Source organism: Electrona antarctica (assembly GCF_951216825.1).
Source record: "Electrona antarctica genome assembly, chromosome: 15".
Classification (NCBI taxonomy): Eukaryota; Metazoa; Chordata; class Actinopteri; order Myctophiformes; family Myctophidae; genus Electrona; species Electrona antarctica.
This window is the reverse complement of record NC_136796.1, coordinates 28,338,032-28,470,895: the sequence shown is the minus strand read 5'-3', so window position 1 is coordinate 28,470,895 and position 132,864 is coordinate 28,338,032. Positions and strand designations below refer to the sequence as shown.

At 42.2% G+C, this 132,864-nt stretch overlaps 4 protein-coding genes across 7 annotated transcripts; all 4 read left to right on the top strand.

Moving 5' to 3' along the window:
• Positions 1 to 16,130: 16,130 nt before the first annotated feature.
• Positions 16,131 to 35,403, top strand: LOC306938863 (histone-lysine N-methyltransferase SETDB1-A-like). 2 transcript variants are annotated; one of them, XM_079523217.1, is made up of 19 exons: positions 16,131 to 16,269; positions 17,391 to 17,681; positions 18,086 to 18,282; positions 18,686 to 19,294; positions 19,896 to 20,084; positions 20,843 to 21,041; positions 21,560 to 21,633; positions 21,987 to 22,177; positions 24,414 to 24,546; positions 25,462 to 25,537; positions 26,099 to 26,300; positions 27,935 to 28,290; positions 29,272 to 29,388; positions 30,272 to 30,441; positions 31,590 to 31,721; positions 31,834 to 31,965; positions 32,516 to 32,691; positions 32,817 to 32,905; positions 33,021 to 35,403. In XM_079523217.1, exons 2-19 carry the CDS (start codon positions 17,500 to 17,502, stop codon positions 33,139 to 33,141), a joined length of 3,345 nt encoding a protein of 1,114 aa, XP_079379343.1. In that variant the 5' UTR covers positions 16,131 to 16,269; positions 17,391 to 17,499; the 3' UTR covers positions 33,142 to 35,403. The 2 variants fall into 2 exon arrangements, with proteins under 2 accessions (XP_079379343.1, XP_079379344.1); XM_079523218.1 differs by lacking the exon at positions 16,131 to 16,269 and adding an exon at positions 16,599 to 16,697.
• Positions 35,404 to 36,945: 1,542 nt separating this feature from the next.
• clk2a (CDC-like kinase 2a) lies at positions 36,946 to 53,560 on the top strand. Of its 2 annotated transcripts, XM_079523313.1 has the most exons (13): positions 36,946 to 37,186; positions 38,708 to 38,913; positions 39,438 to 39,738; positions 41,484 to 41,577; positions 42,316 to 42,382; positions 43,128 to 43,244; positions 44,946 to 45,112; positions 46,785 to 46,879; positions 47,821 to 47,950; positions 50,071 to 50,153; positions 51,003 to 51,082; positions 51,224 to 51,314; positions 51,875 to 53,560. In XM_079523313.1, the coding sequence occupies exons 2-13, from the start codon at positions 38,708 to 38,710 to the stop codon at positions 52,061 to 52,063; spliced, it is 1,620 nt and encodes a 539-aa protein (XP_079379439.1). In that variant the 5' UTR covers positions 36,946 to 37,186; the 3' UTR covers positions 52,064 to 53,560. The 2 variants fall into 2 exon arrangements, with proteins under 2 accessions (XP_079379439.1, XP_079379440.1); XM_079523314.1 differs by lacking the exons at positions 36,946 to 37,186; positions 38,708 to 38,913; positions 41,484 to 41,577 and having other exon boundaries at positions 39,599 to 39,738.
• Positions 53,561 to 55,663: 2,103 nt separating this feature from the next.
• On the top strand, positions 55,664 to 57,255 carry LOC306938449 (uncharacterized protein; the record flags this gene model as incomplete). The annotated part of the gene is made up of 3 exons (XM_079522628.1): positions 55,664 to 55,911; positions 56,517 to 56,604; positions 57,112 to 57,255. 3 exons carry the CDS (start codon positions 55,664 to 55,666, stop codon positions 57,253 to 57,255), a joined length of 480 nt encoding a protein of 159 aa, XP_079378754.1.
• Positions 57,256 to 72,218: 14,963 nt separating this feature from the next.
• On the top strand, positions 72,219 to 128,495 carry spire1a (spire-type actin nucleation factor 1a). 2 transcript variants are annotated; one of them, XM_079523431.1, is made up of 18 exons: positions 72,219 to 72,822; positions 77,942 to 77,973; positions 100,734 to 101,000; positions 103,644 to 103,769; positions 109,865 to 109,939; positions 111,230 to 111,394; positions 111,574 to 111,660; positions 111,955 to 112,084; positions 116,111 to 116,158; positions 116,765 to 116,916; positions 119,259 to 119,340; positions 121,090 to 121,232; positions 122,692 to 122,721; positions 124,099 to 124,236; positions 125,599 to 125,669; positions 125,764 to 125,791; positions 125,920 to 126,083; positions 126,204 to 128,495. In XM_079523431.1, the coding sequence occupies exons 1-18, from the start codon at positions 72,441 to 72,443 to the stop codon at positions 126,472 to 126,474; spliced, it is 2,391 nt and encodes a 796-aa protein (XP_079379557.1). In that variant the 5' UTR covers positions 72,219 to 72,440; the 3' UTR covers positions 126,475 to 128,495. The 2 variants fall into 2 exon arrangements, with proteins under 2 accessions (XP_079379557.1, XP_079379558.1); XM_079523432.1 differs by lacking the exon at positions 122,692 to 122,721.
• Positions 128,496 to 132,864: the final 4,369 nt, after the last annotated feature.

Genomic DNA, 132,864 nt, shown 5'->3' with positions numbered 1-132,864 from the left:
CTGGCATGAGAATAGTCACAACAGTATGGGGTCAGAACAGTATCAAAAGTGTCACGGTAAATCTTACATATTTGTAACTCACAAGTTCAGATTTGCAACTCACGTGAGTGAACTCACAGGTTCACATTTGTGTTTTGTATCCACAAGTTCAGATTTGTGTTTTGTGTTTTGTATCCATGTTTCGCATCTGTGTTTTGTATTTGTGTTTTGTATTTGTGTTTCAAACACAGATGCGAAACACGGATACAAAACACAGATGCAAATTACAGATACAAAACACAAATACAAAACACAAATACAAAACACAGATGCGAAACACGGATACAAAACACAGATGCAAATTACAGATACAAAACACAAATACAAAACACAGATGCGAAACACGGATACAAAACACAGATGCGAAATACAGATACAAAACACAAATCTGAACGTGTGGATACAAAACACAAATGTGAACCTGTGAGTTCACTCACGTGAGTTACAAATATGTAAGATTTACCGTGACACTTTTGATACTGTTCTTACTCCATACAACAGGCCCAGGGACCATGTGAGGGGCCCACGGTGCCACAGGTGCATTATTGAAGGGAGAGTGAATATGCCTATAAAGTTGGTTTCATAAGCAGCCAGTAGCCTCGGTACCCAGGCTTTTATTTTTGTTTGCATTTTGCTCAAAAAGAAAAGGCCTGGGGAAACCCATTGGAAAATCTGGCATAGGAAGTGGGAGTCAACTTTTATTTCACTAACCAATACAGTGCAGAGGGGCGTTGCTTCAAATTTGCTGACATCAGTGTTCTCTGCTGTTTTCTAACGGGGAGGTAATCTCTTGTCACCAGGCTTTCACTGGGGAGGGGAGGAAGGGGGCGGGCACTCAGATCAGAGGGGAGGACGGGAGGACAGGGGTGGGCACTCAGATCAGTGAACCAATAGGATCCACCCACTGTTTTCGCTGGCACCCACCCTTCTAGCACGCTGGGCAAGACCTAAGCTGTAGAGTTTTGGGTGGAAGTTGCGGGATTTTGGCGGAAATACCACTCAAGGAAATGACGTTGATGCTTTACAAATCAGTTTACATTCTCCGTGAATGAAACAAGTGTTGTGATTGGTCGGAATAATATCATATCCGGGGGAAATACATTTGTCGGATGTTCCGGACCGACACTTCCGCCGATAGCGTCTCTGCCTTAGGTTGTGACCAGGCTTTTCTCTTCGCAGATGAGTAAGCTTGGGACCGAGGCTACCCTTCTAGACCAGAAATCACACAGGCTGGGGCAGGCTACATAAGCAGTAGTTTTTTTTAAATAATTTCCTTGTATCCATGCTGAAATGAAACCAATTCTCTCTTGCCCCTGCAGTCTCTTGACTCTCCTTGGCCTTAGTCTCCTTGGTCTTAAAAGGTCACCTAGTTCGTTGCATATATAGGATCACTTTACGGAAGGGCCCTGCAGATTCGGATGTTCCTTAATCCTTGCTACTGGCAGGGCAACCTTAACAATCTCCATTTTAAATTGGAAGGGTCAATTTCCTCTTAGTATGTTTGCTCAGTAAAGTGATCCTACTCCATATGCAATGAACGATGGTGCCCCTTTTAGGCAGCGGCCCAAATACAGGAAAGAGACTTGGGTGAGAGAAACATAAGAGAATTGCCTTAAGCTTGCTTCCTCTTGTTCAGCTACTGGCACCACAATTTCATTGCTATAATGCATCTCCTCCTGTTTCCCCTGTCCCACGGCTGGGCTTAATTTCCTTACCTGCCCCCCTCCCTCCCTCCCTCCATCCACTGCTCCTCCTCCCTCCCTCCCTCCCTCCCTCCATCCACTGCTCCTCCTCCTCCCCCCCTCCCTCCCTCCCTCCATCCACTGCTCCTCCTCCCTCCCTCCCTCCCTCCCTCCATCCACTGCTCCTCCTCCTCCCCCCCTCCCTCCCTCCCTCCATCCACTGCTCCTCCTCCCTCCCTCCCTCCCTCCCTCCCTCCCTCCCTCCCTCCATCCACTGCTCCTCCTCCCTCCCTCCCTCCCTCCATCCACTGCTCCTCCTCTTCTGTAATCTTCACCCGCTTTCATTCATGTGAAGCTTTCCCTTCCTCTTTTCCATGCTGCCCTTTACGTGATGAAGATGGTTAGTGTGACACTAACCATCTTATAGTGTCACTGTGTATAGTACTAATAGTGTCACCCCGAGGTGACATTTAGTTACGAGTGTGAAGAGTTGTGTGAGTGACAGAGAAGGCGGTCTTTGTGATAGGAGAACAAAAGCTACATTTAATGGTTACATGGACTGTGTAGGTCGTTATCGAATTGCTGCTAAAGTATTGATAAAGGCTTTACCCACCAGGGGGAGGTCAACACGCATATGCATGTGTACAGTACTCTGAGTATCTGAGAGAAAGTGTGTGTGTGTGTGTGTGTGTGTGTGTGTGTGTGTGTGTGTGTGTGTGTGTGTGTGTGTGTGTGTGTGTGTGTGTGTGTGTGTGTGTGTGTGTGTGTGTGTGTGTGTGTGTGTGTGTGTGTGTGTGTGTGTGTGTGTGTGTGTGTGTGTGTGTGTGTGTGTGTGCGTGTGTGTGTGTGTGTGTGCGCGCGCGCTTCACTGACAAGCTGCCAGTAGTGTAATTGGCCTGTGTGTGTGTGTGTGTGTGTGTGTGTGTGTGTGTGTGTGTGTGTGTGTGTGTGTGCGTGTGCGTGTGTGCTTCACTGACAAGTTGCCAGTAGTGTAATTGGCCTGTGTGTGTGTGTGTGTGACTGTGTGTGACTGTGTGTGTGTGTGTGTGTGTGTGTGTGTGTGTGTGTGTGTGTGTGTGTGTGTGTGTGTGTGTGTGTGTGTGTGTGTGTGTGTGTGTGTGCAGAGGGACCGCTCAATTTTCCGCTGATGACCATGAGAAGAAGGGGAGAGTACAGAGGCTGGTGGTAACAGATTACTGTTGCATGTAGCCTCATGTAACTCAAGTAATTAGGAACCTCAGGGGGAGCCAGGACAGAGAGATGCTATAAAGAAAGGGATGGAATGATTCTACAACTGGATATTTGAAAACATTAAACATCACAGAAAAATGAAAGAACACTGGTGAGTTTGAACTGAGTTTTTATTTTTTATAGATTGTGGTCTGACATGGACCGACCTTCAATTTAGTTGATTCCTTTGTTATGGTTAACTGTCAGCTATTAATACTTAATCAAATCCTGTACTAAACGTGTCTTTGAAGATATAAAGCCTTAATCATTTCAAGAGATGTAACTTGAAAGCAGTGCTGTACCTTACAATGGAAAGTAACTGTATTGATTGCTGATAAATACGTACTGTATATGTATCTAATTAGTATATCAGTTTGTCAGTATCAGACTTGTGAGTGACTTTGTCAAAGGGTTAGGGCTAATCTTAGCCGTGTTAATTCTACAATGGATCAAAAGAAAATATCAAATCTTGTCAAATTATCTGGTAGAAACAAAACTATCATACATATACAGTCAGAATTAAACAAATTATTAAGTCAATTTATTCAACAAATGGAGGAGATTCAATGCAAAAAAAGACCAATGGAAAATAATACATTTATTTAGGATATTATGGTGGACAACAATGCACTCAATGCTGGACAATTGGTGCACAGGTGTCAGTCTTAAAAAATAAATAAAATAATAAACTTAAAAATAAAGATATTGACTGTTGTTGGAGGATTCTGTTTAGTTACTGTGGTCTGTAGAATTAGAAAAAAAACAAATTACCGGTCTGGATTTATATTTAATGATGGTGTTTTGAATCCATCAACATGCACTTTCATGGCTCAAAGAATTGTAGAAGAATTGCACTTTCTTGGACCAAAACCACTACCTGAGTCATTTTTTAGCAATATACTGTATATGACTGCTGGAGCTGAGAAATGTATTCCACGGTGGCTCCAGAAGTCTAGACCCGATGGAACCACAGAGATAATAAAATCTCAAATGGCACAGGAGGCAATTAACGATGGCTGGCACAATGATGTGCACTTCTGTTTACCACCAAAGGTGTCAAATAGTCTCCATAGGTCCTAAGCAATAGTGGAGTTTGGAGTAGGGGTAAGGGCAAGCTTAAACCAATTATCTTATGTTTCTCTCACCCTCTCTGTATTGCTTGTATTTGGCCGCTGCCTAAAAGGGCACCATAGTTCATTGCATATATGGACTCGGACTAGGATAACTTTACTATGAGCAACCTGTAAAAGCTGCAGTTCGTAGGTTTTATTAGCCAGAGAGATGTTGGGCTTATGAGCTTCAGTCGGTACTAGTGTAGACCAGTGTCCTATCACAGTCAGAGTGGTTCCCAAACTTTTTCATGTGAAGGGCCCCCAAATTGACACTAATGAAAGATATGACAGGGTTACCCCCATAAGAAAAGATTTTGATGGCTCTAGCAGTGATTCTCAACCCGTTTCATTTCAAGGACCCCCAGTTTGACATGCATATTAGTCTACAGACCCCCATTTAATGTAATTTCTATCTCTGGGACCCCCAATTTATATTCTAAAATCAATGTTAATGTAACTCTGAGAGTGTACAAATGGAACCAAACGGACCCATAAGTTTCCACTACTTAGTTTGTAACCAAATGGACCCAAACTATCATTTAGCGCTCAAGGACCCCTGGGGGTCCCAGGACCCCACTTTTGGAACCACTGTCCTATCGGACACCAGGGTTTAATCTCAATGGAAGATTAGGGAGACTACCTCAAACAATCCACTAGTGGTGGAAAAAGTACTAGTAAGTTTTTACTTAAGTAAAAGTATTATTGCTGCAAGCACTGCACCGTTACAAATAAAAGTCCACAATTCAAAATGTACTTCAGTAAAAGTACAAAAGTATTGGTATTTAACTGTACTTTAAAGTACCAAAAGTAAAAGTACTCATGATACAGAATGTCCCATTTCAAAATTTCTAATTTCTAAAAAATCATTTGAAAATAGCTGATCTACAAGCTCACAATGCATCGCGTTTGTGACACATTGTGAGCTTGTAGATCGGCTACTTTCTAATGGTCGAAATGTAGAGCTTAAGTGGTTAATGTATGTTTTTGTAATAATAATCCAATCTACAAAGTAACTAGTAACTAAAGTTTTCAAATAAATGTAGTGGAATAAAAGTACAACAAAATACTGAGATGTATATTGGAAAGTAAAAGTATTGGAAATTGGAAATACTCAAGTCAAGTACAAATACCTCAAAAGTGCACCTACTGTAAGTACAGTACTTAAGTAAATGTACTTAGTTACTTTACACCACTGCAGAAAGTGCAGATGTATTAGTGATATAGTATTAATATACTCAATTTATTCAGATATGATGACTTCCGAATGGCAACTTTAAGTCTCTGCACTACTGTTCCTCACTACTCACAGGGCAACACATTAACAATTTCCATTTTAAATTGGAAGGATCAATTTTCCTGTCTGCTCTTACTTCTGGCACCACGATTTAATTGTCTCCACCAGGCCGAAGGCATGGGGAGAGACTCTCAGAGAGTATGTTTTGCACTCCGTCCGTGTGTGTGTGAGTCCGTCCGTGTGTGTGTGTGTGTGTGTGTGTGAGTGTGTCCGTCCGTCCGTCTGTTACCAGCTAATCTCCGGCACCGTTAACCTGGTCGATGCCACATTTTGCACACACACTCCCTGGATGCCAACGATGAACCTCTGCCCCATATTTCCCAGAACGACCTGTTATAGCACCACCAGGAGGCCCAACTTTTGAATATTGAATATTGATATTACTCCTCCAGATTCTGTCCAAAAATCCAGCAAATCGTTACACACTATCTCTATAGTCATGTGTTCAAGACGGATCTGTCCGATATTTCATATTCCATCCAATTGGCTAACATTGGCTTTCAAAGTTTGCAGGATTGGCCCGTTTCGAACATAAAGCCTCAAATCATGAACGCAGCGTGCAATTTACGTGAAATATTTCACAGACTTTCCTACTAGGCTGAGGAATATATCCCACCCTTTTCACAATGGCCTGTTATAGCGCCACCAGGAGGCCACAACCTGACCTGCCCTGGTGGAGACCTGTGCCCTGAGGGGCACTTTACTTTATCTAGTTGCTAATGCATCTCCTGTTTCCCTCGTGCCACGGCTAGACTTTCCTTATACCTATCCGTGCAAGCACAGATTACTGGGCGAGGAGGCCCCTAGGCATAGCATCCACCGAGATCCCTACACCGGTGGTTCTCTCATGAGAAGGACCAACAATTTGTTGGACCCCATTTTGAAAGTATTTTGTGCTAGGGACAGAAATCTGTCTGCACAGTAGCTGTGGAGAGAGAAACCTGATCTAAATAATCCTTGTTACTGTACAGTACATTCTATTATTGGATCATCTGTCTGGTAAATAAATTATATAGTGAAATAACCACTTAGGCATTCCTATTTTGGGCATGTCAGACATAGGCAAAGACATTTCAAGAATAGCCAATCTGATTTAGTAGATTTTAAACTTGAATGGATTTTGGAGATTTTCAGTTTCAGTTTAACTGCAATTTCTTTTGCAAGTGTGTTTTCCATAGTTTATCTAAAAATCGCGCTTGTGTGAGGTGCTCTTATTATCGAGATGATGTATCTTAAAGTTATCATACATCATCATCACATTCTGGCCAATCACTTTTGGCATCCTCACTTTTCTGTCCTCACATTTTAAGCCCTCAGCCAATGAAATCATCACTGGCGCTATGGGGTACACGCACGCACGCACGCACGCACGCACGCACGCACGCACGCACACACACACACAAACTAAAAACATTAAACCTGTAAGTGCACACCGCCAGAAGGAAATCTTCTAGTACAGTGGTTTTCAACCAGTGGTCCTTGAGGGGGTTTCAGGTAGTCCCCAGCTAAATGATGGAGAATTGGTAACAAAAATGGACCCTTATTAGATATTTAACTCGACTCTTGAGTCTTGAGAGCTTAACAATTACACTCTCAAGAGTTAAATTATTCTTAAATACCTGTCTACACAGTCTACACAATTAGAGCATGCTAAATAACATTTGCCTTATGTCTCCTATGGTACCACATCAATACAGCATGGGATTGTGGATAAAATACTATCCAAACAACAACAAAATACTGTATTCTTTAGTTTTGGGTCTGCAAGGCTAAATCTATTTTTTATGAAAAAGCTTGAAAACCACTGTTCAATCTAGTAGATGTAGTCCCAGTTTTCTAGGAACACAGGTTTCTGTACATTTTTCATGGTTTTATTTGGCTTTGTTTGGTTGTCTTGGCAGGCTGGCAGCAGATCTGAACTGGAAACACATTATGCTATGTGAAAATGAACCGGAAATGTGTGGGTAGGCTATGCCACCTTCTGAAAACTGGGACTACAGTTATGCACAGCACAGAACCTATTGGACTGACATATATATGGAGATGACTGACATCATAAAAATGACATCATAGTTGACTACGCATTGGCACATTTGATGTGCCCGTGAACTGTGTTGACTGTTATTCAATTCCTGCTAAAGTATTAATAAAGGCTTTACGAGCCAGGGGGAGGTGGACACGCTTGTGTGCAAGGTGCCAAGAGTATACATGTGTCGTGTACAGTATACTGTGTGTGTGTGTGTGTGTGTGTGTGTGTGTGTGTGTGTGTGTGTGCGTGCGTGCGTGCGTGCGTGCGTGCGTGCGTGCGTGCGTGCGTGCGTGCGTGCGTGCGTGCATGTGTGTTTGTTTGTTTGTTTGTTTGTGTGTAGAGCGGGTACATTGTGGGCTGCCAAGCTGCTCATTTTTCTGCTGTTGATCATGAGAAGGGGAGACTAGTACAGAGGCTGGTGGTCAGATTACTGTTGTATGTAACTCAAGTAATAAGGGAACCCTCAGAGTGAGACGGGATGGAGAGATGCTATAGAAGAAAGCTTCTCATGATTTAAAAAAGGGGTAGAATGATTCCACTGAGTTCCTGTATGGTTTTGTGATTTGACATTTTGACCGACGTTCAATTATTTAAACGGCTTGGTTGATTTTCATGTCAGTTATTATTAATACTTAATCAAATGGTTCACCGATCCTATACTAATACTAAACGGGACTTTGAAGATATAAAAGTTTCATCATTTCAAGAGGGTCAAGTATTAATGCTGTAACTTACAATGGATTTGGACATTGTGGGCATATTGCTTATCAAATCAATAATATGTCACCAGTCAGCATCACTGCATAATTGACTTTGTCAAAAGGTTATGATTAACCTTTACCATTTATGCTAATTCTATAATGTCAAAAGAAAATACAGATAACAAATCATGTCAAATTGTCTGGTATAAAGTAAATAACCAAACAAATCAAACGTGATTAAATTACAAATGGAGGAGATTCAACACACAAGGGTTTCAAGAGCAATTCTCAACACAGGACAATAGTGCACCTGTGTTTGTCATTAGTTAGATTGATCCTCAAACTCCACTTCATTAGCCTCAAGTGTCTCAGAGTGGAGGTAGATTCAATTGTTTTTAGTTTCCAAGGTTAGTGATACCCACAGCCAGGTTTTCCATTGCCGTTTTAAGCACTGTATGGGGAAAAAGGAAATCTTTATTACACTCTGCAGCAATTCTGTGGAATGGGCCGGTCTACCTTCTAACCTTCATTTTAATAACTCAGTTTAGTGTAGGTTCCCTATTTTCAATCATGGTTTCAAGACAATTGTTAGAATAACGTTTTATTAAGTTTAAGCATATTTCACAATCAATGTTTCTTCTCCCAACAGGGTACTTCACACCTGGGTTGAAACGGTGTGAAGTTCTAGTGCAGAACCTACCATCAGTGAATGCCCAGGCTCCTCTTCAATAAGAAGCTTGATTAACTGTTGCTCAGTGTTGTCCATCCATTTTGTCTGTCTGATTTCTTGAACCTGCCCCTCACTCACTCCACCAAGTGACAAGTGCCCCTGCCCTGACTCACTCTACCAAGTGACAAGTGCCCCTGACTAACTCCACGAAGTGGCAAGTTCCCCTGCCCTGACTCACTTCACCAAGTGACAAGTGCCCTTGACTAACTCCACCAAGTGACAAGTGCCCCTGACTAACTCCACCAAGTGACAAGTGCCCTTAACTAACTCCACCAAGTGACAAGTGCCCCTGACTAACTCCACCAAGTGACAAGTGCCCTTGACTAACTCCACCAAGTGACAAGTGCCCCTGACTAACTCCACCAAGTGACAAGTGCCCCTGACTGACTAACTCCACCAAGTGACAAGTGCCCATGACTAACTCCACCAAGTGACAAGTGCCCCTGACTGACTAACTCCACCAAGTGACAAGTGCCTGTGGACATTGTTGCATTCCAACAGGACTGATGCTGAAAACGTATAGAACTAAAGTACTGTGATTCTCATGGACCCAATGGACCGGACGACTCATCCCAGGGCAGCCCAGCTGGAGGTGGATGTAGACCTGGGCTTCGCCCTGTTCTTCCTTTGCCTGCTGTTCTTCTTCCTGATGGTGACGGTGGTGCGCTGTGCCCAGACGGTGGCAGACCCCTACGGTTCCATCTCCACCTCCACCTACCAGGAGGAGCAGATCACCTGAGGAAGGAGGAGAATTAGAAGCGGATGATGAAAAGTAACTCAACAGCAATAATTTGATGATGGACGGACGGACGGACGGACGGACGGACGGACGGACGGATAGACGGACAGATTGAAGATACATTTTTTTAATTACTGACTGATGGATGGATGGATGGATGGATGGGCAAACGGACAGGCAGATGGATGGATGGAAGGATGGATAATTGGGATGGATGGATCATGATGGATGGTGGTACGGACAGATGGGAGGACGGATGGACCGACAGATGATAGTGTAAGTGCAACTGCCAAATGGTTTGGTCTAAGAACGCAGTTCATCACACTCCTGTTTGTTTGTCTTTATAGTAAAGCATTAATGGTGTCCACACCAGACAAACCGTGCCGACATCCGACTGTTGACATCCTCACAAGATTATTTTGTTATATTAGTTTTTATTGGATTTTTTATAGACATGACAAACAAGACATACATAACAAATACATCAGACTGGGCAATGTATAAGAAACGAGTGGCAAACCTATCGTGATGACTGATGAGATAGCATGGGCCTATATGAACACAACATGACTGATGAGATAGCATGGGCCTATATGAACACAACAATCTGATGAGATAGCATGGGCCTATATGAACACAACAATCTGATGAGATAGCATGGGCCTATATGAACACAACAATCTGATGAGATAGCATGGGCCTATATGAACACAACAATCTGATGAGATAGCATGGGCCTATATGAACACAACAATCTGATGAGATAGCATGGTCCTATATGAACACAACAATCTGATGAGATAGCATGGGCCTATATGAACACAACAATCTGATGAGATAGCATGGGCCTATATGAACACAACAATCATGATGAGATAGCATGGGCCTATATGAACACAACAATCATGAAACATCAACAACACTGATGAGATAGCATGGGCCTATATGAACACAACAATCATGATGAGATAGCATGGGCCTATATGAACACAACAATCATGACTGATGACTGATGAGATAGCATGGGCCTATATGAACACAACATGACTGATGAGATAGCATGGGCCTATATGAACACAACATGACTGATGAGATAGCATGGGCCTATATGAACACAACATGACTGATGAGATAGCATGGGCCTATATGAACACAACATGACTGATGAGATAGCATGGGCCTATATGAACACAACATGACTGATGAGATAGCATGGGCCTATATGAACACAACAATCATGACTGATGACTGATGAGATAGCATGGGCCTATATGAACACAACAATCATGAAACATCAACAACAAGAATTTCACTAATATTGTTGTGTCACTATTTCTAAGAACATTGAAATCTGCACTGTTGCACAAAGAAAATTATGTACATGGTCTAATCAAACAATTAGGAACAATCTTCTTTGATGTTTAAATTATTGTCTGCTTTGAGTATCATCATATCATTATATTATCTCACTGTACATTTCTAAGAAAATATACATTTTATACATATTCAGAGAAGGATTTGTCAGGGAATATCCCATCTTGTGGTTTCAGTTCAGTTCTTTTGAAAAGGCACTGTGGGAACTGGTCGGAATAACGTGTTCCTTCCACGCGCTACGTCCGGCTGGGGAAACTCCCCCCTGTGAAAAGAAGCAGCTTGGACTCCTCATGCATAGAAGGAAGCATGAGGTCAGTCTGAGGAAGTGTAGCGCCCAGGATTACATTAGATAATTGACACTGGGTGAAAAAACGTGTTGCAAAATCGTGGGATAAAAAAGGAGAAAAAAAAGAAAGAAAACTGTATTAATAAATACACATGCAAAAATACTTCAAAGCAAACACAAAACAAGTCATGCAGTTTCAAAATGTACAACACATACTACACATTGCATAACAGCAGCAAAAGGACAGTTCAGTGCTAACCTGTGTATGCATTAATCACCCATTAATGAATTGGTTGTTACTATAGAAAGAAAGAAAGAAAGAAAGAAAGAAAGAAAGAAAGAAGGAAAGAAAGAAAGAAAGAAAGAAAGAATTGTTTAGTTTGTTGATTTATGGTGTTGGTGCACAGACAGAAAAAAATCACCTTTTGTACTGTCTGTGTGCTTAGCCTTAAAGGTGGTATATCTTTTAAAAGACAGGCGAATGTTCTACTCAATACTGAATTACTAAATCATATGTATGACGAATGTTTCAATGGCTGCTATGTCTTTTATACAATAAAGTATTTGCTTGCAATTTAATGTGTGACCTGATGAAGATCAAATAGATCGAAACGTTGTCAGAGAATTTTCAATAAAGAAAGTCTTTCTTGTACCTGTGGTGTGCGGGCTCCATCCTAACTTAAAAATGTGACCACAGGATGGAGATTGCTACCGTGGCAGTTGGAATTTTATAACTACTGGAGCGGTGCCCGTTGGGCACAGGCCTACTTGAAACGATGCAAGTTGGAAATGAATGCCCCCACCCAGTTATGTCCATATATGGAGTTCTTTGTCAGGCATGCCCAAATATGGAGTCTATGCAGATGTCGGAACAATCATTGTGATGTCAGAACAGGCATGGCTCCATGGGGTGATCAGGTCCAGACCCAGGCAAAGGCTTTTGTGCTGGTTCTGGACAACCGGCTATCCAACGGACTCGTCACCGGGCACTGCACTCCCTGTGGGGGTGTGGAATGCGTGTGTCAATTTGAAGTCGGTGGGGCAAACGGTTTTCGAGTTACGTGGATTACAGATGTACACACGTACGTACGTATATACATACAGATAGATATATTTTACTTTATTTCGGTCCATTTAAAAGAAAACATGCATACAAACATACATGTACATTGCATACACATGTAGGTCCACAAGCTTAATGGCACTAATCTCTTTTTTTTTTAAACAAAACGTAGTGACACATTGTAAAGCATTTGCTTACAAAAACTGAAAACATCTGACAATTTGAATGAAAATTTCAAAGCAAAGCTTAGTATTTGCTAATACTATTAGGAAATAGCAAGTATTTCCAAACAAAACAAAACAAAATAACTAACTTTGACTCAACGAAAACGAACAATATTGAGTAATTCAAAAGTATCTGAGCAAAAGATTGACAGAGCGTAGAAGCAAAGAAATGGATAAGTTTCAAATAAAATAATTCTAATAAAACTATGGTTTTCCGACCACAGAATATGAATACAGGTAGACGTGGATAACATGCAATGCCCCACAAACCGTACTCTGAGGCTAATTGGCCACAACTTGGTGTTGCATTGGGACAAATTATGAGCTTGTAGATCTGCTATTTTTGGCATATAAGTGACACCAACTGACATATATCACCATATAGTTATAAGTCACACACAAAACACATTACAACTTCTATATAGAATAAAATGAATACATTATTTGGTTTTATTTATTTCGTAACCTATGTGTGGCATTATTATGCTTTATCATAATAAATATATCACAACAAGTAGGCCTATATCTAGATATGTCTGTAATTTGACTAGATTTACTAACTTACATGAGCAAACAAGAATGCCTGCATGTGTAGTTGTGTATTTAGGCCACAAACGCTACATTATACTGTAGCCTCAAGGGTCATGTGCCTCTTTAGAAAGTCAGAGAAACATTATACTTTACAATAGACAGTATTTTTTTGAGTGGTGTAAACCACTCCTACAACTGGCTTTGTTAGTTTACGTGTCTGTCTGTCTGTTCGTACCAAAAAATGAGCATGGTTGCTATGGTCACCCAGTTCACACGGGTGTGATTTCATTACGTCAGACATTACGTCAGACCACAGCTGATCGGTCTATATAAGACCTTACACCACTCAGTTCACACGGGTGTGATTTTTTTTAACATATTAAAAGGATCCCTGGCTAATAAGACAAATATGTCTTAAAACATTATACTTGCCCTCTATAACTAAAAACGGCTTAAATATTTTATTTCTTTCATAAATAAAGAATCTTTCACTCAATAGGAACTGCTCCCGTCGCAAGTTGATGATGTCATATGTCAATGTGTGGTTCAGCCCTATGGAATACATGGAATGCTAATAAAAAGCATTTACAATATTGCTTTGATGCTAACCTTAGGAGGTATTAAGTTGTTTTTATTAGCATATATGCATTCCATACATTCCATAGGCCTGGACCATAATGGGCATATGACATCATCACGCTGCGACCATGGAGCAGTTCCTCTTCCTATTGAGTGAAAGATTCTTTATTAGAAAGAAAGAAAATATAATAAGGTGTTTTTATTATTTTATTTTAGTTGTAGAGGGCAAGTATAATGTTTTAAGGCATATTTTTCTTATTAGCCAGGGATATCCTTTTAAGAACAGAGAGTTCATTCACTAAGGTCGTTGTAGATAAGGAAAGAAGCATTTTTTTATGACATCCTGGAATTCAATTCTAATGTTATTTTTAGACAAAGAGTGATGTTGAAATATATTAATTCTATTCTAAGACTGGCCTAATCCAGTTGTTTTTAACAGGTGGTCATTGAAGGTTTTGCATGTGGTCCCTGACCATGCATTTAGTAATGTAACCAAAGTGAAGATTTTGTATTATTTGAACAGTATACACTAAACTTTTGTGCACTGTTCTGTGGAAGTGCGTCAGTTGTCAGTTACTGGGAATGTTAAGAAATTCCACAGAAAAGGGAGTTAGAATCTCAAGAGTAAAATGTACCAGCTTGCCTGATTGACTCATCATTATTAGGAAATGTACCCATATAATCATGTCATCATGTGTCTCAGTGTCTGCTATCAGTACTGCATTTCAGTTAACCTGAGTTTAATGGAATGTTGGATAGAGTAAGAGAATGGAATAAGGGAAACCGTGGGATAGGAATAGACCAGTAGACCACTCGATTATTTCAGTTAAATAATTCCTTGCATGTAGTATCGTGCAATGAATGAAATCAAGACAATTGACTTGATTATCAAGTCAATCTTTTTACGAGCTATTCATTCAAATATTGTCTTACATTTGAAGGACTTTTGAAATACTGTATTATTTAAACATATTTTAATACATTTAACAAAGGTATTTTATTTATATTTTAAAACATTTTTCCATGGACCACCTGCAGGCCTATTATGCCATGGACCACTATTAGACCGTGGACCAATGGTTGAGAAACAGTGTTGTACAATACATGGGGTGCTTTACATAGCACCCCATGTACAGAGGTTGATTCTTAGGTTCATGGTTCACAATCAGTTGTAAACAGTGTTGATTTCGTCGACTAAAACTAAGACGAAAAATGTTCGTCGACTACCTTTTTCCACTGACGAAAACTAAATGGAAACTAAATAAAAACTAAGCTATGATGACTAAAACTAAGACTAAATATACTGACAATTTCGTTAACAAATAAAAACTAGACTAAAATGTTAGGAAGGGACTAGTGGACATGAAAATAGACGATATACAAGCTTACAACGTTGTGAGCTTGTAGATCGGCTATTTTCGGCTATTTTCAGCACGTGAAAAAAACAGTCGACGGGCAAGGCCCGCCAAAATACATTTTGTTCGACTAAATCTACAGTTGATTTACTAAAATGTATATTTAGTCGACTAAAACTAGACTAACACTAAAACATTCCGGGTGACTAAAATGTGACTAAAACTAAATGAAAACTATTCAAGAGACTATGACTAAAACTAAAATCAAAATTTGCTGCTAAAAACAACACTGGTTGAAAACCCCTGGACTAATAATCTATAGGCTGCTACAGTATGACTGACTATAAGTGCAGCTCAGATAGGACTCAGAGGAGCTATTTTTATTTTCCCACAACACTCAAAATTCTAAACTCAAAATGTCCTTTTATTTACTGCAAGTAGTAGCTACAAATTGCTAATTTATCTGAGACCTTCACTTGCATGATGTCATCAATATTTATCTCGAGGTAAGGAAGGTGATACCCAGGAGAAGTAGGGGTCCAAATGTAATCTAATAAATCAATTTCATATAGGGCTATTATAAATTAAATATTGTACAATTTATTTATATAAATCCATAGATTTTTTTACAAGTTTTATAGAAAAGAAATCTTCAAAAATAAACAAAAACAGCAGATTTACTCGATTACATCCGCGATTATCAGAATCATGACAGCTGATTAAGTTGGTCTGTTATGTCAGTGGTTCCCAAACTTTTTCATGTCACGGACCCCCAAATTGACACTAATTAGCCCCACGGCCTCCCAATTGAAAAGATATGCCATGGGACCCCATAAGAGAAGATTTTTTACGGCTCTAGCAGTGATTCTCAACCTGTTTAATTTCAAGGACCCCCAGTTGTACATGCATATTAGTCTACGGACCGCCATGTAATGACATTTCTATCTCTCGGACCCCCAATTTATATTGTAAAAGCAATGTTAATTTAACTCAGTTACAGTTACAGACCCATAAAGGTCCATTTGGTTCCAAACTATCATTTAGCTGGGGACCCCCTGGAACTCCCTCAAGGACCCCAGACCCCTGGGGGTCCCCGGACCCCACTTTGGGAACCACTGTGATATGTCATGTGTTGTTTCATTTCGTCGCTAGAGGCAGCGTTGTTTTTCTGGTGGCGGAAATGGAAAATAAGAAACAGAAGAAGAAGAAAGTCAACTCGCGCTTCCTTCCATGTCCTGTTTCTTTTCTTTTATTTAGCATGCTGCTATTGGCTAAGCAACAACTCTACGAAAACAACAATGGTAACTTTCTTCTTAAAAAGTTCATTTTTAAATGAACGGACTAGTTGTTCGGTAAACCATATAACATGGGGGTGGTTGATTAGTTGCAAGCTAATTATTTGAGAAAGGAACGCATTTTGGTTTAAACAAATGAACGTTGAGATTTTCCAGACTTTTGTTGAAATGTGCACATGGTGTGGTCACTGTGGTCACTTTTGTTGGCTATTTCTCTTTAGATAGATGCTAGTTATGCCACGCAAGGTTGTTTACTTAATCATTGTGCCATAGATTGCTTTTTAGTTATCCTGGTATCCTATCCTAGTTACTTTGGAAGCACCAGATTGTTTTTCTTTGCACTGCAGTGCACTCTCTATTTACTTTACCATGCATCCTATCCTTTTCATGCCATTTGATGTTTATCATTGGACATTGCAATTTTGAAAAAAAGGGTAAGGTCCGCACACTGGACAATGCTGCAAAGCTTAAAAGGGTTTTATTAAGGATTTGGTTCCTTACGTTCCTTTTGATGAATTGAAAATGGTGGGCCCGGCCCTATTGTAAACAAGTGTAATGCTTTATGGTGTCGTCCACTACTCCACTCACAGTTAACAGTTTTTGTATTGAGTTGTACTTGAAATGTACTGTAATTCTGCAAACTGTTGCATACTTCAATCAATCAAATACCATAGTGGACGTTACGTTTCGAGCATCTCGGCTCTTCATCAGACAATCACCTTCACCATTGTCTGTGATGGTGATCCCCCCCACTGTACAGTACGAATAGTACCAGTAAGTAACAGTACGTATAGTTGCACACCACAGTTCATACAGGTGTGATTTTTTTTGTATTGACCTGTACCCATTCTGCAAACTGAATACAAATTTCAATCAATCTGATGAAGAGCAGAGAGGCTCGAAACGTCACGTCCACTATGGTGTAAGGAACCTTAATAAAACCTTTTAAAGCATTATCCGGTGTGCGGACCTTACCTTTTTAATATTGTTCTAACCTCGGCCTGGGCACCTGGCTTTAAGTGAGTGGATGTGCATGCTTTATTTTATTGTACTTTTCTGAAACTGTGTGTGTGTGTGTGTGTGTGTGTGTGTGTGTGTGTGTGTGTGTGTGTGTGTGTGTAAAAAAGAAAATCCAGTGTTGAACATCCAGTGCCACAGATTGGGATTATTTCACGGAGCAGCATCCGCAGTAACTGGAGCCACCGTGGACTAGGAGGTGTCAGCCCTGTTACAGTCATGATGAACGAGGATGAGGACAGCTTGGTGATGACTCGAGAGGAGCTGCATAAATACATCAAGGAGATGGTGAAGGAGAAGCAGGCGGGGCTGTTGAACCCAGGAACAGTGCAGAACAGCAGCTCACAGTCCCTGACTGAGAGGAGAGATCGACGGCTGAAAGCCTTCCACAACCTCTTCCAGTGAGTGCCTTTGAAGTTTGCACACACACACACACACACACACACACACACACACACACACAGTATGTACAGTACATTCAATATGTATATGGTCACTGTTGGGTGGAAACATCAAATGTAAAAAAAAATTACTTTTCAGGAAATGGTTTGTACTAACTTGAGGTATAAAATAGTTAAGACTCACTTTCAATAAAAAATGCAAAACTAGCCGATCTACAAGCCTACAATGCACTGTGTTTTTTGCTTGTAGATGTCATCGTGTGTGATGTAGGGCATACTACATTTATGGGGAAAAAATGGTGATACAGGTTTCTGCCCGACAGCAACAATATACTGTCAAAGTTATATATTAACATAACATATGTGAGGAGAATATATAGATGATCGCTGATTGTGCCTGGCAGGTCTGTGGAAGAATGTGAAGCTAGCATGAAGGAACTGTACACTTTGCTGGAAATGGAGTACAAGGACTCGGATTCAGAGACAGAAATCCAAGTCTGTACCAACTCTGACGAAGAAGCTGTCTCAAACGGATACGATGGTGATGCTGATACATTAGATGGTGATGCTGATGTTGATGCTGATTCTGCTGCAGACAACAGTAAGGAAGCATGTTGTGTCCGCTGAAAACATAAATGTATAGCTTTATTAGCTTCATGTGTATTGTGTATTTAAGATGCCTCTTTTGTATTTAGAATAGACAACGAGATGTTCACATGACCATTTGCCACTTCTGTTATACAGTAACCGTATACTATGTGGATGTTAGCCAGCACCGTTTCACATTTATTAGATTCATTTCTGGATCTTTCTCTAGCTCCGCAAGTATGAAAAAGATGAAGAACAAAATGACTAATGTGGGATTTACAAGAACAGCTCTCATTAAAAAGAAATCTAGTTAACAAAGAGTCACAACATATTTTATTAACATAAAAAGTGATGATGTAGTGATTTCAGTAAAATAGCACAATTTCTTAATATTTTCACACTTTTCTCCTTCCTAGGTGATATGCCTCATTTATCCACTGCGAGCCTTGTCAGCCCTGTGACCCTGAACAGTCCTGCTGCTGAATCACAACACGGACCACAGACCAGCAGTGTTGAGGATTCACACAAACACCCACAGGGAGAACCATCCACTTCTCTTCAGGTTAACCTGCATCCAGTTGTGCTCCTTTCCAAACTCTCCCAGGAAATTATTCGCCGTCCTCTTCCTCCACGGGCTGCACGCCTGAAAGTTGTGAAACAAAAAAAGGACAAAAAGGAGGAGGAAGAGGAGGATGAGCATAGTGACTGTGATTCTGAGGACTCGTACAAACCAAAGGAGGACGACCGAAACAGCAGCAGCAGCAGAAGCAGCAGCAGCAGCAGCGGCAGTGAATGGTCATACAGTGGCTCAGATTCGCTGTCAAAAAGGAAGAGAGAAAAGCATAAGAAAAGGAAGACAATGACGCCACAAGTGATGCCACAAGTGATGCCACAAGTGATGCCACAAGTATTCACCAATGTTACGAGTACAGCACAGCAGAAGACCACCATCACTGATGCAAACAAAGTGACTTTCCCACAGACAAATGTCACAACAACAAAGATAACGCCCAAGCTAAATGCAGGTAAACTGTGTTTTAATGCAATGTTTGTAACTACAATGCTAAACTCATGACATCACTGGAGTCATGGGCATGCTTTAGCCAAGGGATTGATACTGTGGTCACTGAATTGTTGTTAAAGAGTGACAATGAGTGCATTATCTGGCAGTGGCAGCTGCTGTGGCGATGTGCCCGGCATGGAAGCAGCTGGCGGAGCAAATTGGTCTGATTTCAATCATTTCATTTGCAGTTTCTCAACATTCTCTTTACTTTGCCACATATGTCAGAATTGTAACATTGGTATGGCTTTAGTAAAGCCTATATTTCCCTTCTTGGCACCATTGCCCTTTTCGGCTGCTTCATTCAATATTCGGTCACTTCCACCCTAGTAGGCTGCAGGTGTAATGCAGGTAATCGATGTATTGCCAGATTTTGTAAGAGAATCAAGTCAGCCTGTGTCTGTGAAAATAAGCCCAAAAGAAGCAACTAGGCAAAGTTTTACCACTTTACGTCGTCTATTTGAAATGAGTAGATCTGCAAGCTCATAACGTGTCGCATCGTGACGTAGATACAAGTTTACTGCTGTTTTTAATCCAGTCATGTTTGTGGTCACACTATCTTGCAGGAGATTCATGTGCGCTTGTGGTTTCCTCCATCTCACAAGCCACAAACCCTGTAGCCACAAAACCGCCCGACCTGCCAGAAGAGGAGGTAAAGGTTGGCATGGAGGTCTTAGCCATGAGGAAGCCCAGCTGCGGGGAACAGGGAAAAATAAAGTGGGAACAGGGAAAAATAACGGAAATCATAACAAAAGGTGTGATAATATGTTCAGCACACACTCCTGATGATTTAGATACATTTTGGAATATTGTTTTTTGGCATGCATGGGGAGTAATGCAGCATTCGTTTGCTTAAATAATCCCACTGTTATTCCTTTTTTTCCCCTAAGTGATGTTGAAGTTGTGCTCCAAGTGAGAAACGATGTCAAAACATGAGTTCCATTGTAACTCGTATTACACTACTATTGTAACCCTTTGTTGTGCAAGAGAACTTCCTTCAAGGGTAATATAACGCGCAGCAATAGACTAATTTTCCTTTCCCAACAGTTATTACAAGGAATCACATATTTACTGGGAGTCTGGGAAACAGTGTTAGAAATTATGGAATTACTACTTCTGGTTCATTGATCACACTGCACAGAATTAACAGAAAATGATTATTTGGTATAATATATCCTGCCCAAGTAGCTGCTGTACAACCCAATGATCTACTATATGAATTAATTGCACAAAATAAACGCTCTTACTCCTAGTATGTCGCCATGCATAACAAATAGAAGGAAAACAAATCAATATATTTTCCTATTTCATTTAAAATCCACACTTTCAAAGCATTAAATAAGTCTCTGCAAGTGAATTTTCTTTCATACTTTCTAATAAGACTGATGGGTGTGTTGTGCATAGTCTGGTGTGTGATTTGAAATACACACATTACTTTAAGCTTTACTGCTCCAATTGCTATTATTATTTTTGGTTTCACACAAGAAATACATGTTCAACTCCTCATTCACAGACGACGTGCAGAAGTACAAGGTAGAAGTAGGAACAGAGAAGACCCTGTTATCTGGACACCACATTGCGTTTTCCTACACACCGGCTCTGGAGCGGCTGTACGTTGGCGCTCGTGTGGTTGCCAAGTATCAAATGTCTCACAAGTCCTGGTTCCACGCTGGTGTCCTGGTGGAGCTCCCCAATAGAAAGAACCGCATGAGGTTAGTGTGTGTGTGTGCGTGTGCGTGTGCGCGTGCGAGCGAGCGAGGGTTATAACAGTTAATTACAGTTTAATTTCATTACATAACCCTGGCATTTTGGGTGGATATGAAATTAATCATAGTTTTCCCTGCTTTTTTTTTTTTTTTAATCTTGCCTCTGACACGAACATACCCAATATTACAATACAAATTAAATAAAAAACCACCAATAGATTTTCACAAAAGTAAGTCAATATACAAAATAAAAAAGTATAACCTCATTGTATTTGTGTGTGCTGTGCACATCAGGGTGATAAACAATCCTATTGTGCTAGATTTAGGTGTGTTTGGTACAGTATAGTGTCTGGTAAGGTTATGGTACATACAGTATAGTGTGTCTGGTAAGGTTATCCAGCAATCTCTTTCTCTTATGGTAATAACTAATGAGACGGCCGGCCTAAATTCTGTCTAATGGATAGGAGGTTTTTAATCTGATCCAGTTTGAGGTTTTTTCCATAAAACATGTTTCCATCTTTCAGGTTCCTGGTCTTCTTTGACGATGGCTCTCCCTCCTATGTTGGTCTGCCTCTTCTTCACCTGGTGTGCCGACCATGTAAGATGGACACGTTATTAATCTGTTATGTTGATTTCTATGTACTGTTTGTTCTGTTTTTATCTTTTTCTATGTACTGTTGTTGCTGCTCTGTTTCTTTTATCGTTGGTTAATCTCTGATTGTGATCTTGTTTTATTATTATTTTATTGTACAGCACCAACACAAACATTAAATGCCATTGATAATGAATGGCCTGTTTTGAGTGTAGTTTGTGTAAACACAAACATTAAAAGACTAATAATGATTGGCCAGAATGAGATGATGATAAGAGCACCCCTCACTTCACACGGGTGTGATTTTATGTAATACTGTTTTCAATAAACAGATGTTGATTTGTCTTTTTGTGTGACAGTGGAGGACGCGACTGAGGATCTTGCTGAGGAGACACACAAGTCCTTTGTCCAGGAATATTTGAAGGTCTGGCCGAACCCTGCATTAGCCCAATATAGGGTTGGACAGGCATTGAAAGTGGAGTTTGAGGGAGCTCTGAGGCAGTGTGAAGTGAACGAGATGGACTGCAGCTTGATTCAAATTACTTTTAAGGTGAGCTGCTTTTCAACAGCCCTCCTGTAAATAGTGAATATAATAATCGTTAATTCCTTTGATGTTTCAGACATGTATCTGAAAAACAGTCTATGGCAGAATGAGCTTCAAATACATTTATACTAGAAAGCAGCTGGTAGTAAGTAAAAAAATCACACCCGTGTGAACTGAGTGGTGCAAGGTCTTATATAGCCTGATCAGCTGTGGTCTGACGTAATGTCAGTGACCATAGTAACCATGCAAATTTTTTTGGGTCCCACGTACAGGTACACACACGTACAGGTACACACAAACATAGATACAGACAAAGCTGGTTGTTGGAGTGGTTTGCACCACTCAAAAAGCACACCCCTGTGAAGTGAGGGGCGCTATCATCATCAGGGACGTGCACACATAGACATCAAAGGGGGCCCTTTACACAGTATTTTGTGTTGAACAAATTTTGTTTAGAAATCCATGTCGTACACCGCATCTCCACTAGCTAAAGAGTGCTCGGTTGCGCCCCGAAAATAGCTGATCTACAAGCTCTCAACGCATTGTAGATCTTAACAGGGTTTCTGCCCCTGTAACACTCTCTGCACGTCCCAGCTCATCATCATACATATATACAACGGGTGTCCGCCGTGGCACAATCGTTATGCAATGCTCAACCCAATGGCACATCTCCCAACCAATCACATCACACCGGCCAATCACAATTTGCATCCTCATTTTTCCGTCTTCAATGTTTGTGTTTTTACACCAACCCGGAAAGCTGGGCATAGGAGGCGCTAGGCAGCGCCGCTCAATAAAAGCCATACACTTCATTTACATGATGCTGAAACCTGGAAGTTATCTAGATATTAACCTTTGGGGCTTTATGGGTGAACGAATGTTTCAGACTCTGTAGGACCTGTCCAGGACTTGATGCTTCCAGCTCCCTGGTGCAAAGCAAGGGGTAGTAATGACTGACCGACAGGATGATTAAACACAGAGACGAAGTTGAGGTTAATCATCCTGAAGGGCATTATTTTTAAAACAACTACCACTGTGTCATACATTATCCTGCTTATTACATGGCTACTTTAGTAATACATTAATAATATATGGACCCAAAAGTAACAACAAGACGAGGTATTTTCTTGCTTACGGTAATGATTTGAAAGTATCACGCTGGCCGTGTGCCCAAATTCAGCAGTACAGTCGCCTCGGAAAACAAGGAATTGAGTTGATCAAATAGAATACATTTTCTGTTACGGCATCGTCTATTTCTCGCTTCAAATGTTTTCAAAAACATTCTTGAGAGCAATGTTTAGTTGTAAATGACATGGATGTCATGTTGGATACAGCATAAATCCAAGCAGCGCAGCAGGTGCTCTGAGGCTTTGATTAGACAGCGGTCTGTTATTGAGCGGTCAAGCGGAGCAGTCATTATCAAGAAATAACACACCGCTGAATTCAGCGATTGACCTTGCGCTCTCCTGATTGGCTGAAATTGGCAATTCACCTGTAAAACGTATTTTCTGTTTATTTAAGGGCGGGGAGACCCCTGTTACTGACCAAACACTACAGTCTAGCAACTGATTGCTATCAGAATTAACCAAATGCATTTTGTCCTAACCAAAAACATATCACCTATCCTCTGTCAGGAATGATCATGCTGCCTGCCATTGTGCATGTTGGTTCACTGGAAAAACTCTGTTGCACTAAATGGAACAGAGCCTTAATTACTCCTTTTTCACGGCAGACATATTGGCATAAATTGTTGAGTAATGTTACTTCCTTAAAGCCCTAACCACACCAAAGGGTCAAGGCGGTTTTAGCGTTAACTCCTTGCAACCATTTGGACCCAAGGAGTTGCATGGTTGGTGACCCTTTGGTGTGGTTAGGGCTTAACAGGTGATGATACTAATTAAGATTGTCTTACATTCAGGTCAAACAGTTAGATCACTGGAAAGGCTCTGTGTTACACTAAATGGAACTGCGCCTTAATTAGTATTGTAACACCTGTGAAGGAAGAACATAAAATTGACTATTATATGGCTGCATTGAAGATCTATTGTCTGTCTGTACTTGATCAACTATTAATTATCAGCTATAGTTATGTTTACCTTGTCATGATACGTCTGTGAAAGGGGTTATTTTAACAAACTAAAAATGTAATTTTAATATCTTGGTATTACTTATAATTCATGTTGTGTATGCCAAATGTGTCGATCAAAACATGCAATAATGGTGGTCTGCATGTCATACTCAGGAGTGTGATCAACATAAGGAGTGGATATACCGGGGCTCGATCCGCCTCGAACACATTGTCAACATGAAGAGACATACAGCGGACAATACGAAGGATTCACGCAAGGATAACACATCTTTCATCTCCCCACCAGGTTAGTCTGTGCTCATTCAGTGAAGTCATAATAATAAAGAGTAGTCCAAACCCGGGGATGTATGCAGCCAAACTACGTGCAGACTTGGGACCCAGCTGTCCTGTAGAGATAGATCCAGGTGTGAAAAATGCATGAGAATAGCCACATAATGTCTCTGACCGTTGTAGCACGCTGCTTTTATGGGTACTATGGGTAATTACTGACACCGTTTGGTAATTAAAGCTTCAGCGTTTCATAAATAGACAGACGGACAGACAGTTTTCTTCATTTAATATGCAAGCATTAGCTCTTCAGGCAGGTTGTTCCAGAACCAAATAAACGTAAATGTGTGTCGTGACTCTAATACAATTCTAAAACGGGTTAAGGTTGTTTTAGTTTAGTTTTTATTTGTTTTAGTGTAGTTTTCAGACTAGTACACACACACACACACACAGTCACACACACACACACACACACACACACACACACACACACACACACACACACACACGCACAGAGAGAGAGAGACACAGACTCTCTGAGTTTGTTGTCATTTATACCCCATAACTGTCCTGTCACGCCTCGGCGCCTGGGTGTAGACTGTTCTGTTTTTATCATTGCAAACCACAGATTTAGGATTTGGTTGCAAAGTGCATCGCGAGTCATTGACGTGGACTCAGCTTTAGTGTGTTATTGTAATATGAGATATTTGTTAGGGGCGAGATTCAAAAAGGTCAGTAAATTGATTGTATAATACAAACAAAACATCATATCATTTAGAAATTGATTCACAGTTAAAACTGGCACAACTAATAAAATGTAAGGTGGATTTGAAATACTATACTCATTTATGAAATAAATCGACAAAGATGAAAGCTAAGGACTTTTTCTCTGAGAACTCACTCCTCCTTCTCACTGCCTCTTTCCGTTTGTCAGTAACCTCAACACAGACCATCCATCCAAGCAAGCCCCCTCAGACCAGCCCTTCCAACCCAAGCACCAGTGCTAAGAAGTAAGCGCTGTGACGGATTCTACATAAGCAATGCAGTTTAATGGTTAATGTGGTTAAATGCTAACGTGACATGGATGCGTTCCAGGTCTCAATGGATTAAGCTGACTGTAACATTTAATTGTTGTTTTGGATCCTTATAATATTTTATAATTTGTCTGTAATGGTCTAATACGGTCTGTAGTGAACACGGAATAAAGTGCTATCATTTATGGGGTTTGTTTTATTACTAGATGAGGGCACTACACTGTGGTGCAAATATTTGTGTACTACCGCTTTACAGTCCATTTAATTACACCCTCGCCCTGTGACTACAACAAATCCACTCTGGGTGTGCTGTAGTCACTGTCCACTGTCACAGTGACATCTCAGGATAGTTTTAATTTAAACTCTGCATATGGCCAGCCAAGGTTCCATTTTTTTATTTTATTTTTATCACAAGTTGTCAACTGAAGTAATTTACCTCGTAACTTTGTTAAAATAGAATTGTTATAAAATCTTGATTTATTATCATCATTGTCAATGTTAATTGTTTTTACATGCCTATCTTTTTATACTTATTAGGGGGACAGATCAGCTGCTAGTCACCAACATACCAACTTCTAAGCTGGTCAAATACAGCCCTCACCGTTGCTGCCCTGCCTGTTTGGACCGAAACAGGCCCAAAGATGCGAAAAAGCCACACAGCGAACGCAACCCACTTCTGGCTCCTCTGTTCTTTGGGTTTCACCGTGTGAAAGCTCGCAAGAAGAATGGCACTGATGAGGTACTCTCTCATTTAACACGTTACCATAGGTGGGATCGTGAGGCTAGTGCCAGTGAAATACGCGAAATAAGCAAAGATGAAGAGCCACATCCGCCCGACCTGGAAGTGGGGGGAGGAAAACGGAAATGAAAATTCCGCTGGCTTATGCTATGTCTATGGGAACGCAGTTTTTAGGATCGTAATATCTCGGATTCTTTTTTTTGGACCAAAACTAGCTTGATTTGCTCATTTCTCTAACCAATATGATCCTCTGTTACAAAATTTATGTTTTGGGTAAATTAAATAACATTCACGTTTTTTTTTTTTTTTAAACATTCACGTTTTTGACTTCCTGACTCTGTTTCCCAGTGAAACACCTTTCAAAATAAATAGGTTTTGCTGCATTGAAATGAACAAGCGTCACACCCGGAGTACACATTTCAGCCACCAGATGGTGGTGTCGGCAGTTAATGATCACTAGTTTCCATCTGGTTCTGTTTTCTGCTTGACTCCTGCCTCCTGCAAGTTGTCTCTCACCGCAACCATGAACCAAAAATGGCCGATCTACAAGCTCAAAACGTGTCACATTGCGACGCGTTTTGAGCTTGTAGATCAGCTATTTTTGCTATATTTTTTAATTGGAATCCTTTTTATTTAATTTTAAATGCATTTCGTTATAGTTTTTTAATGTTTATTTTATTTGGAAAAAGCAGTGCAGTATAGAATGCCTATTTCTTAGACATAGAAAAAGTAATTAGTGCATTTCCCAGGTTTTTTTTTTTTTTTTTTTTCTCCCTCGTCCCCATGTCACCCGCCCTCCAAGTGACTCCATCTCCAATGTCTCTGTATAATCCTCGCTTTCTTCAGATGGATTACATATGGCATCCATACAACAAGTAACAGGGGCAACAGGGCAACATCACTTCAGAGTGTACATTTCAGAGGGAGAAAAAGAAAAAAGAGTGGGCAGAACAAAAAGACAATGACTAAAACCAAGAAACGCAAGTATTTACAGTATTGCTGAGGGGAACAAAAACAAAACCGCTTTGGACTTCGACCATGAGAGGAGGAAGGGTGTCTTAAACATTCTTTACAAAGATCATAAAGCAGGCAATTAGGACCAGTGAGATCACACACAGTCTGCTCTCAGTGGGGCAATATGTACTATCCAGTTGTTCCAAATTTGGTAGAATTTGTCTAGTCTAGTTCTCAGGACTATCCCGTGCCAATCGTCCATTGTGGATGTGATTGGGGTTAGCCATCTTCTTGTAATTGTAATCGAAATGGAAAAATGAAAGTATTTACAATAACGCTGAGGGGAGAAAAAACTAGACTGCGACCAAAAGAGGATGAAGGGGTGCCAACGGTTTTGACTGATATTTTGCAATAGGTATGGTATATGGCAATGCATATTTAGCATAAAAATCACATCATCATACATCATCTCATTCCAGCCAATCACAATTAGCGTCCTCACCTTTGTCTTCGATGTTTGTGTTTACACACTTTTGCCTTCAATGTTTCTGCTTGTCGAGCTTGTATAAAAGTAGTACCCTACTACCCATTATATAAAGAGACACCACCTACAAATGAGGTTATCCTGCCTATGAAAAGGTTTTGTTTTATTGAATGTTTATTGATTGTTTCCCTCAAAGGAGTCGTCAAGCCACCTCTACTACAGGACTCCATGTGGATTGTGTCTCACCAACATGGCGAAGGTGCAGGACTACCTTTTCAAGACTCGCTGTGACTTCCTGTCTCTGGAGATGTTCTGCTTGGACCCTGAGGTGTCCATCTCCTTGACCCGAAAGCCCCTGCCCCAAGTGGTATTAAACCTAGACTTCGCCAATGGCAAGGAGCTCAGAAAGATCTCCTGTGTCAACGAGATCAACCGTGAGCGACCTCCCTCTGTGATGTACAGGCCGGACCGCGTGACAACTGACGGCATCTCTATCAACACCTCCCCTGACTTTCTGGTGGGCTGTGACTGCACGGATGGCTGCGGTGATAGGTATGTGTTTGTACAGAAGACCTGGAAGGTGCCATATGTACGTACATATGATGGAACTCAAAAGTGCAACCACGATTACTTATTAAAAAAACAAAACAAACATTGGGGTCACCCTGGTGGCGCAGGAGTTAAATTTACCACCATTTGCAGTAGACATGGGGTTTGAATCCTAGACGATTTGGCCGGGATCTCCAACAAACACATTTAGCCATGTTTGTGGGAGGGAAGGAGGGCGGGAAGGGCGATTTCTGTCACTGCACTCCCAATTCTTACAGGTTGGTCAGGGCGTCTGTTCAGTGGTATTAGTACCCTCCGCATGCGTTATGTCCCCCCCAGTGAAACACCTCACTGTCGTGTGAAAAGAAGACGATCTTGATGTCACACATGCCATAGTCACGTTGTTGTCTGTGCTCTCCCTAGGACCAACTGTTGGCAAAATTGCCTAGAATACAAAGGGCAATTGGCATCAGTGTTGATTTCGTCGACTAAAACTAAGATGAAAAATATTCGTCGACTGCATTTTTCACTGATAAACTAAATGAATACTAAGATATGATTACTAAAACTAAGTAGTCGCAGTGCAGTGAGCTTGTAGATTGGCTATTTTCAGCAAATGTAAAAACAGTCATTACGATGGCATTTAGGCCCGCCAAAATACATTTTAGTCGACTAAATCAACTGTAGATTTAGTCGACTAAAATCTTATGATATTTAGTCGACTAAAACTAGACTAACACTAAAACATTCCAGGTGACTAAAATATGACTAAAACTGAATTAAGTTTCATTCCAAAGACTATGACTAAAACTAAAATAGAAATGTGCTGCCAAAAACAACACTGATTAGCATAACCACTAAATTGGGAGGAAAAACAAAGGAAATTGTGTACAACCACGATTACATGAAAAACAATCCATGTGATCTCTTTTTGTCACTTCAGACTGGAGAAGACTTCTGACAATGTGTGTTTTTACTCTGCAGTGTGGTATGTTCCTGCATGCAGCTGACCGTTCAAAGCACTTCCCTGAGCACTGAGGGACCAGTGGATCAAAGTGCTGGATATTCTTACAAGAGATTGTACAATCACATTGTTACTGGGTGAGCTTATTCGTTAAGTCTATTTCATGATGTGTGTCTTTGAAATATGTATATACCGGGCCCGGTACGGTAGTACCATACCTAGTAGGCACTGGCAGCACAACAAAACTTATATTCAGAATTATAGATATAATACCAGTACAGAATTTGTGTAGACATGCGTGGATTCTTCAAAGAAATGTAGATTTCAAGACAATGTGGAGTGCATTAGTGTCACAACTAGGATGCACGGCACCCCATCCTAGTTGTGACTAGGATTAAGGAGCTTTCGGGTTAAGGAGATCAAGGTAGGAAAGAAGAAAGTTTGAGCGCTTTTACCACAAAAAAGTAAAGGGTTTCCATAAGTGCTTGTTGGTCATAACTCCTTATAACAACAGTGTGGATGAAAAAAGAAAGGCAAAAAAATACTAAAAAGAGGAAATAATGACACAATGCAGCAGAGCTCGCATGGAAGCAGCCTTCTCCCTCCATTGGTGCTCCCAGAATGACATATCCGTTTCTGTAATTAAATAAATATATGATTGCAGTCTTATATGATAGCAATCTAAACTTTCAGAGCCTCGTAAAACTGCTTTGCATTTTGCATTAATCTTTGCATTTTAAAGAGCAAAATCATCATACATGCCAAGTTTATTTCTTTTTGCCTGTTGGTGTTTAACCTGTGTTAATCAAGGAACACTTTCTAGGCTCCAAATTGCTTTTACAGCAGTTATGTTTCTAGTAGTACCGTTTTGTACAGAGGAGCGCTCTGTTAGTCTGTTCTCATAAGGGCTATATATAATATATATATAAAAAACAATGATTGAATTTAAATGTGTTGAGTTGACTTTTCAATATGCTTCATGGGTCTTCCTTTCCTTTGTCATTACTCCCATCTCCTCAGTATCTATGAGTGTAACGCTCTTTGCCGCTGTGATCCTTCTATGTGCTCCAACCGAGTGGTGCAGCATGGTATCCAGGTGAGGTTGGAGGTTTTCAAGACGGACAACCGAGGCTGGGGCGTCCGCTGTCTGGATGACGTCGCCATAGGGACCTTCGTTTGCACCTTCAGTGGTAATCATTTAGTTGGTGTTCCACTGCACTCTGACCGTCTGATGCGTTGTCCTAGTAATCCGTTATCATTAAAGATTAAAGCAGAGGTTTGCACTAAGAAAGGATCTGTTCACTTGTTTTTTTCATCAGTGTGACGGCTAAATGGCCTTCAGTGGTAAGTCACTCAGACAACTTCAGTTGACTGAGGGCTCTCTGACTGTCGATTCACAGTATGGTACAGGTGGACAATTTTCAATGACCAGAAAAGGGCAACTTTCACAACTATCCCAAAATATGATAGTCAAATCATCATATTTATCTGTCGAAACAGCTTTGACTTGGACCATTTTGACTACAATTTACAATTTAGGCATTTAGCAGACGCTCTTAATCCAGAGCGATTTACAGTAAGCAAGAACAACACTTGTTAATACATCAAATACATTTAAAAAAATAGTCATCAAGAATCATAAGTAAGCTAAGAACATCTGTCTAACAGTAGAATATCTGTACAATGAAACTGAGTATACACTATGGAGTGCTATGTCTACATAAAATGCTATCTAAGTTGAGCCTTTGCATATGCCATTAAGGTTACATTCCATAGTACCCATGTAATGCAAGCTTTGTATAGGGTATATCCTAAAGAAGAACATTACATGTACAATTTGATTTCCATCTTAACCCATTCTGGACGGGAACCCCTTTTGGTGTTTTAAGCATTATGTTATGCTTTAACTATTGAAAAATAGCAAATCTACAAGCTTGCTACGAGCTTGTAGATCTGCTATTTTTGAAAAATCGTGAAAGTGTGTGCAAATCTCTGAATATATATATACTGTATTATTTCACAGCAAACGTTTTTAAGTTAAGTTTGAGCACCACTGTTATAGAAACAGGGTTTTCAGAAAACTGTCAGGATTTAGAAGACATTTTAAAAATGTCGATGTCAGGCCTAAAGGGGTTAAATCGACCTTACTGCAGTGACTTCCATAGGAAGTGGACTGTTGCACTCTGTGCACACCTGACCAAGTATTTTGCAATAAATCATATTTAGTACAGCAGGTACGCTAGTGGAGAAATTAGTAATTTTCCATCACGTTGGACTCCATTCTTCAAGTCCCCTCTCTCTCTCTCTCCCCCTCCTCCATCCCTCCATCTCTCCACAGGTAGAATTCAGAACAGGGGGAAAAGGATCCTCGGTCCAAATGAATACTGTGTAAGGTTGAACCACATAGAAGCGGCTGAGATACACAAGGTGGATTATGAGACCGAAGCCTACTGTTCCGATAGTGAAACAGGTACAGATGAGATGGGATTCTTTTCTTCAGCTGTAAAAGCCATTTGTATAGTTTTATATTGTCTATATATCCTGTAATCTTTTATTATTTATCATATTCCATGACCCATCAGCTGAGGACCAGATAGATTCTGACTCTGTCCCGTCCACTGAATTGAGGTACACCACGAAACCGGGCTATAGCACCAAAAGCATGGGAGCTACAGTGGGACTAGAGAAAGATAGCCGGAAAAAAACACAAAACGGTATGTTTTGCATTCAATGCTCGTTCCTCTGTTTGCTATGCACCATTTTTCTCATTACCAAATTGGGCTTTTTTATGGATTTTTTTGTTACCACTGTAGCAAAAATGAATACACAGATTTCCACAAAATGATTTTGTTTATGTCAAGCGATTATGGTATTGATGTGTTTTTAGATTGATTGAATAATCGAGAGGCATGTTTTATTTTTATAATACAAGATACACAACAATGAATCACATTTTTAAATGATTAATCTGATTAGCCACTTAAACCCTATTTTGTACTTTGTCGATCAACAGTGTCGCACAAAAATGGTGATGTGTTGTTGTGATTCACGATGCGTTGTAAGATGGTAGTTCTGCTATTTTTAAATATATTGTTATCAATGAAATTGATATGATCGATTACCTGTTGCACCACTACTCTTGGCGGACAGAGGTGATATGTCAGATTTTTTTACATGTCGTCCTCACAAGAGAACTTACCAGTTCTTTCAATGTTAGAAGACCTGCCTCAGACTGAAATACTGATATTTGTATGTTTCTCGTAGACCCTAAAAAGACAGCTGGCCCTGCAAAAAGCTCTGAATCTACCTCAAACGCGAAAGGACCACAGAAATCCACTACCCCCGTTACCACGGTGATGACCAGGCATTTCTTTGATGGGGAGGACCAGTGCTACATCGTCAATGCTAGTTTGGAAGGGAATATAGCGCGATTTTTCAACGTGAGTTCTCATGCGGCTGGGATTACACTGTTCTGTCAAAACAGCCACTTTATTTCCAAGTTCACAAAATGTCACTGAATATGAGAACAAACTGAATGGCTGGACATTTCCTTTCTCTCTTACAGCACAGCTGTAGCCCCAATATGTTCGTGCAGAATGTCTTTGTGGATACACATGACATTAGGGTTCCCTGGCTGGCTTTTTTCACCACCGAGTGAGTGTCCACCTGATACTGTCTGATAGAATTGGTTGAATGCTTTTGACCAACATGTACAGCATAATGATCATAAATCATGTTTAATTTGTGATTTATCCTCTTTTTGTTTCAGGGTCATCAAATCTGGTACAGAGTTGACCTGGAACTACAGATCTATTGTAGGAGGGGCAGATGATGTCTCAAACAGTGTGCAATGTCATTGTGGTTCTGAAACCTGTCATGGTAAATTGTAGTATATCAATTGAGAAGTGTGGAAGCTGCTAGATGCAAAAGGTTTTGCTTATAGTAGCTGTCTTTCAATAATGCACAAGTGCAATTTATAGTTGCCTTTTTGTGTATTTTTTTTCTTTTTTTTTTTTAAGGTCAGGTCTGTTATTGCTTCATGTTTTTAGAATAAATATATATGCATGTATAGTGTATATAGTTGCCAAAAAGGCAGTATAAATGCAGTACCACCTGGTTGGTTCAGTTGCATGTGTTTTATTGACTGCCTTTTTGCATCTAATAGATTCCAGTATTTTTCAATTAATTATTTGAGGGCCTCTTTGGAAGCCCTATTCTCCCCACTTCTGTTAAAGATGGAATGCTGTGATTCCCCCCCCCCCCCCCCCCCCCCCCCCCCCCCTTTATTTGTTTGTATGTGGCCACACCCACCAGTTAATTTGAGTCAGAGTAATCTAGTAAGAGAGTGACGACACTAGCGTTGACTCCCATTGTAACAATAGAATGCAGAAGTGCTCATTCTATCTCAATGGGATAGACCTTTTGACTCGAAGGCTTTCAGCTTTCAGGAAGAAACCAAAAATACATAGGGAAGACCTATTTGAATATTATAACCACACCTGGGGGTCTATTAGACTCAGAGTATTGTTAACTTCATAGATGCATATAAAACAAAGTACAAAGATCACGGCACTCCATCTTTAAATCGGCTGTAGCGGGTAGCACGGGTCCATTTGGAACTGAAAACCAGATGTCCTAAATATCGACATGTATATACTATATATAGTCTGTTATTAAGAATACAAGAGTGCTCGCCGCAAAACACACTTGCCCCCGGTCAAATCCAGAGACCTCAGGATGATCGCCACCAAGTATCCCCAAACATAACCTCAGTAAAACTTTGCCTAAACCTAACCTTATTCTTAAACGTAACCTCAGTAAAACTATGCCTAAACCCAACCTTATTCCAAAACGTAACCTCAGTAAAACTATGCCTAATCCTAACCTTATTCCTAAACGTAATCTCAGCAAAACTATGCCCTAAACCTAACCTTATTCCTAGTCTTAAAGGAGGACCATTTCCACGTGGTATGTGTCTCATAGGAGGACTGTGGTCACTTCAGAAACCTGTCTAACATTTAACAGTGACATCATCGGTTGACAAGATTGTTTTTATTTAAAAATAAATAAATAAATGTGTATATATATATAATTTTTGAGATTTGTGAGAACAATTATTATTACAGGTTTCTGAAATGTCAACAGCCTTCCTATGAGACACAGTAGAATTATTTTTGACATTATTATATGAGCATTAGTGAGGACCAATTATATGAAGATAGGTTGAAAATGGGTGAAGCTGTCCTTTAACCTCAGTAAAACTATGTATAACCTTAACCTCGATAAACAAAATGCAAGAATACAAGAACCGCTGGGGGCGAGTGTGTTTTGGGGTGAGCCTTACGGTTACCGTTATTACCGAGGCACAGGCACGTTAAACAGCTGATTAAAACCCAGCCAATGTCAAGTGCAGTGTGGAAAGGAGGCACTGGAGCAACTCAGACAGTTTAAGCCCTTATTTTATTATCAGGGTCTGAGTTGCTCCAGTGCCTCCTTCCCTGCTGTAACCTGTCCTGCCTCTGAGATGCACCAGACTGGCCTGCTATAGGCTAGAGGCGCGGTTGGAACTCCCTTCTGCTGTGTCAAGTGCAGTGTGTTTGAGGTTTTCTCTGAGGTTTAACGTAAATTATAAGGGAAAGTATAGTGAGCAAAAGCCACCAGGAACATCTGCCGGAAGCACTTTTGTGGTTATTAATGCAGTCAAGACAGGCATGTCTCGACATAGTCTTGCATATCCAGACCTTTCACGGCTCCTCCTCGCTCTCTGAAAGTCTGGCTATGCGAGACTAGGTCTCAACGTAACACTGCTCCCCTCCGGCGAGCTATATCGGGGAGGGGGAGGTGACAACAGACGGTTGCTCTCAACTGTGAAATGCTTTATAAAGCCTAGCTGAAAATATAATTGTAGAGTTTGTAGCCTGTCCCTTGGGTCTGGTAAACAGGTACAGACCCATCAAGGTCAGTTTTAATGTGAATTATCCACAGGTCAGTTTCGGACCCCGGGTCTAATTTTCCTTTGGTCTGTTTCGGAAAGGGTCCAATTCTTTGGACCTGTGTTACTCTCTAATCAGCTGGAATACATTCAGGAGCAATGCAATTATGTGGTTGTTCTTTGGAGTTAATTGTACTGTAACAAATGTTTTGTTAAAGAAAGAAGATAAAAATGTTAAGCAATGTTTAGATTTTAATAAACTGCTTTATCACAAAGTGTGCTCATTAGTCTTCTTTCGTGTAACATCAGATGTCCCAGGTCGAAGAGGCTGGCTTCCGAGGGTGGTCTGTATAAGGAGCAGGTGGTGATTATATGGTCGGTGGTCTGCTCAGGGTCACCGCACTCACATTCCGCACTGTCCGCCAAGCCCCACTTCTGCATTGATGCCTTGAAGCGACCAACCCCAGTTCATAGGTGGTTCATTGCCGGCGTGGCAGGTTGTCTCCTATGGTCCCATCTCCTGGGTCCCATATGTAGCGATGGATGCGGGAGGGCCCGCCTGACTCCCACTCCTGCTTCCAGGCTGCTGCCAGCCAGGCATCTCTGGAGATGTCTTCAGAAGTGGAATTGAGCATCTCTTGTGCTGCCTTGTAGGGGTGGCGGGACTTGAGTCTGCTTGGAGGCGCTATGAGTTGCTATGTTATTTGGTCTAAAAAGTATAAAGTCTGCACACTGGGTTGGTTCCTTTACAGTTACCATCATTGGATGTGATGTTTCGAGACTACTAGCTCTTCATCAGACATTACCTGTTGTTGGGGAGGACCAAAGGGGAAAATGGTAAAAATGTCAGCACTTCTTTGGAGGACCTGGGTTTGAATCAACATGAAAGAATAGTACCGTTTTGAGTGGTTATTGTTGCTGTAAGTAAGGACAGCGTGCATGAAGGGAGATGGTAGGAGGATATAAAGAGCAGACTCAGAAACAAAGCTCCAAGTGTGAAAGCTTTTATTCCTTCACCATAAAAACTATTATAAATTATAAGTAGCATATTAAAAGCTTAAGCTTTTATCAACATTCTTAAGCAGTCTTTAGTGTTAATACATTTCTTGTGCTTATAACTGTCTAACAAACGTGTTTATGGAGACACTTTAGTCTTATTAAAACTTAATTTAAACATCTTTATAAGTACATTATTGCTTATTGCAAGGACTTAAGTATAAAGCGTAGATCGTCAATCTGTCAGAGTCAGACGGACCATCCTTATAGATGAATAGCGTTTTGTATAGCCTAGAGAAAGACTGATAGTTTTCAAATAACTACATACCGGTGTGCTAAATCTGCTAAAAATCATATGCTAAAATCATGTTCACAACGTGTCACGAACTCTCCAGCTGCAGGCAACAGAGCAATGTTATGCCACCATGCAGGCTTGATGGGTTGATGCTTGTTTACGTTCTGAACTACAGCACTGCACGTTCTCCGCTGGAAGGGGGCGGGGGCGGTGCAGGTACATCGCGTATGAGGCAGAGCCTTATTAGGTACCCATCATGTTACACCGACATTGGTTCCATAAAGAATCATGCAATCATCTCACGCCAGAGATCGCGTAGTGAAGTTGTCTAGGCACTGCCACTGTCCAACTGTATGATAGCAGTAGCGGTATTTCAAATTAACTACTTGTTCTAGTCTTTTTATATAGATCTATGTATTATATAGTTATATAATTATTCGCAAGGCAAGTTGGCGAAGTACAAATTCCATCCTTTAAACATTTTGTTTCTCCAATAGCGACCTCTGGGGTCACTGAATTAGATGTGTCACCAATTTTGGTGTAGCGCTGCTACTCGCTCAGATCCAGAAGAACTAGCTGTACCAGCAGACTAACAAGCTAGCCGTCTGCTAGCATCAACAACAAGCCAAAACGAGAAGAACCGAAGAAACTGGGCAGAAACGCAGCCACGGATTTCTTGTGGGACAAACATACAGGCCTCCCGGCTAAAACGGTAAATGTGACGTTAATTCGTACTCGGATGATCAAAAGCAGAGAAGCTAAATCGTTAGCCTTTTCGCTAACGTTAGCTGGTAAACTAAGATGGCGGTCAAATCAGCTACGTTAGCTAATCGAGCTATCCTGGCTATGAGCACTGCAGTAAAGACATTCCTCTGCTGTTTACTAACAGTATAACTTATTACTGTTAATTGTACTTGGCTGTGGCATATTTAGGCTTAGGTTGGTGGCGATGCACTGATGTTAAAACGGTATCCGACGTTAGCATTAGCATGCAGCTCTGGCTTGATAACACAGAGATATGAAAAATAATCATGTAGCGTTATTTATTATATCAGGACGTGTGGTTCACCCACCAGTCACACAGTGGTTGATGAGTTATTTTGTAAGCCAAAAATATTAACAAAAACAAACATCAGGGCGTTTGCACGAAGCGCCTTCAGTCAGTCCTTAAATAGACTCAGGTTTCATTAGATTAAGTACTGTATGTATTCATTAGATTAAAGCAATTTTGACTTGATATCTACTTTAAAACTGACCAGCTCAACAAAATCTACCCACCCCAAAAAATAATTATCCCATTGCTGAAAATAGTTTTAAAATGTACCTGAATTGGCTTTGGAATAGCGGCGCTGGCGTTATATAATAAGACAAACACACTCGGAATGGGAAATAGAGAGGTAAAATGGAATTGGTTTTGTTTTATATAACTTTGAAATGCTACTGACGTTTGTGAACATCCACAATTACATTGTGGGTTCGAACTGACTGGCCCTATATGATATCAATCAATGAAGTCACATTCAAGTGGCCTTTTTTCCTTGGCATGTGATCTACCTGAACAGCCTTTGTGATCTGATAGATCATGATCTACCTTTTGAGAACCCCTGGATAAAAGTATAACCCTTTAAAGTTATAGAACCTTCTTAAGCAGTCCAGCGATGGCCACAAAGCTCATGAATGATGTTGCTGCTTACCCTTTTTTGTTTTAGCCACAAAGTTTAATTTTACATACATTCTTTCTCAGCCCTGTTCTACCCTTTTTACTTTGTTGTGCATTTATATGGTGTAGTGCAGAGCCATCTAATAGAGTTGTGATATTGAGGGGGCAGTTCATGTACTCCGCGAGCCCATAGACCCCAATGCATTCCGTAAACTTCCGGTAAACTTCCGGTTGTCCCCATGCAATACTTCCGGTTGTCCCCATTCAATAGAAGTCTATGTAGAAGAGCCGCCATTGGACTGGATCCATGAAGTGAACGGAGTTTGCGTAACTCTGTCTTACTCTATGGCTCTGGTGTAGTGTAAATAGAGGGCTCTCTATTTTGACCATAGAAATGCGTTTTCATCGCTTTACCCGTGTCTTTTAACCAAACCATATGCGTGTCTATCCACCAACCGATGCTCAATGTTACACTCTCCCTTGACACAAGTGCACACACACCATTTAAAAAAAAAGCCATGACCTGTAAGAGTAAGGATTTGTCTCTGTCTCACCTTTTTTAAACATTCCCAGATGCCTCACACAAGACGCTACTCGTCCTCGGAAAGAGACAGCCGGAGCAGCTACCAGGACCGCTACAGGGACAGAGGACGAAGGCGGCGGAGGTCACCTTCCGTCTCCTCGAGCAGCGACAGAGAAAGGGAGAGGGACAGAGACCGAGAGAGAGACAGAAGGGGTCGCGGACAAAGACAGGAAGGAAGCTATGCACGCACAAGGAGGTAGACTATGTCTTTGCTGTGCTTTTCAAGATGCATTTACTTGCATCTGAAGGTCCTAGTTAATGTTATACAAAATGTATAAAATCTGCAGACCCTTGTTTTGGAACTGTTGTGTGGCCTGAGGTCGGGTTTTAAACCCATTTAGACTTGAGGACGATTCTAAAAAACAGAACGTTTTCTGAAAAATTCGTTCTCAAACATTTTCATGTCGAGTATGTATTTGGCCGCCGACCCCCGGTCCCTGGAAATATGATGTTCCAGGGACCCCCCCCCCAGAAGCAAATATTTGAGTTTAAAACGTTCACTCTGAAATAATATACATTAGAAGATTTGCACCACATTTTCACGATTTTTCAAAAATAGCAGATCTACAAGCTCGTAGCGCGGCAGCCGTGCTATGAGCTTGTAGATCTGCTATTTTTCAACCGCTAAAGTATAACGTAATGCTTAAAACACCAGTATGGGTTAAACCCCAGGCATCCATTTTGTCCTCCTGAGAAACAACGCTTCTCTCTCCACCGCAGCCGCAGCTACGACAATCGGTCAGTAGAGCGCCGGCTGTACGACAGGAGATGCTGCGAGGGATACCGGCGACTGGAGCACAGCAGGGAGCGGGACAGGGAACGGCAGCCTCACGTCGCAGGCGCCGGCGGCGAAAACTTCTACCCAGCACGCGAGTTCTCGCCCAACATGTTCGACTACCGCCGTGCCGCCGGCGGCCGGGAGAGGGAGCGCGAGCGCGAGGAGTCGTACCGACGGAAAGGCAGCAGGCGTAAGCACAAACGAAGGCGTCGTAGATCCAGGTCCTATAGTGCATCATCCTCGGTGAGTAGAACCCAACCCAAGCTGTTGTTTTAACCCCCCCTTTTACTCCTACTGTCTGCTTCCATCTCCCTCTCCTTCTCTCTGTTGTTCAGGTCTTTCTGTCTCTCCCTCTCTTTAACCCTTTCTTGTTCACAGCTCCTGGACTTGGTAAGTAGCACAATCTTTTTGTTTTGTTTTGTTTGTTTGTTTTTTGCTCTGTCAGCAGGTTAAAAAAAGAGAATAGAAATCCAAGTGTTATTTCAGTTTGGGTTGAACGTTGTTATTGTTTTAGAAGTGCGCATATGCCTCCAATGCTCCATTAGCATTTCATGAATCATCAACCCACATTTGCTTGCTGACATACATGTTAGAAACTCTGTGGCTGACCGGTGGGTCAACAAATTGTATTGGCGTTCCCGCTTTGTTTCTGGCTGGAGACGTGGTATAATGTCCTAGATCCTACTCTTTCTTCGTTCATCTGTTATACATCCATTTAACAGGGAAAAGTAGAACTAGATGATAGTTCATTTATTTTCTGCTGGTTTTCACTTGTAAATATTGGGAACAGTTAAAACATATGAAGGTTAATCATAAGGCAAGAAGTGTAATGGTATTTATGAGATTGCCTCGCCTCTACTCGGTTTATTTTGGCTCCACCCTCCTGCAGGTGACAGGCTGCTGTCCGGTGCTAAAGCTAATGATGTCTGGACACACAATCTCTATTTTTGTCTCCCAACAAAAACTGGTTTCATTTGGGATGTCATTTTCTGGTTTCATTTCTGGTTACATTAAGGTGAGAAATAGTCCTCATGCGGTTGTCATTTATGGCATTTTAAATAACTAACTCTGATCCCTAAACGAAATAATAGACAACTAGTCTACAACAAAACTGACAATTTACCGGAACTTTCTCCATGCTGTAAGTGCAATATTAATAACCTATACGCAAAGCAAGAGGGTAGCAGGAGGCTTCATTTGGTTTCTCTCAGAGCTCATCTTCCTGCAAAGGACAAACTCGATGCAGTCTTATCCGAATGATTACCTGTTGCCAGGTTCTAATGAAAAGGAAAAATAATTAACTGGGCTGTGCAATGAAATGGGGGGGAAAAATGACAACGTTCTACCAAAGTGAAATATTGCTTTACATTTTCTTATACATTTTGTTTTCATATTTAGTTAATAGCTTGCTTTATTTTATATGCGTGGGGTTGGTAATGTCCACACTGGTGTATTTAGTATAACTTAGATGTAAGCAATGGGTGGATTTTCATGGTTTAGGTTTTAGTATTTCCTGCTTGACTGCCAATGATCGTCAGAATCTGTTTGCCATCTTGGATAGCAGTTTTGATTAATCTGAGAAGGCCGTCTGATAAGTTCCTTAATTAGCTGTGCCATTCATTGTGTTTGTTTTGGTTTCTGCGTTGATGAATGGATGTGCCGGTTGCTTCCTTGTCTGTAAACAGCTGTGGTTGAAAAGGTAGAGGGGGAGAGGAGCACAGGAAGAGAAATGTGATCTTTGACTTGTGTCCCTTGCACTATATTCCTATCGTTATATATTTCCTTCACGTGGTGTCACGCGTGAATCGCCCCATGGCCACCATACAACCACTACATCAACTACAACCTACACCACCCTCCTCCTCCCTCCTCCTCTACCTGTGTCGCCTGACGCCGTGGCTACGGCTGGCCCCTCGAAAACACGCCCTCGCCTCGACCCCCTCGGTCGTGTCGTGACCTGCTGATGGCGTTTGGGGGTCTGAACACAGCGGAGCGACAGCCGGACGCGGGCTCCGAGTGCTGTGAGGGACGACGAGGAAGGGCACCTGATCTGTCGGACGGGGGACGTCCTGCAAGAGAGATGTACTCACTGCCACTACTCTATCGTAACCCTTCTCCATATGAGTATAAAAAGCATAGAGCATTTTAACATGACAGGGGAGTGCCTGATGATGATGATGCCTTGCTAGAATGCTGTTCGCCCTGGCTGAAAAAGCAAGGGTGGATTGCAAGAATTTTGGAAGAGGATTATAGATATCCTGATTTTATTTGTTTTACTTTGTTTTTAGGATTTCTTAGCTGTGGAACGTTTTTCTTTTTAAAATTACGTTGCAGGACGTATGACAGTCAAGAATAATAATGCACACCATTTAGACACTATCTACATGTACACTTTTCATCATCATGAGACTTTTAGGTTTACATCCAATGCAAGTCATGTTAGATTTCTGTCGACTTAATACACTTTACCCCCCCACCCCCGCCATGTCCCTTTGGGCAAAAACTGCATCTCAATAAAAGTGCTCTAAATTTCATAGGCTCTAATTGGTCACCATGAAGGGAGCACTGTTAACTGCACCTCTTCACATCATTTATCGTTAGTGCTTTGAAAGGTTATTATGCTAGAGTGCCTCACAGCGCTTCAAACCTGCCAATATGAATAGGCAGCGGATTGGGGAGGGGATGGGCGCTAGCATTGATACGCCTGTCTTCACTTTGCATTTTTTGTGACACTGTTTCTTTTGGTCCAGCATCTCTAATTCTTCTGTTACTCTACTCCCCCTCTCTTTCTCGCCCTTCTTTGTCTGTCGTGTCTTGCAGATGAGATCGTCAGTACTCTGGGGGAAGGCACCTTCGGGAGGGTGATGCAGTGCGTTGACCATCGCAGGTGTGTACCCATAGAATAACGGCAGTTGTTCACTTCTCCCTCAGTCTCTCCAGGGGTGCTGCTGCTTACACCTTCCATTACAGGATCTCTCTGATGTGGCTATTTAAGACTAGTCACATGCTGGTATACTACTTGTGCTTTAGTCTGTTCTACTTCTGACATTAGTACATTTTCAGAATCAAAAGAACTCTCAGACAATGGTATCAATAATTATATAATGCAGGCAAATATGCCTGATATAATTACTGTAAGCAAGGTGCTAAGTAAGGTGCTGCAAACCTCTGCAAACTGGCTCTGTCTTTTTGCTGACAAACCAGCTATTTTAAGCTATTTTATTTAAATGGTCAAGGCCTTTTCGTAATTCCCTAATGCCAATTCTGTCTGTCTCCCTGTCTTGGCGTTGAAACTGGAGAAACCTGTTCTCTTTTCTGTTCTACAAAGTAATCTGCTTAGCATAATGAAATAATTTGACTACTGATGTGTGTCTCAGGTCAGCGTTCTGGATTTGTTTCTATTTACTGTGTTGTGGGTGGGAAGTCAAGTGACATCAAAATGTAACATGGAACATTTTAGAAATGATCTGTCCCACTCTTCGGGGCCTGTGATTAATCCCTTGTGAGAGTGTGTGTGTGTGTGTGTGTGCATGCGTGCAGGGTGTGGTGAAAGAGGTCATATGAGTATAATCCACGTGAGGTGTACCGTTGCATGCATCTATTTTGGTCCACACTGATGATGTGCTCCACAGGGGTGGAAGCCATGTCGCCCTGAAGATCATTAAGAATGTGGAGAAGTACAAGGAGGCAGCTCGACTGGAGATCAACGTCCTGGAGAGAATCAACGAAAAAGACCCGGAAAATAAACAGTGAGAACAGACATCAGTACTGGTTGTTGCACTTTCCATTACAGTCTCATTCTTTTCAGTATACCCAAAGAGCTTTATTCTAAAATATGTCAAAGACACAACTGCTCTCCTTAAACCACATTAACCCTGGCATCCCTATTTTGGGCATGTAAAAACAAACAAACAAAGGTACAAATGTAACACATTTGTAACTTTCATATCTTCCAAAATGGCGAAAATGGCACATCTACAAGCTCACAACAATTTCCATCACGACCTGTCACGCAAAAACATAAATGCAATTTCAACCAATATTATGACGCCATTGCACTCTTTCTCTCCGCCTCTCTTCTCAGAGTTCTCTGTCGTTCACTTCCTCAGTATGGCACTATGTGTAACATGTTGCGATCGTAGAAATCTCCCCAATGACAACACAATTATGTTGACAATTCAGTGTTGGACAGTGTTTTTGTTGTGCTTCCCGTGACTTTGGTGCATACTATTCCAAAAGGATGCATTAAACTCATCCATGCGACCAGGAATGCACAACATACTACACCAGACGTTGACTGAGACAGTGGAGTTGTTTTATGCCATTGTAATGACGGAGTATAAATGAAGCATAAATATTGCATTCATTGAAAGAACGGGACATCATCATTATTCAGGCTTACTTCGGAAAACACCTGTGGTAGCAACTTGGACAACGTAATCTGTGCAGTGTGCAGTAAACACAAATAACTGAGAAGGCACTTTTCATTGGGAGGAGGCGGAGCGTTAACAGCTGAGAGATGGACAGAGAAAGAGAGTCACACAGGCTTGATGTGAGAGAGGCTGCTGTGTATAATACATTTTGGATGGCATAGGTCCATGAGAAAAATAAGGGAATAGGTCCAAAACGTTTTAATTATGCAAGGGATCATTTATGACGTGGCGATACTATAGTTGTTGACACGGTTACTTTATTTATACCTTAAAATTGTAGCCAAAGGTCAAAACAAATCGAGGTATTTCCTTGCGTACGGTAAAGGTGGTTGCACACCGGCCACGTTTCTTTCGGAAAACCGATGGAGAAACGCTGCTTAAAAATCCGAATTCGTGCCCGGTGTGTGGAGACCTTAATGATTTGAAAGTATACCTTAAGTGTCGTGCTGGCCGTCTGCCCAGCTGCAGCACAGTCGCCTTGGAAAACAGGGAAGTGAGTTGATCAAATAGAATACATTTTCGGTTACTGCATCGTCTATTTCTCGCTTCAAATGTTTTCAAAAACATTCTTGAGAGCAATGTTTAGTTGTAAATTAAATGTTGTGTTTGTTTACATGGATGTGATGTTGGCTACAGCATAAAATCCTAGCAGCGCAGCAGGTGCTCTGAGGCTTTGATTAGACAGCAGTCTGTTATAGAACAGAGCGGACTATCAAGAAATAACACGCCACTGAATTCAGCGATTGACCAATCAGAATCGAGCATTCAACCAAGCCACCCGCACCCTCCATCACCGAGACTTGCATAACTCCTGTTTCACTAGGAAATAACATCATGACATGGAAATTAAATACCGGTACTCGCAAATTAGAATTTCATGTCTTTCAGTAAGTTATGCGCATGTAGTAAGTTAATTGATTTAAGATGGGGCATCACATGCCACATCATGGTTATTATTGGTCTTATGATGCAGATCTTATGCAATTTGTCATAGTCGAACCTCTCTGTTCTCCACAGCCTTTGTGTTCAGATGTATGACTGGTTCGACTACCACGGACACATGTGCCTCTCCTTTGAGCTGCTGGCTCTGAGCACCTTTGACTTCCTGAAGGAGAACAACTATCTCCCCTACTCCATCAGCCAGGTCCGACACATGGCCTATCAACTCTGCCTGGCCGTTAAATGTAAGTCCTCGCTCTTCAACCAATTAACCCATTTAAACCTGAGGACGATTCTACAAATGCCTTCTAAATCCTGCCAGTTTTCTGGAAATCCCATGTTTCTATATTAGTGGTTCTCAAATGATTTCATGTCAAGGACCCCAGAATTCTTTTTGAAATTGGCTGCCGACCCCCATCTGAAAATATGTTGTTACAGGTACCCCCGCGAAGCAAGGTTTTGAGTTAAAGGACAACTTTAGTTTTTTTCAACCAAGGTTCATGTATTAGAGAAAGTAAAAGATGAGTCGTTTTAGGGATTTTAGCTGTTTTTGACGGGGCGGGGGCATTCGAGCATGGGGCTAAATATGTTTTTTTTTACACAATATTATGGCGATTTATTTTTTTATTATTTACTATAGTCTCCAGGAAATTACATCTGTTCACAGAAGATCACAGGATCTACTGAATGTGAAGGTAGCCTACTGGGGGGAAGCCACCTGAATGTGTCAGTTTGACACATTCAGTAGATCTCGTGATCTTTTGTGGCCAGATGTAATTTCTTGGGGTCTAGTAGGACTATATTAAATAATACAAAAATAAATCGCTAGAAAATTTTGTGAAATAATACATATTTAGCCCCATGCTCGAATAAACGAAAGAAAGCAGCAAATGAAAAAAAATGAACACTCATCTTTTACTTTCTCTAATAACAACCTAAAACATGAATCTTGGTTGAAAAAAACTAAAGTTGTCCTTTAAAAACTCAAAAGAATATATATTCAAAGATTTGCACCACATTTTCAGGATAAAAAAAAATAGAACTACAAGCTTGTAGCGTGGCACTCGGTGCCGTGCTATGAGCTTGTAGTGCAATTCATCAACCGTATCAAATGTCCCCAGTTTGTGCCACTGAAAAACATTACATGGGTCAAAGGCCAGGTAAATTCACAGCGTGTGTTTTCAAGGGAATTTATCTTTTGAGCCAATCATTTGTGAATAGAGGAAAGGTGCAGAACTTTTATGCAAACCACAGTTTCTGAATCCAATTGAACCCTCTTAATTCTGAAGATGAGTACACCCGGAAATAATATGATCTAAAACAATCCCAGCCTGTTTTTGGTGAAAACAAGCTGTATTCAACTGCCAAAACACTTTTTCCCTGATGAGAGAGCAAATTAAATATTCTGTGGGTCTTGAAAGATGAGTAAAAACGACATGTTGGTTAGAAATGACTGCCAAACTTGCACATTGTCAGTGAAGTATTGCTGACACACCCACTTCAGGAATGCCATAAAACCCGGGAAACTGTACTGGTGGGAAATTCTATAAGTTCCTCTGTGGAACTTTGTACAGGGGACACAACGGCTTGATACCACCACCTCATGCTGCTCACCAACCTAGCCACATTTTCCTGTGGGATGGCATCTCATTCCTCAACCAGGATTTGTTGCAAGTCAGCCAATGTGGTTTTTGGTGTTTTTTTTGGACAAATGTGTTGGCGGCGCTACCCACACATTTAGCTGTGTTCCTCATTCCACGAATGCCTTGTCCTTACAAGCTGTACCTCTTTGTAAAGGTGACTAATCAACGATATGAAATACAATACCAATTGGTATTATTAAGGGGGATTTATTTGTTTTTCAGATAATATTTACATATTTCTTTATATTTAATTTCTCTTCTCTCCCATCCGTAGTTCTCCATGACAACAAGCTGACGCACACAGACCTGAAGCCAGAGAACATCCTGTTTGTCAACTCAGACTTCACAATGACCTATAATGTAGAGAAGGTGAGAAAGTAGGACATATAGAGTAACAGGAGAGTAACTATTTTAACACGTTGCTAGGCGCCCTAACCCTGACTGGAAATGATCTCCATCCGCCTCAATGTATAAATATTTTACTCTTGATTCTTTTCCCAGATTAAGTTTTTCGACGAAACAAGGTTTATTCAACGGTCCATAACTAAAGAACCAATGATCAAAATGCATTTTCTGGGTGACAGAAAAAAAGACAGACACTCTACTCTACCTGTCAAAGTGCCTGTAGTGTAGGACGGGCTTGCCAGCCTTCACCAGGTTTTCATAGTGCTTTCCCTTACTGCTAAATAAAAATGCAGGATCAGAGTCACTGGGGGACTACAGTTTTTGCAGCGCCTGGTTTTTTATATTCAGGTTTGTCCTGAATGGAAATTTTTGCTGCCTGAAGAAATCATGAATAAACATTATTTGCTTGCATGCATAGTTTGGAATGTCTATCAAAAGGACTGCAATGAAGTTATATAAGTTGTCCAGAACCGGCACAAAAGCTTCTGCACAGGCTCTGGAGTGGACCTGATCACCCCTATATCTCCATATATGGAGCTGGCCTGTTCTGACACTTCATATTTTGGCATGCCTGACACAAAACTCCATACAGTATATAAGAATAAAGGGACACAGTGAGATAGATACAGAAATCTCAATATATGGGCATAAAAGGGACACAGACAGATGGGTGGAACGGGTACTCTGACACGGGTACAATGGGTATTGAATCTCCAACTTCCATCGTTACCGACTCTGCTCTACAGCCGGGCACCGGTTTAGTTTATTTCATTTAACTATATAATTTTTGTACGTTTCAAATTGACTAAGTATCAAGTATTTAAGTGGTCATGGTTTTACATACTTTATGGAGAGACTGGTATATTGTATCTACGGTCTAACTTCCAAGTGTTCCTCTTCACCAGAAGCGAGACGAGAGGACTGTGAAGAGCACAGACGTGAGGGTGGTGGACTTTGGCAGTGCCACCTTCGACCACGAGCACCACAGCACCATCGTTTCCACGCGGCACTACCGTGCCCCCGAAGTCATACTTGGTGAGTGCACTTTGAAATACGAATGCTGCGATCCGATACAGAACGCATTATTGCGCTGCATGATTGTTATATAGGCCTGGAAATTGGTTTAAATATTCTGGAAAAGTTTGGGATACGTTTGGGAAATTCATTGGTAAAAATGTGTGGGAAGTGGGAACCCTGATTGAAATGATGTGCATACTGCATAGCCTACTGCAGGCCTTGTTGACTAGATTTAGAATGACATTTTGAAGCTCTAGCTAATGAAATTATGATCTATTTTATATGGAGAAATCCCGTCATTTAACATGCAAATGGGTGAGAAGCACAGGCTGGCAGAGTGGAGTGGGTGGATCTTAGCAAAGGGTCCAGATTACAGGATAAAACGATTAAAATGTTGTCCTGTCAAAGTAACATCAAGCACACTGAATGTGCTCAGTCATTATAACCCTGTTATCACAATTATCAGATCACTCTGAAAGAGAGTCACCCAAATGATCAATCTGTGAATCTGGTTTGTTGTCTTTGACATGCTGTTCCAGCACTAACCTGTCACATTAGTTTGGATCTACAGACTCACGTCTCCCCCCTCCCAGGCAGGGTAGACACATGATTAGCTCTGATCAGCTTTGGAGGCACTCGGTGCAACATGTGATGGGAGTTAGTGATGGGAGTAGATTACTGTGACTTTTGCCCTGTTATGTCATTGTGTAGGGTCTTGATCTACTCTTAGCTTTAGGGATGCTGTTTCAGCTTCAAACTCTACATTCTTCAGTGTACAAATATTGTGTTTCTACTCATACTATAGAGAGGCAGAGTGACCCGGTTTCCTTTCAATGACTGGCTCACTGTTCAATAGCCTGTATTACCTGTCTACTTAACCCATTTAGGACTGTTGGCAGACTGTTGCGGGATGCACACGCAGATCAGAGTCCTGCACGGGTCCAATTTCCGAAACCCGCACCTGCCCGGCCCGTCAAACATCAGTTCCGCAACCCGCCCGTTACACTGATTTATATAAAACTCGAAACCAGATCCGCCCCGCCCATCAAAAATTGGACCCGTTACCCGCCCCGTTACCCGTTCGTATCACAGGCACCGATAGCTATCATTGACTTTATTTCATCCAACACCGCATGTGGTTGTGGGCGGCGGCAGTGCGTTGCACACGGAACAGAAGACATGTAGTTGACTGAGGTTACTGCTGCTTATTATCACAACATAAAGTTATATCATGATTTCGACCTAAATGGCATATAGGTTTCTGGGGTTTTTTGGGGGGGTTTTTATGTTTTTTTTTGTGGCTTTCGCCTTTTTTTTTTTTTTTTTTTTTTATGGAGGGACAGACAGTAGGCTGACAGGAAATAGGGAGAGAGATGGGGGGAAGACATGCAGTAAAGGCTGTCAGGATCGGGAGTCGAACCCGCGGCACACTGCCAGACTGGCTTACCAGCCAAGGTGCCTGGACCATTGAGCCATGGCCCAGGCCAGGTTTCTGGTTTAAGGACTAAACTAATTGGTGGGTAGTATACCAACCAATTAGTTTAGTCCTTAAACTAATTGGTCTGACTGTCTAATGACAGTTGGACCAATTGTATGTCTACACTAAAGCCTGTACCCGAATGTTGCTATATACTGTAGATGGCAACAAGAACCCCAAAAAGGGTTCCTGTCCTGAATGGGTATAATAAGAAATTAATATATTGACACAATATAACAATTGTTTAATTTATATATATATATTTTTAATTGCTTACAGAAAAGAAAATAGTCAATTAGACTATTTTCAATTAAACATCTAACAGTACGTTTTAACAGCCGGCGACAGCCAGACGAATTTGCCCGAAGTGCATTATTTGTCTATGGGACCCGGCGACTACTGGCGATAGCAGGCGAACGGGCGATGGTCGAAAAGTGTGCGGGGCAACGTCGCCCGAAAAGATAAAAATAATTCATCTTTTGGGCGATTGGGCGATGTGTCGGCCGATGCTCGCCCGCTGTTAAAACGTACTGTAAGACCTCTAACTTGCTGTTTTTTAAATGAATGTTTATCATTAAGAATAAAGATTGTAAGAAATGTACTAAATATGTGTGACACATTGATGCAGTGTGTTGACTGACTCACTGCGTCTGTCCTTCAGAGCTCGGTTGGAGCCAGCCCTGTGACGTGTGGAGTATTGGCTGTATCCTGTTTGAGTACTATCTGGGATTCACCCTGTTCCAGGTAGAACACCACCTCACTGCCTCCAGCTGCTTGCCTTGCCTATTAGGTGGAGGAGAGGAGTTGATAATTAGTTGGTCAGTTGCTTAACCCATTTAGACCTGAGACCAGATTCTACAAAATGTCTTCTAAATCATGACAGTTTTCTGAAAAGCCCTATGTTTCTATGTCAGTGGCGCTCAAACAATTTCATGTCAAGAACCCATACAATTATATGTATTTGGCCACCAACCCCCATCTGAAAATATGTTGTTCCGGGGACTCCCCAGACGTAAAGATATGAGTTAAAAACGTTCGCTGTGAAAGAATATATATTCAAAGCTTTGCACCACATTTTCACGATTTGCTATGATCTTGTAGATCTGCTATTTTTCAATAGCTAAAGTGTAACATGCTTAAAACGAACCCGGTCCAGAATGGGTTAAAACTCAACCAGATTCTGAACCTTTTTAATTTCATGGCCCCCCCCCAGTTTACAGTAATATGCATTAAGCCTCGGCTCACATTTTTTCCTCAGTGGTAATTTAACTGATGAGAGTGTACAAATGGATAGGGGTCCATTTGGTTCCACTTGTATACAAACAGGAGTTACAGACCCAAAAAGGTCTGTTTGGTTCTTAACTATCAATAATTTACCTGGGAACCCTGTCGAGGACCCGGTAGTCCCTGGACCCCACATTGAGAATCACTGGGTTACTTAATAGATCAAAATATTAGCTGTATACATTAGGGCTTTAAGCAACTAGTCGACTAGTAAATCCACTAGTTGACCTTGTTTGTACTAGTTGACTAGAAAAAGTTGATAAAGGCCTTGTAGGCCTCAAGATCATTTGTGTCATTTGTTTTTCTCAGACCCATGACAACAGAGAGCATTTGGCCATGATGGAGAGAATACTAGGACCAGTTCCCTCCAGGATGATACGCAAAACACGGTCAGATATCAGCATACACACCCTTAAACTCTATGCCTTTTGATTTCCTCAGACTCATATTTATGAATGCAGTTACGTATATACACATTTACAGACACGCTCGCCTGCTCACATGCATACATACATACATGTCCTCTGCAGGAAGCAGAAGTATTTCTACCGTGGCCGTCTGGATTGGGATGAGAGCTCGTCAGCTGGAAAATACGTCAGAGAGAACTGTAAACCTCTAAGGGTGAGTGCTGTGAGAAAATGGCAGTCTTGTTTTAATGCTGCTACTAGCATGCCTCTTTCTTGTTAACACCCTGAGCGGCAAGGACGGTGTTCTCTGTTCAATCAATTAGTAACAGTGATCACGCCCACCACCACTACCAGTGCAGTGCCCAATCTGTCCATTAAAATGACATACTATAGATCACATTATGGGTCCTACAACAAAGCTAATGAAAGCAGTGTTGATTTCGTCGACTACCCTTTTTCACTGATAAACTAAATGGAAACTACATTAAAACTTAAGCTATGATGATGACAAAGAATATATTGACAATTTCGTCAAATAAAAACTAGCCTAAAATGTTTGCTAAATATCCAGTATATGTAAGACACAATCAGCCATTAAGGCCTGCCAAAATACATTTTAGTCAACTGAAATGTAGGAGGTTCACTAAATCAACTGTAGATTTAGTCGACTAAAATCTTATGATATTTAGTCGACTAAATGAATGCAAGGTTCTATGCAACATAGTAATAGTGATTCCGCTCTCTCTTCCTGTCCTTGGTTTCCTGGTCTTCCAGCGGTACCTGCTGTCTGAGGCGGAGGATCACCACCAGCTGTTTGACCTGATCGAGAGCATGTTGGAGTATGAGCCGTCGAAACGCCTGTCCCTGTCCGACTCCCTCAAACACCCGTTCTTTGAAGGTGGGGTGGCGAGCGATTCGGGGGCCGGGAAAAGCTGGGAGGCGAACCGGGACATCAGCCGGTGACCCGCAGTGACGCAACCATAGACTCTGTACCGCCGAGGGAGAACGAGTTTTGTTTTCTGTTTTTATAAATGTGGAGCAGAAGATAAGAGGGGAAACTGTTGAACTGGTGTATTGATTGGGGCTCCTCTGTCTGAAGGTGCTAGATGTGGGTTTTTTTTTTGGTCATTCAAGCATGGACATCTTCCTTTTCACCTGTCACCCCCCTAACTGCACCCCAATGTGTACACACACACACACACACACACACACACACATACTTGACTTCCACCTCTGCAGCCATAACAAGCGAGGCTTTGTTGAGGTTTTGTTGTAGGATGGGGTAACACAAAGACTTCCAATGCCATCGGAGGACAGATTCTCAAGATATTTTTTTCTGCCAGCTAAATCGTAGCCCCGTAGAAACTCCAGTCTTCCCTCTTGACTTACTAATGCTCCTTTTTTTACTTTCTGTGGTTCCCACCCCTTTCCCCCCCATTCTCAACTTCCAGTGCTGTTACCGGTTTTCCCTCCTTTTTCTCCCAGCCTCTTCTTAACTTCCGGAACGTTCCTCCTATCAGTATGTTAAGACCCTGAACATTCAGACCCAGCAATCACTACTTAATCACTGTCTTCTGAACTCTGTTTTTAAACCTGAAAACTGTCCTGATTCTACTAGTCGATGAAAGACCTAGAAACATTTTAGACCGTATATGCAACGAAAGTCACTGACGTCTGCAGACCCCCCCCCCCCCCCCCCCCCCCCAGTTGAGCCCTATGCTTACCGTCCACATTCATCTAAGGATCATACTTCAAACTTCCAACTTTTTTCTATCACCGCATCAAGGAGCAAGCAAACCAAATATTTTTCCACAAATGATATTTGAGGATTTGCCACAAAAACACTGATGGGCATCCCTGGCAATGGTGTGCATTTCCAGTTTTGGGTTGGCATGCACTTAAGTTGTGTATTTATATATAACTGTTCTGAATCTTTTACGTCAAAGGAGCCATACCGACTGTTCTTGGCCAATGTATTGATAACGATGGTGGACACTCCACACCTATAGGCCTCTATAGCCTGACTTATCGATAGATATACCTTATTTCTGTTACGTTATGCAAACATTTTGGTGTGTGGGGGGGTGTTGAATTGATGGTTTCACAATGTATTTCTCCGTGACCCGTTTCGCTCGGTAGCTTTTACTCAATGTCTGTTTTTGGGAACCGTTTCAAACGTGTGCATCCAAACATAAACTGCCTTGTTTTATTCCATTATGTGACATGATGATCAGACTTGTCTGGTCTCTCTGGTGAGATTAAGCACACGTACAGTTCTGGCTTGTAACCAATAGACGGCTCACGGATGCTGTTTACAGTATTTATTATTATTATTACTCAACAGTCACAATCCCACCCCTCCCCGACCGTACACCTCTTCATTTTTTGTATGAGATGAAACCTTATAAAACTGTATATATGTATGATTGTGTAGAATTAAATTTATGTCCTTCTCACTTACTACTTGCTGTAGGTGTCCATTTTGGGGGTGGGGGAGGGGGTGGAAATGTTGGAGTGACAACAAAATATAATATAAAAACATCTCCCAACACCTGACAAAAAAGGAGTCACGCTTTAAAGGCAGGGCTTGGAAGTTGTGTTTGCACAGCTAATCCTGACCCACTCCCGACATTTCCCATACTCAAGGCTGTGAAGCCATTACTGGAAGTAGTATTACCTGCTGCCTGACTGCAAGACTTGTAGTATTAATATACATTAATTATATATTTAACATTAGAATTAGTAGTTGTTAGATACTTGCAAGTTGCAATGTAAGGCAAATATTGTACCAAGTACAGTTAATACAGTAGGTACAACAAGCAACGTCCTCCACTTGTGATGTCATGATTCTTTAAATGTTTTATTTAACTTAATTTTAAGTAATTTTTATGAGTTGGGGTACATAAAGAATATAATTACCGGTGTATATAAAAAAGATATGTAGAAATATATGAAGACCCTTATCTGTTGCCCTACCTTTTAAGGCCCTGGTATATTATATTATGCCATAACACAGGAATTACTGTATGTTTTAGGCTTAATATTTTTGGCACATGCTTTTCTTATTTGTAGCTTCATATTATGAATGTAGCCCCTATAGCTGCGAAACCTCATCTTTCAGAAATGGCAAAAATAACAGATCTACAAGTATCTGCCATTTGTTTTTGAAAATGTTTGCCTAGAATGTCCAAAATAGGTACGCCAGGTTCAACGTGTTTAAAACAGAACGAATGTTACGAGTCCTTGTTTCGCTGTAGTGTCCCTGTCCCTGGTAAGGACTTTCCAAACACCTTGTAACAGGCCTATTGAACTCGCCCGTTCCATTCTGATGGTGAATTCTTCCTTCCTGAATGTTGAGTCCTCCGGCCCCGCCAAACCAGGTCAAGGTTGCAAGCTCATCTTCAACAGGTGTGTCCACACATCATCACAAACGGCCCTCCATCTGTCGGTAATTCCTCCCCGTTGCACATCTTGTCACCTCTGCAAACTGGAGCATGTGCTATAAATAAGAGATGTATTATGATACATTAAATCAAAGGCAAAGAGATGCTATTGTAGCCAAAATGATAAAAATGTGGATTTGTTTTTGCTAAATTAATAATAGCAAAAATGTTCACTGCTTTATGTTGTATTCTTGGATTGACAATATTGCAGTTGAGCATGGCCAAATGATCTCATGCAGGTCATCATCAGTAGCTTCTCAATTGGCACTGAAGAGTCATTCATCTTCTCTGACCTAAGTGCTAAATCCCAAGAAGTCAATCATGTGGTTCTCTCTCTCTCTAATAAGAGGGTGACACCATTCTCAGTCTCTGTCTGTACATCTCCCTCTGCCTCTTCCTTCCAAGCATAATGGTCACATTCCTGTCTGCAATAGAGATTTCAAGAGATATGGGGCCCTATCTTGCACCACCCCTTATCCCTAAACTTATTCGCCATTATTTACTATTTTGTCAAACATTTTAAAATAGTTAAACTAGCCGATCTACATAGACACGTTTAGGGTTAAGGGTAAGGGCGCAAGATATAGCCCTTTGTCTGTTATCTATTCAATCCATGAGTCACCTCAGTGATCACAATGTGAACGAAGAGGAACCATGCCCATGTAGAGGTTCTGACTCCTCGCTCTCACTAATGAGATTAAACAACGCTTAAGTCTTCAACTAATCTGCCCGGATGGCGGCATAAGCAGGTAAATAAGTCCCCCATAAGGACAACGTGACTGAGGAGACACGTGCACAGGTTTGGAGTACCTGAAGCAAGCAGCTCGACACTGAGGTTGTACACCTTTTGCCTCTACCCAAGCAGATAACACCACTGACACGTATGTACTGTTATATCTATGAGGGACACATTGGATGAATGTATGCAGTAACTTACGTTATACATGTATTTAACATTATGCATGCTTTATCCTTGCAGACCTAAAGCTGGAACCTTGGGAGCTGAAATTGAGAGAAAACAACTGATCCTCGGATTTAACCCGAAGGTCTCGCAACATATTCAAGACATCAATGCATGTACAGTACTACACTGGACCCAGCTCAACGTAGAACCGTGTAGATGGATTCCGTAAGGTTGCTGGGCGCTCCTATCAAACAGTTCACCAGCTGTGTGTCTGCGAAGAGCACAAGCAGCAACAAGAATACAGCTACCAAAAAGATTCAGCCGGCTTGCAGGAACATCTTCGGACGTAGGGAGAGTGTTGGACGGAGGAAGAGTGTTGGACGGAGGAGAAGTCTTCCTTGCAGCAGTCAGAAGGTTCCAGACTCCTGGCTCAGAGTGTATCAGGATGAAATTAACAGAGAGAGGTAAGAATGATCAATAACCACCTTAAGGTTATTGTATAATATCTCAAACATCTAGAGCAGTGATTCAAAGAAAAAACGAATTGATATGCATTAGGCCACCCACAAACATTTCTATTCTGCTCTTTAGTGTGTACAAATGTAACCAAATGGACCTGTAAAGGCTCCAATAGTTGGTCCATTTGTACACTCTGAATTACAGACCTGTAAGGGTCGATTTGACCCTTACAGGTCTTTGGGGACCCCCAGCAACCCCCTAAAGAACGCCTGGGGGTCCCCGAGACCCACTTTGAGAATCACTGATCTAGTTCACTGGAACTCGGTCCTGCCAGAAAGTTCAGTTGACTTGATGGTCATGGACATCACCATAACATTGGACAAACTGCACTGCTTATGTGTTTTAGCATGCATGCTAAATTGCAATACTCAACACATGTCTACATGTGCCTTTAAGAATACTGTGTGTGTGTGTGTGTGTGTGTGTGTGTGTGTGTGTGTGTGTGTGTGTGTGTGTGTGTGTGTGTGTGTGTGTGTGTGTGTGTGTGTGTGTGTGTGTGTGTGTGTGTGTGTGTGTGTGTGTGTGTGTGTGTGTACGTGTACGCGCTTAGGCAACGACAAAAGACCTTGTTGGCAAAGAAGAATGCTGAAAGGAGTGTGCGAAGAACTCCCTTCAGGAGCCAACACTGCCTACCACGGGTGAGTGAGAGGTTTTTCATACACTAGCTACAGGCTTCACAAATGAAACATGATATTTTATTAATTTCAAGTCTTTGCTTGGCACCAGTGTGATTTTGTCGACTAAAACTAAGTTATCCACTGACAAACTAAATGGAAACTAAATGAAAACTAAACTAGGGTTCAACATAACTCTAAGGTGTGTCTGTGAGTGCGTTTGATATCCCGTAGTTTTTTTTTCTAAAAATGAAGTTGAATGCCATGGGAGATTGCTGTATAAATAAATAAAACACAATGTTGCTCTCTACGAATGGAGAGAGAAGACCAGCCCAGTTTTTTACGGTGATGAGTGTGAAAGGCTAATGAGATGTAATTGCCCAATCTTACCCAAACTGTTCACTCATGTTTTTATTATATTATTTATCCTCTTTTCATCACGGAAAATGTTTCTTAAGATTATTTCCCCCCCCCCCCTATCGTTGTGTTTAACCTTTTTTCTTTACCTTTTGCTCGTTCCTTCCCGTGCAGCACACCTCCTCTGCCAGGAGGAAGCCAGCCGTGAAGGATGACACCTTCTTCGGAGCATTCCAAGGTCTCAGTCTGGACGGTTTCATGGGAGGTTCCGCCAGATCACCTGCCCTGAGCAATGGAGAACAGTGCAAAGTGATGTGAGAGATGGTCCCTAGCAAGGGAAACACTATGTGGTGTTGGGTCTTTCTCGCAGGAGTAGGCTACAAGGACTCATTGGAATGCCGATTGTCATTGAAAATCAAACCTGGAAATCAAATCATTGAGAATGATTCTGACTCTGTTTAGAAAGTAGTTTGTATACTATACTAGTTTGTATTTTATAGTTATCACTAATGATTTGTTTGTACACTGTGTACATTTCTTTGCACAAGTTGTGTATTATAATCTGCCAAATGAACTGGAATGTATTTTTATTAAAATAATTTAGTGCAAGTGAATGACTTTGTTGTTGATGGTGTTTGTCCACTGCCAGAAAACACATTTTAAAGTTTAAACACGAGAAACATAGAAAATGCAAAATATCATAGAATAAAACTTTATGTTACATGTTTTAGAGTAATTATAAAGATTGGATTATTAAAAAGTCAAAGTAGGCTACTATTGATCTGTGTTATGACCGTATTATACTGCGTACGTTCAGCTTCTTTTTACATTTTCAGTTACTGTCTGTAAGGTTAAAGGTTACTTTAGTAACCACGGTTGTATAAATAAATTGACTGAAATACAGTTTTGCCATTGCTGGGCATTTGATACCTCTGTATATTCTATAATGCATATATTTATTAGCCCGCAGACCCCTATTTGAAAAGATATGCCAAAGAGGAGATTTTACGGCTCTAGCAGTGATTCTAGACCTGTTTAATTTCAAAGACCCCCAGTTTAACATGCATTAGTCTACGGACCCCCATTTAATGGCATTTCTATCTCTGGGATGCCCTAAAATCAATGTTAATTTTAACTGAGAGTGTACAAATGGAGCCAAATGGACCCATTAGGGTCCATTTGGTTCCATTTGTACACTCTCAGAGTTACAGACCCATAAGGGTCCATTTGGTTCCAAACTATCATTTAGCTGGGGACCACCTGGAACTCCCTCAATCCTCCCCACTTTAATTGGGAACCATTGCTATAATGTCAGTGCTTATTCTCTGGAAAATCAACATAAGCTTATTGTCACAGCACAAGATTACGCCAGGTGTAAGTGTGGGTGAAATTATTTTGTGCAAGCTTCCCACAAAAAAGCGTATGAGTGAAATATATACTTAAAGTATACATTTGTGTTGTGTAGTTGCCATAACCCCAGATACTGATGAGATATCTTGATTAGTTAGCCTACTCTCTCATTGAATTACACTGCATGATGAAGCAGCTTTCAAAACGCAAAGAAAACATATTTGCCAATGCCCGCTATGCATTTTTTAAAGTGAAGTGAAGACAGGCTGGTGAAGATGGGGTGCAAACAAATGGCCATTCCCTTCCAATTTAAAATTAAGTGAATCATCACTCAGCACACCTGGGCAACAGCAGATTTGGATCTTAAAGTGAGATATATGTCCTACATTACAAAGAGCATGTGCTGATTATCAGCACATGCTCTCAGCAGCTGATATGAACTCTACAGAACACAGTGGTGCAGTGGCAAAGAAGTGCTTTTTAAAGCAAGAAACCTCAGCATCACATATTTTGTCTACGTTCATTCTGTCTTCTATTTGTTGCTGGCAGGAGAAACCACCTAATCCACCCTGTACGTCTGTGTGTTGGTTAAAACAAATATTGAACCAATGGAAAGTGCTTCGGCGAAAACCACCTATAACTCCACTGAGGTCTGATATGGACGTTTTGGGCAGAGGTCTACCCTAACAGGGGTCTCTCCAGAATTATTTTTTGAAAAAACAAGTATCCTGACCTGAAAATTAATGCATTTTTGTTTTCTAAAGTGCCGGAGAGACAGGGACTCCTGTTACTTTGCAAACATAGCAATATCAGAATAAAGAGTTATTTAACTCTTATTTGAACAAAACACATCACATATAGCCAGGCTATACTGCATCTTTAACGGCATTCAGCTTTTAAAACATAATCGATTTTTCAAGGGACAACACTGACGCCTGCTGGTGGGGATTTACATCCACAATATATCAGCGGTTTATCCTTTTGATAATTTGATTGATTGATTGATGAATTTATTAACAGATTGGAGAATTACCGTACATTTCAAGCACAACTCAATACAAAACTGTTAACTGTGGACGACACCATAAAGCATTACACTTGTTTATCATAACAATTAGAGACGTACAAATATACTCTGTAGTGGTTCCCAAAGTGGGGTCCGGGGACCCCCAGGGGTCCCTGAGGGAGTTCCAGGGGGTCCCCAGTTAAATGATAGTTTGGAACCAAATGGACCTTTATGGGACTGTAATTCTGAGCGTGTACAAATTTCCATTTGTCCAAAGAAAGACAGCCTGGTCTACCACCAGGCTATGCAGTTTCAGTATGACAAAATACAATAAGTGAGCAGTTGCAAACAAAACAACTAATTATTTCCCTGAATTATTTGATGACAAGGCCACAAAGGCGTTTTTTCCCCCTCTCTTAGTGTGATTTGAGTCTGGCTTATTAGCCAGGCTATCTCTTTAGGTCTAGAAAACAAACATGATTGACATTGTCAGCTTGCAGGAAGGTGTCTGACAACCTCCCTACTGCTCCCAGTGGCACTCTGATTCAAAATTTCATGTGTTTCAATGTATTTGTATGTATGTACACTGCTATTATAAAACAGATCCATCATCCATGGGATCCATGCACTATTTCACTAGAGTGTAAAGATGCTGTGTTCAGATTACCACACTTAAAACCCACTTAATATATTGTCTACCATACAACAGTAAAACAACAATATAATTTGTGTGATATAGCAATGCAATTTGAATTGTCATATCAATATTTATAACACCCAGACAGCTCTGTAATTACACCCTTTACACACACAAAAAAGAGTAGCAAATTATAACATAACAGCTCATCCTTTTCTTTTTTGTCCTCCTGTTTTCTACTTTATTGGAATAGCCAGCATTTAAAACGATCTGTTTCACTTCCTTCTATTTGGGAGACACTTTGATCTAATGCAGTGTTTTCCAAACTGTGGGTCTCACTCAACAGTAAATCAATAAACAAGCCAACATACAGTTTAAGTGTACACTTGAGTTTTAGTGTTTTTGTAAGAGTCATGACTGTACTTTTCAAGGTGTATAGCTTGCTGCAAGCTGGTTTTTATTTTTTATTTGATACTTTATTTAGTATTTTCAACAGTTTTTGACCATACAACAAGTCCTGGTCCCCCTTTTCCACACAGGCCCAGGAACTGCTTCACACAACACCAGCTGACACCTCCAAGGCTTCCTGGCTGAAGGCCAGATGGAGGGACCAGTGGAAGGCAGCAGAACATCCAGGCTTCACCACAACATCAAGGATCCCACAGATGTTCCTGGCCAGCCAGCACTTGCCCCGCATGGAGTGGACAACCCTCAATCGTCTGAGGTGTGGGACGTTTCAGTGCAGCAATGCAGTATGCAGAAGTGGTGTCTGACAGACAGTGCCCACTGACCTAGAGTAGACAAAATGACACACTGGACTGGCTTGCTGCAACGGAGCTGAAGTTTTAAGAACATACGAAATCCATACAACCACACATACCCCATGAAGGGTTCTCTGCCATCCACTGGGGGCAGTAGCTCTTTAGCTTACCTGTTATGTAGAGTGAAGAAGAGAGCCATTTTGTTTGTTGTCTGTTTCATGTTCACCTTGAGAGATGCATGATGTGTTGGTTGGACATTCTTCACTTACTAACTGTAAGTTTGTTTATGTTATGCTTATGTATGGAACTATGGTGTAGTTTTTGCCTCTTTATTTTGTTTACACTCTTATGTGAGTAATTGTTTGCTTCTATACATTTTCATGTGATAATTAGCCTGCTTATTTTAGTTAATGTTTTATTTCATTGTTTGTTTGTACTGCAGGGCTTCTTCATCTTTGTCATTAAAGAAACTATTTGACATTGAGGAGTGTATTTCTTCATGAAGAAGCCATGGTTGTCGTTGGATGTTCTGTCCCTGGCTGCACTTTCAGGACTGACGACGTGTCTGAAGCTCTCGCCATCGCTCTGTTGAATAATCATGGTCTTGCCCATCAGAACGCACCACCTGCCGCTCCGGCCCATGCCCCGACCCCTCAGGGCCCAAAACTGGATCGGCCTAAGGTTGACGTTGGTGTGTCTATTGAGGAATGGAACGTATTCATCCGTCGTTGGGACGTCTTCTGCACCGGCTCGGGCATAGGAGCTGCCCAGGCCCCGTTCCAGCTCTTTCAGTGCGCTGGGCCTGAACTTGGTGACAGCCTGTTGAAAGCCATTCCCAACGTCGCTTCAGGGACTTTGCCAGATCTCATCACCGCTATGCGTTCACTAGCAGTCATTCCAGTCGCCACATGTGTACTGCGCACCGAGCTGCTTCAGTTACGCCAGCAACGCGACGAGACCTTCCGTGCCTTCACTGCCAGGGTGCGGGGCAAAGCAGAGACATGTGCCTATGTTACAGTATGTGTGTGTGGCGGGCATGTGGACTATACCGACCACATTATCCGCGATGTTCTGATAAATGGAATTTATGACTCAGACATACGGCGCGAGGCGCTGGGGGCACCTGACATCCTGAAGACGCCGGTTAACGACGTGGTTGCACTTGTCGAGAACAAAGAGATGGCTCGTAACGCTCTCCCATCCTCGGCCCTCTCGGCTGTGTCGTCATTCCAGCGCTTGAAGAGGGGCCCGCAGGCGAGCCCCGCCCCGACCCAAGGCCCAGCGGACAAGGCGAGAGTAGCCTCGTGCTCGGAGTGTAGGGGCACCTTTAATGTCTTTACGGAGGGGCTTCGCGGATGGAATACCAAGCCTCACCAACTTTGTATTGACTGTTATAGGACCCACCGACGCAGGAGGCGACCGCAGCCGTCCACCGGCAGTCAACAGGCCGCCATGGAGTTAGAGCCGATCTCCCAGAATGCATCTATTCAGTCCAGTGCCCACCCTGGCCGACGTCGCAGGGGCCGTGTCAACGAACCCGTCAGGCTCGAGCACCACATTTTCTCAAGGGGCGAATGGAGGCGAGCCCGGACGAGGGACCATCCCCGTGCGCTGATCACCATCTCTGTTGACAGGCCAGTCAGGCTGAGTGGCAGCCCTAATGGCCGAGGCTTGGCCAACACGGCCAGGGTATCTGCCATTGCGGACACTGGTGCGCAGTCGGACCTTTGGTCCTTGGAGGAGTTCCTTGCCTGCGGATTCTCGCGTGATGACCTGCGTCCTGTCCGCCTCAGCATGTCGGCTGCCAATCGCTCCCCCATAGCTGTCGAGGGCGCATTCTTCGCTAGGCTCTCGACAGCCTCCGGCAGCGGTGGGGTGTCGTCCTGCCGTTCCATGGTTTACGTGAGCAGCTCAGTCCAGGCCATGTACCTCTCCTATGAGTCGTTGCTCAGCCTCGGCCTCCTGCCTACGGACTTCCCGTCGGGTGACATCGGCGGGGGACACGGAGAAGAGAATGGGCCCGACACCCTTTGCACGCCGAGCCGTCCTTTATCCATCTATGCTATAAGGGCCACCAACGGTGGCTGCGCAGGCCCCCATGGCGCCCGGTGCTCATGTCCCCAGCGTACGGTCCCTCCGACACGTCCTGCAGCCCTACCATTCCCTTGCACACCGGAGAACAACAGCCGGATGAAGGATTGGCTGCTACAGACATACGCCTCGTCCACATTCAACACTTGCCCTCATCGAGCATTGCCGTGCATGGAGGGGCCACCCATCGAAATGCACGTGGACCCTGCGGCCACGCCGAGAGCATGCCACACCGCAGCCGTGGTGCCTCTGCACTGGCAGCAGAGAGTCCACGATGACCTTCTCCGTGACGAGGCCCTTGGTGTCATTGAACGTGTGCCATACGGCGAACCTGTGACGTGGTGCCATCGTATGGTGGTCGTTCGGAAGCACGATGGTTCCCCCCGCAGGGTCGTGGACCTCTCACCTCTCAACAAGTTCTGCCTACGTGAGACTTTCGCCTCCGAGTCTCCATTTCACCTTGCTCGTCGTATCCCGAAGGGCACCTGGAAGACTGTCACAGACGCCTGGAATGGCTACCACAGTGTGCCCCTGCGTGAGTCAGATCGTCATCTGACCACCTTTATCACACCCTTTGGCCGCTGGCGCTACACAAGGGCGCCACAGGGTTTCCTGTCATCAGGGGATGGCTACAACCGCCGTTTTGATGCTGTCCTCTCAGACTATGAGCGCAAAGAACGTTGTGTGGATGACACTGTCCACTACGACACCGACCTGGAGCAGCACTGGTGGAGGACCATTGACTTTCTGACACGTGTCGGCCGCTCTGGCATTGTGTTGAACCCAGATAAGTTCCAGTTTGCGTTGAGGGACGTTGATTTTGCTGGCTTCAGGGTGTCGGACGCTACCATCGAACCACTCCCCAAGTACTTGGATGCTATCCGGGACTTCCCTGCCCCAGAATCTACGACGAATATAAGGAGCTGGTTCGGCCTTGTCAACCAGGTGGGTAACTATGCCCAGTTGCGCGACACGATGGCTCCATTCAAGCCGTTCCTCAGCCCACGTTGTAAGTTCTCGTGGACGCCTGAACTGGAGGAAGCATTCCAGTCGTCCAAACGTGCCATTGTTGAGGCAATCCGTGAGGGTGTGGAGATCTACGACATGCAGAAGCGCACCTGCCTCCGTCCCGACTGGTCCAGGCGTGGTGTCGGTTACTTCCTGCTCCAACAGCATTGCAGCTGCGCCTCAGGCGTACCAGACTGTTGCCCTGGAGGATGGAGGATCACCCTCGCCGGTTCACGCTTCCTGTCCCCAGCGGAGCAACGCTATGCGGCCATTGAGGGAGAGGCCCTGGCCGTGGCCTGGGGTCTGGAGCAAACACGATACTTTACGCAGGGGTGTGACAACCTTGTTGTTGTTACTGACACCCTGGTGAAGATTTTCGGCGACCGCACACTGGATGAGATAACAAACTCACGCCTGTTCAGGCTCAAGCAGCGTACCCTCCCGTGGCGCTTCGACATTGTGCACTTGCCAGGCAAGAGCAACCATGCTGCTGATGCGACCTCCAGACATCCTTCCCCTTCGGGTTCAGCAGACGGCCTCTCACTGGGGTTGCCGGGCATGCCTGACGACGTGGAGTCCGCACATATGGCTTCTATCCGCAACGATGCACAAGAGCTCGGGGCCATCTCCTGGTCCCTCCTTGCACGAGAAACAGCGGCTGATGCGTGCCTCGGCCGCCTTCTGTACTTGATCGAGCGTGAGGATGGAGTCGACGTGGACGACCCCGCACTGGCGAGTCTGTCACCGGTCTGTGAGTCTGTCTACGCACAGGATGGCGTCCTACTATATTGTGACCGCGTCGTGGTCCCTCCGTCTCTTCGTGACAGGGTCCTTCGGAATCTCCATGCCGCCCACCAGGGGATCTCGGCGATGGAACAGTACGCCCGTGCCATAGTCTACTGGCCTGGAATGTCGGAGGACATCCGTGCTACCAGGTACGGGTGTGCGGACTGTAACCGCAATGCACCGTCGCAAGCGGCCACGGCCCCTGTGCCGTCCTCACCGCCGTCCACCCCATTCGAGGCGGTGTTTGCTGACTTTTTTGACTATGGAGGCCGCCATTATCTGGTTGTCGGGGATCGACTTTCAGGCTGGGTGGAGGTCCTGTGCTCTACAGCAGGCACTGATTTGGGTGGCTCAGCCGGCCTAGTTCGCCACCTCCGTGCATTCTTCGGCACCTTTGGTGTACCGGTGGAACTTTCTAGCGATGGTGGCCCGGAGTTCGTGGCTGGCCAGACGCAGGAATTCCTCCGCTTGTGGGACGTCCGCCATCGTGTGTCCTCTGTTGCTTTCCCGCAGTCGAACGGGAGAGCGGAAGTTGCGGTGAAGACTGCGAAGCGCCTCCTGATGTCCAACACTGGCCCGACTGGCAGTCTCGATCATGACCGCTTTCTGCGCGCCATGATACAGCTGCGCAACGCACCTGACCCGGACTGCAACCTCTCACCGGCGCAGATTGTTTATGGTCACCCCCTTCGTGGCTCGCTTGCCTTCGTCGACAGGCTTGAGAAGTTCTCGGACCCTCGTATCCGGCCGCTCTGGCGCCAGGCGTGGGCAGCGAAGGAGGATGCCCTTCGGACCCGGATGTCCCGTACCACTGAGTCTCTGAGGACTCACTCGAGATCGCTCCGCCCGCTGGCGCTTGGTGAGATGGTGTTCCTTCAGAATCAGCAAGGCCCGAGCCCTAACAAGTGGGACAGGTCGGGGGTGGTGGTGGAGTTGCTTGAGCACGATCAGTATCGGGTTAAGGTGGATGGATCAGGGCGGTTGACTTTGCGCAACCGGCGCTTCCTCCGTGGCTACACCCCAGCCACCCCTTGTGCCCTACAGCAGCCTGCGGCGCAGTTGCCGCCGCCCGTGGCCTTGGATCGCCAGCATCTGCCTGTCCGCCCGGTCCCGGTGACGCCGCAGGGGGTCGTTCAGCAGTCAGGGGATGGACCCTGTGACGTGGGTTTGGGCTCCTCCCTTCCGGCTCCGTCTGGTGAGGCAGCCTCTGACCTTGGGTCCCAGGGCGACCCCGTTCCCTCTGCCCTTGGGTCCCAGGGCGACGCCGTTCCCTCTGGCATAGTCCCGGGCACGTATCTTCCGGTGTCACGGTCGCCGCCGTCTCCGCCCCTGTCTGTGCGGCCATGCCGCACTAGGAAGCCGCCTAGGCACTACGTGCCGGAGACTGGCCGTTGGACGCTTTACTGAGTCCTTTAACCTATTTCAGTTCATAGCTTTCCGGACTGGGGGGATGAAGGGTTCTCTGCCATCCACTGGGGGCAGTAGCTCTTTAGCTTACCTGTTATGTAGAGTGAAGAAGAGAGCCATTTTGTTTGTTGTCTGTTTCATGTTCACCTTGAGAGATGCATGATGTGTTGGTTGGACATTCTTCACTTACTAACTGTAAGTTTGTTTATGTTATGCTTATGTATGGAACTATGGTGTAGTTTTTGCCTCTTTATTTTGTTTACACTCTTATGTGAGTAATTGTTTGCTTCTATACATTTTCATGTGATAATTAGCCTGCTTATTTTAGTTAATGTTTTATTTCATTGTTTGTTTGTACTGCAGGGCTTCTTCATCTTTGTCATTAAAGAAACTATTTGACATTGAGGAGTGTATTTCTTCACCCCACCCTAAAAAAATGAGTCAAATAAATAACCCAGGCCGAAGGCATGGGGAGAGAGTATGTTTTGCACTCCGTCCGTGTGTGTGTGTGTGCGTCCGTCCTTCCTTCCGTCCGTCTGTTACCAGCTAATCTCCGGCACCGTTGGCCCGATCCATGCCAAACTTTGCACACACACTCCCTGGATGCCAACGACGAACCTTTGCCCCAAATATTCCTCAACGGCCTGTTATAGCGCCACCATGAGGCAGATTTAGGCAAAACACATTTCTGTAGATTACTCGTACACATTGTATCCATACATCACACAATTCGGTATACACTATCTCCATAGTCATGTGATCAACACGGATCTGCACCATTTCCCATCTTCCTTCCTGATTGGCTAAGATTTGCTTCCAAAGCTCACATGATTGGTCCGTTTCGAACAAAATGCCACAAATCACAAACAGTGTGGAATTTCCGTGAAATTATACACGCACATTTCCACTAGGCTGAGGACGACATGACACAATTTGTTTTCCAAACCAGCCTCATGGTGGCGCTATCTCATGCAAATCGGTATACATGATCTCTGTAGTCATGTGATCAAGACAAGTCTGTTTGCTTTCTCAGATTCTACACTGATTGGCTAAGATTGCCTTCCAACGTTTTCAGGAGTGGCCCGTTTTGTACAAAATGCTGCACATGTCCTGCTCATCCAGAATTCTATCCTCAGAGATGCTATGAGTGATCTGGCTCTGCATTTCCTCAACAAAATGAAGAAAATTGTTGCAAAAAACAAACAAACTCCTAAACATTTTGCCAAACATCACACACACTCCTATCCACCTGTGCCCAGAAGGGCACTTTTTCTAGTTTTGATTATTTCAAAGTAATGTAACTAAATGTACAAGTGTACAATTTAAGCATTCAGCAGACGCTCTTAATCCAGAGTGATTTACAGTAAGCAAGGTAAAAACGAGGTAATATAATACATCAAATGCATAGAAATAGTAATCTAGGATCATACCAAGGACCTATCATCAGTCTAAACAGTATAACGTGAAAACAAAAATAATCTGTACTTTGAAACTATACGTGACTGTAGGAGTAGGAATCATGCCAAGTCTACAAATTAACCTGGCAAGTCTACATAACACGCTATCTAAATTACATGTTAGCCTCAGTTTACATAAGCATGTAAGGTCTGTTATGGCAAGTGCTATGGGCTAAGGAAGGTGCAGTCTGAAGAGGTCATATTATGATATGACTCGATACATTTTTGATTACTTTCTAAAAAATACAATAGTATAAAATCAGGCAAATTCTCAGTACAGTACATAATGAAAGGACTACCCAAAGGTGTTTTTTGAATCTTTTTTGTTTTCAATCGGACATAACATCAATGAATGAGAGTTTTGATCAAACAAGGTACCGAATCAAAACCAACACAGTAGGCATTCCTGTCTACCTTTACTGTATCTTTCTTTGCTGATCCCCTGGAGGGAAATACAACTTTCTAAGGCTTAATTTATACTCCATCGCACAACGGTGTCGCTTTACGCACCCTGAAGTCTTTTCCAGGCTGACCTTTGACCTTTGAAGAGGCAAAAGGAAGTTGGCCTAAGGCAATGGCTTAAAAACCTTTTGTGGGCAAGTCAAAATCTCAAGGCGCACCTGTATTCGCAGTGAAAATATCTGATGTACAAGCAATTAATTAGGCCCCAAAGCAAAGCTCAATTTGGAGTCCCCTATACCAAAGTATCCTTGCACTTTAAAGGGGGTTGGTTCAGATTTTTGTCTCCACCAGGCACTCCGTCCGTCCGTGTGTGTATGTGTGTATGTGTGTGTGTGTGTGTGTGTGTGTGTGTCCGTCTGTGTACAGCTAATCTCCGGCACCGTTGCCAAATGCCAAATTTTGTACGCACACTCCCTGGATGCCAACGATGAACCTCTGCCCCAAATTTTCCAGAACGGCCTTTTATAGCGCGGCCCACTTGGAGGCCAACAAAATGGGTTTTACAAAAGTAAAACACCTTTTTTTTAATATATTACTCCTCCAGATTCTGTCCATCCCGCAAATCGTTACACAGTATCTCTATAGTCATGTGCTCAAAACGGATCTGGCCGATATTTCATATTCCATCCCTATTGGCTAACATTGGCTTTCAAAGTTTGCAGGAGGGGCCCGTTTTGAACACCAAAAAAAAACGCAGCGTGCAATTTACGTGAAATCTTTCACGGACTAGGCTTTCTACTATAGGCTGAGGAATATATCCTACCCTTTTCACATTGGCCTGTTATAGCACCACCAACAGGTGGATTTTTGCAAAACACATTTTTGGAACAAAATGCCTCAAATCATCCAATACAAAGGCATAAGAAGAAATGGCACCCTTTTCACATTGGCTTATTATTATAGCACCACCAGGAGGCCACAACCTGACCTGGCCTGGTGGAGACCTGTGCCCCGAGGGGCACTTTTTCTAGTTTTTCTTTCTTTCTTTTTTTTTAGGTTTAGGTTTATTTATTTAGCACATATAGTATAAAAAATAGACAATACATTACATATCAAAGAACAAAAATACAATGCAAGGAAAGGAAGAAGCCAGCTGAATTATTTGGAATCCTTTCCTCTACGGAAGAGGTCATTGATTAAGCAGATTACAAGTTCATTACAATACAAAAGACTACAAGTTGACAAAGGGAGCAGCTGTGCAATAAATAAATAAAAACACAGATACTGCACAAAAAGGGGAAATAAACAATACAACAACAAAAACACAAAAGAAAATATAACACATCAAACTAAATCATGTAATCTACAGAGAGGAAGAAATATATTTCTTTAGATGTTTCTTGAATATTGGCAAAGAGGACTTAAGTGAAGCATCTAGGGAATTCCATAAATAAGTTGAAATTGCATAAGGAATAAACAGAAAAATAGAAAATAAGAATCAGGGTTTTTAGTTTGATCAACCATAACACACATCATCACAACATCATCTTGTTAGTTTTTATGTTATTTTATCTTAATCTTCTGAAATACTTACCTTGTGTTCCTTTCATGTAGGTGTTCCCGGACAGATTGTCCAGTCCAACACTTTCCTCCCTCCCCATCATACTAGATAAGATTGTCCACCCATCTCCTCAGCTGGCCCTCCTGGGGTGACAGAAGAGGGTCTGCCTGCCGGTTTCCTGATGAAAAAGCTGATCCTAGTAAGGTAAGTAGTAAGGTAGTAAGTAGTAGGTAGTAAGGTATCCTAGTAAGGTAGCAAGGTGGCACAGTCAGTAGTGCTGTTGCTGTTGCTAGAAGGTCCTGGGTTCGATTCCCGCTGGGGACGCTGTGGGTGCTGGGGGCGTGCTCTCTCCTCCACGTCATCAGTGCCCATACCCGAGGTGGGGTTGGCGAAGAGGCCTTTCTGTGTGGAGCTTGCATGTTCTCCCCGTGTCCCCTTGGGTAGGCCTATGTACTATGTAGGCCTACCCTCACAAGACATGCAGTAATCCTGGTCTCTAAACTACCTCCCCCTGGCCAGCCGGGGCGCCTGATGGAGGGGAAAGGAATTGGTCGGAATAACCATATTCTAAGGAATAACGTGTTCCTTCCACGCGCTACTTCCGTCCAGAGAAACTCCCCCGTCAGGTGAAAAGAAGCAGCCTGGAGGACTCCTCATGCATAGAAGGAAGCATGATGCCAGTCCTCTGCCCCCTCAGGTTGGGAGAGAAAGTGTAGCGCCCAGGATTACATTAGATAATTGACACTGGGTGAAAAAATGGGTTGCAAAATCGTGGGATAAAAATTATAGATTAAAAAAAAAGCTGATCCTGGTTCAGCAAGCTTTTTCACACCAGCATGTTCGGTAGGCAGTAAAGAGAGAGAGAGAGAGAGAGAGAGAGAGAGAGAGAGAGAGAGAGAAAATGTAATACAAGCACAAATACAAATCATTGTGTGTACACTCTTTATACTCTACATTGCTTACACATCGGTACATATAAATTCTGTTATATATACAGAGCAACAAACTTTAATTCAATTACATTTGAATAAATTGCTGCTACGAATGTTTTTTTATACTAAGTGAATGCAAAAAAAAAAATACTGCTGTCAACTTTCAAAAGTATAAAGCTAACGTATCCTATATATATAACTATCTCTGCCAGAAAATGCAACAGCAGTAGGGAAGACAGGGACGGATTAACCCCCACCAGGGTCCCTGGGCTGGTAATTCTTGCAGGGCCCCCATAGCGCGCGTGTGAACGTCATTTTCGTGTTTTTAATCATCTTTTTGACCTACATTTAACAAAATCAATGGCCAATGAAGGGCCCCACACACCCTTTTCAGGGCGTCAAACCTAGTACCGCATGGTCCAATTTCCCCGAAGGGCCCCTGAGAGCCAAGGGCCCATGGGCCACGGCCCCACTGGCCCAATGGCTAATTTGTCCCTGAGGGAAGATGAAGAGCCTCAATCACACTATTGAGACAGCTTTTTGATGAATTGAACATGGTGGACCCTCTTGTAAACAAGTGTAATGCTTAATTGGGTCGTCCACTCACAGTTAACAGTCTTTGTATTGAGTTTGTGCTTGAAATGTACTGTAATTCTGCAAACTGTTAATAAATATTTAAATCAATCAATCAATCAATCAATCAATCTGTGTTGTGCCCCCCTCCCCCGCATTAAACAAAATTGTTTGGTCAAACCATGTGACTTCCATTGGAAATGCATTGGGGCGGCCATTAAACACGGACAAAACACAAGACACGGACAAGACAAATGTTTTTTAGGTGTGATCGAGGCCTATTCATTTCACAGAGTTCAACAGAAATGTTTAAAAGTATTTTGTTGTGATTTTACATTGAAAGAAAAAGGGATGTTGTGATATGATTTATAACAGCCACTAGATGGCAATGATGATGTCTATATACTACTGACCAGTGGTTCCCAAACTTTGTCATGTCAAGGACCCCCAAATTGATTAGCCCGCGGCCCCCCCATTTGAAAACATATGCCAGGGACCTCCATAAGAGAAGATTTTTTGTACGGCTCTAGCAGTGATTCTCAACCCGTTTAATGGACCCCCAGTTTGACATGCGTTAGTCTACGGACCCCCATTTAATGGCATTTATATCTCTGGGTCCCCCAATTTATATTTTCAATTCAATGTTAATTTAACTCTGAGAGTGTACAAATGGAAACAACGGGTCCATTTAGTTCCATGTGTACACTCTCTGAGTTACAGACCCATAAGGGTCCATTTGGTTCCAAACTATCATTTAGCTGGGGACCCCCTGGAACTCCCTCAAGGACCTCTGGAGGACCCCGGACCCCACTTGGTCATCTAGATGGAAAGAATTCATCCAAATTCATCAATTCAATCATAACTACTAACAATGTAAATACAAGCATACTTCCTTAATGTTAACGAAGTCTACACCCACAACACCAGAAGGAGTGCAACAAACCATGTACAACCCAAACTGTTCATAAATATTTCAATCAATCAATCAATCAATCAATCAATCAATCAATCAATCAATCAATTCAATCAAATGGCTTCAATGTTCTTCAAACGAAAACAGGTACAATTTTAGACTTTAAAAGACATTCAGAATAACGAAAAACAAGCCTGTGTTCTGTTGTTTCATTTTATGTTTAAAAATAAAACATGATATTTTCTTGTTTTCTCAATTTTATTTTGAAGAGAAAAACAAATGATACGTTAGTAGGCTACCCTGACCCCCATCTTATGCTCCCATGTTTAATTTATGGGAGGAAACGCTGCCTTGTAAATACAGTTATGGCAAAAACGTACCCTACGCATGCGTTCATAATGAACAGCTGGTGACTGGTGAGCAGCAGCAATCATTGAGCTCAGCCGGTGACATTCTAGGCAGTAGACGCAAGTCGCAACAACAACACGAGTGTAGTGAAGAAACCTTCTCATTACCACTGGAACTTAACCATTGAATATATATTTTTATTTTTATTTATATCCCCACCCTCGTACAGCTTCATAAAGTTGAATTTATTTTCTTTCCTGGTGCGGTTGGGATGGCCAAGCGGCCAGGGACCGTTTCTCCAACCGCCATCCAGGATTTCGGCGTGGATTTGAATTCGTCCGCGGACACCATGGATCAATGTGCGGACGGAACCGCGACCGGAGCCGATCCGGACCTCTCTCTGGAGGAGATCCTGTCACTGTACAGTCAGCCCATCAACGAGGAGCAGGCGTGGGCCGTGTGCTACCAGTGCTGCCGGTCTTTGCAGAACAGACACCGGAGGACCACCACCAGCAAGACCCCCGCTGCGCACAGTGCGCAGGGCTCTGTTATTGTTGACCATCAACATGACGCGATATGGAAGATCGAAGGACCGGAGAATGTAAGAATCCGCAGAGACGGGACCTTGGTAGTACACCACCAGCACGACACAGGTAAATACCCGAATCAACCGAACAGATCCCTGGTCGGTTAATGTTTATATTGGAGCGAATGGTGGTTCCGATCGGTGTCTGTGTGTAGCCGCTGCGTAATTTGCGTAATGTGCGCAGTTGGACGCTGAGCGCCGCAGTCAATGAGATGCGTTTAATGAAGGTGTCCCTTGTGGGAAAGAGCCGTTCTAACAAGCTGGCAAATACGCTGACAGTGTGATAGATCTGCTCTTTTCCGTAGGCGACACCGCTGTAATTATGTAGCTAGCTCTAGGCCGGAACAATGGATCATACATCATGATCATACATCATTCCCGATTCCCCATTACTGTGGCCATATTGTGTTTTATTTTTATTTTACCTCTAAGCCATGATTTGTTTTTGCTATTAATTTCCCACATACAACCTACTACAGTGCTACTGGCCTACTGCTACACCTCGTAAATTGTTGGGGTGACGAAGCAGGTTGAAAAAAATTACTAGTAGCTAGGCTAGCTATAGGGAATTGGGGATATCATAAAATAATTACTTTGTTGAACTGCTGTAGTACAGTGGTCCGTTGGCAATTGTAAACAATAAACCATGTGAGTAATTCAAACTGTAGGCAGTTCCAGGCTATTGCAAACAGTAAACCATGATAGTGATTCAAACTGTATGGGATCAGTTGGACATTGTAAACAATGGGCCACCTGACCCGACTGTAGTAGGACACCTTGCTGTTGAAACAAAAGGATACTCCCCCAACATCCAGGTTGCACACATCTAAAGAGTAGACTTGCATCTATGCTAACGTTACAGAACAGGTGGCATTTTGCTCTTGTGTAAATGCAAATCGGGTGTAAATCTAATACACTGGAAATTGGCTAATGTGCTTATGCTTACACTGTAGGATCAAAACACATGGGAGAACCCCATGATTATTCCACCCTTCCTCCTATGGGAAAAACAGAATGCATACAACAGGGGATTCTGTTTTGCAACGATAAAATAGGCCTACCGCCGGTATAAAACGTGGGATTTTTAGAGTTTTCCTGCTTGCAGTGCTTGCTCTGAGCCCTGTGTCATTTATCATTTGCCACTTTAAGACTAGAGCCACCAGTAATTCTATTGCTTTGGGTGTGTGACTGTGAGGTATAAAGAACACATGTGTTTAGCTTTGTATTAATACGCCCTACCTCTCTCAAACAGCTTTGGTATTGCATCAATGTCCATGTGATAAAGGTGTGTGACTGTGAGGTAAAGTGGACACACTATCCTCAGGCATTGGGGCTGACATTCTCTGGTCCTGCTCCTGCAGAGAATGTATTTGCTACCTAACTCTTCTTATTCGACCCCTCACACAGAATTTCTTCTCCTTAGTCAACAGTTGAACCCAATTTTTAAGACAAGCAGTAAGGTTTGTCTTGTTTATTGTAAACAAACCTAAACCCAGGAATAGTCTATCCTGTGTAGAACTGAGCAGTTATGCATCTGACTCACTTTAGCCATTGACATAAACTTTCCAGTTCTGACCATGCCAGCAGAAACGGAACAAATTCTACCAGTACATGGCATCCACAAGTTGGGGTGGTTTGACTCCACTGAGCACTTCAAAATTAGAAGTCTGTGCTGCTGCCCTATCCTGGCCAGTGGCCGAGGTATTTTGAGGCAACTCTGTCCTGTACTGATTCTCATTAGGGCCGGCGATGAGAAAGACGTGAGGCACATTAGGCAGATGCCTGCAAACTAGCTGTCCGTCTACAACTCTCAGTAGCTGGGCGGCTCGTTCAGTTTGTTGGCAGGACTAAATTGGTGCTTATGTAACCGAGAGGAGCGGATGCCTATGGGCAACAGGCCATGGGGCTGTCAGCATGGACTGGACAGTGCCCAGACAGCCCCTATACTTAAGCAGTGCTGACTACTGTAAAGTAGCTAGCTACCCCATGGTTATATGGATATGGAAAAATATATGTTATATTTGCCTCCCAGGCTACCTACTTTGAACTTTCTAATGTTCTTTAACTGGGACCATATCACAGCCAATCACAGCGTATGACGTTTAACAGTGGGAACTGGGTCATAAAACCACAGTCGAAAGGAAGTGACGGATGCAAATTATGCCCATGCTTTAATCAAATAATTGTTTGGGGGTATTATCACTTTTTTTAATGCATTTCTCTCATTCACACTTGATTTTGGATCAAAAGGATGCAGCGTAAAGTCGTAAACTAAGACTTTGCTTTGCTCACAGTGACAGAATTTCTATCTTCTGCTCTTAGACAGAAGTGCTTCTGTAGACATAATGTAGTACATCTAAAAAAACTACAAATAATGCACATTTGTTTACTTCAAATCTAAAAAAAAAGATACTAATTCTAAATATATTAAACCTTAAGGTAGGACCCCCCCCCTTTTAGGACCTTGCCTACGCTATTTAAAGTTAATGGTGTGCACGGCTCTAAATATGCTGTGATTTTTACGTAGCCTTGCTGACTGGCTGTAGGAGAGACGGCGTAAGCACCTCTCCCCGTCTGGCACTAACAGTAGACATAGTGTTTCCAAGATGAGCAGTGGTGCGTTGCTGTTTGTGGGTTTTTTTCCCCTTTCAGCAAGTCATTCAAGACAGCCGAGCTACACTGGGGCAGGAGTACTGAACTTTTCCCCTTTTCAACGTATAATTACCTCTACACACAGTAAAATCCTCTTCATTTAATTCAGAGACAGATTTTAACCACTTTAACTATTATTTTACTATTACTTTGGCTATAAAAAAATAGCCACGCTATGAGCTTGTGGGGATCCTTGACTTGAAAGGGTTAAGACCACTGATATTTTAACATACGTTATTCAGAAAACGGTTCAAATTTATCATTTGTACGATTGGCCTCACTTTTAATGGAATAAAGGTTCATTGATTTATTGATCGTAAGAATGTCCTGTCGTGAAATTAAGCCTATTCAGAGCTGAGCACATGTGGCCAAAGTCCTCTGGTCTATATTGCCGTGGCTGTACCTTCACCTCTGACGTGTCATGTTCTGCAGCAAAAGGAAAGATGCAGTCATGACGCTGACATTTGTTACATTTTATATCATAGAATTATTACATTAACACTGGCATCCTTATTTTGGGCATCATTATAGTCAAATTGCCTATAAAAACTAAAACAAAATGGGGGAAAAAAATCATAATGTTTGAAAATGGCATATCATTCACAAGCTCAGTGCGTGTGCTAACTTCACCCCATTCCATTTTGCACTTTTATTTTAATCCTTTTCTAACCACATTAACTCTGGCACGACATTTGGAATGGAATTATACCATTCTAATGCTTTATTTTTGCTACACATGCAGTGTTTTTGGGCATTGCACATTGCGCTGAATGATTTATGTATCAGTCTGGAAATTGGGTTAAATATTCTGGAAGATATCTAGAAGAAGCTCATAATGCACTGCGATGTGATATTGTGAGCTTGTATATCTGCTGACAAAATAATATAGGACTTCAGTGAAGTCCAGAATGTTAACACTGTAATCACCACAAAAATCGAGGCATTCAATGTTCTTTACATTGATTCAAGGTTCAGGTAGGCTCCTCTGATTTGACCTGTGCATTTAATGAGAGGTTACCATGGAAACTGAAAGGGGAGATCGTTTGATGGAGATTTGATTAACCATGGCCATCTGATTGGTCCTTATAACCATGGCCGTCTACCCTCCTCAGGCACCAAAATGTGACACCTCGTTTTGCCCCAGGGGCCCGGCCGCCCTACACTCTATTTATGCACTGTGAACAGGCTTTGTTCACAGAACAATGCATTGTCTTCAGAGTACTCAAAATGTAATTGTAGTAATTTGTTTATATTGTATTGATCGATACTCACACACTGTACTGTACTAAATTGGACAATGGAAGAAATAATTATTTTTGCAGTTACTGTTATTTGTTATTGAGATTCTTTATTAGGAATTACCGGTTGAGATGTCACATCCTGTTTTCAAGGTGGTCTTCAAATCATACAATCATAGACAACTAGGCAAAACAATTATAGAACTATATCAAATATGAGATGAAAATGACACACACACACACACACACACACACACACACACACACACACACACACACGTATATAGATAAATAAAAGTGTTATCCAATGGGCAGTACAGGAAATCTATGGAAAATACAGGATCAACCTCTAACTAATTGCAAAAAAACCTAACTCAGCTGATTTTGCATCTTCAATATATCCTGAATAACAGAAAAGAAGTTGCCTGGAATTGTCTGAGGGGAAAGTGTTGAAAATAGCCTGTACAGTATGGCCACCATTGACATCCTATTATAAGGTAATATTTTCTACATGTCCTTATGCTTTAAGTAGCATGTGACATATCAAACTAGGGGGTTTTCATGATGCTGAATCCATTCCAAGCATTAGTTTTGCATAAAAACACTCATTGGGCTAAATTTGGCCATAGCAACTTGCCCAAATGTGCTGACCTCATTACATTTTGGCAAGTTGCTATGGCCAAATTTAGCCCAATGAGTGTTTTTATGCAAAACTAATGCTAGGAATGGCTTCAGCATCATGACGACAACCTAGTTTGATATGTCACATGATACTTAAAGCATAAGGAAATTTAGAAAATATTGCCTTATAATAGGATGTCAATGGTGGCCATACTGTACAGGCCATTTTCAACACTTTCCCCTCAGACAATTCCAGGCAACTTTCTTTCTGTTATTCAGGATATATTGAAGATGCAATCAGTTGAGTTTGGTTTTTTTGCAATTAGTTAGAGGTCAAATTACATTATTACTGGACTACAATGGCTGTAGAATTGTATTCACTTTGTCACCTGCTGTCTGGCCACCTCCAATCCTGGCTCCCCTTCAGATCTGATGCTTAATATTTCATGCTTGTCAACAGTGTGTGGGTGCTGGGAGGGGGGGGGGGGCGGGCTTGTGCACAGTTTGTACAGTTTGTACACAATCAGTTCTCATCATGAATGTATTCATGCTGTACAAATGATTCACAGGATGTATGCTTTATTTATGGTTGGATTTATTGCTGCATGCATGTTAAATAATGAATATCCATTTAAACCTACAATGCACTAATGAGTGCTCTGTCTGTCATTGCAGATAAATACAGGGCAGCCAACACATCATTACAGGTGAGTTGTCTCCTTGCTTCACAATTTGTGGAAATATTCAGAATCATAAGGGTATTCACACACACACACACACACACACACAATATGTTTGATTGGTACTAGCCAATTATTTTGTAAGTTATTGTATCTCAATTGTAGTTGTGTGCAGGTTTCAAACCGGCTAAAAGTCAGGCAATTACTTGCATTTGGTGGAAAGTAAATTACTTTTTCATTGGCTTAGATTTGCCTACTTTGAAGTGGTGCCCTTTACACATTTTAGTGTGATTTAGCAGCAGTAGCAAGTTGGCTGATATTGGCTTTTGTTTCTATGCTGACCACTAAGCTTCATACTACAGGTGCTCCTATCAGTTATTTTGGGATGATACCGATCTCGTGCGCAAGGAGAGAATTTGAATATTTCCAAAATTATCTGTCAACTGTTCCTGTGTGTGTGGCGAGGAAGGGGAGAATGTTTAGGCCTATCGAAAAATGCAAAACTATATTATACTATATATATCTGATTGACTTTATATCACTTAAATGGTGTATTCAGCTATTAAGAACTTTGGCTCCCCTTGTGAATGGGAAAATAATATTTGATTGACACAGATAATGTAAAGGCATTCTGAGCTTTTCTTTATGATTATGCACTAGCGCTAGGCCCACAATTATACCCAATATACTGCATTAACGACCACACATGTCGTCAGAGTTGCAAATGAGATGGCACAGATGGGACTGAGGCAGGGGACCTTACCGCATGCTTATAGGGATGTCGTCTTCTATGTGTACAGTACATGCACACAGTCGGACACAGCCTTGTTACGGCGTGGCTCTGCAGGAGTCTAGCTAGAGTCTATGGTTTATCTGTGTTTTTGTAGCTAGTCTAGCCAAATGCTGGACTGATCAGTGCCAAATGTTTTGTGTACTAGGCCACAGAAGTAACTCTTTGTCTCCACCAGGCCGAAGGCATGGGGAGAGAGTATGTTTTGCACTCCGTCCGTGTGTGTGTCCGTCCGTCCGTGTGTGTGTCCGTCCTTCCGTCCGTCCGTTACCAGCTAATCTCCGGCACCGTTAACCCGGTCGATGCCAAACTTTGCACACACACTCCCTGGATGCCAACGATGAACCTCTGCCCCGCATTTTCCAGAACGGCCTGTTATAGCGCCACCATGAGGCAGCTTTTCACATTGTTTACCTAAAACTGCACTGATCTGCGTGAAACGTTGCATGCACACTCCCTAGAGGCCAAGGACAAACCTTTGACCTGCATTTTCCACATCTGCCTTTTATAGCGCCACCAGGAGGCCGAATTGTGTAAAACACATTTTTGGATATTACTCCTCCAGATTCTGTCCAAAAATCTCAAAAATCGTTACACAGTATCTCTATGGTCATGTGCTCAAGTCGGATCTGTCCGATATTTCATATTCCATCCTAATTGGCTATAATTGGCTTTCACAGTTTGCAAGATTGCCCCGTTTTGAACAAAAGCCTCAAATCATGAACGCAGCATGCAATTTACGTCAAATCTTTCACACATTTTCTTACTAGGCTGAGGAATATATCCCACCCTTTTCACATTGGCCTGTTATAGCGCCACCAACAGGTTGATTTTTGCAAAACACATTTTTGGAACAAAATGCCTCAAATCATCCAATTGCCATCAAAGGCAAACATATTACTTATTTATATTACTCCTAAACATTTTGCCAAACATCTCACACAGTCCTATCCTCCTGGTGGAGACCTGTGCCCAGAAGGGCACTTTTTCTAGTTTTACATGTTTTATGCATTTAATCTCGTAATGGAAGTCAAGAGGGATGTGATTGGGCTTAAAGTTTGGCACACATTTGGAGTCATACTGTATATCGATTGTCATAGACTACTTATGCCACGTGAAGTCTGAGATCCACATTGGCGCCACACTGTGGATCCTTTTAATTATTTGATTTTTGAGGGTCACTAACCCCTCCCATGTCTGGCTTTAGAAATGATGTCATGTGGCAGCCAAGTCTAGCGACGTGGCCAAAATTGTAAAAAATGCTCATTTAGGATTTTAACGTTGTTTAATACAAGCAGATCACAAAAGCAAATTGGATGAATGGAGAGTCAATGGAGGGTATTGCAACTCAGGTATCATCCCATTATAAAAACATCTGGAGTTGCAAATTGTGGCTAGGTTTTGACCAAAAGGGCATACTTCTGTCTTCATTTCTGACTTCAACAAGCCTATCATTTGGAATATTAACACTTCTAGAGAGACTTTGGCGTGATCATCGCGAGGTAATGATGCAACATTATGCCCACCGGTTTTGGGGGGGAACGGAAGGCGGGGCTTTTCAGAGTAAAATATACCATATCTTCTGGCACTCTAGCGCCTTAATTTTGAAGAAAATACTGGCACTGATTGTTAACATAATTCCAAAGTGTGTACATAAGGCACAGATGCATGGTTTTTTCATATCTCATTTAAGCTTGTTTTTTGTCCACATGGGTTCTTGTTTACTTACTAGCGCTCCCAACGGCGGCGCAATCAACATAACTTTCAACAACTGTCATGGCAGCCTGGTTAAAACCGAAACGGTCTTCCTCTTCAAAATAAGAGCCACTTGTAATGATTCTTCAACACTAGTTTTATTTAAGTCCACTTACACAGGATTTGTAGTACGTGCCACCAGATCTAGTAAAAGTTGGTACGCAAGGAGTGCTTCATTTCGTTTGATCTGTGTCTCAACATTTATTTGGAGTTTTGGACCATGCATGCACACCAGTTATGTCACTGCACACCTGCATATGCATCATCATGCCTCACTTTTTTTCACTGCTGTCTGTCACGAGCTCAACATGGTCGAGAGAGCAGAATCAACATGGAGGTGTGACCGCTACAGTTGCTCAGCCAGTTAACTACTAAATACCTTTTTTAATTTTTGCTCTAAAATGGCAGATATACAAACTCACTGAGCTTGTAGCCATCTTAAAAAGGTGAATCTGACTTGCCTAAACGTGCAGAAACCCTGCATTGTGACACAACGCTGTTTTTGACATTGCTTGAAAATGTTTCATTTTTGCCTATTACAACATGCACAAAATGGGGATGGCAGGATGAAAGTAACCTCCCTCCTTTCCCAGGATTTTGTAACCTTATCTCAAGCCTGATAAAGAACTACAGCAGAAAGTGTCTATAAGACATCCCCTGCAACCTGTCTGTTTCGTCCAATCACAACACGGTTTTCATGACCTAAGAATGTAAAAAGATCAGCACAGCAATGTTACTTCCATGGCCGGCAGAAGTTCCTGTACGTCCACTTAGACACTTTCATTGTCTCCACCAGGCCGAAGGCATGGGGAGAGAGTATGTTTTGCACTCCGTCCGTGTGTGTGTGTGCATCCGTCCTTCCTTCCGTCCGTCTGTTACCAGCTAATCTCTGCCACCGTTGGCCCGATCCATGCCAAACTTTGCACACACACTCCCTGGATGCCAACAACGAACCTCTGCCCCAAATATTCCTCAACGGCCTGTTATAGCGCCACCATGAGGCCGATTTAGGCAAAACACATTTCTGTAGATTACTCGTACACATTTTATCCATACATCACACAATTCGGTATACACTATCTAGTGCAGGGGTGCCCATTACGTCGATCGCGGTCGACCAGTCGATCGCAAGCGCTGCGCAGGTAGACCGCTTGGCCTTGCCATGAAAAAAGAAAAACAATCCTCGCCTCGGGCAGGCGGCGGCGCGCCGGTGGCTTTGAAGGAGAACGTCGGGTCTGTTCTGTTGTTAAACAAACAAATTAAAAGGATATCTATCCATCATTGTTCATATAGCAAGATGCGCGCTGCAACAGCGGGGACCCCCATTATCCGCGGACCACCACACAGACTACCGCGGAGGCGCGGACCCCCGCGGAGGTCGGCACGGACCCCCGCGGAGGTAGACGCGGACCCCCACGGAGGTCGGCGCGGACCCCCGCGGAGGTCCACTATAGTCTGCGTGGGGGTCCGCGCCTCCACGGTAGTCTCTGTGCGGTAGCATCATGATGCCATGATCCATGCATCACAACCAAAACAAACTAGCACTAGCTTTGACGGTTGCCACATTTCGTGACTGAGAGAGAAACAAGCAACCAGGTCTATGAAAATGTTAACAGGCCAGATCAAGTCAGAAAATCCGAAAAAGTCAGAAATTAAGTCTCTTCTTTGCAATGCGGGCAAACTGAAAAGATAAATAAATAGAATTGATTTTGAAACCTAGATTTTGAAAGTCCTAATGCCTTAATGTTATTTATTTATTCGCCATATAGGTACATATTTTGAGTATTTTAAGCAAAGGGATAATTATCTTTTGGTTGGTAGATCACCTTGAGCTGGCAATTTTAAAAGTAGACCTCAAGTCAAAAAAGTGTGGGCACCCCTGATCTAGTGTATCATGTGATCAACACGGATCTGCACCATTTCCCATCTTCCATCCTGATTGGCTAAGATTGCCTTCTAAAGCTCACATGATTGGTCCGTTTCGAACAAAATGCCACAAATCACAAACACTGTGTGCAATTTCCGTGAAATTATACACGCACATTTCCACTAGGCCCAGGACGACATGCCACTCATTTCTTCCCCAAATCAGCCTCAAGGTGGCGCTATAACAGGCCAATTCCTGTTTTCAGCTATAACTGCATCGATCTGTATACAACTTATGTATGCGCACTCCCTAGAGGCCATGGAAAAACTTTGTCCCTGCATCCCTCCACATCTGCCGGTTATAGCGCCACCATGAGGCCGATTTCTGCAAAACACATTGTTTATGTTAGTCGCACAGATTTCATCCAAATGTCACGCAAATCGGTACACATGATCTCTGTAGTCATGTGATCAAGACGAGTCTGTTGGATTTCTCAGATTCTACACTGATTGGCTAACATTGCCTTCCAAAGTTTTCAGGAGTGGCCCGTTTTGTACGAACTGCTGCACATGTCCTGCTCATCCAGAATTCTATCCTCATGCTATGAGTGATCTGGCTCTGTATTTCCTCAACAAAATGAAGAAAATGATTGCAAAAAAATAACAAACAAAAAAACATGTTTATATTACTCCTAAACATTTTGCCAAACATCTCACACAGTCCTATCCTCCTGGTGGAGACCTGTGCCCAGAAGGGCACTTTTTCTAGTTAACAGTTCTTTCTCAGCGTAGGGTGAAAGTGGCTAATGCTCTGACCTCCACAATGTCCACTTGGCTTAGTACTGTACCTGTGAGATTGCCCCCTCTCCCTGTTTTACTGCATACCATGTTCATAAGCTACAGTGCTACACAGTCAAATCCTAAATGTAATCTCAGGAAGTTCCCATGTGCTCTCGCACCAGTAGCCACGTTTACATCCGTTCATAACTTCATACCTCCATCCTCTGCTGGCGTCTGGGATTGTGTGTGTGTGACTGAACTGGTTCAGAATTCCTCCCAGCTCAGCTGACATGCGAATATGATCACAGCCCACACATCCGAGACCAGAGACTATCCCACACTGTCCCATGATCAGGCCGAGGCTGGTCAGTATAACGCCAGCACACAAACACCCCTCCCTCCCCCAGCCCCCATCAATGAACACAGCCCCGTCCTCACCCACCTCTTATGGTAGACTTATCCCGTGGTCGCTGATTGTGATCTCTGACAGTATACAGTAATGGAGAAAATAAGGTGAATTGACATTTAACACACTGACTGACATGAATGGCAGGCTATGTGTTAGCACATTCCATCACTAGTGGCGCCTGTTGGTTTGTTAACAGTACAATCGTCTGCTACTTTAACTCTTGTTTTGTAGGCTTTGTCAATAGACTCATTTGACCAAAAGAAGAAAAGCTATATTCGTTTGCCCCCTCCAGTTTTCTGTAACTGAGTGTTTTGGGAATTTCCAGTGTCTCATTTAATTGATCTAATGAATGTGTTGCAATGCTTTCAATTATTCCCTTAATTGTATTAAATTAGTTGGCAAGAATGATTATAATTGATGGATTAGTAGTGTATCATTGTCCACAAAAGATGTCATCCTTGCACCTTCAATTTGTGTGGCAGTCATTACATGGATGAATTATTACCATGCTTCACCATTTCATAACTGTGAAACATATCAGACAAAAATGTAAAAAACATAAAAGGAAAATCACGCCCTTTATTTTTTTGTAAAGTTTGCAGTCTTATTGCTGGCCGACTCGCCAGCCAATTTCTCTCGTAACCTCTGGATGCATGAGTCGACTTCTTGACTGAATCAAGAAGTCGAGCTGACCCACCTTTCTTTGTGTCTGTCTTCCAGTTTTCTGATACAGAACGATAACGCTGGCAATGATTAGCAATGGCAATAATATCAGTGATTACAAAGTCTCCTATATATTTCATTGGATCAGTCATGGATCCAGTTACCTCTTTGTTGTGTGTCTGTCACCGTGGAGACATGCCTCTCCCACTGTAGGCAGGGAACAGATGGATTTAGCCTAGTAGTTCTCCAGTTGAGGATTAAGGTAAGCTTAATTGGAGCATCCTATTATACGTTTCTCAGTCTGGCACCCATGAACAAACTGTCATGTTCCCTGTTAATCAACTTTCTCGGGTTAAGCAATGAGTTTAGTTTACGCAAAAGTTTCTTAACTACTTTAACTCTGGCATCCCTATTCTGGGCATAGTGTCGTGGCGATAATATCTAAACTCACAATCTAACTAACACATTGTGAGATTGTAGATCATCACTTTATATTAAGTATAGAAGAATGCTTAAATGACAAACCAGGAAAAGACGACAATTACCATATCACCATAGTACTATATCCTCTATCCTGTCTCATTTCACAATATCAATGTAATGAATATATTTCCCAACCCTACTATGAACACTTAAGTGAGGGGTGCCCACTGTGGCTGCCACATGACGTCACTGCTTAAAGCAAACATAAAACATCCATAGACTTAATGGGTTTCGAGATTGAATTTGAATTTACAAATATGTATCTGTGTAAGATACCAGAGGATCTTAGTACGCCAGATAAATACCTTCTTAAAATACTGCTAGTGGCAACTAAAAAAGCAATAACCAAGAAGTGGCTTGATAGAAGCCCACCTAAGAGGAGAGTAGACAGCCATTGTACAGAACATACGAAATGGAGGAACTTACTTTTTTTTCCTGTTAGGATATGTACAGAGACATTTTACAAATACTGGTTGAAATGGATAGTAGGCTAGTATAGATGGGAATAGACATTTTGTGAAGGATCTTTGTATGACTGAATAAGAGGTGAACATGTTGAGGGATGAGGTTATTTACTTATACTTACTCAATTGGACTGTCATTACTCTTTGTCATTAACAATGTCATTGCTGTATTTGTTGTGCTCATATTTTTGTTTGCTTACCGGGTATTCTTTGGGTTTTTTTCTCTTCCCTCTGTTTTCTCCTTTCATTGTTTTTCATTATCTTGTACATTACATAATCCCATTACAATGAATATCGCTTTGTCTTAACAACAATAGAGATGGAATACCGATGTATAACAATCATGAACCCTGTCACTGGGAGTGAACAGACTTAAGAAGTACTGAAACCACTCAAATATGGGACCCTTACTCTACTGGGACTGTATGACCCGTAACATAATGAATGTTAACAGTAGAAATGTAAAAAATGATTTGTAACAATTACGAAATGTACTGTGATGCCCAACACGACCTACCTGTTCACCAAAAAAAATCAAAATATAAAATCCATAGACACTTGGCTGCCAGCCTGCCACATGACGTAATTTCTGAAAGCAAAACGATAACATCTGACGTTGAACGTGAAATGCTTGTTAAACACTCAGCATGTTGTTTTCCCAACAGGCTGCTCACATGGTGCGTGTGTGTGTTCAGCCCGTGTACAGTAGGTAGCAGCTGGCTGAACAGAGGCTGCATGTGTCTGCATGTGAGGCTTGTGTGTGTGTGGTGTATGTGGAGCGGGCTGGGCGTCTCTGTCCCCTGCGGGCTCTGAACTCTGTCTGTTCTCTCCCTCTTGGGTTTTGCTCTGGCTTGACTACGCTTTTGATGCAGCTGCAATGTGACCGTTATTGTAGTAACTACCACTGCTGCATTGAATAACGGCTAATATACATTGACTACGGCTGACTGTAACACCTGCGAGTCAAACCAGGTTCTTCTGAAATACTCAGATGACTCTAAACAGTACCAGTGTAGTGTTGACCGGCTTGTAGAATGGTGTGACAAAAATAATTTGATTATCATCACTAAGAAAACTGAGGAAATTATCTTTGGTCCTGCTCCCGGTGGTAAGACGCCACCAGTGGCAATCCATGGTTCAGCTATTGAACAAGTTCCATCTTACAAATATCTGGGGGTGATGTTAGACGCCACCTTATCATGGTCCTCTCATATTGAATATATCTGTAAGAGGATACAGCAGCATCCTTATGCCGACTTAGATCGTTTGGTGTTAGTAGTCAGATCTTGTCTCTTTTCTATAAGTCTGTTGTTCAAACTGTGATGTTGTACTGTAGCACGGCCTGATTTAACAGCCTATAGTATATAAGAACAAACACTATTGTCAAATTAAGATCGGCGCTAAAAATGTTGGTAGGCCTGTGGATGTCGTGTTACATTCCTTTAAAGAAGCCCAGACCAAGAGCATGCTTAGACTGGTGAAGAGTATCTCCTCTGACCCCTTACATGTTTTAAATAATGAATATCTTACTGTTGCCCTCCATGAGGCGCTTTAATCTTTCTTAAAGGGGAATGGGCTGGGGCTGCTGCTGGGGGGGTCTAACACCAGCTCATGTAGACCAGGAAGAGTGCAGTGTCAACAATGCATGGAGTGTTGCTGTCGCATCATCTAGAACAGATGTGAACAAAAAAACAATTGCGCGATTGAATAGGAGTTCTAGCGTTAGACCCCTCCAGCCCCAGCTTCATCTCCAGCCCTAGCCACCCTATATCTTTATTTATTTTTAAATATTTTCTTTTGGTCAATATACATAATTATCAACTTTTGTAAAAGGTTTAGGGAGAAATTCCCCTTTTAATATAAGAAACGGGCTAAAGAACTCTTTTGTACACCAGTCTGTTCTGCTTTTAAACCAGAATCGGTAAACCAGAGGATATGTTCTTGTTCCTGTCTGTTTCTGTGATTTGTGTCCTGTAATGTATCTTTTTGTAATATTATTGTATTATAGTATTGTCTATCTTGAACGTGACGTCATGGACGCAAAACAAATTTCAGTGGTAATCGTAATGGTAAGTGTGACTGAGTAACGTGCAATATAACTGCAGCTGCAGTATGTAAGAGTGACAGGCAATGGCTGGGTTTCCCAAACGCATATGCCCTCTAGGCCGCACACAGAAGCCTGTGAACATAGACATTCCGTGCATAGATGTGCCACGCAATGGAAGGCCTCAGGCCTGGTATGGTAGGCCTCAGGCCTGGTATTGTAAAAAAAAAAAAAAAAGAATTATATATATATATATATATATATATATATAATGTGTGTGTGTGATTTCTTTTTAGAGTAAAAAGAGCCTACTAACTGTCAGCTGTCCAGCAGTCCAAATATTATTACATTAAATTTCAGAATGGTAGACCTGCGCCCATACCAGGCCTGAGGCCTACCATACCAGGCCTGATGCCTACCATTGCATGGCACATCTATGCACGAAATGTCTATGTTCACAGGCTTCTGTGTGCGGCCTAGAGGGCATCTGAGCATGTGCAGCACTACGAGTCTTACACCATATGCGTTTGGGAAACCCAGCCATTAGCTCTGATTCACTTTGCCACCAAGTAGCAGCAAGTAGACTTTCTTGTACCCAAGGATAAATTACTTTCCACAGCATTGCACATACAGTATCGGGACAACAATTAGAACAACATTACTAATGATATACAGTGACCGCTATACATATTCGGGGCCTGTTCAGGCAGCAAGACCTACAATCTCAGCTTTGGCTGCAAGTGTCAGCCTTTTTCCAAGCGTTATTAGGCTTTTCCCAAAGTGAGCCCTTCTGCACTGTTTTGTGCCAGTGCCTGGAGGGCATTACGGTGGTCATCAAGTGGATGAGTGTTCTCTAGGGCAGTAGGGTAAAGGGATTGAGTGGGTGGATGTGTGACCTATTGTTTAGTTCCGTGAGGTTGGCTTTTGCGGGAGAACAATTATCCTGGCAGCAGTGTTTTGACCTGGTTAGTAACGGATAGCATGAGAAGCAGGTGGTTGCCTAGGCTGTGGCTCAGTGGTCCAGGCACCTTGGCTGGTAATCCAGTCTGGCAGTGTGCCGCGGGTTCGACTCCCGATCCCAACAGCCTTTACTGCATGTCACCCCCGCATCTCTCTCCCCATTTCCTGTCAGCCTATCTATCCCTCTACAAAAATAATAAAATAAAATAAAGGCGAAAGCCACAAAAACATTAATAAAGAAAAAGAAGCAGGTTGTCTGTTGGAGGCAAGAGATAACACAAGCCAAAGCTATATAGTTGTATAGCCCACTCCTTTATTGCCTCTAGTCTACTACTGGAACACCCAATATTTGTCGGTCTTCAATTCCTTTTCAGATTTATGATCCGGTAGGGAGCGGGTATTGTTTTGTAGTAGCCTATATGCAGAATGTGCCTCAACCGCTAGGCCAGTGTCTCCCCCCCCCTCATGGTTAATGAATAAACTGTATTAACCAATCTGTACGGTATGTTAATGCAATATAAATAGTACATCATGTAATGAGGTGATTTCCATACTCTTCCATACATTTTAGAATCATATTGTGAGCTTGTAGATCTATCTTCTGTGTGACAGCGAGCAACTAAGTACAAGGTTACCGTCACATCTGTGTCAGTGTTGCAGAGGCATCGGATGCATCCATTTTCAACCTTGTCTTGTGGGGTGTGGTCACTGGTCACTGCCAGTTTTCTGGTGTGTTGCTAATTTGGGTTGAAGTGGTTGCTGGTTGGCTCACTGAAAGGAAACTAAGAAATGCCTGCCAAGTGGGGTCAACCACGGCACTTCGATCAGGGAGTCCCGGGTTTGTTTTCCCAGTCACTCTTGGCATTTCCAAGTATAAAATAAAATAAAATACTCAAATTTCTACCTCAAAGTGAAACCTCAGTCTATGCTGGGAGCACACAACCAGTGATATTTAGGACTCTGATCAATGTGATCAATGTGTTGCAGAAATCTATATATATTTTTTGTTTCATTTTTTTCAAAGACCAAGACTAGATATGTCCCGATCACATGATCAGAAATCTGCTCCGATCACATGATTTTCAAAAGATCGGATTATTAAAGGGACACTTCACCCTTTTTGCAAAATAATATACGTTAATGGCGTTTAGAATATTTAGAACACTTTCCTGGGGGTCTTTATGTGGTTTTAGCAGTGAGCCCAGTGTCTCTGATGTCATCGACGCTCACTTCCTTCCTGGACTACAATTCCCATAATGCTTTGGTGCACTGCTCCGCCTTGTGCATAGGGGGAGGGCTGTCTTACTGAGGCAACATGTAGTCCAGGAAGTAAGTGAGCCCAGTGTTGATGACATCAGAGACACTGGGCTCACTGCTAAAAATCTAAAATATCTAAAACCACATAAGACCCCCAGGAAAGTGTTCTAAATCTTCTAAACGTCATTAACATATCTTTGTTTTGCATCCCTAACCAAGACATTGAGTATTCCTCCACTCCTCAGGTCTTATGCCAGAGATGTTTAACAAAACCTGCTGGTTTTGGAGTCTCATAAATGTGTGTGTGTGTGTGTGCATGGCCCCAGTATTTGTTCTCGTCAAATAGGCTGTCGGAACAGATTTGTGCTGCGTGTGGAGTCACAGTGGGGGGTTTGACAATATTTTCTACCCTAACCCTGCTCAGGAGGAATCGGGCTACTGTTCCATTAATTGAGGCTAACTGTTTCTTTAAATAGCAGATCTACAATTAGTAGATATATTGACCCTTATACAAAAAAATACTAATGCATGCACTGCCCAATTTAATACATGTTGAAGTGAAGAGCTCTGTGGTCTAAATGCATTCTTTTACCTGTCAGTCAGCTTCTAGAATTGTGTGACCCAAACGAGGGCACAGAACGACAATGCTGGTGGTTTGGTGATTCAGATTGACATCTGTCTCACCCCCTCAGCCAGACTCTATTCACTCCACTGCTGAGATGGATTGAGTGGGACAGTCACACACAGGCCAGTGCAGCCTCATAAGTGGTCAAATTTCTGACCAATGGCTAAAATTAGTTGTAAATGTCTTGGTATTTTCAGGCAAATAACCGTGGGAGGTGTTATTAGAGGCCCTCACAATCCGCCACTGCAGTAATGGGCCTCTGCACGCAGTATTGGTTGCATAACTCGTCTGCATTTGTGTCTGATGGATGGCTTTGCCCTCGTGCTGCCGGCATCCTAAAACGCTGAGAGCTGCTTATCTGTCTGTGGTCTGTGAAGTGAAAAAGCCCTGTCTGTGGGCTGAAATGAAAGTCTGTGTGTGAAATGAATACACAATACATTAACAGTAGTAAGGCTCCAAGCCACACTCTGGTCTGTGATTCAGTTGCACAGAGCCAAAAATATTTATATTTTTAGAACAGTGGTTCTAAAACATCTATCTATAATCTAAATGCACCAAGTCTCTGTGTGTAATCCACGTAACTCGGGAACTGTTCGCCCCACCGACTTCAAATGTGACACACGTGTTACACGTCACCACAGGGAGTGCAGTGCCCGGTGTTGAGTCGGGTGGACCCACGGTTGTCCAGAACCGCCACAAAAGGCCTCTGCCCCGGGTCCATATGGAGCTGGCCTGTTCTGGCATCATTCTGATTGGCTGGTCTATATTTGGATATGACAAAACTCCATATGGGCATAAAAGGGACACTGAGAGAATATCTAGGTGGGACATGCATTTCCAACTTGCATCGTTGCAAGTAGGCCAGTGCCCAACGGGCACCGCTGTAGGCTAGAGGCCCCATGGGCACCGCTCTAGTCTAGTGTTTTTGAGATTGACTACAGCTTAACACAGGTGTTTATGTGTGTTTACACGCATGTTGGTATCTAGAAGGACCAGTTAGATAACCATTGCACTAGCAATGCAGAAGAGAATTCTGCTTTGGCATGCTTCACAAGATAATGACTTTCTTCAGTCATACTGTAATAGGTTATTATCATCCAGGCATTCATACTGTAGTTGCCTAAGCCCTAAGCTATCAAACCAAGGGCAAGAGAGGCATACCTAGACAAACACACAGATGATTACAAATGACAACGATGGGAATACAGTACCAGTATTGCATAACACTCATCTGTCAACAAGGAAATGCCCATGTAAACAATATGGTCTAGGGCTTCAACTAGAGAATTTTCTCTTGAAGATTATTCTATTCATTATTGTGGTTTTGATTAATAACAAATAAAGCTGTTTGGGTCGTTTACGGCAGTTCCGTGACCGCAGAGAGCAAAGGTCCGTTTCTCAATGGATTTGTCATCTAGGAGGGTTATTAACCCATTTTGGGCGGGAACCCCTTTTGGTGTTAGCAGGGTTTTCATGATTCTGAATCCATTCCAAGCATTAGTTTTGCACAAAACACTCCTTGGCCTTACTGAAAGCAGAATGAATTTTAGGTAATTTTGCCTTATTGTGCCTTAGCAGGTTTTTGATGGTTGGCCATATGGATTTGGGGCTCATGAATTTCCCTGCATTTTTTAGATTTACATGGGGGCTCAATTTGTTTAATAACCCTCCTAGATGACAAATCCATTGAGAAACAGACCTTTGCTCTCCGCGGTCACGGAACTGTCGTAAACGAGTAACGACCCAACTATAACGACACAGCCATAAGCAGCCATAGTGGAGTGGGACAGGAAACTTGGAGAGAGTAGGAGAATGACCAAACCGCAAACGGTCCGACTGGGGACTCTATAATCAAATGGAAAGCGCCCTGATCACTTGGCAATCGTGTCACTTCAGTGGAGAGAGAGATGGCTCAGAACATTTGTTGCTATGCAGCTCTTCTGTGAACTGTCAAAGGTCACGGTTTTACACTGTTTTAGTTCCTTTGCAACCAGATAAACATTACTTTATTATTATCCCTAGCAGGTACATTTTATCACAGACACAATCATAGGATGTGTCACACTACTGAGGATGTGTCCTGAAATTGACATCATACCCTAGTTAAGAAATACACCTCCCAATGCCACTCTTAACATCAAGGCAAATCTCATGTGAGCCCACACCATCTATTGGCACAATGGACAGTCTTAACATCACGTCCCGTGTTTTATGATTCTAGGCATTAGGCAACATACATGTATAATCCAGAACTACTACGTACTATTGACTTTTTCAGACCAAGCCTTTATTTGCCCTGTGCCAGTGGACTGATGCCGGATAGAGAGGTTAATGATGACTCATATGCTCTATGGCTGGTGCTAAGCCTTGTTAGTTGTAGCTGGCTCAGCTGTGACTCAAGCTCGCTGCAATGTGTTCTGAGTTTGTAGATCTGCTATTTTTGGTGCACAACATGATCGACATCTACTCACAGTCAGGCGTCTTCCAGCCCCAGCAGGACTGCTTTCCTTTCTCTGCCGTTTGTGAAGAGATGCTTGCAAGGAATGATGCTCATAATTACACATGCTCAATTGCTCATATTTGCCTCATGTCCTCAAAAGTTTAATTCAATTTGTGCAGCTTATTGGCACACCTGGATTCAAATAAACAGGTGTTTTTAATGTCATTTTGTAGGACATGCAGAGTCTCTCTTTGGCAGGTTTTGTTTATGTAAGTTTAATTTAGTACCTGAACCAAGGTAAGCCTTGGTTCACAAAAATGTGACACAACCTCGAGTTGTGTATTTGCAAACCCCTAATGGGTATTTCTAACCTTCAGGTTTTTGCTTGAAAACACAAGCAGCCCACATTTAAGAGACAAATGGCCTTCATGTTCATCACTGCTTTATCAAGCTTGTCCTTCTGACTCCGGTAGACCAGTACTAACAGGAAAAAGGTCAAACAAGATTCTCTGACGATTCTGTTTAAAAAAACAACTTGTTTGTTTTCGAGGAGCCGCTATAAGAAGTTGAGACTCTCGTGGCAAACCTAAGCCCTGTATGTCTGCCTGCTCCGGCCGAATGATGTCATGAGCATTGAGCATAATGCTGCTTGCACAACAACTGCTGAGTATCATCATTGTGTGGTGTGGCATGAGAGAATTGCTTGGTGCCTGCCTGCCTGGGTGATTGTTACTCAGTGGAAAGTCTCGCAGTAGCCAAAGCATTGGATAGATGGATATCCAATGTCTGGGCTACAAGTTCTATTGAAAAGTGATCAATGCATGGCAGGGGCGCTCTGGTGTCTCAGAGTAAGAGGACATGCCACATAAATCAGGCTATCCTTCCCACAGCTTGCTCGTGTTTGAATCAGTTCTGAGGCCCTGGACTGCACGTCATCCTCTTCTCTCCAGCCTTTCTTGTGTCTGTTCACTTTCTTTATCCATCTGTACATTCCAAAAATCTGTCTCGTCTGTCACATATCTGGAGAACAGTCCAAACAATGGCCTTCACACATAATTTATGTGTGTGACTGTGTATTGCTGATGTCCCAAAGGAGTGTATGACTGAAGTTGGTGTGATCAGAATCAGCGTGCACCACAATTTAATGCAAAGTAAATGCAAAGACAAATGGGTACAGCCAAGGCAGTGATTAGATTTGTACTGACTTCTGGAGCTCGTTCCAATCAAATGGAGCACTGACAGAGAAGGCTGCTTTGCCTAGCTCTGAGTTAGCAAATGGAACCTTGAGGTTCAGGAACAGGAAGTCACTCGAGTGGATCTGATGGGGACTTGGATTCTGATCCAACATAGAGCAAATGTAAGAGGGGACCATTCCTGAGATGGCTTTGAAAATAAACATACCAGTGCTTGTCCCACCTCAGACAGAGAGGACAAGCCTGCTGTACATAGAATGTACAGTGATGGGTAGTGGTACTAACTGTCACCAGTGACCCATCTACGGGCGGAATGGTAAAATGTATGGAGCAGCAATGAGAGGCTTCCTTGGGCTTTTTCTCTGGTAAAACCCGGACAGGCGGTGGGTTTAATACCATTACCTAGGCAGACGGATGCCGGACGGTGGGTTTTGACCACGTGACGCTCATAAGGGGCTGCTCACTGCTCTGGTCTTGGCCATTATTGCATAGAAAGAAGGGTGAATCTCAACTTCCAGTTTTCATCACATGAAGAGGATTTCTGTTTTTCCAAGTGCAAATGCTAAGCACGTGTAGCTTCATTTTTTCCCACGACACCCAGATGACTCGCCTGGTTGGGCCTCTTCTGAAGCGTGTGGAAATGTGGGCGCTGTTTCTCCTCCTGTGCACGGCAAGCTGAGGTTGGCTGAAACTGAGGTGATGGGAACACACATGTTCATTAAAGGGGTTTAGCCATTCATTCCATGACATACAGTACACCTTGACACGCACGTGCACGTGCGCGCGCGCGCGCACGCACACAGAAACACCCAGAGATGTCAGCAGCAGAGCAGGACGTCACAGGTGCAGGTCTATGCATAGCATTTCCTGACAGATTCACATGGATTATATTATGTGGCAATGTAATCTGCAGCACAATTGGTGGTCTTAAACAGGATACAAGGATACTTGTAAGCACTAAACATTGTCATTGGTTGCTATAAACTAAAGTATTTCAGGCTGTTAAAGGATGAAGCAGCAGTGGATTTTCAAGTTGTCTTTGTTTGAAGACTTGTGACTGGAGAGGAGTGAGGCAGGAGACGGAAGCTACTGCAAATGAGATTGTGATGCATAATTAGAAAGCCAAGTTCTGAGGTTCTCTCCACACTTGAATGCACAATATCTAGTGTTTATGGAGCTTCATAGAATAATGGTAAAGAGTATAAATGGAATTGCCTGTGCAGCTGTTTAGGCTAATTGTTTATCATGATTCTACACAGAATATAATTAAAGAATAGGAAATGTAAATTACATAAGCTTGTTGGATTTAAAGTTGATTTCAGGGGTCATAACATTGTTGGCCTGTACAGAATGCAGAAGGATAAACGATACTATATTTCATGTACTGTAACAGGCCTAATTAAAGGTAGGGTAAGTGATAAAAAATAAACTTAAAATAAGTGTTAAATATCTATTATGATATTGATCATTGCTACAGAGTTCAGTTACAGGGGTTTCCCTGTTTCGCCAGCTCTTTAGTAAACAGAATGCATTTTCAGGTTGCAATGCATGTTTTCAATGCATTTCCATTACCAATTCTACGAGAGATGCACAATACTGTACAGGTTGCAAGTACAATATGGATGTAATGACACAGATACATTTTAGAACTCGATGGCTGAAATTGGCAACCCAAAATTTATTTCCGTTTTTACTTATTAAATATCACTTACCCTACCTTTATGGTGAACACCATGACTGTTAGCAATCCTAATTAATGGTGAACAACATCATGAAATCAATCATGCTTGGCCATTATGTTCACATACAGGATTACATTCTCTCATAATTTGATTAAGATGAGCAGACATCTGATGGTTCAAAATGAAAAAGGCTGAATTTGGCAGAATGCATATTATCTTGATGTATAGTAATTGGGCAGGACAGTGTTTTCTTGTTTTTTAATGGTGTGAGAAGCACTATGGTAGTGTGTAGTGGGTAATCCTGAGCGCAGCGTGAGAAGTGAGGGACAGAACCTTGTGCTAAAAAAAAACGTGAGTTTACAACCATGTTATAATGTAAAAACAAGTTCCGGGTCTTGGTTAATTTAAGTTACCGGTAAGGTATATGCTCGTAAGATGTTACCCCCACCTGCACCATGACAAAGTGTGTCAGACGCAAGGTATTTTATTTTTTTCTGTGAAGCTCTCAAATAACTGGCCTATGAGTATGAGTGACCCACTGTTGACTGACCCATTTCTCTCTAGCAGCCAGCTGAGTCAGGTTGACTTCTCTCTGACTCCATTGAGTTATATGTCTCTTGTGAGTGCATCTCTTGTCTTTTTGGCACATGGTGTCCGAACTAGACTTGTTTGTGCCACAGCAGTCTTCCTCGTTGGCAAATCAGATTATAGTGCAAACTGCTTTAATGATAATTGAGCGGGGTGTTGTGCCGTACAGACTGCTGTTGAGGTAGTGTGTAGCTAGTTGAACTTGTTCCCCAGGCCAAATGGCTAGTGAAGAGACATCTTGAGTAGGGCATTCCTGCAGCATTGATTTGGGGGCTGATTAGTCTGTCACAAACCTATTTAAAATAATCACATAAATTAAATTGTTTGTATAATCGTTATCAATTTCATTTTCAAAAATAGTGGAAATAGCCAATCTACAAGCTCAAACAACAAAATGTGACTAGTTTTGAGCTTGTAGATCAGCTATTTCCTAAACATTTTGAAAGTTATATTAGTTATTTGTCATATCTGCTCTTTACACTTTTCTGTTTACGAAGCCTAAAAGCCAAATGGAAATGTAATTTTATTCATCTTCCAATGTTCAAATGACACAAATGCTATTAAATTGTTAATCGTAATTATTTGAGCGACAACTAATTGTGACAATCGTGAAAGCCCTAGAGCTGAAACGGATTAGGGAATTTAGGCTGATATATCGTCCGATGTTCTATTATGTGTATAAAAGTGGAATATGGGCTGATAACGAAGAATAGACCATCAGGCCGATATATCAGTATTTCGGTCCCTACTCAGGATGTCTCCTTACTACCCATTTGACCCGGGGATAATTTCATCCAGCTGTTTTGATACAGATGCATGGAAACTGATTATGCAAAAATAATTGCGACCAGGTGACTATATTATGAATTGTGACGGGCCTTGTCAACATACAGTAGCAGGAAGCACATTACACAATCCGGTGCAAATCTATGCATAGAATTTCTGTCACATTTATAGCCAACAGTATTTCATGACACATTTCACAGGACTGTGTGTGTGTGTAGCAGTGAAAGAGGCAGCAAGCACCACATAGTAATTGTTTGAAGTATTTGGTTTGTTGAAGGGTGAACTGTCAGTGGATTTTCCGGTTGTCTTGAGTGTTTACAGGCATGTTTGTAGCAGCTTCCTTCTGCCTCATTCCTCCTGAGTCACAAGTCTGGGTTCACATGAGTTTGTGATGCATTATTACAAAGCCAAGTTCTGAGATTTTCTCAGAACAGAAGAGGGATGCACACAAGAGAGATGCACCGTCCATAAATTCTGTTTTTCCAAGTGCTCATGGGGGCAAAAATGTAGAAGAAATGTCGGGGGTGGGATCTGCACTCTGCAGATATGATCTATCTGTGATAGGCTAATATTGGTAAGGTCCTTGAGTCAAGCATTTGTCAGAAATTGGATTCTGGTTTTTCCAATTTATTGTGTTTAAAATGTATCTGAGAACGCTTGAATAATGAGTTTTGGACATTTATATAATTTTGTCAGCATTATTTGACCAATATACTATAAACATTTGTTCACGTGCTGTGCTATTATGTGCAGTCATTCTAAGCCTGACGTATGCGGCGTCTCCTCCGTAAATAGCTGATCTACAAGCTCACAATGGGTCCCAGCTCAAAGCGATATATTAGATGGGCTATTCTTTCAGTCTCCGATGCTATTGCTGTCAAGAGCTCACGTCGGCCTACAGATGGATTATAGGGTTATGCAATAAGACAAACAGGATGGGATATTAATTTTAGCCCTAGTGGTGCAGGATTATCAGTCGACAAACAGACGGCTGATGGATGATTATAGTGACTCCAGACAAAGCTATTCCTTCAGTGGGAAGAACTGGGTTAGTGGATTGTGTTCTGTAAACACATAAGTGTGGCTTTCGTGTTCATTATGTAGGCTGGTTCATGGAAGGTAAGTTGTAGCCAAATATTCATCTACAGCCGTGGTTCTCAACCTGTGGGTCAGGACCCCCTGGGGGTCTCCACATGATTTGAGGGGACGTTCCCAGATGACATTGAAGTGACAATTGAAGGACCTTTTTAATTAAGTAAAAAGAAAGAAATACCATTACTGCATAAATGGTAAACAACTATACTATAAAAACTAATTGGTCAAATTGTCAAATATAAGGAGGCAAATATTGTGAAAATAGATTATGCTACAAGCTCACAGTGAGCTTGTAGATCAGCTATTTTCACAATTTATCTGTGGAACAGTCAAACTAAAGATTATCCCTCAACTCAAAACAATTCCAAGTGCTTGTCAGGGTGGGTGGTCTCTAGTTCAAAGATTATTTGATCTACAGTATATAATGACATGCCCAAAATAACGATAACAGCGTTAATTTGCCGTTTGATTTAGCTTAAAAACGTAACGTTACACCTTATTAGTCCTGTAGGAGAAACTCAGTTTTATCTTCAACAGCTGCTGATGGCTGCTCAGATGGTCATGAGGAGTACCCGGGGGGGGGGACACTTGTCTTGCTCAGGGACACTTCTACATGCATACTAGGTGGACCGCAGAGAGAACCAGTGACCTTCTCATTACCACCAGACGGCCTGGCTACTAAGCCAAGCCCCAGTAATGGGATCTCTGTATAAATAATACGTTGAATGGTACATTTGTCAATGATCATAATGATTTGTTTTGATCTGCTATTAAGCCAATAAGCCCTGACATACTCAGTCAGCACCCGTCCCTCAAGCGCTCTAACCACAAAGATGACTGGCATTTCTTGGCACCTAGCTTAATTATAGCCAGCCTCGCCCATCTCCGCAAGCCTCACCCTCTCCTCACCTCTTGTGTTTGGGTACCTCCCTTTATAAACAACTCCCACTTCCATACCTAGCTAACCATGAACTGTGCTAATATCACGCTAATATGTCTTACATGATGTGTATGAGGCTGTGGACCACCATTGAAAATATTTCTTTTGTTAGAAATAGATTCAGTACAGAAGAGAATAGTCATTCATACAGTATACTAGTGACTGAAATTAACCACTGAAAACAAAATGAAATGGGGCTTAAGTGTTTAAATTGTTACTAATTTTGCTTGGAACCCCTTCAAGGACCCCTGGGGGTCCCCTTACCCCACTTTGAGAACCTCTGCTTTACACTGCGTAGTATAGATATAAGGTGTGCCACTTAGGGGTATGTCCAAAAAAGTTGACTTGATCCTAAGGGCTTGCTCCCAGTCTCTGGACTTCACTAATGTTGGCAGATAATCCTTGGATAAACACTTCAAAGTCTGCTACCTTTTCATGTAAAATGTGATTTAGTCCCAGAATAGCTTCTTTCTTGGAATCACTTGCTCCGCCCTACAATTGTATTATCCCTAATGGGAGCCTCATCGTCCTGCTGTTGCGTGGGTTTTTGTATTGGGCACCTTGGGTCAACTTGGCATGTTAAACTCTCTGGTTTGTTCGGAGCACCCAAAACTGTCCCGCCCAGACGGCCATCTCATTTGTGGGTGCAACAAGTGGCCACTTTGTCAACCTGATTGGAACGATGTGATTGAGCCTTTCGGAAAGCATATGGCACAGAGCGGAGCTCGTATCGCCACGGTGAAAGAAATGCTTTGTACATTCCTAGAGATGAAGATCTTGTAAGATGTGTACTTGTGGTGTGTGTTTGTCTTGTATTGGGGACTGTGTGGAAGTGTTGAGGAACCTATGCAGAGTTGGTTACAGTGATGCTGGGAGAAGGACTGTGCCTTCCTTGGCCTCTAGCTTGAGGACTTGTAATATAATTAGTTTATTCAAGCTGGGGTTGTTTTGTGGATAATATTGTATATCGAACTATTGTGGACTGGGGCCAGCCCAGCATCTGCAGCGTTTAAAACCCTAGACTAGTGCTGCACAATTCATCGAAAAAAGATCGAGATCTAGATTCAGACGCCTAATGCAATCTCATTTTGTGAAGAATCGTGTAGAATCGTGCAGCCAATCGTTGGCTGTCCAGTTAATTTTAGTTACACTTATGTTTTTTGTTTTTCTCATGGAAAAAATGAGAATTGTGTGAGAATCGTAATGGGAAAATCAAGATTCACATTTGAGCAAGAATCGTGCAGCACTACCCTAGACTGCAGGGATCCCAGCAGAGGTGTTGCGTAATAAGGCAATGTATGCTTACTGTACTATATGTGGAGACATTGGGAGCGGGGTGATAGGTCACAAACCTTGCCGGAGTACTTAGCAAGTGTTGTGTGAAATGTGGTGGCACGTGAGTGTGCGTGTGTTGTGTGATGCTGTGAGGAAGGTTTTGGCTGTGGCCGTGAATTGTGTAAGGCCCGGATATATTTCTACTTGCAAAAAAGAGATTTCAACCTTACTACTACTTTGTACTACTAGTACTTTGCAGAGGAAATTATGTGAAAAGAAAATGCAACTTTGATGCACATTTATTATAATTATTAAAAAAATAAATAATTAAGTTACATTTGGGGGATATCTTTAACAATAATAAATAAAACATTCTAATCACAAAGGTATATAAAAATATATATTGCATGCGGATACGTCCACTCGTATCGAGACATCATGGCGATATATATATTACAGGCATTTTACTTACGTTAAAGGTCAAAGGTTAAAACTTGTTAAAAACGTTCGCAGGCCCCATCGTTGGGGCCTGCAGGGCCCTGTTTTATGCTTTGTCATACACCAGTGATGCACAAAAATAGCATTTATTGCTATTTTCACTGCTTTTGAATATCGCTGATTTCATTCAAAGTATGTTTTATAATCGATTAGTTTGATTAAATGTTGCACCCCACCTGTTCTCTCTCTCGCAGGTGATAGAGTCTCTAGGCATCATGATCTACAAAGCCCTGGACTACGGCCTGAAGGAGAGCGAGGAGCGTGAGCTGAGCCCGCCCCTGGAGCACCTCATCGACCTGATGACCAACAGCACAGAGACGGAGTGCGACGACCCCTGTCCTGACGAGGGCTACGAGGCCACCGAGGAGGAGGAGGACGAGGGGGAGGGAGATGAGGGTCCCGCCGCCATCGTCCCCGGAACCGCAGTCTCCAGCGTCCGCTCGTATCGAGACATCATGGCGGTATGTCGAGTGTCCAGGCTGAAACTAAATGCTCTTGGAGTTGTTTTATATTGTAGTTACAGTAAGTCATGCCAAAATATCGAGATACAATATTTTATTGTATTACGCTTAAACAAATTCTCGACCGTTTTCGATGCGGGAAGGCTCGCCGGAACCAATTTCACTTTGTGTATCCTGTATGTGTTGAAGACCCCCCAAATGCTCCCCAGACCCTGTATTAATAGTGGCCACTTATAGTTGGGAATAGGATCCAAATGCAGAGGACAAATTTCACTTCAATGTACAAAAATACTCCAAAGGAGTGGGGACTAAATTATTTGGGATATTGGGGGAATATCGTAACACCTCCTTTAAATATATAAAAACGTGGGGAAATATTGCAAAATGTTCTATTCAATATTGCCACAAGGCTACTTGAAATCTAATCTAACAACTGAGCACATTGCTTAAAGTTAAATTAATCATAATTAAAATTCTGATTAGCCTACGGCCCTGGAAGGAAATGAGAGCTCAGCATGTCAGGCTGTCTCCCTCGGTTAACCACTCATACCTGTTTGCTTCCTTGTACAACCGTGTCCCACGGCGATTATAGCTGATCTACAAGCTCACAACATTGCAATGCAATGTGTGGTAACTTGTAAGCCTGTAGATCGGCGTTTTTTGAAAGAAATTGGAAATGCTATAATTATTGAGAGAGAAATCAATAAGGTTTTGGCTTATTAATTCTAGCGGGCATAACCTGACTTCATGTCTCAAGAGACCAGTCATGCAAGACATGTTCCTTGTTTTACCGGTAATTTGCTTCATCTATCTATAATGACGCCAGGTTTAAAAGTACGCCCACAAGGTCCTTCTACAAATCTACACCAAGCTGAACACGTTTCTTCTGAATCATGGGACTTGGTGTAAACACACAGGTATTTGGGGAATAGGCTTAGAAAATCTTATGGTCTGATCCTCTCATAATAATGATGAACCCCAGCGTATAGCCTCGTATGTAACGTAAGCACTAAAGCCCGGTTGTGTCTCTAGCCCGGTTTCGTTCAGCCCCTTAAAGAACCACAACAAGCACTGGATTGAGTGTATGTATTACATGTGTTTACTTACAACACGGCCATATTAGATAACTGTACATTCTCGTCTTGTTCATTTCAGACTATGCTGCTATTCTGTCAGGTTGACATAAATTTAAGTTTGAGCCTGAAAGAACATGCAAACACAAATGTTCTTCAGAGAACGGAATAGTGATGATTTTAAAATTCAGAGAGATATGCTTGTTGTTGCTGTCATGTCCATGTTGATCAGGCTGTCCCATGGAGTTATAGTTGCTCCACAACAATTCAATTGTCATCAGAGACATAGATTAAATGGTGGTTTTAACCACTTGCCCAATGTATTCTTTGTGACACTATAGATTAGCTACAGTATTCTTGCTGTTGGCCGTACAACAATGTGTTGCATCGCTGCTGTTGTACATTTTGGGAAACGTTATCCTATAATGACATGCCCAAAATACGGACACCAGGTTGAAAGTGGTTAATGTTACCTTCTGGTCCCCAATTCACTCTTGATATAGATCTGCATACTTGGCAGGAACAATGGAAACCACCACTATAAACCTGACAATTACCTGGGTTCATGTTACCTGTGAATTTCCCCTTAACGTCTGAGAAGGAAGACGACAGTTTTGCTGTCATCATACCATTCCTGTGGCGGGCCCAACCCTGGAGGTCGGAAAAGAAATGTCATTGGCCCGGTTTCGCCCCTTTGTTGATGAAGATAATGTGACGGGTGCCGCCTTGTTTTGGTTGTCACCCTTGGGCCGTGAAGGTACAGGGATTAAAACGGAAGGTCGGCTCGTTATCCAAAGATGCTGCAACTGGCCAATCCGGTTCTCCTCATCGCTGAGGAGACATAGTTTTGTGTTTTATAAACATAAACTGTAAGGGAAGGGAAAGGGAGTATGTTATGGTCCCCAGGGGGGGGAGGGAAAATGGCTTTTAAAGCCAGATCCAGCTGTTTGCTGTTGGGATGGTTATGATGAGCACATATTGGGGGATAAGTGTATTGCTCAAGGACTTCAACACTTACTTACTAGGCGAGCAGGTGGTCGAACTGGCTATATCATAAATATACAAATCAAGTAGCAAAGTGAGTTTAACATCATTTAACATTGTTTAATGCAATCAGTTAGGACTTTTCTGGGTATTTATGGGCTGTCAAGGCCATAAAGTAGTTTTTTTTTGTCACTCAGTATGCGTTCCTGCGTAACGTCCGGGTACGATGATGTCATGTGCATGCTGCATACCCTCTATTCTGATTCCCAGACGTCCTTCCTACCCACTCTGCAACAGTTGCACCATTAATCACAATCAAACAAATACACATCATAAAGTGATGCAAAACTAACTCTGTAACTAACAAATAAAGTGTGTTGTTTATCATGGACACTTTGAGTGCATGTGATAAATCCTCCTGTAAGTCGACAAGTGTTTGTCGCTATGCAAGTATACGTGTACAGTACTGGTACTGCATATATTACACTTGCACAACAAGGCTATTAAAGAAACCAGTACATACTAGTGATGTATGTAGAGTTGATCTTTGCACAATAATCTATATCATGCCCTCCCTCCCTCCCAGATATGCTCGTCCCACCTGCCCAGTCCATCAGACGCCCCCAACCACTACAAGGCGGTGTGCCGCGCACTGTACGCCGAGACGAAGGAGCTCCGCACTTTTCTGGAGAAGATCAGGAGCGCCAAGGAGGTGAGAGATGCGCACGCCACATGCACAACCAATCAAAGGCTACTGCACAGCAGTAGATCTGCACAGCAGTCTAAAAAATGACCAATAAAGACAGATTTATGATCCTGTGCACACTGAAAGTAGGCAAACTACAAGCTCACATCATGTCACATTGCAAGCTAGTAGGTAGATATTATATTATTTTAGGTGCGCTTTGCCATTGTATGGTGTTGAAGAAGAGTCTAATCCAAGCACCATACCTACTAGGGTTTTCTCGATCGCGTGAACGAAAATCGCTGCCTATCATGTCATTTTCAAATGATCGGGAGGAAAAAAAGTTGATCGGGGCATCCCTAGTATCAATATTATATCCATATCATGATATTAGACTGGATATGACTTTGGATATTGTGATATGGCATAAGTGTTCTATAAAAATATCGGATCGGGAATAATCGGTATCGGCAGATACTCAAAATCAAATGATCAGAATCAGATCGGGAGCAAAAAAAAGTGATCAGGACATCCCTAATACCTACCTCTCTACTGAGTTGACATTGTCATTTTCTTGGCATGTTGCCGTTAAGAATTATTAATGTAAGGTGTAGGCAAAACCTACCAACCAATATTTTCCCTGATTGTTTATGCAGCATCGATGTCTGTCTTCCAAACATATGTGGAAACACATGCTGGATTAGCCTCCCACTGTTCACATAGCTTAATATGTTTGTATGGCGAACTGTAGGGCCTAGCTGTAGTGTGTCAGTCTGTGTGGAGCTAATCTCTCAAACTGCTGGCCAAATAGTCTTGTGTATACTCCCTGTAGGCAGTTTTATATTTTTTCGAAATCTTTAACTTTAATTGTATAAAGGAAGCTCTGATCGGGCTGAAACCTTGCCCAAATTTGTATAATTAGATTTGTCATAGAGGACTGACGTCACAGACTGGTCACATGAAGGCCGAGTCCACATTGGAACCACGCCATTTTTTAAAATATTGAGTTCTATGTTCACATCCAGTTCCTAATATTATTTGCTTCTCATTCTTACATTATCAAATCCAGATAGCCATGACAATGAATTATACCTTGAACATTAGACTCAGTCGCAGATAGTCCTAGACCTTATCACCCAACGTCACCTTATAGCCGTCGAGTGAGATAGCAGAGCTCGGTATGGAACAAACTGAAAGTGGATGGGTGAAAGTAGGTGTCTTGGAAAGTACACTGTAATTTCCTCAGTGTTAATATAACATAACTCATTTAGCTTACCCTTGCAGGTCAAATTCTTTGTCACTTTGAGCTGAGGATTTTGCAGTGTATACAGCCAGCACAGAGTTGCTGGAGGGTTCCAGGGAATGTAGATTTAATGGCAGCATAGCAGCAGTAAACCGGTTGAACTGGGTTCGTGAGACAAGCAGGCTTCCTAAATCTAGGAAATAAAAGTCCATGGGGATCGAAATACGTCCCCAATAATGCAAAACCACACTCTTCATTACAATGCCATGAAGGAGAATAGCCTTCCCACAGGGTAGAGTAACATGGCTGATTTCCACCAGCACATGCCCTATGTGCCAGTGGTTCCCAAACAATTGAAATAGGGCTGAAGTGGTTAATTAATAATGCATTTTTGGGTCCAAGGGAGACGGCTAATTTAGCTTTTGGGTCTCAAGATAAGAAGTTTGGGGACTGGGTGTAAGCGTCCATTGTTACACTCTCAGAGTTAAATACACACACAGATGTTGCTGTATAGTCTCTCTTGTCTTCTAACATATTTGTGATTATTTCACTGAACTAGCCTGGTCTGCTGTACCTTACCCCATGCAAACCAAAAAATAATGGTGAATGGTGTGGTTTAAAGTTCTGGTGAGCTCCATCTAGGATATCAGACAGGATATAAATTCAGGCCATGTCCATTATCACTTCTTACGATGGGACATGAGAAGTCCTTATTCTAGGATTTCTGCTTATTGTCCATGCTCCCAGCAGGGTGTTGGCATGCCAACATACAGTACAAACCCTGTTGAATATTATGCTACATACCTGCCTTCTTTTCACCTCTGTAGGGCCAGCTTGCGTCACACATTCCCATAATGACTTTTAAAGAAGGGTGTGGAATTTAGTGATTTCAAAGGCAAGGCCACGTAACCTACAGGTATAGTGTTGTAAAAAATCACACCTATGTGAAGTGAAGGGCGCCAATATATTAAAGTCTATCTCGTGTTGATTAGGTGACGTAATGGTGATGTAAAACAAACAGTGCCAACACAAACATTAAACGCCATTAACAATAAAGAGACAATATGACTTAAACGACATTATGGCATACATTTTCTTTCTTCCTAGAAATAAAACATCTGGGTTTCCAAGGCTATGGCCTCCATGCTCTGGGCGTGAAACTGCTTTGTTAGTTATGTTGCCCACAGGCATGTATTTAAAAACTATTAAAGGTTATACCTGACAACAAGTTAACCTAAAGGTGTGAGTAGTTGAGCCATATGGTTTTGACGTTTGTGTGCATTCTCATAATTGCATTATGAGGCCTACATACTGTAGGTTTTGTGCAGCTCAACTAATGAAATTAAGAATATTCATTGCTGTCGGGAGGAAACCACCTAACTCTTTTAGATTTTTTTTTGCTATTGAACACCCTTTACATCTGTGTTTTGAAAATATTGAACCAATGGAAAGTAGTAAAAAACACTTTGGACAAAACCTTAACTCCATTGGACCCTCAAACTGTGCTAAAGCAACTAACTCCACCACCTCTCCCCCGCTCATGCAAGTAATTGACAATATATAAAGTCACAACACCAACTTTAATGAGGCAGTATTGCTTTGTTTTCTTAATTTCCTGAAAAAGTTATTGTTATTATTATTATTCTTCCCGACGGCAGAGATATATTTTTTCTTAAAATACAGGAAATGTAGGATACAAAAATCATTTTCCTAATATTTTGTTAATGGCCAAATACTCTTCTCCATGCACCAGTATTCTTTTGCAGATGCAGTGCAGCTTGCATTGTGATAGTGCATGCTTAGACCATGTGTGTACATGTACAGTAGGTGCTGGGTACGCAGCAAAATCCTGTAAATGGTACTTTTTACAACGGTTAAATTTAATTTAGATTTCATTATGTATGACTGCTGCAGTATAGAGTCACCTTTTATATATACTTATGTAATATATGGTTACAAACACCAGTGGAACCTTTTCAGACCACCATAAGGAGATTAACATAGAGGGCAGAGGCCAACAGTACTGAATGGTGCAGTATACTCGTTAATACATAATCATATAATTTAACTAGCATAGGATTCCGGAAATCCTGTTCACGCCACATTGCAATGTCTCTGTTTTACTTCATCTCTTGTTCCATAGTCATGGTGTCATACATTTTGCTCCTTTTTCTTTTAGAGCTTTTCTCTTCACACCAGTATTTTTCAGCTCCTCTATAAATACATTGAATCCCTCCCTTTAGAAGAAGTGTGTGGGCGTTTTGGTGAGAACACATTGTCCATTTGCCAAGGCTGTACGAGGGTGTGAATGAATGTAGATAATAAGTGTGACTGGAGGCAGAGCGTCATATTGGAACTGCAGTGTTGAGACGTCAGATGTGGGTGAGCTGGTGAATCCAAACGAAACTGTGTTTCCGTTGCATAGTTGAGCTTGCGTGGCTGTGTTCAGTCTGTGGCAGAGTTGCATACATAATAAGCCTGATTCATTCTTAGTCATACAATGTTCCGTAACACGCAATATTTCCATATAGATTTGGCAATAAACACAACTAATTATGGGCTTAATGGGAGCAGCTGTCTTGTGTGACTGGATCCGTGGGCTTGAGGAGAAGAATAGTTAGGGTGAGATAAGTGACTAATTTCTCTCCCTCACCTCGGAAAAACCCCAATTGCAAATTTAGTGGATGACCGTAGTGGTTCTTAATTGTGCTGTACAGCTCCCAGTGGCCAACAACAGAAGAGTGTGAAGAAAAGGAGAGCTCTGAGCACTCGAAACATAACGGAGGAGAGAGCGTAAAAATCTATGTACTTTAATCTTGTTTACAAAAGGTATTAGACAGCTTTTAATACTTTTTGTAAACATGATAAAAGTACATTGATTTTACGCCCTCACCTCCGTTTCTTTTTGAGTGCTTGGTTCTCTCCTCGTCTTACCTTACCATTGGTTCCCATTTCAGAAATGCATTGTTACTTAGAGGAAAAATCTAAGTACTGCCACCACTGAAGTATACACAGTAAACTCTAGAGTGTTAATTCAACACTTGACACTGCACACATGTAACCAAATGGACCCAGAGGGTCTCAGAGTTAGCAATGGGTAAATGAACACCGAGTATTTTACTCCCTAGCTGGCTGAAAAAGGAGGCAGCAGCGAATCCTCAGGGCTTCCTTCTTTTTGATCTTAGGGTCTGGCATGGATCATGTTTGATTCATCTGGCTTAAAATAACTCTGATTAGCTACATGTAGGCCTCTAGACAACATGCGTGGAATAGCTTCTGTAACAGAAAGTGAAAACACTGCAGTATTTCCGTGGTGGCGGGGCTTCTGACGCAGTCGGCTGACATGCAGCCGTCTTCATCTTTCTTCTGGTGGACACAGTCAGACAGTAATGCTAAACCTGCAGAAAGATGAATACTGTGTCTTCACGCCCATGCCCCAGTGCCTACAGTATGTTACAGTACATATTTCACCTGTTTTCTGAACTGGTTGATCAGAGCTCTGGTAGAGCAACTACACAAGCTTAAACAAATGGTGACTATTGTTCCCATGTGTAAAGCCCTATCCACACCAAAGGGTCAAGACGGTTTTAGCGTTGTCCCTGCGGTGTGATATGTCTTGTTGCACATTGACCCTAGTGATTCAATGCATGGAATTCAATGGCCCAAACCACACCAAAGGGTCAAGACTGTTTTAGTGTTAACTCCTTGCAACCGTTTGGACCCAAGGAGTTGCATGGTGACCCTTTGGTGTGGTTAGGGCTTAAGAACTCATTCGGACACTCATTCGGACAGTCTGCCTTCCCAGTAAAGGGGGCACAGGATTATGTCTACTATTGTTTTGTTTCACAAGTTAATGTATTGGGTTTGATTGTTAAATATTACTAGTTTTGGTAATTGATTCGGTTTTAGACTAGTGTTATTCCATTTTAGAAAAGGTGTTGAAAACTAGCACTCGTGCTACACTGTAAGCAATGCATCCCTATGAATCATTTTAGCTGGGGACCCCCTGTAAACCCCTTAAGGACCCTGCCCTGGGGGTCACCAAACCCCATGTTGAGAAATACGGTTGTCCTTGACTTGGTACGGGTTGAGGTATTTTAAGCTATCTTTCTACAGCTAGCTGGTACTGTTGACGCTCTACAGAGAGGACTTGGCAGAAAGACAGCATTAAAGCAGTCATTAGTCGGCCATTGATTTCTGCCCCCAGCCCGAGCTCAGTGTTGTCCCCATCAGATGGGCCCAGGTGGATATCGGAAACTAAAAGCCATATCGATTGACAACCATGCCAGATGGCTCGGTCAGATGAGGGGCAACTCTGGTCACTAATGTGTTGTCCTTTCCAGCAATGTCAATGTCATGACATAATTGAACCCACTTAAAGGTCCTTACTCACAGGGGGTGTTTTTTTGCGATTAAATTAAATTAAAATGTACTTTTTAAAATGTTGTTCGGATTCACTGAATATAGGCATCAGCCTGTATGACTGAGGAATCGACTAAATGTGTAGCAGAGTTGATTACAACCTCATGAATGAAAAGTCAAATAACTCCCCGGCATTATATAGGGATGTCCCTTTAGTCTAGTAGTTATGATGTTGGCTTTCCACGCAGGAGACCCGGGTACGAATCCTGGGCATTGTATATGAATCATTTTGATGCGAAATAACCGCTTTGTGAAGACCTTAAATTAAAAATGTATTCAATTTTTTTTTAAAAAAGCAAATGGCTGCTCTTCAAACTCATTGCACAACGTGAGCTTGCAATTTGTCTATTTTATTGTTTTTACAAATATTTTCGCCTATACTGACTTGCATGTGTGTGCGCAGTAGGACAATTTTCTTTTTTTAATCTTCCTCTCTTTCTGTGGGATGGATGGGTAGGACCTGAGGAAGATGGAAGTTCGGACGCGGGGTGATCCTGTTCAAGACCTTGACGAGCTTCAGAATGCTGATTGGGTAAGAGATCTCAAGTATCGTTATGCTAACCCTTAAGGTCAACCAGAGCATGTGAGCGGCACGGAGCGGCCAAGAAATCCGCTCTTCGCTCTCGCCGGCTTTTGTCATGCTCGTGTTGATCCCTCCCCCCGATGCGCTCACCTTCATTTGCGCATCGGGCGCTCCGCTCAGATCTGTTCGCTCAGCAGCAAAAAATGACGGGGAAAAAAGAAAATGCTTTCCTGAAATTGGCTGATTAAACACATCGGTATTATTACCTGGAGGCCTACGTTTCAGACAGTGCATGCGTTCTTTTTTTAGAGCATGATGTAAATTAGCTGTTATCAATGATTAGCCAATGTACTATGTAGCCTAATATATTACCATATTGAACTAAGAGAAGCCTATATTAATTATGCCTATAGTCTTCTGTAATGTTCAAAATAAGAAATAGTTTTTGTGCATTATCATTATGTTAATAGAATAATAAACGGACCCAGTTCAAATGTATCGACCGAAGTATGGTATTTTTTTTATTTACCACTGCACCAGCGGGCACCATGCCGCAACCAAGTTTTTGCAAACTGTTAATAAAGTATTAAATCAATCCAATCAATCGGATATAGGTACTAGAACATATCACTGTGGCCAACAGGGCAAGATAGATAAGAATATGACATTCTTTAAAAGATGTCGGAGCCTCAGAGGAGGCCGTATAGGCCTATGGCCTTCCCTTAAAAGCCACTGAAGACAATTTACACAACAGGCTTGTTTTCAAACAAACATGAAACAAACATGAAATCACTGTATAGATTATCAATGGCTAATATGCCATTTAGGCCTAGTATGAACTAAATCGACATGACTGTCTACAAAGCGTCTCACAGTAAAACAAACAAAATACTCAACAATGTGCAAGTTTCTTATAGCCTTTCTAAAAGCTCCAATACAATTAACCAATATAAAAGTGCTGTTGGGCTACATTTACAGAAATGTATAAAATCAAAAACGGAATGCTACATTGTTATGTAAGAAATATGTATGAAATAAAATACTAGTAATCGCATTGCTAGTATTGCTGCTAACTTTGGTCCATTAACTTTAGGCAGGTCTATTGCATTTTGCAATACATTATATAGCCTATTTGTTGTTTGTGACTGTGCATTTTACCCACTGACCCATTTTAAAACCCGCTCAGCACTCACTTCAAAATCCACCCGCTCCACTCCGGCCGCTCGCATGCTCTTAGGTCAACACAAACCACCATTCTTTGGCAGCTATTTAAAATAAATGTTTCCCCTCGTCTTTCAGGCGTGCTTCTGGGTGCAGGTGATGCGTGACCTGCGTGACGGCGTAAAACTGAAGAAGGTCCATGAGCGCCAGTACAACCCGCTGCCCATCGAGTACCAGCTGACGCCCTACGAGATGCTGATGGACGACATCCGCACTCAGCGATACAAGCTCCGCAAAGTCATGGTGAGGCGTTGTACAGCACTTCAGGTCTCGTTTAGGTTACGCTGAATTTATACTCGGGTTGTTTATTTTAGTTTTCCCCCATTTTACTCTCCTGCAATCGGACCCCACTTTAGAGGTTTGTTTTTCAGATAACATGAAAATGAAAATTGATGTACTACTCTGTGTATTTGTCTATCCAGGTAAATGGAAGCATCCCTCCTAGGTTAAAGAGGAGTGCCCACGAGGTCATTCTGGACTTCATTAGATCACGGCCCCCTCTCAACCCCGTGAGTTTCACAGTACTTACACTCACTCACTCACTCTCTGATCATCTCTCTGATCATCTTCTGATTTTAAAAGTGCTTTTAGTCTTTTGGAACCTACCTCGAACATTAATCCATTTTCACCAGAAACTGGAGGAGAAACAGGATTTTGTTCCTGAAAATAACTACATTTTATTACATGGTCCAATTTTACTTTATCACTTATTCATTAGATGTTTTCTTGTGGAAGCTACAGTAGCATCACCGTCTCCTCGGTGACAGTGCTGTCACTGACGTGTGCTTGTCCCGTCCCGGCAGGCGGCTGCCCGTAAGCTGAAGCCCCGCGTGCCACGTCCCGCCAGCCTCCACGAGCGCCTACTGGAGGGCATCAAGTCAGAGAGGAAGCTCAGACCCGTCTCCCCCAACACCATCCGCAGACACCGCCTGGGTAAGACACACACACTCTCTCTCTCTCACTCACTCACTCACTCACTCACTCACTCACTCACTCACTCACTCACTCACTCACTCACTCACTCACACACACACACACACACACACACACACACACACACACACACACACACACACACACACACACACACACACACACACACACACTCACACTCGTGTGTGTGTAATACAGAAGAAGGTAAAAACATCTGCACATTGGTTTAAAGCTCCCCCAAAAATATTATATTGACAGACATAGGAACATATTGTAACACAGGTGCTATGATTGTTCCTCTGCCTCATTATTGTCTTATTATTTAGCTGTCAGTAATGCTGTTATAGTTACAAACGATTCACTTGTATTCATGACATAATGTCTCCTTGCTACTGGAATTGCAACAATATATATATATATACAAACATCATTGGCTAATGATAATATAAAGCACCTGAGAGTCAGAAGGAGCATACAAGCTCCTTTGTGTAATGCAAACATTGACATTCAGTTGTCTTGATATTTTCACGTCCATCCCTAATGACATTATTTAACAACATACAGTACTTTTGTGTTTTAAGTATTTCTTGAACTCAGACTTTATGAAGAACACAGTAGTACAGCATTCCTTTCACATATGAAAGGAAGCACTTTTTTTAATATCTGCTTTAAATTTGTCATGCCATCTATCTCTAAATGCACCGTCTCTATAATATGTCTGTCTGTACATCTGTAATGCACGTAACTCGAGAACCGTTCGCCCCACGACTTCAAATTTACCCATTCCACACCGTCACAGGGAGTGCAGTGCCCGGTGTCGAGTCGGTCGGACCAACGGTTGTCCAGAACCGCCACAAAAGGCCTCTGCCCGCGCTCTGAACCTGATCTCAATATGGAGCTGTCCTAGACTATTTTGGGCATGTCTGACAAAGAACTCCATCACAATGATGCGTGACCTCACCCTTTATTAGCCAATTGATCGCACCTGATCACCCCCCAACGGGCACTGTTCTAGTTAATTCAAATATAATTGGCAATTCAATATTTTGCTCCCTCTAGTGTGCAATATTAGTATGAAAGACACAATTTGACATACACAAAAATCACTGGTCTACTGTAGATCACTGGTCTAGATGCCAATAAATCAGCTATATAGTTGTGTCAACTGGGAGTTAAATTAGCACTCTGGATATTGCTATGTGTTTGTGCTCTGCATGACAGCTCCTTGACTAACATAACCTGTCACCTGGAGACATAACCATTAACGTTTCATCATATTGAACCATGTCTGTCTGACTCCCTCCTTCCCTCCATAGCTCCGAGTCAGTCAGGCAACTTAACCAAGTTTTAACCTGAATCCCATCGTTCTTTTTCTGAGGACATGTCAGGACATATTATCGTAAAATGTGAAGCGTTCTTTTTTTTTTGTAGGCTGTTGGAGTGATTAGAAGTGATTTTCACTTGTCCTCCCGTGGTGGAAAGTAACAAAGTACATTTGCTCAATTACTGTATTTGAGTTCAAATTGTGGCTACTGTACATTTTCCATTTTTATACTAAATTAGTACTCTACTACATCCCAGATGATTTTTATTTTTTTTACTCTACTGCAATTGACAGCTTTAGATTACGTTTCAGATTAGGTTTAGTTTATTACAAAACATGCATTAACCACATGAAACAATTTTATAATTCAACTATTCGAAAAATACATTTATTTTTTCTTTACTTTGTTACAGTAAATCTATTCTGATGCCAATATTTTTGTACTTTTACTCATATTCCATTTTGAATTCAGGCCTTTCTCTTGTCAGAGTATTCTTATAATGTGGTAGCTTTTTCTCTGAGTAAAACATCGGAGTACTTCTTCCATCCTCCACTGGCCTTCACAACGATGGAGACGGGACACATTTAGAAATGAGTTTAACTTGTCGTTCTCACAACAGAACAACAAAGGGTTCAGGGTCAAATACAATTGACCCGTAAATTAGGTTAGTTTTTCCACTGGTGGCATGTAAGCATTTTATAGCCTGGACGAACTTATAAGATTGCTGAAGAAAGATCCCAATACAGTCTAATGTCTTGTATTGGCTTAAACTGAATTAAGGAAAGAAATTAATCAAAATATCAATCTCTTGTTTCCGCGGTGATGTGGTCTGTTGGCACGTTTTTGCAGGTGTTGAACAGGTCAGGATTAGTTAGATCCATGCAGTTGTATACTGCATGGATATAGGATTAGATCTGTATATGGCATTCTCTGCTAGAACTGTTAGATACGGTAAGCAATAGAATATTAATGGATTTTGGGCTGTATCTTTCTTTCTTTTATTTTTTTTTACAATTTCCCCTGGGCGCCAGGGTTAATGTCGTTAAATGTTAAGGTATTCTAATATACTTCATGCTTGGCCTATTCCACAACAATGCAACCATACAGAATACACAGGGTGTCTTTTGTTCAGGGAGTTAGGAGGGAAATATAGGTGGTTTGTTACATAAGGCTTAACGGCAGAGTATTAGACTTCCTTGAAGAAATGCACACGGTTCTGCATTATGTTCTTCAGCACATAGTTTTGTGTTTATGCTGGACATTTAAAGCTGCAATCTAACTTAGTTTACAGTGAGTGGGAGATAGTTTCCCGACTCTACATTGAGACATTTCGACTCTGGTGTCTGGTAGGACACCTGCTGGTTGATGGGTAGTACTGTCCTGAAGCTTGTAATATCTCCCCTGATTACACAGTGAATCCATCTGGTCAAGCGTCGAGAAATTTGGTTTAATTCGTTGAGACCCCAAAAAAAAGCTTTGCAAAAAAGGATTGCAGCTTTAATGGAGGTTCTAGACATCGGCATTATTGTTCTCTCTATATTTTCTCCCTTTCTTCCCATTTCTTCTCTCCTTTTTTGTTTTACCACAGGCCTCTTGTTCATTTAGAGGCCTCTAAACATGCCTTACAGTTTTGACTCGTCAGGTAAAACCATTCCTGCTTTTCTGATAAATGTGTGTTCTTTGTATCTGTTTCTCTGCTGACTGTTATTTTATTTTATTCATTCCCTACCTGAACTGCACACACACACCCCTCACCTTAACATTTCACTCTCTTGTTTTGGAATGTGTGTTTGACACGCGCCACTGCAACACTGGCTGCTGTGACACATAACACTCTGCTGAGACACTGACTAAAGTACTGTTTCACCTGGTGAAACAGTACTTTGAAATGTATATATTTCAGTAAGTGTTGCTATTCTGAGCTCTTGGAATGGCAGATAATTTTTATCCCATGATTTTGCAACCCATTTTTTTCACCCAGTGCCAATTATCTAATGTAATCCTGGGCGCTACGCTTCCTCTGCCAACCTGGGGGGGCAGCGGACTTCATGCCTCCTATGCATGAGGAGTCCAAGCTGCTTCTTTTCACATGACAGGGGAGAGTTTCCCTGACCGGACGTAGCATGTGGAAGGGACACTTTATTCCGACCAGTTCCTTTCCCCTCCTGAACACAGAAGATTTGACTGTGTCCCAGTATATTTCAGCTATTTGTAACTCCTGAGAGCGTAATAATGGAACCAAATGGGTCCATTTAGTGGCAGTATAAGAGCTTCTCCGCCAGTGAGTCATGACTTACTTGGAGCCAGTAGGGATGCGTTGTCTGTCACTACTGCCTCTGCAGTCGACCCACTCTTAATCCGCCGTCTCTGTGTCATATGACGGGTTACGTAATGCTCCGGCTTCCCACCTCGTGTTACACCGCAGCACTGAACCTACAGTAGAAACATGTCCAAGTCACATGACCGCAGCCAATACATGTGGAATGTTTTTTGCACTTTCTGACCCCACAATTCGTCCTTTCTCTGCTTCCACTGTGTCTGACAAACTCCCAGAGTGTTTGACAGGCTTTCCCCTGTACACAACGTGCGTTCGTGTAAGATAAAGCTGCTGAATCCTGTCATGATCCCACTATATAGGCTTGGGGCATTCTTCGATAATATCGAATATTCTCATACTGAAGTGTTGTGTTCCTCTCCACAGGCGCTGGGAAGAGCATCAGCACACCGCAGGACCTGTTCCGTGGCTCAGGTAAATGCACAGCATGCATGATTCCTCGTCACACCCCGGTGCACGTTTCAATTCACACGTTGATGGGACGTGTGGTTATCGCCATCTCCAAATAGGCATACGTCACACATTTGTGGTGTTGAACTGAAGATATTGGACTGATAGTGTAATGTGTCCTCTTCTGGCACAGGTGTGTAAACTTTTGTTTACACACCTTTTAATGAGGTTCTGTACAGAGATTATGGATGACTTGATGCTGTTAACTTTTTAAAAGGCAAATTGAGGTTGTGTCCATATACAACAAAGAAGGTCCGGTAACACTTTCTGTGAAGTCTGCTATAAACACAACACGACGTGATGTGTTGTGAGCTGCTATTTTTGGTGAAGAGACTTGGTGTACTGTAGGCAGAAAAAGAACGCACCAGGTCTGTTTTTAGTAGGTATAGAGGGTCTAAGACAAGTGGTTAGACTGAAGTGACATTGAATTCCAAATTGTATGTCAAGGCCATGACACCCACTTTGAGAAGCCGTGATCTAACACACATCCTGCCTTACCCCCCCCAGGAATGAAATTACTGTAACTGTTCCACCCTACTGTACAATATTGTTGATGGTCTCCGCCCACAGACTCACCAGACGCCCCCAGGAAGCTGGCTGGCAGCACACAATCACTGGGCACAGCCCTGGCTCCCGGGCAGGGTGGAGCGCAGCCACTGACCCAGCGGAAGAGGCTTCTCAAAGCACCCACGCTGGCCGAGCTGGAAAGCTCCGACTCCGACGTAAGGCCACACTCGACATCACAACACACTAAATGCGGAAGCATGAGTTCAAGTCCGTTGCTCTCCCCATGTCCCCCATATATGGGGACTAGGTTGGCGGTGTGTAGAGCCCAGGATCACATTAGATAATTGACACAGGGGTGAAAAATGGGTTACAAAATCGTGGGATAATTTTTTTTTATAAAAGAATAAATAAATGAAGTGTAGCAGAGATAATTATTGATTCTGTGTTTTTCACTAGGTTGACCCCGATGTGTCCCCCAGATCCCCACCTTTTTATTTTTATTAACTTACTATGAATAATAAAGGACTGCATTTTTTTATGTTAATTTACTTACTATGAATAATAAAGGACTGATGGCTGCTCGACATTGATTTATTTTAATTTACTTCCTTTTGCAGTAAAGTCCAATCTATTACGTCATTGTGCGTTGGTGTCACGTGTCAGAAATAGTCGATCTTCAAGCTCACAATGTGTTGCATCACGCTGCTTGGGGGCATGGGAAGCAATGCTACACCTTTTTTAAAAGCTCTATGGGTGTATACTTTTCAGGATGCAATAACAGGATGGATTTCACCCAGTTTCCATCCCACATGGCATGGATGTTATGATGTACGGGAGAGGAAATAAGAAATGCAATGCTAATAACATGTGCATACATTAATCTGCATGTTGCCAAACCTAATATGAACAATAATAGGAGTCATACAAATAAGACTATGGGCTCCATTTTCGTCACCGCTAATCCCCTTATCACTTTTACTATTCTGAAAAAACATTTTTGAATAGTTCAACTAGTCAATCTACATTGACACGTTGTGAGCTTGTAGACTGGCCATTTTAACTATTCAAAAATGTTTTGCAAAATAGTATAAAAGTTTAGGGTTTAGCGGTGACGAAAATGGAGCCCTATATGTCCATAAACGGAATTCATTAAATGGCTATAGTTACTTTGATTTGATTTGATTTTTATCAAAGCATTACAAACGCATTAAATCTTTTATTCTGTCAAGTTACTGCTAATGTTGGCATAACATGTCCTAAAGCACGAGGGGAACTGTTGCGCCTTTCTTCGTCCTTTGTTTTGGGTTAACTGCCAGGAGCAGTGGTCTCAAAAACATAGAAGCAAACTGGCGGCAAGAATCGCTCACTGCAAAAAAAAAATACAGGAAAACAATGTGTTTAATGCGTTGTGAGCTGGCCAATCTTGATTTTCTTTTAAAAAACGTTCTCTCTTTTTTTTGGTTTACGCAAAATGGGGAAGCCAGGGATAATGTGGTGAAGCGTATAAACGTATGAACCTGTTGAACTGGACATGACATGTTTCAATCTGTCGTGCTGAGTCAGGTGAGCCGAGGGCCCCAAGCTAATGTATGTGAGACAGGCTCTATTAATGGCATACTGATCATGTGCTGACCTAAAATGTTAAACAGAACTTGTCTATAGCTGCATCAACACATGGTATAAAATGGATTATATTAATTCATATACAAATCACTTTTGTAACGTTAATGTTACTTGACCATTTACCCTGTTTGTTGAATCCTTTTCTGGATCAGGGCCTGCACTTGGAAACTCTCAAAATTGTTCATGCGTGGCTCACCATCTGACCATTTAACATGGCAGCTGAAGGTTTTGATTATATATTATATTTTGATTATTTTTTATTTAGTTTTTGGCATGGGTTAAGTGGTCAGATGGCTGGGCTGTATGCATTTCCAGAGCATGTTTATTTCTGTTCTGGCTTGGATCAGTGGAACTTATGTTCTATTTATCGGTATGATAAAAAATTTCAATTTTGTAAAGAAAAATAATCATGTTTACTTTTTATAATGTCTAAATTCTTATATGAATCTTTTAATATCTAAATATCTATTAACAACAACCCACAGGTTGAGAATCACTAGACTATGTATGGTTCATGCCGTTAACTCCGATCCTGCCCTTTTGTAATGCGAGTCGACGTCATGGATTACATGATTTCAGTCATCTGGATTCCTTACAAGCCAGCATGTCGCGCACAGAAAATATCTACAAGCTAACACATCACTTTGTGATGTGTTGTGATCTTGAAGATCAGCCATTAGTAGTTTTAAGATTAAAGAGTATTTGAAATGGTCAAACTAGCAATAGAATACATGTTTAGAAGCATCGTCAATAAACATGAATGGTCTCAGAAATAACATAAAAGCTAAGCCTCAATCTGTGATTTCTTCAACTGCTTTGCTGTATGGAGAACAGCAGCAACATACTGTAAGTTTAGAATGATATTTTATTTTGCTTTTTTCCAAGTGCAAAATGCCCCAATTGTAAACACTGGGTCATGTCTTCCACATGTTAGGAAGATGCCACTCAGAGCAGTTCCAGTGCATCCACCTCCATGGTGGAGGAAACATCACCCCAGTCGGTCATGAGCAGGAAAGGTAAGAGCCGAACACTACCATGAGGACCAATAAGGGCTATATTGACACTGTACCTCCTCAACCCATCCAGACATAACCTTGACTGACCGATGCCAGATTTGTGGGTCCAATTTTCCTAGTCCTAGACCACTGATAAGTGAAAAATCAATTATAATCAATTTGGAAAAACTTGTATTTGATGAAAGTTTCTGTTTGAGAACATTTCACTTTTAAACAAATTCAAATTTGAAATAAACAAATGAGCATCGTGCCTGTCACAGACATGCACCGAGCAAGTTCATTCAGGAAACCTCAGTGCAGTCGCTGCCGGCCGTTAATTGGGCCACCTCAGCATCACGCTCTCATCCACATGATTCACTCAGCCAATGACACACTCACTCCATCTTCATACCGGCTATTTAAACTGGAAGGTTTGCACTCCTCCTGCTTGCTTGCTGCTGCTGATTCTGCTGCGCTGCTGTATGCAAACTTTGCTGCTCACCCTCCTCCACCCCAGCTACCATCTGTCGTTTTGGATCTACTGTTTAGGTACGGGGGATTCGGAGTCCCTATGGATTGGTGCGCTTGATCTGAGTACCTAAAAAGCAGAGCCAATTAATCGCCAAACCATAATAAACATATTGCTCATTTTATATTCAATAAATATCTATTTCATCCATTCTTGAGTTGTCCTGACTGAACCTTTTTAGTAAATTTGTTTTATATATATGCATGTTTTTCTCACAATAACCAAGTGGAATAGATTTGATGATAAAGCACTGACAGCAGTTATATTGTAAAATCATGGTAAAGTGGGTAGTGGTCTAAACTACGGTAATCCCAATCTCATCCCAAAATGGCTGACACCATTTTTTTTTTTTAAATTAACCACATTATTCAGCATTTTACAAACATTTTACAAGCTGAGACACATCTGGATTAGCTTTTTCTTTTTATCAAAAGGTTAAAGAAAATCTCTTGCATAATTGCCTTTATCTAAGCCAGTGGTTTTCAAACAGTGGTTCTTGAGGGGGTGCCAGGTGGTCCGCAGCTAAATGGAGAGTTGGATGGTAACCAAATGGACCTTTTTATTAGATATTTAACTCTTGAGAGCGTAAAATGAAACCGTAAGGGTCCATTTGGTTTAATTTTACAGTACACCCTCAATAGTTAAATTATTGTTACAAGAAGTCTACACAATTGGAGAATGTAATATAATTGCTATTTTGATCAACGTTTGTCTGTTATCTCTCCTAATGGCACCGACATCAATACAGCATGGAGTTAAAATCTTATCCAACGACCACACAATATTTAGTTTTGGGTCTGAGGCTAAATGTCATCAAATGGTGGTCCGTGGCTCAAATGCAGAATAAATAGTGGACCTTGATATGAAAAGGGTTGAAAACCACTGATCTAAGCCATCAAATGTAGTCTTGATGTAAAACATGAGACCCCTAATCTGCTCATCGTACACTACCTTATTGTCTTCAATGACTGTCTAAAGAGGACGAGACGCGAATATCGTACGGGCGACGCCATGTTGCTCCATGGTGCTCCATGGAAGGAAAGAAACATGCGCAGTTGAGACCAGGAAGTTGTACATGCCCAAATCTGTGCATGTCCAACTTCCTGGTCTCAACTGCACATGTTTCTTTCCTTCCATGGAGCAACATGGCGTCGCCCGTACGGTCTTCGCGTCTCGTCCTCTTTAGACAGTCCTTGATTGTCTTACCACATCTTTCTCATGCTTTGTCCTCGTTTCTCCAGGTCGACCGAACTTCCTGCCCATTTCCTCCACCCCGGAGCCAGTCGAGCGCCATGCCCATCAGAGGAGGCACACCATGGAGAAAGAAAATCCTACCAGTGTGCGTCTCTTTGTGCCTCCTTCCAGACAGAGCTCCAAGTCTTTGGTAAGTCAGCCATAAGCAGTGTAAAATAGGCCACTATTTATAATGTGACCCACTCGGGTCTGTATTTGCAGTCGTGAAATTGCAGGAACTGTAAAAAATATTTCCTAATCTACTGTCAAAGAACAAAGGAGAGCCGAGTGCTTCTTAGAGTTCAATGGGTGAATGTGCTCACCAAGTCAATACAGGATCAAATATGAAGAGAGGTCCCATAAAATGGACAAACTTAAAGCACACACATGTAATTGCCCCAGTCATAAAACTGATTTCTTTTTTTATTGCTGTAAATCTAAAATATTGATTCAGATCATAATTTTACTGCAAAACATTGATATTCTGGGAAAAGATATGAAGATCCAATGGCAAGCAGCCATCTCAGTTGGTCAACTTCTTGAAGTGTACAAGGTACTTTATTTCCTGGTGTTTAACTTGCTTAAGGCAGAACTGGGCAGCAATCATGAAGCACTTGCAGGTTTATAATATGTTGTCTGCCTGCCCTCCAGGCATCACTTCAAGTGTTTGCATTTTCTATTAACTGGTCAACCATTTTTATGAATTGGTTGTAAATGCCTTATCGTTACTAGGTTAAACGGTTAACCATGAACAACCCCTGACCCTATTATACTTAGTTGACTTGGTCCCCTCATTTTTTTCCCTCTATACAAATTTGACAAAATAGAAGATCAGATCTACAAGCTCACAATGTGTTGCGTTGTGGAACGGCTATTTTTGCAGAATGTTGTCAAGAATAGGGATGCTACGGCTCATGTAGTTGCAGTAAGTGGGGATTAAGTATGCTTTCTAGCTGTAAAACAGTTTATCATTGAGATGAATTTGAGAACTGACATCATGGTGTACTGTAGACACGCGTATAATGACATGGCCAAATTTGGGCTGTCAGTTTCAAAGTGGTTAATGGGATTTTTACCCATTTCAAATGCATACATGTTTTTTTCCTCATAATGGTAGTTTATCCCCTGGGCATGTGCAGGCAGCAGCGTTAAACAATGAGGCCGTTGTCCCCAAGCCTGTCTCATATTCCCCATTAGAATGTTTTCACTGGCTGGCTATCTGGCTCCTCCAAATACTTAAGTCCAGTTGTTTGTTTTTGTTTTGTTTTTTACACAAAGCTGCAACAGGCGGAACCACCCAACAAGGTAACCTGGCCATGGTGTATCATCTGTTGGTCATCATCATCATCATCATCAGTCGCTCTCATTGTGCAATAGAAAACCCGAAACACACAAATAATTGTCTAGTCAATTTTATTTCAACTACGTTGAAAACCTGATTTTAATTGAAATGCACAAGTCACAAAGTGAAACTTTCTCACCTCAACGTGTCGCCACTGCTATTTTTTATTTTCATTTATGTTAATTTCGCTGACTGGACATTTAACCATCAGAATGTTGCAACAGGAGGTTTTTTTCCCGTTTGACTGTATTGTAATTCTATTGGTCAGGTCGGTGTGGTCAGCAGTGATCAAGGCGGGGTATGTCACTTTGATTATGTCACAAAGTTGCATTTAACGTCTCCGACACCTACCACACCCTCATCCCCATCCTTCACGAAGGCACCTTTGAACTTCTCATACTAATATGGTGCAGGGAACCAGGTTATTTTCTATATCTATGCATTTATTTATTTAAAACCTTGGAAAACACAGCATTGAGGCTTACACTGGTGTGACCTTACATCTATACCAGTTGAAGTAAACTGGCATTTAAATGGTTTTGGTTATTTATTAATTTGTCACTCTGCTTCCACAATCTGTGTTATCAGTCGCAAATGTTCCTCCAAATCAAAGCCACCAGTAAAAAGGTGACCAAGGTAGACATTTCCCCCTGTTACAGTAGCATTCCTCTGCCCTTTTACAAGTGCATATCATAAGTAGTTTTGTTTGTTTGTTGGTTTTATTTTAATTTTAAATGTTCTGTTTACATTATTATTTTCCTTTTTTAGTTTAAGTAAACTATAATAACCCTGGAGCTCTGTGTTTCTAGGCTACATTGAGTTGTCTGGGGGTGTGTGGTGGTATAAGGGCAGTCTCACGTAGCCAGATGGTCAGATCTTTCCCACTCATACATCTGACATTAAATTCAATGTCATTTAGTTGCTAGAACAGCGACAAGAATGACTATTTTGGAAACTAACATGAAGGAACCTGAAGCTGGTATCGTTTACATTTCTGAATTCAGTTTTAGGACATTCACTAAATTTATATGTCAGATGTCACCAAACGTACAGCATCAGTAGGCATAGATCTCTGGCTACAGGAGACTACTTAAATGGTTGCTTTCTCAGCATGATGGTGTCATTTTCATTTTCGCCTTCATTCACATGTTAACTTGTCACCATCTCCAACATGATCACGTCACGCTGTCGCAACACCTTGGGATACGGGGAGCTAGGCATGTCATGATTATTTCATAATCGCCTAATTGCAATTATTTGCGATAATCACACTTATTTTTTCTTTTTCACAAATGTTCATTTATTTTCAAAGGTCAAACATTTTCAAATCTAGTTGAAATAGTAGATCTACAAACCCAAAGCAAAACATCGTGCCACGTTTTGAACTAGTAGATCGGTTATTTCCACTATTCCGCCATTATTTTTTTAGTATAAAGTTATTCAATTAAGTCATTTGTCATATCTTCCCCGTTCACCTATTGTTTCCGAAGACAAACGGAAATGTAATTTTGTTCCAATGTTCAACGACAGAATGGCAATAAAATTCTTAATCGCAATTAATTGAGTGACAATTAATAGTCAAGTAAAGTTTTGAAATGGTGACAGCCCTACGTGGTAGCCATCCCTGGCCATGTAGAAGCAGTGTTGTTGACCTGCCGTGTGTCCCTCCCTCTAGGAGGAATTCTGCTACCCGGTGGAGTGCTTGGCGCTGACGGTGGAGGAGGTCATGCACATCAGGCAGGTGCTGGTCAAAGCAGAGCTGGAGAAGTTCCAGCAGTACAAGGACATCTACACTGCCCTCAAGAAAGGAAAGGTACAGTGTTTTTTTTCCTTTTCTTCCCATCTACAGCAGACCCTTCAGCAGAATGGGTGTTAATCAATCTCTGAAGGTGTCCACCACCAGTGCATTTAGTAGTGTCAGTTTGAGTATAGAGACACACAGGGACTACAAATTCCACGCCCCCAAATGAGACAGCGGCCCCACTTCTGGTCCGTTAGAACGGTGTACTGCAGGCCAGCCCATAGAAGTCCATTGAAATTCCACTGTAGTTAGCCTACTTTTAAAATAATACCAAATGAACTGAAGACTATTTATTTGAATACAAATATGTTTCCAAATGTATGAAGTGTCTTTGTCAACATATATTGTTGTTTTTCTCAATAGAGGATCTATTTCACATTTCATTTACCACTTGAATGAGTTACCCATAATGTTAACGGAACAGAGGGGAGACGGCAGACAGAAAACCTGTCGCTTTTAAGGACGTCACTGCCTTTACGAGGCAACGAGCGCCGACTTTGAAGAGTGGAATTCTCAATAATGCATCCCGACTGACTTTGTTCATTCATGTCTATATTTTGAACATGTCACGGACTTACTAATATGTTCTGCCTACCTCAGAGCTCCGACGGTGTGTTTTACCGTTTGTCAACTTGTTGTATAAAATTAACTAAAATAGCCCAGCTAAATGGACGAGTGACATATCCTGACATTTTCAACTACCTAGTGAATTCCCCAGATGAGTATTAATAATTAGTCTTGCAAGCCTGTTTGGATAACTTTCCACAAATACATAGCATATAAAGCGAAATACAACAAATATATCTGGGTATTGAAAACCTCAAGGGATGCGACCGTGACGTATATACCATGCGACCACTTTGACTTGAGATTTACAATGCTAGCACTTTTCACAAACTGATGGAGTATATTAAAGTACATTGTGAGTTGTATATTGAGATGGCAGGTATGTGACATTGAAAAGGACAAATCAAATATATGGGACACTTTATTGGAACACAAAAACAATCGCTATAGCCTCTGTAATGAACCAGTGAAATTAGGGTATTTTATGATGCCTCTCATAGGGATTGATTGCATTGGCAGCTGCAGTACACCGTTGAAACGGACCAGAAGTGGGGCCGCTGTCTAATTTGGGCGCATGAAATTTGTAGTCACCGTGTGTCTCTATGGGCTATGTCAAGAAAATGTTTTGTGTAATTCATGTTCCATTGTACGCAGGTGTTGCACGCCGAAAATAGCCGATCTACAAGCTCACAAGGCGTCTCAACCGACACGCTGTGAACTTGTAGATAGGCCGTGCGCCACTGTCATATGACAAAGTATAAAATCGTCTTAACATGTCAATGTTTTCCCTTCGTCTCCCCTCTGTAGCTTTGCTTTTCATGCCGGACCAAGAAGTTCTCCTTATTCACCTGGTCCTACATCTGCCAGTTCTGCAAACGGTAAATCATATCGAACTGTTAACATCACTGTTTATGCTGTACTAAAAATCCAACAACGTGATAACAAGCAACCTGCTTTTTGTCTCTTCTCCAGGCCAGTGTGCTCACAGTGCTGTAAAAAGGTATGCAGCCCCAACAAACCCCTCGAACCCCTCAGTGTTGCCAACACTGCTTCTGTTACTGTTTACTGACACTTATAGACACATACTGTACCCCAACCTAAATTAAGCTTTAACAACTTCTACCTCAGATGCGGCTCCCATCAAAGCCCTACTCCAGCTTACCCATCTACTCCCTGGGTCCCAGCGCCATGTCGAAGGAGGAAGATGGCACGTCCTTGGCTAGCGCCCAGGCAGACAAGACGCCCTTTGGGTCCGGACACAACAGACACAGCCTGCGTAGAACTGTGTCCAAGTACGTGCCTGTAGAATGTTTCCTTTTTTCTTTCTGTAACTACACATTTTGCAGATGAGAGCCACAATATTGATGTCTTGATGTTGTCTTTAATGTTTTTTTCCCCTGAAATCCCCCCAGGATGTCGAAGCACAGTGGAGCGACCGAGGGCCTATCGCGGGACGAGCCAGAGCTGCCAAAGGAGCTGACGGAGGACTGGGCCACCATGGACGTGTGCGTGGACTGCAAGAAGTTCATAACCGAGATCATCTCGTCCAGTAGGCGGAGCCTGTCGGTGGCCACCAAGCGCGCACGCCTCAACCGCAAGACGCAGTCCTTCTACTTGGCCTCGTCCTCGTCCTCCAACTCCCTCAACTTCAGGCTGTCAGAGCGCACCATCAACGAGGTGTAGAAAGTACGATTCTCCCATTTCGTCATTTCCCCATGCCGACCTCGTCAAAGGACGAGGAGAGGGGCAGACTCTGAAAGAAACTAAAAAAGCATCTGTTCTTTTTTTTTAGTTTTGTCAACAGGATCACTGCAGTGTCTCGGACTGGTATTTAACAAAAAAAACAAGTCACGCGTGACCATTAACCCAAAGCCCCTTTTACACCAAAGTAGTATTAACTCCTCCCTTCTCAGGAAAAGTAGACCTGCTCTGTTCATAGTGGTCATGAAGACGATCCATGTTTTACGCATCACAAACTCCTCTTGCTGGAAACTCTTTGGCGGCCGATTGACCATTATTTTGCTGGTGGCTGCACAGTATAATGTGTGTAATGACAGTATAAAACGTTTAAACAATTTTATAAAGGCAGGGTTTAAACAATTTTATAAAGGCAGGGTTAAGTGAACATGCAGGATTTTACTATGTAATAATTCCGGGCAATGTTGTTAGTGGGATGATGAATCAAGTATGCAAATGTGTATTTGACTCGTTTTCTTTAGTCAATAATATAGCGCGGCGACAGTCCCAAACCAGATCCCTGTGCCGTAAACACAGTTTTCCCGTTCCTGTTTCCTACTGCTAGCACTCAGGAAGAATGAACCGATTGTCTGTTTGACAGCAATGCACTGTAGATCCACCTAGTCGGGTCTGCTGGGATGGAATCATCTCTGCCTCATATCGATGCCCCTTCTAATTTAACATATTGCCGAAATATCACTCATCTTTTAGATAAGTGACATTTAGAGATGAATGTTGGCGTGAGGAGCTGGGGAACCAGAGTGACATTTAGAGTTGAATGTTGGCGTAGGAGCTGGGGAACCAGAGATGAATGTTGGCGTGAGGAGCTGGGGAACTGAGTGGTGGCTGCGTTCTTGTCGGGTGGGTTTTAGCCACTTTTAATTCTGTGCCTGGTGCCAAAATAGTTCCCTCCTTCCCAAGTCCTGAGTGTTGACACTGAAAGTATAAAGATGTGTAGACAAGGGTCCATTTGTAGACTTTCACAATGAAAGTAACTCTCTGGATCCTGTGCTGTGCCTGTCTAATTATGGATGTATTGTACATTGTAAATAGATTGAGCTGGGACTTTAATGGGGTGGCTCAGTGACTCATCATTTCCCCACAATGCTTTGTTCTAAGAAGCACAGAATTGTGGGGTTTTGAGTGTGTACATGCTGTATATCTAAAATCCTTCCGAATCTAATATTCCAAAACTTCAAGTGACATACAAATAATGAAACGTTACACTTGTAGTATGTGTATATATAATATGTATGCTGTACACATTGGAAGTATAATTTGTCCATGTTTTCTTGCCATAAGTTTAAGCAGTAAGAGTGTCATGTCCTGACTCACTCTCTTCATCTCTTATTAGTATTATATTCTAATTATTATTATTATTATGGTTTATGACTCTAATATAAAAGGTTTTTATTTTACTTTTGTATGTACAATGGTCTTTTGATTCATAGATCTCAAATAGCACTTTTATTGGACCAATGTATTATTTCTGTCTTAATTATTTTTGTCTTTTTAAATGTCTGTCTGTTCACCTTTTGGGTTTCCACAGTGCCATTTCCCAGGGTTCTTTGAGGGTGAACGTATGAGTGAATGACTGAGCGTTTGTTGGTGTCTGGTCAGAGAAAAGTAAAATCCACCCCACTCAACTGAATGTATAATAGGCTATTTAGTTTATTTTTAACTGTTCTGACGTTGGAATGCGTATAGTTTTATATTTGCTTTCAAATGATCTTACATACACATGATCTTTCACACCTGCCTGTACCGTCATATAATTTGTTTTGTGACCTGGTTACCAGCAAGGCAGAAGGACAAATAAGATCGTTAACTTAAAGTGATGTCATGCTACTGTCAAATGTCCTCTGAATACATTTTAAAGCCTCAGTAAGGAATGAATGATGCGCATGCTGTAATGTGATTTCCTTTTTTTAATAAAAGAAATTATAATAAAACATGATAGACTGATATTCGACTCCAGTATCAATTTGCTCTGGTTTTATAGTTTGCACATTCAAGACTACGTTTTTAGATCAAAGATAATCAGCAGACAACTGCCTTCTTCACGGTATAGATACCCTGATGACACGTTTTAGATTATTCTGCCATGGACCGGCATCACTAAGGATTTGGTGTGTTTAACATCCTCTTGATTGAAAAATGTATTAACAGTTTGCAGAATTACAGTACATTTCAAGCACAAACTCAATACAAAGGCTGTTAACTGTGAGTGGACGACCCAATTAAGCATTACACTTGTTTCCAATAGGGTCCACCATGTTCAATTCATCAAAAACATTTAGAGACGTACAAATAGACAAAGGACAACAGGAATTCATCATAAAGGAGGTAAAAAGGGAAAAGAAACATATACAGTGAGGGAAAAAAAGGGGTGGGGGGGATTCACGTTCAGCTCCGTTCATTTGTTTGTTTTCCTTGGAGGAGCTCCGTTGGGTCCCCAAGTCTGCTCCGTGGCCGTACCTTGAGTTGGCTGTGTGGCCGTTACCGTCTCTTGTGTTGTCCTTGTGTTGGGTCCCCAAGTCGGGTCCGTGGCCGTACCTTGAGTTGGCTGTGTGGCCTTGACCGTCTCTTGTGTTGTTCTTGCACAATTTATAGTTTGATCTTACATAATTCTATGTGATTGGAAGAGCAACAGACTTTGGGTGACTTTTGGGGGTTCCAGTTTAACATTGAGTGATATAGGGCCCTCTGGTGATCGGGATGAGGAACTACTTTCTTGTAGCTGGGAACTACTTTATTTGCTGTAGGTCGCATTTACTATGGAAACCTTCATCTCCCGTCCGTTAGTCACCCACGCCATATATGGTCACGCCTTGTGACATCACTCACGTCTCCATATATGGTCAAGCCTTGTGACATCACGCCTCCATATATGGTCACGCCTTGTGACATGCCTCCATAGTCCATATATGGTCACGCCTCCATATACTGTATGGCCATCTCCATATATGAAGATCATGACACTGACCATGTAACCCTGGATAACCATACATGGAGAAGACTGGATCATCCCCTAGATGCATATATGAAGCCGGCCAGCAACTCTACATCTGACCTCAAACCCTTAGATCTCCATATATGGAGCTGACCTGTTCTGACATTCCATGTGTTGATCCACCCCCACTCTTCCTTCCTGTTCTGACATTCCATGTGTTGATCCTTCCCCACCCTTCCTTCCTGTTCTGACTGATGTTAATCTGACCTCATCAAACCCTGTACACTCAAGACACGCTCCATATATAGCCAGTACATAATTCATTCCATATGTTTATCTGACCCCCCATGCCAAATCGCCTGCCGTCACCCAGGCGGATGCGTGCACACAACCTCGCCCTACAGTCCAAAATCCCGCAACTTCCACCCCCACAGTGTAGGTCTTGCCGCCCCGCCCCTTGTGGTGTTCTTGTAGTGAATTATTAGTGTGGCAACACAGTATAGTATTTGGGTGACTTTATTTATTATGCATTTCATAATTTGTATTTATCTCCATAATGTGCATTTAACTCTATTGTACAAAAGGCTCTGAGGTCAGAGTAAAAACGCTGGTGGTCTCCAAGGCTAAGGGGCTACGGTCAGAGTGACCTCCCTGCGAGCCAAGTGTATACTGTAGCTACCAGTTCAGTTTGGTTGAATTATGTTTCACTACAGTTGACCTATGTTACATTATAGATGACCAATGTGTTACTGTTCCAGTGTGATATTGTCACTCGCTACGAGTGACAATATCACAGCGAAGCAGGCTGGAACCCAGGCCTTACAGCGAAGCAGGCTGGAACCCAGGCCTTTCAACCTGAGAGCAGGCTGGAACCCAGGCCTTACAGCGAAGCAGGCTGGAACCCAGGCCTTACAGCGAAGCAGGCTGGAACCCAAGCCTTACAGCGAAGCAGGCTGGAACCCAGGCCTTACAGCGAAGCAGGCTGGAACCCAGGCCTTACAGCGCAGCAGGCTGGAACCCAGGCCTTACAGCGAAGCAGGCTGGAAACCCAGGCCTTACAGCGAAGCAGGCTGGAACCCAGGCCTTTCAACCTGAGAGCAGGCTGGAACCCAGGCCTTACAGCGAAGCAGGCTGGAACCCAGGCCTTTCAACGAAGCAGGCTGGAACCCAGGCCTTTCAACCTGAGAGCAGGCTGGAACCCAGGCCTTACAGCGAAGCAGGCTGGAACCCAGGCCTTACAACGAAGCAGGCTGGAACCCAGGCCTTACAGCGAAGCAGGCTGGAACCCAGGCCTTTCAACCTGAGAGCAGGCTGGAACCTAGGCCTTTCAACCTGAGAGCAGCGATCCAGCAGGCTGGAACCCAGGCCTTTCAACCTGAGAGCAGGCTGGAACCTAGGCCTTTCAACCTGAGAGCAGGCTGGAACCTAGGCCTTTCAACCTGAGAGCAGGCTGGAACCTAGGCCTTTCAACCTGAGAGCAGGCTGGAACCTAGGCCTTTCAACCTGAGAGCAGGCTGGAACCTAGGCCTTTCAACATGAGAGCAGCGATCCAGCAGGCTGGAACCCAGGCCTTTCAACCTGAGAGCAGGCTGGAACCCAGGCCTTTCAACCTGAGAGCAGGCTGGAACCCAGGCCTTTCAACCTGAGAGCAGGCTGGAACCCAGGCCTTTCAACATGAGAGCAGGCTGGAACCTAGGCCTTTCAACATGAGAGCAGGCTGGAACCCAGGCCTTTCAACATGAGAGCAGGCTGGAACCCAGGCCTTTCAACATGAGAGCAGCGATCCCCAGAGACTATGAAGCAGGCTGGAACCCAGGCCTTTCAACCTGAAAGCAGCGATCCCCAGAGACTATGCTGACCTGCTCTTCTCTTGGAGGCACTTGCCGCACTTCCCAAATGTTGTGATATATGACTTTGCCCATGGTTTTGCCACACATGCCAACCAGCAGTTCCCTGCCATTCCAACCGCCATTCCATGATGGAAGATTGGCAGATCCTATAATGGTGACAACCTTGAGGCTGCAAAGCAGAAAAACACCCCGCTCCACCAAGGTCAAATTCAAGTGGTGTGCTAAACCTTTTTAAACCACAAACAAAGCAATGTGTAGCCTAAATTAAGACAATTTAAATGTCAATCCATTCATATTATACAGTATCTGTGTGTCACTTTATATCAGCTCTTGGCCTGGAGAGCTTATAGTCCGAGCTGGCAGTGCAGGACGTCCTGTCCCGCCATATGACTTTTGGACCTTGGGGTTACCTCATCATGAGATGAAATCAACTGAGTAACACATCATTTATTTTAATAGTAGCCTAATGGTTTGCTTTCCTCTTTTTTTCTTTTAAGTTGTATTTATACGCTACTGTGTATTACATTTTCAGGTGGGAAATGTATGCTTTCATCTGATAGTGAAGATTGCAGAATCAAAGGTACAGTGCGCGTGTACTACTGTTCACTTTAATTCAGTTGTTCATTATGCATGTACAGAAAATCACAAGATCTTACACTTCTTACATTACAGATCTGTACACTTCCCCAATGTGGCTCACTGGCAACTGTGACCAAGTGTTTACCTGTAATTACCCATTTACAAAGGTTTTCATATTATGATCTGGACATTTACATTTTGTTTATGTATTTGTTCAAATGAATCTCATTTACATTCAGATAATGACATGTATAATGTAGAGGTATGTCCTGGCCTCAAGTATGGCAAGTTAAACCTCTCAGAGCTTCCGTTGTGAATCTACATGAGGCCTCAAACCCCAGATGGACAGACTTTATTTTTAGTTTGGGGTGTATAACGTAACTTTTCATCAATTTCACCACTTTTGCAGTAAAATATTTTTATACAAGAATCCATTTCATGTATGGGTGGCCTTAGAGATGAGGAAAAACGATGTTGCCGGGAGGGGTATCTCAAAAACTAAAGCATAGTCATAGGACTATCACACAAAACCTGCACCCGGATTTCGCAGGCCAGATGTGTGGTTCCATGAATTCAGGAATGTACAGTAGAGAAAAATAGGGGGGGGGGTTGCAGCTGCCTGTAAGTGCTCTTTGAGTGGTTTTGAAGGAGTCTAGGGATTCACATTTCTTAACGGCTGTTGGTAGGGCATTCCACATTTTAGTGGCAACACCTTGTTTTAGCCGAATTTGGGTTTACATTATTTGTCATGTCTGGCAGACTGTCAACATGACAAACTAATATACAGGTTATAGGAAAAGCAACAGACTGGGTGAAGGGTCTCCTGTTTTAAACGAGGTCACTTCTCAACCAGTGGTTATCGTGACCTCTAGTAGTGAATTTCTAGTTGTCCTGATATAGAATTTATGCTAAAACAATTCAGGAGGGAGACCACTGTACAATCTAAAAGGTGTG

Coding starts and splice junctions, on each gene's coding strand:
- spire1a (XM_079523431.1), top strand. CDS start 72,441: ATGGCCAAGCGGCCAGGGACCGTTTCTCCAACCGCCATCCAGGATTTC. Junction 122,722..124,098: donor TCAGCAGTGATCAAGGCGGG/GTATGTCACTTT, acceptor CCCTCCCTCTAG/GAGGAATTCTGCTACCCGGT. Junction 125,670..125,763: donor ATCTGCCAGTTCTGCAAACG/GTAAATCATATC, acceptor TCTCTTCTCCAG/GCCAGTGTGCTCACAGTGCT.
- LOC306938863 (XM_079523217.1), top strand. CDS start 17,500: ATGATGAACGAGGATGAGGACAGCTTGGTGATGACTCGAGAGGAGCTG. Junction 28,291..29,271: donor ACGGATGGCTGCGGTGATAG/GTATGTGTTTGT, acceptor TTTACTCTGCAG/TGTGGTATGTTCCTGCATGC. Junction 29,389..30,271: donor TACAATCACATTGTTACTGG/GTGAGCTTATTC, acceptor CCATCTCCTCAG/TATCTATGAGTGTAACGCTC.
- clk2a (XM_079523313.1), top strand. CDS start 38,708: ATGCCTCACACAAGACGCTACTCGTCCTCGGAAAGAGACAGCCGGAGC. Junction 47,951..50,070: donor TGCCCCCGAAGTCATACTTG/GTGAGTGCACTT, acceptor TCTGTCCTTCAG/AGCTCGGTTGGAGCCAGCCC. Junction 51,083..51,223: donor AGGATGATACGCAAAACACG/GTCAGATATCAG, acceptor TGTCCTCTGCAG/GAAGCAGAAGTATTTCTACC.